General features: G+C 36.7%; 3 protein-coding genes and 2 non-coding genes across 5 annotated transcripts in view; 4 read left to right on the top strand and 1 right to left on the bottom strand.

The window, feature by feature from the left end:
• Window positions 1–11,575: 11,575 nt before the first annotated feature.
• On the top strand, window positions 11,576–51,527 carry LOC121387515 (nucleolar protein 58-like). The gene is made up of 15 exons (XM_041518658.1): window positions 11,576–11,672; window positions 15,940–16,016; window positions 22,775–22,827; window positions 24,080–24,204; window positions 25,497–25,633; window positions 26,308–26,372; window positions 30,116–30,250; window positions 32,120–32,265; window positions 32,855–32,981; window positions 40,667–40,830; window positions 42,494–42,628; window positions 43,651–43,712; window positions 45,532–45,704; window positions 48,054–48,146; window positions 50,542–51,527. Exons 1-15 carry the CDS (start codon window positions 11,628–11,630, stop codon window positions 50,616–50,618), a joined length of 1,614 nt encoding a protein of 537 aa, XP_041374592.1. The 5' UTR covers window positions 11,576–11,627; the 3' UTR covers window positions 50,619–51,527.
• On the top strand, window positions 20,748–20,834 carry LOC121387899. The gene has a single exon (XR_005959902.1). It is a non-coding gene; the product is annotated as a small nucleolar RNA SNORD70 (small nucleolar RNA).
• LOC121387898 lies at window positions 22,056–22,141 on the top strand. The gene has a single exon (XR_005959901.1). It is a non-coding gene; the product is annotated as a small nucleolar RNA SNORD70 (small nucleolar RNA).
• Window positions 51,528–59,495: 7,968 nt separating the features above from the next.
• Window positions 59,496–72,750, bottom strand: LOC121387597 (39S ribosomal protein L10, mitochondrial-like). Its single transcript, XM_041518757.1, has 5 exons — window positions 72,700–72,750; window positions 65,549–65,739; window positions 63,102–63,274; window positions 60,488–60,624; window positions 59,496–59,989 (listed from the first exon to the last, which is right to left on the bottom strand). Exons 1-5 carry the CDS (start codon window positions 72,716–72,718, stop codon window positions 59,775–59,777), a joined length of 735 nt encoding a protein of 244 aa, XP_041374691.1. The 5' UTR covers window positions 72,719–72,750; the 3' UTR covers window positions 59,496–59,774.
• A 1,509-nt stretch (window positions 72,751–74,259) lies between these two features.
• Window positions 74,260–118,857, top strand: part of LOC121387751 (hyccin-like) — a 183,175-nt gene continuing 138,577 nt past the window's right edge. Inside the window, exons 1-4 of the mRNA XM_041518950.1 lie at window positions 74,260–74,378; window positions 80,089–80,176; window positions 82,768–82,872; window positions 92,891–93,025. Coding sequence (XP_041374884.1) covers window positions 80,135–80,176; window positions 82,768–82,872; window positions 92,891–93,025 — 282 coding nt within the window. The 5' untranslated portion in view covers window positions 74,260–74,378; window positions 80,089–80,134. The remainder of the gene's footprint in view (window positions 74,379–80,088; window positions 80,177–82,767; window positions 82,873–92,890; window positions 93,026–118,857) is intronic.

Here is a 118,857-nt window from a genome sequence, read left to right as displayed (position 1 = left end):
AGTTACGGTACTGGTACCAATCACATGCCAGACACGGTTTGAGTTGAGAATGCATTCTACCGTAGCAGCTGTTAAATAAATTCATCTCTAAACAAGATGCAATATAAAAAGCAATTTGCCGAACGCATGAAAGTCAGTAATCATATTTAACTGACATTTTATTATTTTTCGTGTGATCGTAGTTGATCAAGATATTTCGTAAACGTATTTATTTTATTGACCAGTTATATTAGACCTTTTTTTCTTTTTTATTAGAAAAGCATCCATCGTTTGACAGCTCTTGGCTGCACGTTTTTTGCTTCGGTCATCCTATGATAGTCGTAGTTTGTAAGTCGACAAAATAGCGCACCACAATTGCTTACGTGATAGACTGCTTCTCAATTGAATATACCTATAGCGATGCCTTGTAATATCATTCGTGTAACGCATGCACCATTTTAGACCAATTTTTTTTTCCGAACACTGAAATTAATATTTGAGCTTCTACAGATACGAGCCAAATAATATCAGAGGGTGAGTTTCCAATAATGGTTTCGAATGAACTAGCATTTAATACAGCCATCTGTTAGGGTAAACGTTAAAATACTTATAATAGGAAATAAAAAGCATTATACATTTTTGGGTGGAACTCAAAGTCTCGCGCGGGGTGTGTGTGTCTGCATTCACACCCGCCGCACCCCCCTTGGCTACAGGCCTGAATTATACACTTAGCACATTATCTGACTTTACAGTATGTGCAACACATGTATTCGAAGCTTTATATAACATAGTATTAAACATCTGGCATATCTGTTGCCATTAGCGCAACATAAGCCATTCCGTTTTATACAGCATAATTCGACATAAATATAAAACATCTTGCATATTATTTCAGTCTGTGTCTCAATCTGAGAATTAAAAAAAAAAAAAAAAAAAAAAAAAACCCACACAAAAACCCCCAAACAAAAACAATAAAACAAATGAAACAAAAACGAAACACACAAATCAGCTTACAGAGAGTAATTATTTAGCAAAACTGTCCATATTTCTGAAGTACAACAATTAAAAACGGGAGAAATAAATCATGCTATACAGTACAACAGTATGTATTCATAAAAATAAGATGGCAAAACGTAAACATCTTACGCAGGTTTTGTTATCTAATCGGCACAACATTTTAAATCTGAGAACAAAACAAAATGAGCATAGTGCCTATCACAGCTATTCTAACCATACGTTATTTTAAACAATGAAAGAAGTGGACAACATCATGCATACTTATATACACATTAGCAATATATACACCACAGTTGTTTCTGTTTATACAACACACTTTGAAAAAAGTAAATATTTGAATATTGGAACAAAGCAACTACATTATCTTGCACAGCTATTCCAGTGTATGCATCGAAACAATTTGAATGTGAGAACAAAATGGAATTTTATGACAGTGTTGAACCATTATTAAAGTCTTTGCAGCACAATTTGAATCGAAAAAATAATTATATATATCAAAGGTATCACAAATATTCCAGTTTGAACAGCAGAACAAAATTTTTATAAAATTGAAAATATGTTGCATAAATTATACAGAACAGCAATTGTATCCAATAAAATAAAAAGTTAATAAACTACAGGTATCACCAGGACACAACTGGTCATATTAACAATTTTTTTTACAGCAATTACAATATTTGTACAAAACTACATCAATACTACAAATATATTACAAAGTTAATCCATTTTGTTCTACATTCACAACGTAGTACACAATATCACCTATAGAATGTTGAGTGGTAAATATTTCCAATATGTGCAGTACAATCATTTAAATCTATAGACAAGTATTAATACATCTAGCACATTACCTGACGTTACAGTATGTGCAACACATGCATTTGAAGCTTTGTATAACATTATGTAACATAGTATTAAACATCAGGCATATCTGTTGCCATTGGTGCAGCATTAGCCATTCCGTTTTATACAGCATAATTCAACATTAATATAAAACATCTTGCATATTATTTCAATCTGTTTCTCAGTCTGAGAATTAACTAAAAACAAAAGAAAACAAACAAAAAAACACCAAAATAACAAATTAAACAAAAACAAACAACATTTTCAATAAATAAATAAATATTCTATTATAATCTAGCATTTGAACATCACTAGTTGTCATACACAACTATTCACACTATCTGCAGCATGGCAATTTGCATTTGTGAACACAAAACAATAACTATAATCATACTGCATAGCTATTCCAGTATTTGCGAAATAGCATTTTAAACAATTTCAGTTAGTTCATAATAATTTCAATCTGTGCAGCACAGGCAATTTGATTTTGTGAACAAAACAAATACATGTTTATAACTGTTTTAGAACACTACATTGAACTGGGTTCCAGCTGGAAAATTTTCATTAATAGCCAAAGTTGTAGCCAAATGTTTACTTTTATAGCCACGATATAAATTTTATAGCCAAAAGAGCAGATTGAAAATTTTAATATTTATATTTGTGTAATTTATTCTCAAATTCATGTGGTGTATTTGTCCTAGTGAGCAATACATTTGTGATTCTTTTCAGGTTTTCGTGAACTGCTTTTTAAATGGCCCATTCAGATTGTTAACAAACTATAATTATGAAATAAAAACAACCCGAGGTAAAGTGTATATGTTTAAATTTTATTTGTGTCAGAAAGCTATATTACCTGTGATGGAACATCATATTTCTTGTATACAAAGATCAAACAGGCCCCACACAACATATTTAGCTTGTGGTAACTTCAAACATTCTCGAAATTCTGCTATCTGTATTTTGTCAATGGCAACATTGTGATGATGTAATGATATATAGCAATTGTTTTTTTTCTCAAAGATTTATTTAAGTGATGACACAAATTATTTACATTTGGCTTTCAAAAGTTTGCTTCTTAAAATAATTTTCCAAAATTATATATTTAGCATCAAGAAACCGATTATCTACTGAAAAATACTGGAGGTACCCGGTAGTGCACAGAATGTACCACAGTATGCATCACACATGAAAATAATACTGGTGTACGGGTTTACAGCACACCTCTAGTGCATATCTGTAAATAACAAAATACATGTAATTTAGATGGTTAAAATTCGTCTAGGTTTTTCTTTAGACCACAATTTGAATGCGTGATCGAAATTGAAATCCTCTCTGGGAGGACCTTCTATTCAAACCCTCATCAGGGCATCGAGTGTGGCAGGTTTCAGGTTGGACCTATTTTTGGTCTTAATAAGGTTCTGTTTACTGAACCCACGTTGCACATCAACAGTGGTCACCGGCATAGTCAGGGCTGTCGTGGCGAGTTTGGCAAGGAGAGGATACATCTCGGATTTGAACTTCACTGGCAGTCCCGCAACGCTTAGCGTCACCACGTGATAACTGTGATTAAAGATCGCATTTGAACGAGCGGTTGATTTACTAGAACAATGTTTTAAAATTAAACCTAAACAATGATACAAAATGCAAATTATCTTGGTAGATAAAACATAAGAATATAATTCGGTGTGAAACTTAAATAAAAAATTGTGGACCCGCATATCTGGCGTTTTAATAGGTTATACCGAGCTTACGCAAACTGAAATAAATATATTCATATGAATGAAGTACTCGATCAAACAGAGCCCTGTATGTAGATTTTATTCGTGAGGAATCGTTAACGATTTGATTGGTTCACGATTCACTGCATCCACATTTTATTTTATTAAGGGCAAGGGTTTCGCACGTATATTTTCTTTGGAATGGCGGCGACATTAATATATATATATATATATATATATATATATATATATATATATATATATATTAGGAAAATAAGATAATCCGAATTTCGGGAAACATTGGTTGAAAAAATAAATCGCCATTTTGTATCGCCTGATTGACCAGATTATAGCCAAATTTGTGATAATTCGCCAATTGGCGACAATGGCGAACGGCAGCTGGAACCCTGATTGAATAGATAACAAATAGTTCACATAGCTATTCCAATTAGTGCTGCAGAACAATTTGACCACAAAAGTGTATCTTCGACAGCTATTGATGAATGTAAAGCAAAACAATTTAAAACTATGAACAACGGAAGAATATCTAGTGCAGCTGTTCAAATATTTGCAGTGCCACTATTTGAATTTACAAATAAAACAATACATCTTACTCATCTTTTACAATCTGTGCAACAAAATAATTTGAATCACAGAATAATACAATTAAAAAGCCAACATATTGATTTGTAAATATTTAGCATATCTCTTCAAATCTCCGCTGCACAACATTTAAAAAAAATGCACAAACCAAATACATCATGAACAGCTACTGTAATATATGTAGAACTAAAGGAAATAAACAAACAAGCACAACAATCTGAATTTTATAATAAAACTAATACATATTGAACAGCTATATCGAAACCAAACAAATATTTTTACGACCTATTCCAGTATGTTAAATAAAACAGTGTGAATGTTGGAGAAAAATAAACAACTACAAAATCTTGCATTGCTAGTCTAATCTGTGCAGCACAAAGATTTCGAAGTATGAACAAAACAAATAAAATACAACAAACATACCATCTTCCACAGTTAATCCAACACTGTGCAATGGCACAATTTGAATCTCACAGTAAAACAAAACACATTAAAGTTTGACTTTAAGAGCCATTGTTATGAACATGAGATTTGTAGAATATTACCACAAGTCACAAATAACTTCAGCAACGATTGTTTTACAAAAACCAACCTGAAACTAACCACCAAAACTACTGTCTATGACATCTGTGCTTACATTAGGTCCTGTTTAAGTAAATCCAAGTTATTAATTATCATGGAACATTTAGCTTTAATGTTTTCATCATCTGAATACTGCATTTTGACACGTGCCTTTTCAGAAGCAGTAACACCATAATTGGTCTCTCCGTCCTTTGCTCCAAAATGTACCAAAATCTGAACAGCATCTGGCTTAACCAACGACACTGCATACTACAGTGCTGATCTACCCAAATTGTCTACAAGGGACACATCAGCACCTCTGTTTAACAACTCTTCCAGGTTTCTACACTCACCATATTGAATACAAACATGGACTGGTGTCTGGCCGGCCTTGTTTTTGGCATTGATATTACAACCACTGTGCAGTAACACCTCCAATACATTTTCTATTTCAAGTAAAGGTAAAAGACTTGATGCAAAAATCCACAAATAAATGGTGTCCATTATCAAAATAGTTATTGGCATGTTAGATTGGAAGTCACTGGCTAGATCATCTATGCATTTTCTCCAGAATGGTGGTGATAGCAATGCGCCATACAGATTGAGGGTATGTATGTCTCTGTATAGTGTTTTTCGTAAATCCCATCGGACTGCAACATGAATCAGGGTATTACCAGAGTTTGAAACCACATTTCTGTTTCCACCTTTGTTCAGAAGTAGTTTCAGGATATCTAGCATATGCCATCCTGATGCAACGTGCAAAGCTGTTACGTTTCTACCATTGGGATTAGCTCCCTTTTCCAGCAACAGTTCTACATTCCCACAATTTCCAGATGAACATGCATACATCAACGGTGTATATCCATGTTTATCTTCTTCATTGATATCACACCCTGCATCCAACAACCACCTGATAACTCTCTGGTCCACGGCCGCTGGGTGCCTGAATCTTCGTCCACATGCGGCTAGGCGGAGTGCTGTTCTGCCAAAGGTATCTGGAATGTGTACCATTGATTCTTTTTCTGCTAAACACTGTACAACTTGCAATGAACTGTGATATGCAGCCCTCTGAAATGGATTACTTCCATCAGAATCTACTGCTTTCAGATTCGCTCCTCTCGTAACTAGTTAATTTATTACATCTATATGTTCATAATCAACAGCCAAATGTAAAGGAGAGTTACCTTCATTATCAGTTATGTTAGAATCAGCTCCTTTATTCAGTAAATACATCGCAACCTTGGGATTTTCTAGTCTCACTCCTTCATGAAATGGTGTAATAAAATGTTTCTTCTTTAAACCGGCGCCGTCGATATAAATAGGAGTGGGCGGAGCTTAAATCCAAAATGTTTGAAAGTTTGACAGTTTGAAGACACAGCTTTAATGGGGGTACATTTTTAATATTTATGGAACAATTAGAACATATTATAACTCCAAATTTGATCCGCTTGTAGATAAATGTAAGAGAAATAAAGAATGCTTTTAATTTCTATACAAAGCTATTGTAATTAGAGGTAAACTGGAACTTATAACTCCGAAGCGTAGAATTGAATAGTCGTATATGGACATGTGACGTAGCTTGTTTGTGTCACATGACAACCATGAGTAACAAGGCGCACGTGGAACGGGCCACGTGGAATAATAGTATTTTTGCCCCTCACTTGCAAGGTAGCAAACGTGTTATTTGCAAAATACATTTAATAATAATGCCTTTACAGGTGTCTACTCGCCGTTTATTGCCACTTATGCCCCATATACGATATACCATCGGGGTTTGGGTATAATGACCTGACCAACGACAGAACACAGTGCGGCATCATTTCTCTCAGTGTCCAGACATTTTCCTGGGTGGTACCTCTATCAAAAGATCGCATTTTGCTCTGTTGATATCGGGCATCAAGCTATGCGCCTCGGCGAGACAACATTTTCCAGAATTTTTTATAACGTTCTTTCCGTAAACCAGCATTACGAATATGGGGTGCGGCGCCATTTCCTAACCAATTCTGTCTATTGGACGTGACACACAAAAACAAGATGAACATTCATCGTCAGTAGGTGTGCTGTGTTGTCTGGCCGAGGTTCTGCTGTGTCCATCACTTTGTTCGAGAATTCTCTGCGACCCTTCCCGAGAGCCAGAACAGGTATTTTTAGCAATCCGGTCCGGTGCTGTCAACCGGTGCGCGTCCGACGCTTCTTCAAAGTGAGCACTACCTTCGTCCTCACAAACTGACCATTCATTTTTTATAACATCATTGTCTAAATCAAAATCGCTAAAGCGACAGAATGCCAATAGAGCTTCCGCTTGATCCTTGGTTATTTTAAAACATAATTCCCTTTTTTCACTCATGATTTGTCAGCAAACGTTGGCGCACTTTTGATGGAAACTAAAACAATAGCCCCGATAATTTAATTACCAGGAATGTGCGACATTCCGCTGTAAAGGAGACAAAGCTACTAAAACTCTCTTCCGTTATCTTATATTCTGACTCGAATAATGTGAGTTCAGTGTCGCAATAAAAACAAATATATTCATGTATATATACTACGTTTAATTTCACTGTGCATTATTAAATAAAATAATATTGTCGTTTTCTCATATGTATCTTGTTAGTAGATAAGAAAATTCGCCCTTTAGAAAAATGGACTAAACTAAATATTAACACCAACCTGTATTTGTGGCGCCTTTTTAAAAATAATCAACATGTTTTTTCAATGTGAACATATTCCGAATTAGAAGCTTGCTTATTTAAAGATCGAAAATGCAGCGTATAAAAGACGAAAACAGACAAGAATTAGGAAGAAAGAAAAGAAAGTCAGATGAGGGTGATGAGATGCGAATAAGAAATAAACGAAGAAAATTAAAAGACGTTCCTCTGGTGACAGGAAATATTCGATTCTATGCCCAATCTAATGATGACAAAACTTTGCTCTTCAACAAAATAGATCGCGCAAAACTATTATTGGATGACAGGGTTTCAAATACAAGCAACAGCACAATTCTACACGAGGTTTTTGATTTTTATCTTCAACAACATGCATTGCCACCAAGCAACACCGATGCAGATGATTTGGGAACCGCTCACAAATTTTCAACATATTTACCATGTCCAAAGGAACAGAGTACAGAAAAGATGTGTCTCATTACTGAATCGGCAATACAAAATCTTTGTGTCGGATTACAGGTGCATGCCCATGAATGTTCGAAACACATGGAAATTGAAACCATAGAATACTCAGGGCACACAGGAAAAATTTCGTTGCACTGTGAGAATCAACACAGCATGAAAGTGGACACATCACCTCGTTTGCCGGGTGGATCATTCCTCGCAAATTTTCGCATCTTGCATGCACTTTTTGTGTTTGGTTTGCGATATTCACAGTATGAACGTTTTGTCACATCTGCAGGATTTGGTCAGTTATCAGAGACTTTCGTCAGTAGATTTTTAGATTTATACTGCTGCAAAACAAATAACATCGCTGATCAATCTATTAAAGATGCTGTTGACGAGGAAACGGCTATCACAACACTTCAATGTTCTGATATTAATTCTGACTTCAAAGGAATTACGATATTGACAGACGCAAGGCATGGGTGGCGAAAAAATGCACGGCATTCTGACGTGGTTGCCATTGGATTTGAAACAAAAAAGGTCATAGGACTGGCAGTCGTCTCCAAAGATGAGGATCCAGTAAGCCAAAGACATGAGACATTCGGTGTAAAGAAATTATACGACCACTTTGATATATGTGGAATCAATGTCAACATCCACGGACACGACCGAAATGTCACCATAAATAAATACTTGTCAGAAAACCGTGTTGGTGTTACTAACGCAAATGACACATGGCATGCAACAAAGGGAATTAGTAAAGAAATGAAAAAAGTCTGCACTGGCCCTGTTAAGTTCCATGCTGTGAAATGGCACGGTGAATTGTCTGACAAAGCGGCATCGGTGAAAACGCATTGTTATTACGCCATGAAATATTGTGGTGGATCGTCAGAAAAACTGAGAAGTCTTCTTGACAATATAGTTTTACATTATCAAAATATACACGATAACTGTTTGCCTGAATCAAGATGCAAAACTGATAAAAACTACGAGCCCAGCAAAATCATATTGCGAGACCCGATCGCCATCAAACTTTTCGATTGCGCAATCAAGCGACTTGTCATATACAAAACACCGGAAGACTACGTCACATGTGTCGATACACACTATGTGGAATCATTCAACAATGCTTGTTTGTTATACCATGACAAACGCATTTCCTTCTCTGACAAGGAATATAAACGAAGAAGTAACCTAGCCATCTTAGACTGGAAAGAAAACATTGGTCGCGATTTTACCTTGGTGACATTTTATGAAGATCCGCGTTGTCCACGCAGAACAGTTGGTAAAAAAAAAATCTAAAACCGAAGACTCGCAACTTTGCACGAGATATTTGGGATTCTGTTGTAGATCATATTTATTTCTAATCTAAATGATAAAAAAAAAAAAAAAACCCGGGAATGTGGTTCTTCATTCTAACGTTGCGTGAGTACTGCTTTCTTTCTCTGAGGCCACGTGTATTTGTTTAATTATAACTCATAGACTGACCTTGTCGCTAGACTTAGATCACGTGATCATTATCTCTGGCTTGAAGCTCCGCCCATTTTATTGTCGGTAGGACCCACCGCAAGCGCGGGTTTAATCTCGGACTTTCGCCAGTGACTAAGTCTGGGCCAGGAGGGGTGGGATAAGTTTGAGGTGGGCATATATGATAAAGCAATGAATAAAAAATTTTATTAACAAAATTTAAAAAAAGGGCGAAACGACCCTACATAGGGGCGAACCGACTCCGTTAGGCCAGTCGTTTTTGATTAATAGGTTTACGGATCCGCCGAAGTTCATTAAAAAGTCCCGCTGGAAAAATAAAAATGCAAACCTCCATTTTTTTGTTTTTATTTTACCGCCGTTCTGACCAAAAAAAAAAAAAAAAAAAAAAAAAAAAAAAAAAGTAATTCAAGGGTATTTTTCCCAAAATTATACTTGTCAAATCATATTCTGTCTTTGTTAAATTATTTATTCAGAAGTACGTTGCGTTTTGACTTTGCCGTGTACTGTGCGGGTGCACAGGTGCATGGCCACCATCTTATTGTTGTTATTGATACTTGCGAAAAGCGGCTATATGTCGAAATCAGAATTTCAAGTAGCAGAATTGAACAGTTTATCGTAGTATGTCTGTATTAACTAATTCAACATCATAAATACATATCAAAAGTATAAATCAATAAGTATCTATGTATAATACAGTATTTATATGCCTGAATGCTAAAGCAGTAAAATTACGACATGTGCAGACCAATTTCTGTTGAATCCGGGCCGTTTCGCCCTAAAACCATTTCGAACCCTGTGTTGTTTCGCCCTTAGACCCGTTCACCCAGGGTTGGTTCATTCTAAAATCTTATTCGTACGGAGTCGTTTCGCCCCAAAAGTGAGTCGAATGGCCCCAATTATATATTTATTAGTGTAATTGTTTTGAAATAACATGAATATATCCACATTAGTTATTTAAACGAGATATAAATACTGTAAAACCCGGGAAGCAGAATGGTAGTGAATGAGAAAGTACATGCAACCACAAAATCCATTTGCAACATATATGTGTGTGTGTGTGTGTGTGTGTTCATGATGAATAATCTGGATTTGAACATTTTCTTTTTTTTTTCCTCCGACAGAAAAAAATAATTAAAAAATGGATCCAAAACTTTTTTTATATTTTTTATTTCGACCACCTACATATATTTTGTGTGAAAAAAATCCGTAAACCATTTAATAAAAAATAGGTGGCCTTAACAGTACGAATGGACCCGGGTCGAAACGACGCGGGCGAACTAGTAACAGGGGCGAAACGACCTGTTACCGAAAAATATACGTTTGTGTTCTACTATTGGTAGTCCGTAAAACAAATTATAATTAAATGTCTTTGCAGTAGGTTTGTATCTCACACGGGCGACGCGAAGACCAGCGCTAGATATATATATATATATTTTTTTTTTTTGCAACCTATAGGAGATTCGTGTTTTAAAATATTATTTGAATTTAAGTCCATGGGGCTTAATTTCTATAAATAAAAATTCCGTTTTAAACCCTATGCATTCTCAATCATTCAGAGGCTGGACGTAGCCCAGTGGTAAAGCGCTTACTTAATGTGCGGTCAGTCTAGGATCGTTCCTCGTCGGTGGGTCCATTGGGTTATTTCACTGCACCACAAACTGTTAAAAAGGCCGTGGCATGTGCTAAGACTTTATATAAAAATTATCAAATCTTTGACATCCAATAACCGATGATTAATAAATCAGTGTGCTTTAGTGGTATCGTTAAAGATAAACTCTTGATAGACCTGCCTTTGCAGCGACGTCCTAGTCTCAAGGATGTTTTTTCTATCTTTCATTTTATTTAAAAAAACCATGCACGTTATTTTTCTTCATAAGTAGGCTAAACTGATTTATAGCTGTAAAAGTTAAAACGTCTTGCAGGGTTCCTGTAAAGTGAAAATATTTATCAATGAATATGAAAATTGTCCCTGCACAGGTATCTCATTTCTTATAGCCCGTCCCACGAGAAAGGCCTTTTTTCATACTTTGAAACTAACTACAAGTTATTTATTACTGAGCCAAATGATTTATAAATTGCACACAAAAATAGTATTAAATTTTTTTTCTTTTCCAAAACACTTTTACTTTTCTTCTTACGTCAAATCAAACTGAAATTACTGCATTATTTATCAGCTAAGATTATAGGCTTTTTATCGTTTCGTATCGCAGGGTTATTCGGTTTTGTATTGCACTCTTATACGCATGCGTAAAAGAAGACTGTGATTTGGGACCGCGTGTTCAGTTTGGCTGTTTTTAATTTTGTTGCGATGTTGGTTTTATTTGAAACTCCGGCGGGTTACGCTGTATTTAAGGTATGCAAGAGATTCACGTGATTTTTAGTCTTTAAATATTGATTTCCCTACAATGTAGCGCAAATGACAGTCGTGCAATTTATATAAATCATAAATGATCATTTTGGAAACACGTGGTTTTTAATTTTACAGTGATAATATCATAACAATACTGATTACTGGAAAAAAAAGGGAAAGACTTTCCTTTGACACTGTCATCTAAGCCACTTTTTTTTTAAAACTCATGAGTTTGACCCGCACATCGACCCCCCACCCCCCCCCCCCCCCTCTTCAGTGGTTATCCTTAGGGTTAGTCTTTAAAGACCGATATATAGCTATAGACTAATAGAGGGGCATGGATCGAACTCTTCCGCGTGTCGCTCGCACAAGTATAGTTTTGTGTTGCCCATTTTTCGTTTGCACGTTGAATTTATGCAGGGACTTTGGAGGCTTTCCAGACTGTTCGTCCACTTGATGACTGCATTTTTTTCAAACATATTAATAGTTATTTCTTTGACATTATAATCGTTTCTTAACATTATTTTGTGGCATACTATAACCAATTTTTTTTAAATAGAGTTAGAATTCAACATTTATATCCAGTTTTTATTAACTGTTTGTATTGATTATTATGCGGACGATTCATCGGTACGGTTATAGAATATGTGCGCCACCTAAATACAACCATTTACTATAGGCCTACACTAAATAACGAATATGTAATTTTCTATAATTTTAACTATGACGATTTCTAAAATAAAGCCAATAACTCGAGTTAATTTCTATTTTATTTTATTTTAGGAACTTTGCGTTATTTTGTGTTTTATTTCAGGAACGGTTAGGGTTTAGTTTGTTTTAGGAATATAGGGTCGATTGATTTTCTGTTTTACTTTATTTTAATTTAGGAACTTTGTCGGTCGATTGTTACAGAAAAGTGTTGATAGCCTACACGGCTACAGAGTGATTAGGGTTAGCAAGGGGGGCTGGGGGGGGGGGGGCCTGGCCCCCCCAATAAGTCTTGATGTCCATATTTAAAAAAAAAAAAAAGTATTATTTTTTTCTAAATAAATAATTTTATTTTCTTTCTTTTCCCCCCTCAAAAAACCATGCCCCACTTTTTTTAAGAATCCCCACAAAAAAATCCCTCGTTTTACAGGATTAGTGGCGGACAGATTCTATAACCGCTCCGATTCGTCCACTCGCTCGTACATTATCTCACATGTCTGATGTCACGATGTGGTAAATAGGTAATGCAAGCCTCCACGTCGGAAGACTTTATTACCATGTCATGTTCTCATTCAGTGGCGTAAATTTTATCCACTGTACCCTCCCTCGTCACGTTATCTCCATATGCCTAATAACCTCGAAATAAAAGACTTCAATTCCAATTTAATTAAATGTTTTAGACGCTACTGGATCCAACTTGGTGAAACAAGGTTAAGCTAATTACTTCACAATATCACAATAGAGGACACCTGTACACTTAATTGGTAAAGCAAACAGAAACCAAACAAGTTGAAAGGGAAGGGCTAAAGATTATCTTTACTGGGCATATTGAACTAAAAACATCCTACAACATGTAGCGTGAAAGGCATACATTATAGAAACGAACAATAACCAAATAAATAGAAACGCGAATGAATTGTCTGCAGAGCATTGTTATTTAAGAACATCTACCAAGCGTAATCTAATGCAATATAATTTATTTTCACCTTTGTAAATTTATGACACAGCAAAAAAAATACGGGTTAAAATATATCTAATAATTTATTTAGTACCCATGTACATGTAGTACACATTATTTAGTTCGTGGACGAAATGTACTGGGGAAATAAAAACCCAGTGGACGAATCGTCTGGAACTGATTTTTTGTAGTGGACGAATCGTCTTGAGTTCCTCAGTGGACGAATCAACTGCATCCCTGTTGGAGTTGTGGCGGCAAGCGCGGCAGCCACCACCCCAATAGTTCCGCTTTTTGTTAACGGTACATACTCGTACATGTTTTAGTGTTCTTTCTGTTTTATATTCTGAAAATATTGCTCGAAAGTATGTATCTTTAACAATGTTTCAAGCGGGAACACTCCTGCAGTACCATCGGTAACAGATCGTTTCATCCTTATTAGTAGTTCACCCGAGTTGTTTTGAGCAGGGTCTATTCGTACCTCTAACCAAGTCGTTTCGCCCCATGTTTCGATTCACCCTAATTTTTTGGTAATATACAGACAATGTATTCACATTAATAATTAATTTATGAACAGTCACACTGCATACTACTGATGTGCTGTGGTTTCTTATTAAATATACTACATACCCAGCTGAGGTTCAAATGGTATGTTGATTTCGTCTAGCTTTAGCCGACAGAAAGTAAACAGCTGATATAGTGATACGGCATTAATATCCAAAGACAGAAAATTACTTAATATTTAGTAAGATAAGATCAAATTTATTGCATTTAAACATTGCACATGGGAACAGTGCACAAAAATAACATCATGAGTAATGAATAAACAGAAGAAAAAAAAGACTTCCAAAACTAATAAAATATTTATTTTGGGGGGCGAAACGACTCGGTACGAATGAGAATGAAACCTGAAATATAATAATAATACCAAATATTCAATTAGCATAATATTTTTTTAGTGATCTCTCGACCATTAATAAGAAACGGTGTCATCCAGAATACAGCATTATTATGTTTGCTTATTTTGATAATCACCGTTATTAAGTTTAACGGCATGTGTTCAACATATAGGTTACGGTTGACGTTGCGGACATTAAACAATACGAATACACACAAGTAATTCTTGATGTAAAATTGTTTTAAAAAATCAATAGTTCACATCAGTGAATACTTAATTGCTGTTTCATTCGTTTATTTCCTTGTTTTTGTTAATTTTGCACTCATGCATATGCAATGGAACATGCAGTATTTATACAAATTAAGATTAAACATACACTGAATCCAATTAGTTTACAATAATCATGATATTTGTTAAATCAAATATGTAAATTTGTAGACTGAGGTGACATCTTAAAAGGATTTTGAAAAGGCCGTAAATGTCAATTCATTATCTTTTTAATAAAAAAATACCTGACGTAAATGGAATAGTTGTAAAAACGTGAAGTCAGCATTCTCAGGCTAGGTATTTTACAAGCTGAAATCAACAACAAGCATTTAACATGACGTGGAAATCAATAACAGTAACAATAATAATAAATTACAAATTGTTGGGGTGGGTAATTGATGGGTTACTTTAAAAAACCAGTCAACAAAAAAGCAGCAGTTAAAACCAGCATAAATATTGCTGTTTTAAAGAAATAATTAGCTCTATTTAAGAAAAGAAGCGAGTATTGGCTCAAAAATTGTATTTAGAAAAAAGAAGAAGAAATAAAAGAATACATCCACCCACCCCCATATTGCAGGGCTAGCTCGGTGAGCAAAACAATTCGCCAAATTGTCTATTAAATTTCAAAAATTGCAGAAATTGTCAGTTACTTTCTAAAAAAAATGTCAATTTTAACATGAAATTATTTCGCCAAATTAAAATAAAATTCGCCAACTACTTTCAAAATTTACACCGGCGTCGTGGTTAGGCCATCGGTCAATAGGCTGGTAGGTACTGGGTTCGGATCCCAGTCGAGGCATGGGTTTTTTAATCCAGATACCGACTCCAAACCCTGAGTGAGTGCTCCGCAAGGCTCAATGGCATTATTTCGCACCCGTCAGATTAAGTTGACGGGCGTGTTGGCGCTCGTGCCTGTCAAAAACGAGGTCTGTCTCCGTAACCATATGTCTGACATCATATAACCATAAATAAAAATGTGTCGAGTGCATCGTTAAATAAAACATTTCCTTTCCTTATAAATACATACATAAATATCTTGATGCTTTTCACTGCATAGTGGCCCATATTGTGAAAGTTTCTTCTTGCACGCATGCTCACCAGGGTTCTTCAATTTAAAATTGATAATCTGAAAGTGAAAAGGAATATTGTATATATATAAAAAAAAATACATAGCCTATTTTGGAATAATTCGTTTAATCTTTTTTTTCTTTCTTTTTTAAATTTATAAACAGAACTTGACACTTTAACCTTTCAGTAAATTGTACATAAATGATAAATCTGTTACACCAAATAAAATTGGATATATCATGTGTTCAGTATTATACTGGACATATGATGTATTCGATATGTTGATGACTGCATGCATAATGCATTTAAATTTGCCATAATACAAATGCTATTGTAGCTTTAACTCTACTTTTTACCATTTACCTTCATTTCAGCTCTTGAAAGAAAAGAAATTGCAAAAAACAGAAAACCTGTACCTAGATTTTGAAAATGCAGATGAAGCTAGTAAAATGTAAGTATCAGTATGCGATTCTGAGGAGAGTCTGGTTGGTAAGTACTGGGTTCGGATCCCAGTCGAGGCATGGGATTTTTAATCCCGATACTGACTCCAAACCCTGAGTAAGTGCTCCGCAAGGCTCAATGGGTAGGTGTAAACCACTTGCACCGACCAGTGATCCATAACTGGTTCAACAAAGGCCATGGTTTGTGCTATCCTGCCTGTGTGAAGCGCAAATAAAAGATCCCTTGCTGCTAATCGGAAGAGTAGCCCATGTAGTGGCGACAGCGGGTTTCCTCTCAAAATCTGTGTGGTCCATAACCATATGTCTGACACCATATAACCGTAAATAAAATGTTTTGAGTGCGTTGTTAAATAAAACATTTCTTTCTTTCTTTCTTTGAGGAGAGTAGGAGTCCGAGGCTCGCAAAAATAATATAGTACTCTCTAGCTTAGTTAGCATACGAGCCCTCGTGGCTCGTAAAAATTACATATACAAATTACATTGATTCTTCGAAATGACAGTCAGCATATATCTCAAAATCATAGGAAACCATAGTCTTGAATAGCGATCTTTTCCACGATTTCATGCAAAACATGTAGTGTATCTGTATCTTCTGTTCTACTGGAGACGCACGGCAGGGCTCGCTGGGTTGGTGCCGGGCTTTTGATTTGCAAACAGCGACACCTTATGACACTTGAGGGGCGGGATGTAGCTCAGTGGTAAAGTGGTCTGTCTGGGATCGATCCCCATTGGTGGGCCCATTGGGCTATTTCTCATTCCAGCCAGTGCACCACGACTGGTGTAAAAAAGGCCGTGGTATGTACTACCCTGTCTGTGGGATGGTGCATATAAAAGATCCCTTGCTGCTAATCGAAAAGAGTAGCCCATGAAGTGGCGACATCGGGTTTCCTCTCTCAATATCTGTGTGGTCCTTAACCATATGTCTGACGCCATATAACCGTAAATAAAATGTGTTGAGTGCCTCGTTAAATAAAACATTCCTTTCCTTATGATGGTTAAATTTTTTAAACCAAATCGCACACTATAAGTATGTTTCTGCCAGAAAATGTTTTGGGTATGGCGATACGGAATTGAATGCAACCACAGTCAATAGGGGCTATGGGGGGCATCCTCCACAAAGAAAATGATTAATCCCAGCAACATACCAACAGATTTTTATCGCGAGTACAAACATTAGACTTGTTCCCGGCTCAGTGCTTTTTCGTAGCACGTAACGTAACCAGTCAAGTTTGTATAAATATCTTGCGAAGTAGGTGCATTCCCATTGGTAGTTAGAAGGCGTTATAGCCAGATTTAACCAATCAAAAATGGTGATATTGTGATGATCATTACAATCTCGAACTGGATCAGCAACCAGGATAAACCAGTCACAGTGATCTTATTATTAACTGTAATTCCGAATCGGATAGTGGCAGTGATGATGACAGTGGCAGTATCAGTATCCACTGTTCCTCAAATAAGGAAGATGGCACCGAGTCTCCCACTCACCACTGAATGTCATGACATCAGGGGTTTCCCTAGAGCGATAAGCCGACACGGCCCGTGCTCCCTTAGCCAGCCAAGTAAGCGCCTTCATGTCTGGTAAGCGCCTTAACTGCAGGACCACACATTATCACACTTCCATTTGGTATCTCTGCAATTCTTTAGATGTTCACTTTGAGGTCCATTGATCGCACCGTTTTAATTGTCGGCGGGCTTGTGCTGATCACGTGGTACAGGTGATCGGCTACTACTAATCCGCCAGATAACTGCTTGTTGTAATAGTGTATGTATGCTTGGGAATTACGCATCAAGACAAATCAAAGAAAATACCTATTAATTGAATAAACATCTCTGAAGGTGAAATTCTTGAGTAAAACATGTCACCATTATTTTAATTTTGTAAAGTCTTTGAACCAAACCGACACTGCTTGTCAATTTGAATACACATGCCAGTTCAGGGCCGAAAGACATGTCGGCTATCCCAAGGGCTGAGTTCAGCCAGACCGAGCGAAAACAAAACGTTCACTACACTGGTTTGCGCGCTTCACGTTAAACCAAATGGACACTACGGACACCAATCAAATAGTTCGCGAACGTTAGGAAGAACGTTCGTTGGCTGAACTGAGGAAAGCTCGGCGTAATATATGTCACGCTTCAGAGTCAGCTGACACCCACGTGTCAAGAGACATCATTGCGGACATGAACAATACGATTACATGGAAGTAAATCTTGATGTAAATGTGTAGAAAAACAATAGTTGTTTGCATCAATGAATACCTAACTGCAGTTTCGTTATTTCCTTTGTCTTTGTTAATTTTGTAGCTATGGTCGAGAGCACGCACTGAGATCGCAATCGCAGGAAATGAACATGCAGTATTTATACAAATTGCAGTTAAACGTACACTGAATTAGTTTACAATAATCATGTTTGTTAGATAATGCTAGATATGTATTTGTTAAACTGTGAGGTGACAAGCATTTAACACGACGCTGAAATCAACAGCAACAACATGGTGCAAATTATGAAATTGTTGGGGGTGGGGAATTGATGGGTTTTTGTGAAAAACATTTCCCCCCCCCCCCCAAAAAAAAAAACCCCACAAAAACAACCCCAACATGATTTGATGGATTGAAGGCAAACACTTAACTGTTTTCAAAGCACTACCCCACTTCTTTTGGCTTGATTTTTTTGTTATAATGATACTATATATGTAAGCGCCTTAAAAAAATCCTGGGGAAAGGCCTGGACATTATATACACATAAAAGACTAATATTATAAAATTAATGGTAAGCAATTGCCCTGCAATGAATTCTTATTTATTCACACGTAGTTATGCACACATGATGATGTGTTTTATATAATAGGTCAAGACTATGTTTTGGTAATTTATTGCAATAGTTCTAATCATTATAATTATTTTTAAATCTCTTAAACATTTGTATACATATACTTTTTACTTACCATTGCAGTGTACGAGATTAATGGTATCCCGGGGATACCAGAATTTAATTTTGGATACCAGACTTCAAGAACCCAGTATCCCACCGGGATACCATATAATGTTGTTTTTTGTTTTATTAATCCTGCGTTTTTATTTTTCGCTGAAACAATGAAAGTCGTCATTTACTGGTGAAGTTAAGTAACAGTATTTTCGAGCTCGTACCCAGTCTAATGCTATATCGTAATAATATCTCCCCCAACTCGTACCCAGTCTAATGCTATATCGTAATAATATCTCCCCCAACTGGTACCCAGTCTAATGCTATATCGTAATAATATCTCCCCCCAACTCGTACACAGTCTAATGCTATATCATAATAATATCTCCCCCAACTCGTACCCAGTCTAATGCTATATCGTAATAATATCTCCCTCAACTCGTACCCAGTCTAATGCTATATCGTAATAATATCTCCCCCAACTCGTACCCAGTCTAATGCTATATCGTAATAATATCTCCCCCAACTCGTACCCAGTCTAATGCTATATCGTAATAATATCTCCCCCCAACTCGTACCCAGTCTAATGCTATATCGTAATAATATCTCCCCCAACTCGTACCCAGTCTAATGCTATATCGTAATAATATCTCCCCCAACTCGTACCCAGTCTAATGCTATATCATAATAATATCTCCCCCAACTCGTACCCAGTCTAATGCTATATCGTAATAATATCTCCCCCCAACTCGTACACAGTCTAATGCTATATCATAATAATATCTCCCCCAACTCGTACCCAGTCTAATGCTATATCGTAATAATATCTCCCTCAACTCGTACCCAGTCTAATGCTATATCGTAATAATATCTCCCCCCAACTCGTACCCAGTCTAATGCTATATCGTAATAATATCTCCCCCAACTCGTACCCAGTCTAATGCTATATCGTAATAATATCTCCCCCCAACTCGTACCCAGTCTAATGCTATATCGTAATAATATCTCCCCCAACTCGTACCCAGTCTAATGCTATATAGTAATAATATCTCCCCCAACACGTACCCAGTCTAATGCTATATAGTAATAATATCTCCCCCAACTCGTACCCAGTCTAATGCTACACTGGAGAAATAGCGGCGTAGCAATAAACTGAGAACTGCTAAGTCGCTATTGTTTTTGTTGGATGTTTCCTCCCTTCAAGTTTTATTTGAGATATTGATTCCACATCTGCAGAAAATTGATACAGGAAGGTTTATTATTAGTAATGTCAGAAACACTTATAGATTACTGCTAGAAATTAATTTATGTCGGTATTACTCAAAAATAGATGCAGCAATTTTTTTTGCCGATTCCGTTTTATTGTGAATTTCACAAATTCCACGATGTCGATTGCGATTTAATGAGAACAGTGCCGTCCAAGTTTGTTACGATGTTATTTATGTATTTCATTTAAGTGGGATACTAAATTCTCAGGTGGGATACTAGATTTAGAAATGTTAGTATCCAACTGGGATACTGCCCAAATATTTTAATCTCGAACACTGCATTGCCACTTTTCTTTCTTAAAATTAAGTATATATATTTTTTTAAATTATAAAGAAAAAACCCAGGTTATGCAAACCAAAATAGGTTATACAAAATTTTTAATTTGCGCAGGCCTGAAGGCCAAGATAATAGGAAAAGGACGGATTCATTTATGAATGGTTGGAGGTGCTTTGGTAAGTATTGTTACACTTGACCAAAAAGCTGAACATAACTTTTTTCTTCCCATCAAACGAATAGTCTTGTTACATTTTGTGTATCTGCCAATGATGTATAATTTATTTTGCTGATTTATGTGAAGAAAATTAAGTTTCGTCACTACCTCTGAGGCAAATGTACACACATAAATTGATATACCTACATGGGGCGGGAAGTAGCCAGGCGGTAAAGCGCTTGCTTGATGCACAGTTGGTTTGGGATCGATCCCTGTCAGTGGGCCCATTGGGCTATATCTCACTGCAGCCAGTGCACCATGACTGGTACATCAAAGGCTGTGGTATGTGTTATCCTGTCTATGGGATGATGCATATAAAAGATCCCTTGCTGCTAATCGAAAAGAGTAGGCCGTGAAGTGGCGACAGCGGGTTTCCTCCCTCAATATCTGCCCGCCCACCACCCCCCTTTCACCATTACAAAGTTAAGAGGCAAGATAGACCTGTATTACGTTTTTTTCATACATGGCATTATCAAGGTTTGCATACATGTTACAATTGATCATTTAAAGTTTCATGTTAGATCAGTTTCACACAATCTATTATAAAGTCCCACATCAGTGAAACTTGGTTTTCAGTTTACCTATGGATGTTCATGAATCATTGTGTGTGTGGGAGGGGGGGGGGGGGGGGGTAGAATGATCACAAATAGTTGGATATTTTTTTTGGTGCCGTTTTGTTTTTACAAATGGTAACGGTCAGTTACAAATATATGTGTGCGTGTATATGTGTATGTGTGTACATATGCATATACATATATACAGTGTTTCTGCCAGAAAGAAATTTTTGGGTTTGGCGTTACGGATATGAATATTTACAATGTGTGTGCTGAATGCACCACAGTTGACAGAAAGGAAATGGGTTAATTTTAGGGTTAGCATTAAGAAAATAATACAGTAATGATAAGAATTATTAATTTTGTCAAAATTGGGTGTGGCACCATACCCATTTTACCCTCTAGCAGAAACCCTGATATATATATTAGGTAACTGTTGATATGTGATGGTAGAATAAGACCCAAATTGAAGCTGACAGTTCTATTTGTATAAATTTTAAAGTAACAAAAAATATTACAAAATTAAGAAGTAATTGCAAAAAATTTAATACATTTCATCAAGTCGTTACCACCATTATTGTCGCACCTCAAATGTGACAGTATTGACACTTGATGGTCATGACAATTTATTAAATCTTACCTAATGAAACTGCTATTATGAGAGACTTGCTCTGTATACATGTGTATTCTTACTAACAGTTTTAGCTAATAGTGTAAAAATTCATGGAAGGACAGTCACCTGAACATAATTATTTTCTTTCCATCAAGCAAATGAACTTGTTTTATTAAAGATTGTGTGTCTGCCAATGATGTATAATTTATTTTGCTGATTATGTGAAGATAAATATGTTTCGTCACTACCTCTGAGGCAGATGCACACATATATTGTCATTGATATATTATTTACCGTTATGTTTGTCTCATTACCTAAAGTTACAAAGTAAAAAGGAGAGATATTACCAGGGATTTATTCAGGCGTTCTGTGTGTCTGGACATAGGCCCCTTCCCAATAGAAAGTGACAATGAAAATTACCAAGTTTTTTCACCAACATTTATATTTAATTATCTTATGTTCTAATACATTAATTAAACAGTGGTGTACCACATCATTCAGCGGACTGAAAACATGTCCCAATTACGATTTACTTACACTAATTTTCCCAATCCCATCAGAGGACGGGATGTAGCCCAGTGATAAAATGCTTGCTTGATGCGTGGTCAGTCTGGGATCGATCCCTGTCAGTGGGCCCATTGGGCTATTTCTCGTTCTAGCCAGTGCACCACGACTGGTATATCAAAGGCCGTGGTATGTGCTATCCCTTGCTGCTAATCGAAAAGAGTAGCCCGTGAAGTGACAGCGGGTTTCCTCTCTATATCTGTGTGGTCCTTAACCATATGTCCAACGCCATATGATCGTAAATAAAATGTGTTGAGTGCATCGTTATATAAAACATTTCTTTCTTTTTTTCTTTGTCTGTGTTTATTCTATCGTGGTGTTTTTCTTTTCTTCAGCGTCAAGTTGAGACATTTCCAGAAGTTCAAGGACATGACAGAAGCTCTCTCTGGTAAGATTAAAAAAGTAACATTCACACATGAGTGACTTTATTTAGTTATTGAACATTTCGGCATATATTTTCACTATTAGAGCAGAATTTGGTAATTGAAATTGGACATTAGTTAAATTTTATTATTTACATTATTCATTTTCGTACATCCAAACTATTTCTGGTCATCCTGGGCCTGTGCTTATAAAACTTTTGAAGAGTCCATACTCTTATCTCAAATGACGTCACATGCACACAATTTGTATGGCGTTACCATGAAGTTCATGTCTCGGGCTCTTATTAGAGTCTCGAGTGTAGACTCTAGGTTTTATACGCACCAAGCCAGGTTTTTCTAATGCCACAGAATACATTTTTCATATTTTTAAAAATGCACACATACATCTGAGAAATAACAGTTATAAATCGAGATGCTTTAGTCTTATGTATTACGGCTATTTCATCGTCGCAGATTATTCTTTCACAGTATTGTAACTTTATCTAATGGGTTACATGTTTGTAGTTTATAACACACTTGGTGTTCATTTTAACTTGTTGAAACCTGGGTCTGTGTTTTTAAAAGTTAGTTTTTTGTTTACCAAAGTAAGATTTACACGTGAGTGGCTGTTAAGTTTGTTGTTGTTTAACACCACTGAAAGAGTCGAGAGTTGATTCAGTTGACTTGTCGTGTATCCAAAACCACTTAGCAGTGGTGTGTATTCTCTCTCAATATCTGTGTGGTTCTTAACCATATATCAGACACCGTATAACTGTAAACTTTCATTCCTTTCATTTCTTTCCTGCATCTAGAATCACTTAAGGGGCGGGGGCGTAACTCGGTGGTAAAGCGTTCGCTAGATGCACAGTCGGTCTAGGATCGATCCCCGCCGGTGGACCCATTGGGCTATTTTTCATTCCAGCCAGAGCTCCACAACTGGTGTAACGAAGGCTGTGGGATGGTGCATATAACAGATCCCTTGCTGCTAATCAAAAAGAGTAGCCCATGAAGTGGTGATAGCGGGTTTCCTCCCTCAATATCTGTGTGGTCCTTAACCATATGTCTGATGCCATATAACCATAAATAAAATGTATTGAGTTCGTTGTTAAATAAACCATTTCCTTTCCTTAACCATATGTCTGACGCTATATAACTGTAAATACAATGTGTTGAGTGTCGTTAAATAAAACATTTCCCAAGAATCACTTAAATATGGAGACCTACAATGTGTGTTGTTTTTCTTTCTTTTCTTTGACCCTGTAATTTCTTGGTTTCCAGCGGCAACCGCAGCTGTCGAAGGCAAGATGAGCAAGACGCTGAAGAAAATGATGAAAAAGCTGGTTGCCACGGATGCACAAGAACAGCTGTTAGTCGCTGATGCCAAGCTTGGCAATGTGATTAAGGTAAATATGTATACATTAACTATCGAGTTTTGAATAATTGTGTCCAATTTATAAAAAAAGTTGCAAAGTGTAAAAAAAAGTCTAGAGAGATATTTATTTTTACTGGTTACCAAGTGGTCATTAAGTTTGATGTCTAAGAAATGATCATCAGATTGTTCATATACTGTAAGAACAGAATACGGGAACACTTGATATTGTAGACCACATTTCCATCAGTATTAGTGTCATAATGTCTGTATAAAGTGCAAAGTCGTAATGTGGGACTGAATTATAGGATATTAAACGAGCTTCCATTTCCTCGGGAAATAATTTTCATTGTCACTCGCTTAAGCTTGTGACAATTGAACATTATTTTACTCGGGATATAAATATGACACGAAATGGTAGCGAGTTTAATATCCTATTTATTACCCATAATCGATCTTAATTTATATCATTCATTTCGTTTCCTTGACGTTCCTGTTATGTTGTGCGCCAATTGATGACGTCATTGTGTTACGTCCCACTTGGCGTTCAAGTGGGACGTATCACTTTGATGTGTACCAAGATATTTGTAACCAAAGTAATAACATTAGTAATGTGAAACTGAATATCAGTAACACCGTTAACTTCATGCGTCTATGGATGAGGATTTTTGGTTGCAGTCACTTTTTTCTTTTAGTGTCGGCGTGATCCCTCGTTTCTTTCCATCAGTATATTAAATGGAGTGTGTTAATTATCAGCAGTCTATTTATTTCACGGTACATTTTCTTTTTAACATAACCTGACCTCAAACAAATTGCATTTTCCCCCTTATGCAAGTATCTGCGAATGAGACAGAAGGAAGTTAAAAATGTAACAGGTTTCCTCTTTAACCTTTAGACTACTGGATTAATTTTTAACAAAAAACCACCATTTTTGAAAAAAAATGCAAGTAACGTTTTCGGCGAGTGTCGCAAAATGAAACAGAATTGGGGAATGTTGTATACAGTGTACAAATCGTGACGTGACGTCGGGCGAGATATTCGCCTCAGTAGTCAGAAGGTTAAGACTGTAATATATCAGAATTACCAAATATTTTATAAATCAATGTGCTCTAGTGGTGTTGTTAAACAAAACAAACACTCTTTTTCCTTTGTTGACAAGATAATATTTTATAAATCAATGTGCTCTAGTGGTGTTGTTAAACAAAACAAACACTAACTTTTTTTCTTTTGTTGACAGGATAAGTTTACCAAATATTTTATAAATCAATGTGCTCTAGTGGTGTTGTTAAACAAAACAAATACTAACTCTTTTTCCTTTGTTGACAGGATAAGTTTGACATGCAGTGTCTGTCAAACTCGAACGTCCAGGAGCTGATGAGATGTATTCGCTCGCAGATGGACAGTTTGATCACCGGTCTTCCGCAGAAAGAAATGGCCGCCATGGCTCTGGGTTTAGCACACAGGTAATATATATTACCCGCCCTCAACGTTAACTTTTCCCATTTGGAACTAAATGGGTTTCCTCTATTGACTACAAGTCAGAATTACCAAATGTTTGACATCCAATAGCCGATGATTAATATATCAATGTGGTCTAGTGGTGTCGTTAAATAAAACAAAGTTCTTATTTTTTTTCAATATATTCAGTATTGTCACAATTTGCTATAAATATACACAATTTTAAAACCTTCAACAATAATTGCTAATCGATTTTCAGTTGACTAGAAATCTCTCTAATCAAGATTTTGAAATTGTGTAATGTAAATTTATCTGGAGTTGTCGGTAAGAGCATTTAGTAGTTCTGTAGAAAAGCTTCATGAGTTTTGTATCGGGAGTTGATTCTTTTATATAAGTTGTGTATTCAGCTAGTGATTGAAGTATGCCCCCCCCTGTGGTCATTTTTTTCATTATTATTAAAAAATCACAATTCAAATTATGCAGATTGCTACAGAAAAAAAAATACCGGGTCCAATTTTTGACCAATTTTTTTTAATGATTACCAATTAAACCTTTGTAATTCTAAGTTGAGCATTGGTTTGAAGTGCAAAGATGTAGATTAAACACTTTTGCTGAAGAAAATGTGGTTTAATTTTGTTTTTAAGTGTTTTATCTAAGCCTGTATGTTTGTTGTTTTCAGTCTTTCAAGATACAAGTTAAAGTTCAGCCCAGACAAAGTGGACACAATGATTGTTCAAGCTATATGTAAGTTGTGCAGATATTATGATTGAATGTATGATGGAATGGGATCGTGAAAATATATTATGATGGAATGAGATTGTGAAAATATATGATGGAATGGGATCATGAAAATAGATTATGATGGAATGGGATCGTGAAAATATATGATGGAATGGGATCCTGAAAATAGATTATGATGGAATGGGATCGTGAAAATATATTATGATGGAATGAGATTGTGAAAATATATGATGGAATGGGGTTGTGAAAATATATTATGATGGAATGGGATCGTGAAAATATATTATGATGGAATGGGGTTGTGAAAATATATTACGATGGAATGGGATTGTGAAAAGATCGTGAAAATATACTGATGGAAAGAAATAAAGGATCACACAGATAGCAACAAGAAATAATGGCTGCATCAAAAATCAATTCATATTGTCAGAAGTTGACTTGGAACATATAGGCAGCTCATTCAACACTACAGACATTCAATCCCACATTACAACTTGGTATGAAATGCAGACATTACTACGCTATTAAATGAATTACATTTGGTCTGCAATTCCATGTGTTCCCTTATTTCTTTCCATCAGTATATATTATGATGGAATGAGATCGTGAAAATATATTATGATGGAATGGGGTTGTGAAAATGTATTATCAGGGCTGGCTCTGGCATTTACCAATTGCAAATTTTAAAAACAATTGGCCAATTTTATTTTAATTTGGCAAATAAATTTTAGTCAATAATTGTTATTCTATTTCAAAATAACTGGGTTTTTTGCAATTTTTGAACTGTAAATAGATGATTTGATGACATTTTTCTGCTCACCCAGAGTTTGGCCTGATTATGCTGGAATGGGATCATGAAAATATATCACCGTTAATAATTATGAGTAGCTCGGTGTTAGAGCGTGTACGTGTGTATTGTGCTGTAGGATTAATCTTCGCTGTAGATCCATTGCATCATTTCAAACCAGTCCATTACATTTAGTATCTTAGATAAAGTTTCACTTAGGGGATAACCCTACTGTGTTTTCCGATTTGCGGACGTATATTGGTGGTTTTACAGTTGCAAATTTAGTTTTATTGGCAGCGTGTTAGCGGAGCCACTACAACGGTAAATTTCTGACTAACACCACCGATATACGTCCGCAAATCAGAAAACATAGTAGTGTTATCCCTATTCAAGTAAAATGTTTATTGGTTGATTTTAAATAGGAAATTATCACATTTTTAGTAAGAACAAGGATATAAACGTCGCCAGTTGGTGACGTCATTAGGCAGCCCATTAACAGATGATATGTGGTCGAACAGTTAGAGGCTCTAACATAGATGTGTAATTTGACATATATAATCGGCTCTCGAGATTAGATAACGACTAATAAAGAATAATATGTTCATTTCTGACATACAAACCAGGCCTTTCCCCAGGATTTTTTTTAAGGCGCTTACATATTTAGCATCATTATAACACAAAAGTCAAGCCAAAAGAAGTGGTGTAGTTAAGTGTTTGCCTTCAATCCATTAAATCATGTTTTTTTTTTTTTTTAAATAACCCATCAATTCCCCACCCACAACAATTTCATAATTTGCACCATGTTGTTGCTGTTGATTTCAGAGTTGTGTTAAATGCTTGTTGTGATTTCTGCTTGTAAAATACCTAAGCTAAGAATGCTGACTTCACAGTATATTCCATTTATATATTTTAAAAAAACGTTAATAAAAGAAAATGTTACGGTCTTTTTAAAATCCAGCTAACTTATTAAATGTCACCTCACAGTTTCACAAATATATATCTAGCATTATCTAAACACTATGATTATTGTAAACTAATTTAGTGTACGTTTAACTGCAATTTGTATAAATACTGCATGTTCATTTCCCGCGATCGCAATCTGCATGCGTGCTCACGACCATAGGTACAAAATTAACAAAGACAAAGGAAATAACCGAAACTGCAGTTAGGTATTCATTGATGCAAACAACTATTGCTTTTCTACAAATTTACATCAAGATTTACTTCTGTGTAATCGTAATGTTTAATGTTCGCAACGTTGTCTCTTGACACGTGGGTGTTAGCTGACTCTGAAGCGTGACGTATATTACGCCGAGAGCTTTCCTCAGTTCAGCCAACGAACGTTCTTCCTAACGTTCGCGAACTATTTGATTGGTGTCCGTCGTGTCCATTTGGTTTAACGTGAAGCGCACAAACCAGTGTAGCGAACGTTTTGTTTTCGCTCGGTCTGGATGAACTCAGCCCTTGGGATAGCCGACATGTATTTCGGCCCTGAACTGGCATTTGTATTCAAATTCACATGCATTGTCGGTTTGTTTTTATTACTTTGGTTCAAAGACTTTACAAAATTAAAATAGCAAGTTACATATCTTCCAGACATTGAATCACCGTCACATTGCTGTCATACATGTCGAATGCATGCCGTTAAAATTAATAACCTTGATTATTAAAATTAGCAAACATCATAAGGCATACGCTGTATTCTGGATAAGACCGTTTCTCGTTACCGGTCGTGAGATCGCTATTATTTTTTGGTCGATCCGTGACCGTTCATTTGAGCAAATAACAACGTAGTTACGGTTTCGATATGGTAAATGTATACCAGGATTAATGGTGACATGTTTTACTCAAGAATTTCACCTTCAAAGACGTTTATTCAATTAATAGGTATTTTCTTTCATTTGTCTTGATGCGTAATTCCCAGACATACAGACATTATTACAACAAGCAGTTATCTGGCGGATTAGTAGTAGCCGATCACCTGTACCACGTGACCAGCACAAGCCCGCCGACAATTAAAACGGTGCGATCAATGGACCTCAAAGTGAACATCTAAATAATTGCAGAGATACCAAATGGAAGTGTGATAATGTGTGGTGAATGATGTTACGGATCACAGCTCCATTGTTTTGTATACATGTTACAAATTAAGCCGACACGGTCCTGCAGTTAAGGCGCTTACCAGACATGAAGGCGCTTACTTGGCTGGCTAAGGGAGCACGGGCCGTGTCGGCTTATCGCTCTAGGGAAACCCCTGACAAACGTCTCATTATTTAACGACTTCTGTACGTAATATGAGTGCTACAGAAATTGTCTTCATGACGTCATTACAAAACAACCCTGTTCATTGCTTAAGCTATGACCTATTTCTGCCAGAAAATTTGCGACCGGTATATCAGTGGTTTTACCACTTGAAATTTTTAGTAGATATCCAATCAGATTCGTTCTTACAAATGTGTTGAATTAGAATGATTATTACATTTTACAATTTAGTGGCCCATGAGAAGACAAAAACCAGTTACTGTTACGGCCTGAAAATCTTTTGTTGCTGTTACACAGTAGTAGCATCTCGCATCTGTAAGGTTTTCTAGTTCCTGCTTTAATTGTGTGTGCCTTTCTAAACAGATACGGGCGAGACGTAGCCCAGTGGTAAAGCGCTCGCTTGATGTGCGGTCAGTTTGGGATCGATCCGTCAGTAGGCCCATTGGGCAATTTTTCGGTCCAGCTAGTGCACCACGACTGGTACGCCGTGGTATCTGCTATCTTGTCTATGGGATGGTGCATATAAAAGATCACTTGCTGCCAATCGAAAAGAGTAGCCCATGAAGTGGCGACAGTGGGTTTCCTCTCTCAATATCTGTGTGGTCCTAAACCATATGTCCGACGCCATATAACCATAAATAAAATGTGTTGAGAGAACGTCATTAAATAAAATATTTTTTATTTTTTATTTTTTTAGCCTTGCTTGACGATCTAGATAAGGAGCTGAACAACTACATCATGAGATGCAGAGAGTGGTACGGCTGGCATTTTCCCGAACTCGGCAAGATTGTACAGGACAACCTAGCATATGCTAAATTAGTCAAGAAAATGGGTAATAAAAATGTGATAGTTGATGGTGTATCATGCTAAATTAGTCAAGAAAATGGGTAACAAAATTGTAGTTGATGGTGTATCATGCTAAATTAGTCAAGAAAATGGGTAACAAAATTGTAGTTGATGGTGTATGATGCTAAATTAGTCAAGAAAATGGGTAACAAATGATAGTGATGTATCATGCTGTATTAGTAAAATAAAAAAGTGGGTAATAAAAATGTTATAGTTGATGTTGTATCTGACTTGCATGTTATTTTAGTTTTTTAAAAAAAATGGGTAATTAAAAAATGTGATAGAATAGATGTTTAACGACACCCCGGCATGAAAAGTACATCGGCTATTGGGTGTGAAACTATGGTAAATGCAAAACTTAAGTGATGATTAACATCAATGTGAAAATTCAAGAGGTAAATGAAAACAGTGTAAAAATACAAATATCACAGATAGATACATTTAAAATATAGATACATTTAAAATATAGAATAAAAGTCAGTATCACATAAAAATTGTAATAAAAGTTCTGGAAGAAATCGAAAGGATTCTATCGCATTTCGTTGTCCAAATATATCTTTTCGAGGTTGTTTGAGATGCGTACTTTCCACCAAAATGTGACTAAAAATGTGATAGTCGATGATGTATATGACTTTCATGCTAAATTAGTAAAGAAATTGGGTATTAAAAATGTCATAGTTGATGATGTATCTGACTTGCATGCTAAATTAGTGAAAAGAAAAGAAAAGAAAAATGGTAATAAAAATGTAGTCAATGTATCTGCCTTTCATATTAAACTAGTACAGAAAATGGATAATAAAAATGTGATAGTCGTCGATGTATCCAACTTGCATGTTAAATTAGTCAAGAAAATGGATGCAGTTGTCAGAGGACTGCCAAGCTTTTAAAGGCAATGCCTACACTGGAACAAACTTTGGTTAAGCCAATTTTCAGAAATTTTTAGTATTTCTTTGAAAGCAATTAATATGTGCACCATGGCTGGTATATCAATGGCTGTGGTATGTGTTATCCTGTCTGTGGGATTGTGCATATAAAAGATCTCTTGCTGCTAATAGAAAAGAGTAGCCCATGATGTGGCGACAGCGGGTTTCCTTTCTTAAATTTTAGAGCCATTTTGTTTTAAAATTAGCAATTTTCTAATTTGGTAATGTACAGTATATGCCATGAAAGAAATGTTTCACAACATTGTATAATATTTCTGTCTCGGCTTTAGTTTCTTGCTTGCATCTGATTTTGACTGCATTATCACTTAAAAAGTCCATCCAGCTTTCCATAACTACACATTGTCAAATCTTACCATGAAAGAGTCCATCCAGCTTTCCATAACTACACATTGTCAAATCTTACCATGAAAGAGTCCATCCAGCTTTCCATAACTACACATTGTCAAATCTTACCATGAAAGGAGTTTACGCTTATGATCAGTTGAAGGAATCTAAATTGTGAAACATTGTTTTCATTAGGATGGGTTTTTTTTTTTAAGGTATTTACAAAAATCTTATAAAATAAAACTTCAGAATCTGGATTAGACATTTGAATAACTAGATGTATCATATGGTTATCTCGGTGGATCGTTGTTGTTTTTTGTTGGGTTTTTTTTTTACATCCCAAGCAGAAGCAATATCTTGATGTGCCATTAACAAACATTTCTTCTTTGTTTTTGCTGTATACATTTGTCTCAATGTTACCACCATAACATTAAAAGCGTATTGTCAGTATCTGACTATTAAGAACATCTCTGTAATTTATTAGGAAAGAAATTGTGTATTATGCAAATTCATTAAATGGTCTTCGGATGTAAATTGTAAGTTCAAATTCCTGTTCTCTCTAAAGATGAACTTTGCCCTTTCGCCAGGTGAGCGTGTAAATGCTGTTGCCTGCGATTTGTCGGCAATATTGCCTGAAGAGGTAGAACAGGAACTAAAAGAGGCTGCAGAAATCTCCATGGGAACGGAAATCTCAGAGGAGGATTTGTTGAATATTCAGTATCTTTGTGACCAGGTATTACTAATTTGTGGGAAATGTTTTCTTCAAATGTTTCCGTCTATGGATGAATTCTTAAATCTCTGGATGCAGTTTTGTAGTTTGGTGCTAAAGTGCTTTTGGGTTTGTTTTTTGTTTTTTATAGTTTTTTTTGGGAGGGGTAAAGAGGACATACAATCTATTGTCTTAGGGTTTGTACAGTTTCATAAGAGTGAAATAGGCTTAACATTACTGGTGAAATCACATTCATTTAATACAAAAAAAATTAAGCAAATTACTTTTTCACATTTATATTTAATGTAAAGTTGCTATATTTCATATATATTAACATATCCCCAAGTTAGGAGACTGCAGTTTTCAGGAATTAACACAATTTAGCTTACAATTGTTTATTATATAGTTAAACAGGTATTTTGTTTGATATAGATACAGCATTTTCATTCTAAGGAAGATTGTTTTTATACGGTGTCTTGGTAAATCTCTACCCATACGAACACACGTTCTTCAGGGGTTTTAATTACTTTAACTATATCTGATAATGGTTGTTTTATAACAGTCATAGTAAGAATTCAGTATGATGTTATTTTTGTTTTGTTTTTCTATCCAGATTATTGATATATCTGACTACCGAGCTCAGTTGTACGACTATCTAAAGAACCGAATGATTGCCATTGCACCTAACCTCACGATATTGGTTGGAGAATTGGTTGGAGCCAGATTGATAGCTCATGCAGGTAACAGAATTACAGAGATGTTTCATCAACATTACCAGTATATAATAATTATAGGTAGGACGTAGGCCAGTGGTAAAGTTGATGAATGGTCAGTCTGAGATTGATCCTCATCGGTGGGCCCATTAGGTTATTTCTTGTTCCAGCCAGTGCACCACGACTGGTATTTCAAACATTGTGGTATGTGCTATCCTGACTGGGATGGTGCATATAAAAGATCCCTTCCTACTAACAGAACAAAGTTGCGGGTTTCCTCTCTAAGACTTTTGTCAACATTAACAAATGTATGGCATCTAATTTCCTATAATTGCTTTATTGGTATTGTTAAATAAAGCTAACTATCAAAGGGCTTGGTATATGCTTTCACTTAAAAAAAGATAATTCAATGATGATCTGTTTTTAAAATTGTGATCGGCAACATTTACTGATCATTTGAAAATTACTGTTAGTTCAGATGCATCAAAGGTGAAGGTCACTTTGAAGATAGAAATTATGACATCTGCCAACTTCATCTATCAATTTTTAATAAAACTTCACATGGAATTAGAATAATTTCTTAAACGAGTTTGCACTTCGCCTGTACATCAAGTTCACGGTCACTGTCACAAATAAGGGGGCAAGACGTAGCCCAGTGGTAAAGCACTCTTTGGGGTCAATCCCCGTCGGTGAGCCCATTGGGCTATTTCTCACTCCAGCCAGTGCACCATGACTGGTATATCAAAGGCCGTAGTATGTGTGGGATTGTGCATATAAAAGATCCCTTGCTGCTAATAGAAAAGAGTAGCCCGGGTTTCCTCTTAATATCTGTGTGGTCCTTAACCATATGTTTGACATCTTGTAACTGTAAATATAATGTGTTGACTGCGTCGTTAAATAAAACTCTTACTTTCCTTTCCCTTCCCTCAATATCTGTGTGGTCCTTAACCATATATTCGACACCTTGTAACTGTAAATATAATGTGTTGACTGCGTCGTTAAATCAAACTGTTACTTTCCTTTCCTTTCCCTTCCCTCAATATCTGTGTGGTCCTTAACCATATATTCGACATCTTGTAACTGTAAATAAAATGTGTTGAGTGTGTCGTTAAATAAAACATTTCCTTCTTTCATGTCACAAATATAGAAATTATAGTATTACTGCCAACTACGAGGGAATTATGGCAGTATTTCCGAGTTCTTGTATACAGAAGGGGTGAGACGTAGCCCAGTTGTAAAGTGCTCGCCTGATGTGCCATCAGTCTAGGATTGATCCCCATTGGGCTATATCTAGTTCCAGCCAGTGCAACATGACTTGTATATATCAAAGGCCATGGTATGTGCTATCATGTCTGTGCGATGGTGTATATAAAATATCCCCTTGCTATTGAAAAATGTAGCATATTTCCTCTTAAAAATTACCATATGTTTGACATCCAATAGCCAGTGATGAATAAATCAGTGTGCTCTTGTGGTCTCGTTAAACAAAACAAACAATTGTCTCTAAGACACTGTCGGAATTAACAAATGTTTGACATCCAATAGCCGATGATAAATAAATCAATGTGCTCTAGTGGTGTCATTAAACAAAACAAAGTTAATGTACTGTATGTTTGCTCATGATGACGAGATGTCCTGCAATGCTGTATTTCTGATGAATGACATTTCTGAAGCAAACACGTTCGAACATCTTTCTTTGGACCTTGTTTGTTTCATCATAATGAGTACAATTTTGGCTCCTGGTATATAATTAATACATTGCCTTTTATTATGGACCATATATATTTCAGGGCTCGAACTTAACGACGGTACCGACGGCAGTTGCCGTTAAGATACAAATTTATATAGGTAGAACAACACCAACTGCACTTTTGTGCCATCGGTAAAGCTCCCCAACAATGGCAAAATGTGTACATTATCTGCCAATATTTAACATTTGCATGTTTGAAATATGTCTACATACAGCAAAATAACAAGTCATGTTTATTTGCTGCAAATATTACTTTAAAAAAAATTGCCCTGTATTTGTTTAATCATAATATATATTTTGCTCCTAGTGTATGATTTGCAAAAAAAAGCTCCGCATGCTGGCTAGTGTATGATTAATGTAATGCCTTTTATTGTGGTTAATTACAAAAACAAAATTGAATACAAAATAGCCTAGAATTACTCAGGGGTTGAAATAACTGGTCGCCTAGAAGAAAAAAAGTCTTAAACACTTACGATTCCTAACTGGCCTCTAATTTGACTCGTTCCGGAACCAATTGGTCCCCAACCCCCTACATATTTCTTGCTATTGGTACATCAAAGGCTGTGGTATGTGCTATCCTGTCTGGGGGATGGTGCATATAAAAGATCCCTTGCTGCTAATCAAAAAGAGTAGCCCATGAAGTGGCGACAGCGTGTTTCCTCACAATATCTGTGTGGTCCGTAACCATATGTGCGACGCCATATAACCGTAAATAAAATGTGTTGAGTGCGTCGTTAAATAAAACATTTCCTTCCTTCCTTGCGGGTTTCTTCTCTGTGTAAAAAATGACCATATGTTTGACATCCAATAGCCGATGATAAATAAATCAATGTGCTCTAGTGGTGTCATTAAACAAAACAAACGTAATGTACTGTATGTTTGCTCATGATGACGAGATGTCCTGCAATGCTGTATTTCTGATGAATGACATTTCTGAAGCAAACACGTTCGAACATCTTTCTTTGGACCTTGTTTGTTTCATCATAATGAGTACAATTTTGGCTCCTGGTATATAATTAATACATTGCCTTTTATTATGGACCATATATATTTCAGAGCTCGAACTTAACCTTTAGACTACTGGATTAATTTTTAACAAAAACCACGTTGAGTGGGTACAAGTTTATAATTTTTACTCACATATATTCACTTAAATGTTTTATAAAAACATGAAATAAAGTTCATATATTAATCGGTAAGTATTATTTTCGTGTCTTTTTTTGTAATTTTTATTATTTTAGATCGGCTAATGGTGATTAAAATTAGGCAAAAAATCGAAAAAGTTGTGTTTACTTACGGGCATTTGTGGCCAGCTGTCCAGTATTTATGTCCATTATTCCCGATAACAGTGGTTTTCTGACCAGAATTTTTTTTAAAACCCGAACTAAGATTCATATTGCAATATTTGGTAATTTTCGTTGTTGGTAAAACGATCAAATTTATTATCAAATTAGCTGTCACAATCAGCTATCGATCCCTGAAAATGACCACGACGTGCCGCCATTGTTGTCAAGCGAAAATACTTACCGAAAACCACTTTTTGAACTCAAAATTTCAAGGTATTTTCAATTGAAAAAATCAAAACAAAAGCCACCATTTTGAAAAAAAATCTTTTTTCTTTAATTATATTTCCGTTTCCGGTGAGTTTCGTGTGCAAAACGGCGGGAAATATGAATTGGGGAATGCACTGTATACAGTGTACAGTATATCGACTGACGTGACGTCGGGCGAGATATCTCGCCTGCAGTAGTCAGAAGGTTAATGAAGATACCGACGGCAGTTGCCGTTAAGATACAAATTTATATAGGTAGAACAACACCAACTGCACTTTTGTGCCATCGGTAAAGCTCCCCAACAATGGCAAAATGTGTACATTATCTGCCAATATTTAACATTTGCATGTTTGAAATATGTCTACATACAGCAAAATAACAAGTCATGTTTATTTGCTGCAAATATTACTTTAAAAAAATTGCCCTGTATTTGTTTAATCATAATATATATTTTGCTCCTAGTGTATGATTTGCAAAAAAAAGCTCCGCATGCTGGCTAGTGTATGATTAATGTAATGCCTTTTATTGTGGTTAATTACAACAACAAAAAATTGAATAAAAATAGCCTAGAATTACTCAGGGGTTGAAATAACTGGTCGCCTAGAAAAAAAAAGTCTTAAACACTTATGATTCCTAACTGGCCTCTAATTTGACTCATTCCGGAACCAATTGGTCCCTAACCCTCTACATATTTCTCACTCCAGCCAGTGCACCACTATTGGTACATCAAAGGCTGTGTATGTGCTATCCTGTCTATAGTGTGGTGCATATAAAAGATCCCTTACTGCTAATCGAAAAGAGTAGCCCATGAAGTGGCGACAGCAGGTTTCCTCTCAATATCTGTGTTGTCCTTAACCATTGTCTGACACCATATAACCGTAAATAAAATGTGTTGAGTGCATCATTAAATAAAACAGTTCCTTCCTTCCTTGCGGATTTCTCCGCTATGACTGTCACAAATGACCATATGTTTGACATCCAATAGCCGATGATTAATAAATCAATGTGCTCTAGTGGGTTCGTTAAACAAAACAAAGTATATACTGAATGCCATTGAATTTGTTAAACTGTCGGTGCAACAAAGTTGGTTGGTTAGACATTTATTTTCGCAGAATTCTTATAGGTAGGAGTATGGTGTCTATGGAAATAATGGAATTATCATTGGTCAGATATAGAATAGCCATAGTTTAAAACATGCTAGTGTTAAAAATATATTCTTTCATATTTCCAATTAGTAAGTACAGCTTTGTGTTGTCAGCCTGTTTATCATTACGTAGCAGAGCTCTAAAAGACTTTACAGTTACCAAAATAAGCAAATGTCCATATGCAGCATTACCAGTGATGAGAAATGTCCTCCAATGCTGACATTGTGATGAAATCATTTCTGAGGTGATCTGGCTTCAATTTAGAATTGGCAAAAGTAGTCGTGACTATGCCCTTCCCAGGTGGCCCCATTGGGCTATTTCTCGTTCCAGCCAGTGCTCCACAACTGGTGTAACAAAGGCCGTGGTATGTACTATTCTGTCTGTGGGATGGTGCATATAAAAGATCCCTTGCTGTCAATTGAAAAGAGTAGCCCATGAAGTGGCGACAGCGGGTTTCCTCTCAATATCTGTGTGGTCCTTAACCATATGTCTGATGCCATATAACCATAAATAAAATGTGTTGAGTGCATCGTTAAATAAACATTTCTTTCTTTAATCATAATATATATATATATTGCTCCTAGTGTATGATTAATGCAATGCCTTTTATTGTGGTTAATTATCCAAAAACATTTGAATAAAAATAGCCTAGAATTACTCAGGGGTTGAAATAAGGAATCGGAAATACTGTCAATTATACATTGTTCGATTAGTAATATTTCATTATTAAATACTATTAGGTAATAAATTTTAAGAAAAACAGCTGAATATTTTTCATTAATGATGTGATACTATTAATTAACTGATTTTAATTAGTATTTTTTGCATTACTAAAATGTACCTGACTAACAATTGAACACTGCTTGCAGGACTTGTAGATTATGGCAGCCTCACTCCCATTGCTAGTGATATTCAATGTTGGGCTAGTAAATAACTGCTATTGCCATGCCAGACGCCTGGTGAAAAACAAAGTGGTCAGATGCTGCATTTAAGTATTTATTTTGTAAATATGAATATCCTGCCCCCAACCCCCCCAGTCTTAGTGTTTTTAATTGCTATCTCCCTCTTTAGGTGACATATCTCGGGCCTAATTCACAAAGTTCTCTTAGGCTCTGCTGGACAACAAAGCATCCTCTTTGCAAGTCTTTTAGCATTGCACTGCGAGATCACAAAGTTGCAAGAGTTTAGTGAATTAGACCCCTGGGGCCTAATTCACAAAGGTCTCTTGGGCTCTGCTAGACATCAAAGCATCCTCTTTGCAAGTCTTTTAACCTTGCATTGCGAGATCGCAAAGTTGAGAGAGTTTAGTGAATTAGACCCCAGATTATTACTATTAGTAAAATTGTATTAAGTAAAGTAGGATTAGTGAATTTTTAATCATGACTAGTAGATTTTTAAAATAACTGAATGTGGATTTTGTAAATAAATTTTAGAAGCCCAGTAAGTACAGCTTTGTGTTGTCAGCCTGTTTATCATTACGTAGCAAAGCTCTAAAATACTCTTTACAGTTACCAAAATGAGCAAATGTCCATATGCAGCATTACCAGTGATGAGAAATGTCCTCCAATGCTGACATTGTGATGAAATCATTTCTGAGGTGATCTGGCCCCAAGTTAGAATTGGCAAAAGTAGTCGTGACTATGCCCTTCCCAGGTGGCCCCATTGGGCTATTTCTCGTTCCAGCCAGTGCTCCACAACTGGTGTAACAAAGGCCGTGGTATGTACTATTCTGTCTGTGGGATGGTGCATATAAAAGATCCCTTGCTGTCAATTGAAAAGAGTAGCCCATGAAGTGGCGACAGCGGGTTTCCTCTCAATATCTGTGTGGTCCTTAACCATATGTCTGATGCCATATAACCATAAATAAAATGTGTTGAGTGCATCGTTAAATAAACATTTCTTTCTTTAATCATAATATATATATATTTTGCTTCTAGTGTATGATTAATGCAATGCCTTTTATTGTGGTTAATTATACAAAAACATTTGAATAAAAATAGCCTAGAATTACTAACCCCCCCAGTCTTAGTGTTTTTAATTGCTATCTCCCTCTAGGTAACATATCTGGGTTCTAATACACAAAGCTCTCTTAGGCTCTGCTAGACATCAAAGCATCCTCTTTGCAAGTCTTTTAGCATTGCACTGCGAGATCGCAAAGTTGCGAGAGTTTAGTGAATTAGGCCCCAGATTATTACTATTAGTAAAATTGTATTAAGTAAAGTAGGATTAGTGAATTTTTAATCATGGCTAGTAGATTTTTAAAATAATTGAATGTGGATTTTGTAAATAAATTCTAGAAGCCCTGCTACTTGACTGGTGCTAGCACAACATGCGTTGGTGTACGTTCTTGCATCAAAGTAAAACAGACATACCTAGGTGTTACGTAAGCTGTGGCACGTAACCTGTGTTACGTAAGTTGTGTTACGTAAGCTGTGGCATGTAACCTGTGTTACGTAAGCTGTGGCACGTAAGCTGTGGCATGTAACCTGTGTTACGTAAGTTGTGTTACGTAAGCTGTGGCACGTAAGCTGTGGCACGTAAGCTGTGGCACGTAAGCTGTGGCACGTAAGCTGTGGCACGTAAGCTGTGGCACGTAAGCTGTGTTACGTAAGCTGTGGCACTAAACAAATAGGCGGTGTGTTGACAGCTGTTGTGTGACTTTGTTTTTGGAATGACATTAGGTCCAAAATATTATGGTGACTTCGACTTCTCACCACAGCTAATAATTGAATTGAGCTGATGTTTTGCAAAAAAAAGAAGAAAAAAAGCACCACATGCTGACTAGATGAGGTGCAGTGTTCATTTAATACTCGGTCTTTTATAGTAGGTAGTAGTTTGCTTATGATGACATGATGTCCTGCAATGCTGTATTCCTGATGATGACATTTCTGAAGCAGACTGTCTCTCTCCTCCTTTAGTAGACCCATTTGCAGTTTGGGCTATTTTCTGTTCCAACCATTGGTCCAAAACTGGTTCATCAAAGCCCATGGTATGTTCTGGCCTTTCTGTGGGGAAAGTGCATATAAAAGCTGCTTATCGGAAAGAGTAGCCTATGTGGTGGCAGCGGGTTTTCTCTAAAGAAATATGTCAGAATGACCGTATGTTTGACTTCCAATAGTCAATGGTAAGATAAGAATGAATGTGCTCTAGCATCATTCTATTACTGAAAATATGGACTATTAAATATCAATAGGTACCCATTGAAATGCATTATTTTGGTGGAGGAAGAAAAAACAGCAGCAACTCTGTGCTTGGTTATTTCAGGTTCTTTGCTGAACTTGGCGAAACATCCAGCGTCGACGGTTCAGATCATCGGTTCAGAAAAGGCTCTGTTCAGGGCCCTCAAGACAAAACACGACACACCCAAATATGGTCTTATCTATCACGCATCACTGGTGGGATCGGCCAGTGCAAAGTTCAAAGGAAAGGTAAGAAATGATTGATGTGAGAGTGAGTAGATAATGTCGTCAACTTTAAATATTGCATGTAGTAACCAAGTTATTTTCCAACATAATATCAGTCAGTACATGAAAATATTTTACCAAATTAAAATAAAATTAGAAATTGGCAAATTTGGTGAGTGGCAGAGGTAGCCATTGGAATCACCAGAATTTAACATGTATGTTCAATAGTATTCAACAAGCTCAAATATATGTCTCCTTTTTCATTTTCTTTTTGGAGTGGCGAGATTTAGCTCAGTCTGTTGAGTGCTCGCTTGAGGTGCTTGTGTCGCAGGATCGAACCACCTCTATGGATCCATTCAACTGATTGTTGTTTTTCTTGTTCCAACCAGTGCACCACAAGTGGTCAAAGGCTGTGGTATGTACTTTCCTATCTACGGGAAAGTGTATATAAAAGATCCCTTGCTTCATAAAGAAAAATTTCCTATGATGACTACGAGTCTGAAATACCAAAATGTTTGACATCCAATAGCCGATGATTAATTTATCTATGTGCTCTAGTGGTATCTTTAAGCAAAATAAACTATACACTATTTGCATTAAATTGATTTTTTTATTACAAAAGAGTTTGAAAATACAGATTGTAGCTTTAAATACCAGAATATGTACCTGAAATTTTTATAGGCTAAAATTGAAGTAAAATTCCATTAAAGGAATACCCTAGTTCTTAAACACTACTGCATATTTTTCACTATTAAAGCCATTTATGATCACTAAAATCAAACATTACTTACATTTTATTGTTTAGATTATCCATTTCCTTACAACACAAGTGTTTCTGGTCATCCTGGTTATTTCTTAGCTGAGCTTAGTAACTGGTTTAACATGTCCATATACCACTAGGGTTTTGAACATGCCTATCCCGAGTCTGGCCTCCGATAGGATCGGGGGGTCTGACTCGGGACAGGGATAACCTAACAAATAGGGTCAATTTTGAATATTAACGCCAAGAGTATAAAAAAGGTGAAAATTGGGGTTAATAAGTTTTGGCTGCGCCCTTAAAGAAAAATATTAGCATTCCTTACCTATATAAATTGTTAATATAATATAATTTCGGTGCAAATTTAGATGGGCTGGTCTAAAATTAATAATAATTATTAAACAGTATTCATTAAGCCCATGGTAGGTTAAGAGGAAAGGGGCTGCCAATCATATTTTAAACATTGGTGTGACCAGGTGTTTCTAAATCCATGAAATGGATTTTTCATATTTTTAAAAACACATCTGCATCTGAGAAGTAGCGGTTATTGATTCGAGTTCTAGTCTATTTTTTATGGATATTTCCTGGTTTTAACGTCACACTCTTCTTTCACTCTCTTGGAACCTTATCCAAATGTGTTACAAGTTTGTAAATTAACTAAATTTAGTGTCCATTTTTATGAGTTAAAACTAGGGTTTGTGCCTTTAAACTGGAAGAACAATTACAGTTAACATTTTTTGCAACAATTTATGAATTTTTTATTATCAATCATCAAATTTTAATGATAATCTCTCATTGGAACATTTCTAGCAGTAACATTGTGATGGTAATGGGTTTCTCTTTTCACTAAACCAGAGTCGCAGTATCTGTGTTGCAGATGCTTAATAACGTACTGAGTTGTCATGAACCAAAATGTTTTATTTTTTCCAGATGTCGAGGATGTTGGCAGCGAAAGCGTCTCTCGCAATACGTGTTGATGCACTGGGCGATGAAACGAACACGGAGATTGGTTTGGAGCACAGAGCCAAGCTAGAACGTGCAATGAAAATGCTGGAGGAACAAGGGGTAAGTAAGGCGCATATTCCATTTGTCCGTAATCCCTGTGCAAATCCGTAATTAGTAATAATGACTTTCTAGGCAACTAGGTTGAGCAGATTCCAGTTATGCGTCTCCATACAATCACTATTCATTATGGATTACGGAGACAGAACATAGCCCAGTGGTGAAGTGCTCGCAATATCTTGTTCCAGCCGGTGCACCACGACTGGTATATGAAAGGTTGTGGTATGTTCTAACATGTCTGTGGGATGGAGCATGTGAAAGATCACTTGCTACTAATTGAAAAATGTAGCAGGTTTTCTCTCGATGACTATATGTCAAAATTACCAAATGTTTGACATCCAATAGCTGATCCAATTAATGTGCTCCAGTGGTGTCGTTAAACAAAACAAACTTATTTTCGATACGAGTATGTGACCCCGATGATTATAGTACAAAGTAGTGGTCTGAACCTGCTGTAGAAAAACCTACTGTTATGAGGGGACATTATTGAAATAGCGTTAGTTTTGTTTAACAACATAGAGCACATTGATTTATTAATCATCGGCTATTGGATGTCAAGAATTTGGTTATTTTGACAGTCTTAGAGAGGAAAGCTGATACTTTTTTCCAGTAACAAAGGGATTTTTATGTAGGACAGTAATTTGTTGCTTTCCTTAAAGGCATACTGTCATAGATTTAAGGACCTTATTTCTCTAAAAATTAATAATAAATCAAAATTACATTAATTTTTACAGACCAAATCTAGCTATTGCATCACTTTAACTACATCATGATGGAGTGAAATCCATGTCAACCCTCTCAGCAATGTTAGTTTTTGAATTATGGACTATTGCCATAATTCAATTATTTTTACAAAATATCATTAATAAGTGGAGTATGGTGGTTACATAGATGGTTGAATAAAGTACATTTAGGGACAAGTAATACTTTGTTAGGCCATGTAATAGGTCAGTGGTTTGACAATATGCCTTTAAAACTTTCTTTCCTGGTAAAAATTGTAAATGTGTTTTAAAACTTTATTGCAGTCTAGAAGAATAATTGGAACTGGGAAGATGAAGGCAAAATGGGAAAAATACGATAATAGAAGGTATGTGCAGTGTTTATTCAGTCGGAAATAGATCTTACGGATATGCCTACACACCACTCGCAAAGTACTACTCGACATTTTGACCAAGTTGAAACATTTTCATGTATGGTATATTTGGCTAAAATGTAGCTAATAGCTTGAAACAGTAATTTCATCATGTCCTGCTGTTTAACAATTAAATATCTTGATGAACTACAAGTTGCACCTACGAATGTTAATTTCAATGTTTAAACCCCCCCCCACACTTTTTGGTTTTTTTTTTTAAAATACATGTACTAAATAAATTATGAATATTGCATCACAATGGTTTTGTTCAACTATGAGTGTCACCGAATCAGAAGTTTGATGGTTGGCGTCATAGTATTCCACATTCCACAGAATACTGGTTTTTAGAAAAATCATCTTTACTTTTGACATTGACAGCTATGACAAATAGTTGTTCCCCGGTGATTATTTTACAAAGTAGTGGTCTGAAACTGCTGTTGAAAAACTTTGTTATGAGGGGACATTATTTAAATTGCCTTGCTTTCAAATGGTTTGTTATTATCCCCAAAAATATGTATATTGAAAAGAAATTGTTGATGGCGAAAAAACTGTTAGGGGAAGGACATAGTGCAGTGATAAACTGCTCACCTTATTCGCAGTTGGTTTAGGATCGATCCCCATAGTTTGTTTTTTGCTTAACTGGTGTTCGAAAGGCCATGGTTTGTACTGTGCTGTCTTTGAAATGCTGCATATTAAAACATCCCTTGGAGTTGCTGCTAATTGGAAATAGTAGCCTAGTGCGTGACAGCAGTGGGTTTCGTCTCTCGCTATCTGTATGGTCTTTAAGGGGAGAGATTTAGCTCATTCGGGTGAGTGTTTGCTCGAGGTGCTTGCGTCGCAGGATCAAACCACCTCTGTGGATCCATTCAGTTGATTGTTTTTTACTTCTTGTATCACAACTGGTCAAAGGGTGTGGTATGTGCTTTCCTGTCTGGGAAAATGTATATAAAGATCCCTTGCTGCATACGGAAAAATGTAGCGGGTTTCCTCTGATGACTGTATCAGAATTACTAAATGTTTCATATCCATTAGCCGATGATTAATTAATCATTGTGCTCTAGTGGTGGTGTTAAACAAAATAAACTTTTAACTGTGTGGTCCTTAAACATACAGTCATAATGGAAATGTGTTGAGGGTGTTGTTACATGAATCATTACTTCTAACAGCCATTGATTAATAAATTAATGTGCTATAGCGGTGTCAGTAATAAATATGGTACTAAATCTAATAGTTGGTTAAAAGAATGCTGAAGTGTCATTAAGTAACATACCTTTCCTTGTAATTTTAGATTTGCAGGAATAATATATTTGATGATTAGTCATATACTGGTACCAGCAGGAGTTAGTTCCCCTGATGATGACAGTCTATTTTATTGATTGACAGTGATTAATTAATGTTGATAAGGCAGACTGAAGGGAGACAACTCCTGTGGAATGGTGAATAAAATATGGCTCATTTGTATAAATTGTTAATATATTATGCATTTTTGTACAAGTGTATAAATTGTTAATATATTATGCATTTTTGTACAAGTTTATAAATTCTGAATATAGTATACATTTTTGTACAAGTTTATAAATTCTGAACATATTATACATTTTTATACAAGTTTATAAATTCTATATACATTTTTGTACAAGTTTATAAATTCTGAACATATTATACATTTTTATACAAGTTTATAAATTCTGAATATATTGTAAATTTTTGTACAAGTCTTGGCTTGGTTTACACTGGATATTTACATGCTACTGGACTAATTAAATGATTTCAGTGAGATAAAAACCTACAATCCGGCTGCCGATTCCACGTTGCCGAGAGTTACAAAGAAACGAAAGCTCGACCAAGATGATGATGACGAGGAACCTGTTAAAAAAGAACCAAAAATGGAACCAGGGGAAGAGAGTCCCAGCAAATTAAAACACAAGATGAAACAAGTCGAAGAAAGTAAGATTTATACCCATACTTTCATTTTTTGAAATCTGTATAGTAAAACAAAAAAAAGAAAGATATTTTATTTAACGACGCACTCAACACATTGGTTGTATGGTTATATGGCGTCAAACATATGGTTAAGGACCACAGATATTGAGAGAGGAAACACGCTGTCGCCACTTCATTGGCTACTCTTAGATTATCAGCAAGGGAACTTTTATATGCACCATCCCACAGACAGGGTAGTACATACCATGGCCTTTGATATACAAGTCATGGTGCACTGGCTGGAATGAGAAATAGCCCAATGGGCCCACCGACGGGGATCGATCCCACACCGACCGCGCATCGAGCGAGCGCTGTACCACTGGGCTATGTCTCACCCCTGTATAGTAAAACAAACCCAGAATAATAATAAAATTTGTAATGAATTAAAAGATTTTTAAAATTGACTCTTATCACAAAAAAGGTGGATAATCCGTTCGATAGAAAGTGTGTATGACCATTTTCTACTTTCTAAAAGATTGGTCTTCGTAACTCTTAATTCAATTATAAATAATGAAGACGACACACTGGTCTCCCATGGAGTTAGTTCCCCTGATGATGACAATCTGTTTTCTTGATTGACAGTGATTATTTAATGTTGATAAGGCAGACTGAAGAGGGACCACTCTTGTGGAACAGTGTGAATAAAATAGGGCTAAGACATTAATGAACCAAAAATAGAATTTTTTCAATAAAATAGTGTATTATGAATAAAAATGTGTTTGTATAGGTTGGAGGGTGGCTACAAATAGGTCAGTAGAGTGCGCCGTGTGGGCCAGAGGGTAAAATGGGTATGACGCCATACCCAAATTTTCACAGATTTTATATTTTTAAGTTAACCTTTTGACAAAATTAATGACTCTTTATCATTACTGTATGATTTTCTTAACCCTAACCCTAAACTTAATCCCCCCAATACACCCTGTTGACTGGTTGCATTCAGTTCCAAAGCACCCTACCCATAAATTTCGTTCTGTCAGAAACACTATGTATAAAAGATCTGTGGATGATTTTTAGTAACTTTCCTGTGTGGCAGCAGGTTTTTTTCCTTTCAACTATAATGTGCAGAAGTGTCATTATTATAGGATATTAAAACAGCTTCCATTTCGTATCATGTTTATATCCAGAGTGAAATAATTTAAAATTTTCACGAGCTTTAGCGAGTGACAATGAAAATTATTTTACAATGGACATAACATGATACGAAATGGTAGCGAGCTTATTACCCATAATCGATCTTAATTTATATCACACAACTCGTTTGGTTGACGTTCCTATAAGGTTGTAGTGTTCCTATACGGTTGTAGTGTGCCAGTCGACGTCGAAGTGTTACGTCCCACTCGGCGTTCTAGTGGGATGTATCACTTTGATATGTACTAAGATATTTTTAACCGTATGGGTAATAAAACAAACATACATTCATTACTTCACTTTGGTGAACGGGTGGGACGTAGCCCAGATGTAAAGTGCTCGCTTAATGCATGGTCTGTGTGGGATCGACCCCAGGCGGTGGACCCATTGGGCAGGCTATGATAGCCTTTAAAAAGCTAGGGAATGAAGGTCACCAAGGCTACTTTCATACATTTTTGAAAGGGCACCAAATTTTATTTAGGAAGTCGATTTCACCAGAAAAAAACTTAACTGTAATACTGTTAAATTGGCGTCCGTTCATCAATAAATCTTTATATTAAAGGCTGTGGTTTGTGCTATTCTATCCGTGGGGTGGTGCATCTAAAAAGATCCCTTGTTACTAATGGAAAAATGTAGTGGGTTTCATAATTATCAAATGTTTAACATCCAATAGCTTATGATTAATAAAATCAGTGTGCTCTAGTGGTGTCGTTAAACAAAACAAATTACTTCTTCTTCACTTGTGTGAAAGGCTTTTGTTAGTAGGTGAGGTGGGTTGTTGTTTAATGTTTTGCATTGTTTGAAGAATAATAAAGCATTCGCTTGATGTGCGGTTGCTCTAAGATCGATCCCCATCATTGGACCCATTGCGCTATTTCTCGTTCCAGCCAGTGCTCCACAACTGGTGTACCAAAGGCCGTGGTATGTACTATCCTGTCTGTGGAATGGTGCATATAAAAGATCCCTTGCTGCTAATCGAAAAAAGAGCCCATGATGTGGCGACAGCGGGTTTCCTCTCTCAATATCTGTATGGTCCTTAACCATATGTCTGACGCCATATAACCGAAAATAAAATGTCTTGAGTGCATCGTTGAATAAAACATTTCCTTCCTTGTTTGAATAAGATGCTTGTAAACATTGTACAAGAGGTTAACCGTTCACAATTTGTTTTCTTCCTTTACTCAGGTGAAGAAACGCCAAAGAAGAAGAAGAAAAAGAAGAAGCATTTGGATGCTTCTGGAGATGCTAGCATTTTAGATACAACACAGGAATCATTAGGTAAAAATATTTGGTCCATGTAGGTAAAACTCAGCTCATGTAGGCTTTTTTCCAATAGGTAAAACTCGGCTCATGTAGGCTTTTCAATAGGTAAAACTGCGTTCCATGTAGGTTATTTCAATAGCTCGGGTAGAATATTTCAGTAGATAGAGCAAGATAAATGTAATTTATTAGTCCCCTGCTTGTCCAATCGGAAGAGACTTTATTGTATTGTCTTTATCCTTCTGTCTTTCCGTTGTTGCGTCCGTCTGTCCAACAAATAGTTTTCCGCATTTTTTTTCCCATAGTGCTTGGAGATTTTGAGTTGATAATTTGTGTACATATTTATCATATACTGTTACAGATCAAGTTTGAATTTCATGGCGATTTACCGATTATTCAGTTATGGCCCTTGAACGTTGAAGATATGAAAATGTGCTGGGTCCGGTGGGGGACATCTATTGCTTTAGTAGTACTCTCAGAATGCTGGTTTCAATTGATTAAAGTTTGTTAGGGAGAATATTTCAATAGGTTAACGTGGAAAAAGTTTATGTTAATTTATAAACCTGTAACAAATTTGGATACAACAGAGTGAAACAAGAGTCTGTGACACATTGAAATACCCTTAAAAATAAACTAAAATGTGACTAAATAACTGTTACTCTAGATGCATGTGCGTTTTTAAAAATATGAGAAATGCATTTTGTGTGTTAGAAACACCAGGATGACCAGAAACACTGCACTTTTACGGAAATGGATAATCTAAAGAATAAAATATACATAATGTTTTATTTCAGTGATTATAAATGGCTTCAATAGTAAAAAAAAATATGCTGTAATTTTTAAACACTAGGGTCTGTCCCTTAAATGTAGAATTTTATACATAGTAAATGAGAGGTACAAGGTTGGAAGACAAGACAAAGATAGAAATGACAGGTGATTTTCCCCCACCACCACCCCCTACCCCCCCTCAACCCCACCCCCCCCCCGACTTTACTTTTTGTTCCCCTGATGATGACAATCTGTTTAAATCTTGATTGACAGTGATTTTTTAATGTTGATAAGGCAGACTGAAGGGGAACAACTCTAAATATGAGGTTGCTGTTTTTGGGGGGTCTGTTTTACTGTTTCTCATACTTTTATTGTCAGTTCAGTTCATTCCAGCCAGTGACCCATGACTGGTATATCAAAGACTGTGGTATGTGCTATCCTGTCTGTGGGATGGTGCATATAAAAGATCCGTTGCTACTAATGGAAAAAATGTAGCGGGTTTCCTCTCTAAAACTGTCAGAATAACCAAATGTTCGACATCCAATAGCTGATGATTAATAAATCAATGTGCTCTAGTGGTGGTGTTAAACAAAACAAAACTTATTATTGTCAGTTCATTTTGTGCCTTGTTTGTAGGCCCAACCAGTTTCCCACAAATAGAATAGCCCATCACAATCAATGCCCCACATTTGGTATATCTAAGGCTGTGGTATGTGGTGTCCTGTCTGGGAAAGTGCATGTAAAAGATCCTTTGCTGCTAATGCAAAAATATGTCAGGTTTTTCTCTGAAGACTACTGGTCAGAATATTTAAATGTTTAACAATAATGAATAAATCACTGTTCTAGTGGTAGTGTTACAGGGATAGACCCTAGTTTTTAAACACTAAGGCCAATTTTTCACCTAGGCTCGTGGAAAAATGGACACTAAGTTTGTTCAATTTACAAACCTGTAACAAGTTTTGATACAACAGAGTGAAACGAGAGTCTGTGATGTTGAAATACCCTTAAAAATAAACTAAAATGCGACTCCATCACCGTTACTTCTCAGATGCACGTGCATTTTTTAAAATATGAAAAATGCATTTTGTGGTATTAGAAACACCAGGATAACCAACACTTTGGTTGTACGGAAATGGATAATCTAAACAATAAAATATAAGTAATGTTTGATTTCATTGATCATAAACGGCTCTAATAGTGAAACACGTGCCTTGGTGTTTTAAAAACTAGGGTCTGTTCGTTTAAACAAAGCGACCAACTTTTGAGTGAACATTCCTTTATCTTATACATCGGTCTACAGGCTGGTAGGTACTGGGTTCGGATCCCAGTCGAGACTTGGGATTTTTAATGCAGATACCGACTCCAAACCCTGAGTGACTGCTCCGCAAGGTTCAATGGGTAGGTGTAAACCACTTACACCGACCAGTGATCCATAACTGGTTCAACAAAGGCCATGGTTTGTGCTATCCCGCCTGTGAGAAGCGCAAATAAAAGATCCCTTGCTGCTAATCGGAAAGAGTAGCCCATGTAGTGGCGACAGCGGGTTTCCTCTCAAAATCTGTGTGGTCCTTAACCATATGTCTGATAAAATGTGTTGAGTGCATCGTTAAATAAAACATTTCTATCTTTCCTTTATCTTATACAGGTTCTCCGAATGGCGACATATCACAAAAGAAGAAGAAGAAAAAGAAGAAGGTTAAACAAGAAGCTGAAAGCGACTAGCAATTCCAATCATACCAAATAGGCATTACTTTTATTTTGGCTAATAAAATCACCTCCATTTTACTTTTTATTTTTGCATAAATGAATTTTATAGAGCATCTGTGAATTTTAATATTCTTTCTCAAAGGGCATTAATTTTATTTTGTTTTGGCCAACACAAATTCAGCTGGCTTGTCTGGTATATAAAGCTGCAATCTGTTATGTTTTTGTTATTTAGCCATTTAGAATAGGTTATGTTTACCAATGCGTAGTTTTGCAGTTGCCCAAGGTTAAAACTGTGAACTGGTTGTGGATTGAAAGTTATGCTAGAGTCGTTTTGCAGGGCTAACTCTGGTTGAGAAAAACATTTCGCCAAATTGTCAATTGCAGAATTCGTTGTTTTTTTTTGTTTTTTTAAATGTCAATTACTACATGTAATTATTTTGTCAATTTTAAAATAAAATTTGCCAACTGCTTTCAAAATTCACAAATGGCAAATTTGGCGAATGCCAGAGCTAGCCCTGTTTTGGCACTGTTTAGATGAGAGGGGAAATACACCAGTATTGTTTGTATTTAAACATTATTGTTTATGTATATGAAATGTGTTCAAGTAAGCCATTTTAAACTTTGATAATGCAATTTTGAGCTCACTTGTGAACATTGTACCAGATTTACACAAAAAGATGTATATAATATAAAACCGTAGTTTTTAGTTTTTAAGAACCAACATTTAAATGTATGATGAAATTATTGTCATAAATTAAAAGAAATTTCATTTTAAAAGAAAGGTGTTATATGCTCTAAAATGTAAATAAAATATATCATAATCATAAATAGTGGTTATTGTTTATTCAATATATGCATCATAGCACCAACCTCTCCTGTAGTCCTAATGTTTTATTTAACGATGCAATCCACACATTTTATTTTCGGTTATATGGCGTCAGACATGGTTGAAGACCGCACATATATTGAGAAGAAACCTGCTGTTGCCACTTCATGGGCTATTTTTCTATTGGCAGCAAGGGATCTTTTATATGCACCATCCCACAGACAGGACAGCACATACCACAGACAGGATCCTAAAACGACTGCGCATTAGGCGAGTACTTTACCACTGGGTTCACATCCTATTACTGGCACAAGGCCGGACATAGCCAGGTCGTATATCACTTTACCACTGGGTTCACATCCCATTACTGGCACAAGGCTGGTCATAGCTCAGTCGTATGTCACTTTACCACTGGGTTCACATCCCATTGCTGGCACAAGGCTGGTCATAGCTCATTCGTATGTCACTTTACCATTGGGTTCACATCCCATTACTGGCACAAGGCTGGTCATAGCTCAGTCGTATGTCACTTTACCACTGGGTTCACATCCCATTACTGGCACAAGGCTGGTCATAGCCCAGTCGTATGTCACTTACCACTGGGTTCACATCCCATTACTGGCACAAGGCTGGTCATAGCTCAGTCGTATGTCACTTTACCACTGGGTTCACATCCCATTGCTGGCACAAGGCTGGTCATATATCACTTTACCACTGGGTTCACATCCCATTACTGGCACAAGGCTGGTCATAGCCCAGTCGTATGTCACTTACCACTGGGTTCACATCCCATTACTGGCACAAGGCTGGTCATAGCTCAGTCGTATGTCACTTTACCACTGGGTTCACATCCCATTACTGGCACAAGGCTGGTCATAGCCCAGTCGTATGTCACTTACCACTGGGTTCACATCCCATTACTGGCACAAGGCTGGTCATAGCTCAGTCGTATGTCACTTTACCACTGGGTTCACATCCCATTACTGGCACAAGGCTGGTCATAGCCCAGTCGTACTTTGTCACTTACCACTGGGTTCACATCCCATTACTGGCACAAGGCTGGTCATAGCTCAGTCGTATGTCACTTTACCACTGGGTTCACATCCCAAGGCTGGTCATAGCTCAGTCGTATGTCACTTTACCACTGGGTTCACATCCCAAGGCTGGTCATAGCCCAGTCGTATGTCACTTTACCACTGGGTTCACATCCCATTACTGGTACAAGGCTGGTCATAGCCCCGTCGTATGTCACTTTACCACTGGGTGCACATCCCATTACTGGCACAAGGCTGGTCATAGCCCAGTCGTATGTCACTTACCACTGGGTTCACATCCCATTACTGGCACAAGGCTGGTCATAGCCCAGTCGTATGTCACTTTACCACTGGGTTCACATCCCAAGGCTGGTCATAGCTCAGTCGTATGTCACTTTACCACTGGGTTCACATCCCATTACTGGCACAAGGCTGGTCATAGCTCATTCGTATATCACTTTACCACTGGGTTCACATCCCATTACTGGCACAAGGCTGGTCATAGCCCAGTCGTATGTCACTTTACCACTGGGTTCACATCCCATTACTGGCACAAGGCTGGTCATAGCCCAGTCGTATGACACTTTACCACTGGGTTCACATCCCATTACTGGCACAAGGCTGGTCATAGCCCAGTCGTATGTCACTTTACCACTGGGTTCACATCCCATTACTGGCACAAGGCTGGTCATAGCCCAGTCGTATGTCACTTACCACTGGGTTCACATCCCATTACTGGCACAAGGCTGGTCATAGCTCAGTCGTATGTCACTTTACCACTGGGTTCACATCCCATTACTGGCACAAGGCTGGTCATAGCTCATTCGTATGTCACTTTACCACTGGGTTCACATCCCATTACTGGTACAAGGCTGGTCATAGCCCCGTCGTATGTCACTTTACCACTGGGTTCACATCCCATTACTGGCACAAGGCTGGTCATAGCTCATTCGTATATCACTTTACCACTGGGTTCACATCCCATTACTGGCATAAGGCTGGTCATAGCCCAGTCGTATGTCACTTTACCACTGGGTTCACATCCCATTACTGGCACAAGGCTGGTCATAGCTCAGTCGTATGTCACTTTACCACTGGGTTCACATCCCATTACTGGCACAAGGCTGGTCATATATCACTTTACCACTGGGTTCACATCCCATTACTGGCACAAGGCTGGTCATAGCCCAGTCGTATATCACTTTACCAGTGGGTTCACATCCCATTACTGGCACAAGGCTGGTCATAGCCCAGTCGTATGTCACTTTACCACTGGGTTCACATCCCATTACTGGCACAAGGCTGGTCATAGCCCAGTCGTATGTCACTTACCACTGGGTTCACATCCCATTACTGGCACAAGGCTGGTCATAGCCCAGTCGTATGTCACTTTACCACTGAGTTCACATCCCAAGGCTGGTCATAGCTCAGTCGTATGTCACTTTACCACTGGGTTCACATCCCATTACTGGCACAAGGCTGGTCATAGCTCATTCGTATATCACTTTACCACTGGGTTCACATCCCATTACTGGCACAAGGCTGGTCATAGCCCAGTCGTATGTCACTTTACCACTGGGTTCACATCCCATTACTGGCACAAGGCTGGTCATAGCCCAGTCGTATGTCACTTTACCACTGGGTTCACATCCCATTACTGGCACAAGGCTGGTCATATATCACTTTACCACTGGGTTCACATCCCATTACTGGCACAAGGCTGGTCATAGCCCAGTCGTATGTCACTTTACCACTGGGTTCACATCCCATTACTGGCACAAGGCTGGTCATAGCTCATTCGTATATCACTTTACCATTGGGTTCACATCCCATTACTGGCACAAGGCTGGTCATAGCCCAGTCGTATGTCACTTTACCACTGGGTTCACATCCCATTACTGGCACAAGGCTGGTCATATATCACTTTACCACTGGGTTCACATCCCATTACTGGCACAAGGCTGGTCATAGCCCAGTCGTATGTCACTTTACCACTGGGTTCACATCCCATTACTGGCACAAGGCTGGTCATAGCCCAGTCGTATGTCACTTTACCACTGGGTTCACATCCCATTACTGGCACAAGGCTGGTCATATATCACTTTACCACTGGGTTCACATCCCATTACTGGCACAAGGCTGGTCATAGCCCAGTCGTATGTCACTTTACCACTGGGTTCACATCCCATTACTGGCACAAGGCTGGTCATAGCTCATTCGTATATCACTTTACCATTGGGTTCACATCCCATTACTGGCACAAGGCTGGTCATAGCTCATTCGTATGTCACTTTACCATTGGGTTCACATCCCATTACTGGCACAAGGCTGGTCATAGCTCAGTCGTATGTCACTTTACCACTGGGTTCACATCCCATTACTGGCACAAGGCTGGTCATAGCCCAGTCGTATGTCACTTTACCACTGGGTTCACATCCCATTACTGGCACAAGGCTGGTCATAGCTCATTCGTATATCACTTTACCATTGGGTTCACATCCCATTACTGGCACAAGGCTGGTCATAGCTCAGTCATATATCACTTGCCTCGTGTGGTCCCAATGATAGAAATAAACAGAATTTTTTTACTAGTCCAAACGGACAAATACATCTAGAAATTTACTTCATTTGTCCAATTAAATTGTTTGTTTTATTCAAGTACAAGGATGATGATTTTGATTGCTTGAAATGAAACTGCATTGAACATTTTCACTTGTCCACAGGACAACCACCAAGGTACATTTCGCTTGTTGGGACAAACTGACAAGTGATTATTTCTGGGTACTCATATAGAATAAACAGCAAAGGATCTTTTACAGACAGGACAGTACATACCATGGCCTGTGACATTCCAGTCTTGAAAAAATTAGTTGTCGAGGGCAATTGATAAGGTTCTCTCTTGCACCTCGGATAAGTGCTCTACCACTGAACTACATCCTGTACCTATTGTGATTCAGGGGCCAGACACAGCCCAGTGGTAAAAGACATAGCCCAGTGGTAAAGAGACAGCCCAGTGGTAAAGAGACATAGCCCAGTGGTAAAGAGACAGCCCAGTGGTAAAAGACATAGCCCAGTGGTAAAGAGACATAGCCCAGTGGTAAAGAGACAGCCCAGTGGTAAAGAGACATAGCCCAGTGGTAAAGAGACAGCCCAGTGGTAAAGAGACATAGCCCAGTGGTAAAGACATAGCCCAGTGGTAAAGAGACATAGCCCAGTGGTAAAGAGACATAGCCCAGTGGTAAAGAGACATAGCCCAGTGGTAAAGAGACATAGCCCAGTGGTAAAGAGACACAGCCCAGTGGTAAAAGACATAGCCCAGTGGTAAAGAGACAGCCCAGTGGTAAAAGACATAGCCCAGTGGTAAAAGACATAGCCCAGTGGTAAAGACATAGCCCAGTGGTAAAGAGACATAGCCCAGTGGTAAAGAGACAGCCCAGTGGTAAAGAGACATAGCCCAGTGGTAAAAGACATAGCCCAGTGGTAAAAGACATAGCCCAGTGGTAAAAGACATAGCCCAGTGGTAAAGAGACAGCCCAGTGGTAAAGAGACAGCCCAGTGGTAAGAGACACAGCCCAGTGGTAAAAGACACAGCCCAGTGGTAAAGAGACAGCCCAGTGGTAAAAGACAGCCCAGTGGTAAAGTGCTTGCCTAATGCATGGTTGGTTGGTCGAGGACCGATCCCTGTTGGTGGACCCACTGGGCCATATCTCGATCCAACCAGTACACCACAATTAGTATATCAAAAGCGCAGAATTGTATGTATTGCTGTTGGTTGTAGGGATCATATTTTATTTTGTGTTTATTTGTTGCAAATGTTACTGGTTTGAAATTGCTGTAAACACTCTAAATTGCTGTAAACAGACTCTAAATTGCTGTAAACAGACTCTAAATTTGCTGTAAACAGACTCTAAATTGCTGTAAACAGCAGACCTGTCAACCTTTAGTCAAGAGAAAGCAGGAGGTGTGTGTTGAAAAAGCAGGAGATTTTGTCAAAAAGCAGGAATTTTTTTTAATTCACACAATTTAACCCAAAATCGCAAGATTTAAAAAAAACATTATTACAATAAGTTATATGAATACTATATAATGTCATATATACTTCTTAACCTTAGATCTTGGCATTAAAAAAAAAACACAAAAAAAAACAAACAATTTAAAAACATTTTTTTATTTTTTTTTCAAGTTTAAATATCCAAAAATGTTAAGAGCATGAACAAGAAATAAAAAATTTAATTAGTACATTTACGGTATTACACTTACAGCCTTACAGGTTGCATTACATTATCATTTGTGGTTAGTGTACCTAAGTACCAAAGAAAAATTTATATAAATCTTATAAATTAATATTCAGTTTTTACTATAATGAGGAACGGTGGCGTGGTACTTATTTAAAATCATTATAATGATGCAATAAACATTGTATTTTCATTAATCATAAGTAAAACCTCATTACGGACGTCGTGTGAAATATACCGGAATTATACCCATTTCCGTGAGTAACTTTATGTCAATGTCAAACACAACATTTTTTAATTGTACAAAAGTAATTTCTTGAAGAGTAACCAACATTTTACTGCACAAACATACAAAATTAACTGACACAAGTATGTTTATACAGTTAATTGGTCTTTTCGTTGTCTTGCTGTGACATGTGATTTTAACATGCATCGTGTGTATCGCTGTCAACTCGGAGTCTGGCAGTTCAGATTCGCCATAGTTGCATTATGTAATCCAGTGGGAAGACATTTTACAATTCAGAGGTGTTATTAGAACTAAATTGAATAGGTTTTTTGTTTGTTTATATGCAACACTGAATGTCAATACACAGCCTGTTGAATTAGCGGCAACACGCTTCGTAGCCATTACGATGACAACAAACATTATAATTAGACGTCATTTTATAAACTCCATGTGCTTTTTTAATAATATAAATAGGCTATCCCACAATTCTCACTTCAGCAAAGGCTAAACAATCGGGACAATTCGGCCTGTTACATTCTCAGAAACCGAAAGTAGTCGACATTTTCCGAATGAGAAAAAAAAGGTAGAGTTACTTCCCGTATGTTATTTGGACAAAAAGAGGATCGATTTTTTTTTTATGCTTACAAAAATGTCATTTAACAGGAGAAACTGTCTCCCGCACAGGTGAAAGGAGGTTTTATCAAATACCGGGAGACTCCCGCGGAATCCGGGAGGGTTGACAGGTCTGGTAAACAGACTCTAAATTGCTGTAAACGGACTCTAAATTGCTGTAAACAGACTCTAATTTGCTGTAAACAGACTCTAAATTGCTGTAAACCGACTCTAAACTGCTGTAAACCGACTCTAAATTGCTGTAGGTAAGGATTTTCCTTCAGGCAAAACATTTCGGAAGTGCTGTAAGGTACAAATTCTTAATTTCGAGCCCTGAAAACGTGCACATAAGACATTCTAATAATCTTCTTCATGAGCAACCACAAATGGTCAAAGGTCGTGGTATGTGCTATCCTGTCTGTGGCATGGTGCATATAAAAGATTCCTTGCTGTCAATGGAAAGATGTAGTTGGTTTTCTCTGAAGACTATGTCAAAATTACCAAATGACATTCAATAGCTGATGATTAATAAATCAATGTGCTCTAGTGGTGTTGTTAAACAAAATAAACTAACTTTAAACGTTTCATGAGCAACATCAAGGAGATCATTCTCCTTAAATGGTAGCATATCACAAGAAATTTAAATTACATTTTATTAAAAATGATCTTGCAAGGCGATCACGTTGGTCAATTTCCTAAAACTTTCCAGGAGAGTGTTGAGGGGAGCAGGAATAATCACTTACCTTTCCAGGAGAGTGTTGAGGGGAGCAGGAATAATCACTTGCCTTTCCAGGTGAGTGTTGAGGGGAGCAGGAATAATCACTAGCCTTTCCAGGAGTGTTGAGGGGAGCAGGAATAATCACTAGCCTTTCCAGGAGTGTTGAGGGGAGCAGGAATAATCACTTGCCTTTCCAGGTGAGTGTTGAGGGGAGCAGGAATAATCAAATCACTAGCCTTTCCAGGTGAGTGTTGAGGGGAGCAGGAATAATCACTAGCCTTTCCAGGAGAGTGTCGAGGGGAGCAGGAATAATCACTTGCCTTTCCAGAGTGTCGAGGGGAGCAGGAATAAACACTTGCCTTTCCAGGACAGTGTTGAGGGGAGCAGGAATAATCACTTGCCTTTCCAGGCGAGTGTTGTGAGGAGCAGGAATAATCACTAGCCTTTCCAGGAGAGTGTTGGAGAATAATCACTAGCCTTTCCAGGCGAGTGTTGAGGGGAGGAGGAATAATCACTAGCCTTTCCAGGAGAGTGTTGAGGGGAGCAGGAATAATCACTAGCCTTTCCAGGCGAGTGTTGAGGGGAGCAGGAATAATCACTAGCCTTTCCAGGAGAGTGTTGAGGGGAGCAGGAATAATCACTTGCCTTTCCTGGCAATGAACTGTTTTGATAGACAAAACAAGAAGTTGCTTAAATATTGAGACGTGATTTTTATGAGTATGTTAGGTTACAATAAACAATGGGATAAATTTCCAGAAGGTATTTATCCCCTAGTCACGTTACTATGCTGATTTAACCACTAAGTATAGGTCATAATTTACTATAAACAGTGTTAGCCACAGTCAGTCTTATTTTAGCCACATTCAAGATTTACATGCATTTATATTATAATAAAACATAATGACGTTCATTTGCGTAGGCAGAATTGTCTATTGGGGGGGGGGGGGGGGGGGGGGGGGGGGGGGGGGGGGGAAGGAGGCACCCACAGTGTCTAAAAGTCGTGTTATGGGTTTCAAGAAAATATTAATAAAAGAGGTGGGGGGGGGGGGAAAGAGGCATGATTTGGTAGGAGATTCCCCTAAACTACACCAGTGCCTCAACCTAAAATAATCGGGGGTGGGAGATAAGGGGGAGAGGAAGGGCAGGAAAGTAAAATGAAAATGGGGACACAGTAAGAATGGCTCTTTTCCATCTGGACTAGCGGGACACTAAAGGCGACACCACACTATACGAATGCACTATTATGATTTCATTGCTTTATCATACAAGGCACTTCTATCATGTGGAATTGCTTTTTAAAATAGAGCACCTTTTTCAGGGCGGGATAACTTCCCTTTTGACTCATAACACGCTAGATACGACCCTCCCTTTCACAAATTCAGTTTTAAAAAATGTTCTTATTTGTTCTTCGCATGCTAACTGCTCCTCTCTGTATCCTCCTGACCCTGTTTGACGTGTTGTTCTAGATATGCCTTTCACAAATTCAGTTTTAAATTTTATATAAGTTTTTTCTTCGCATGCTAACTGCTCCTCTCTGAATCATCCTGCTCCTGTTTGACGTGCTGTTCTAGATATGAGGACAGTGTCTGCTGGTGTTGGCCGAGCAGGCTGTGCGTGCGAGACGCACACGAATTCAACACGTGGACCAGCTCCCCGTACAGACCCTCAATACCCGGCAGCTTGGCACACCTCTGTAAGCCTTCTTTAGACAGCAGGTAGTTCTCAACCAGACCACCTGAAAACAAGGACACACGGCTTCAGGTGAATGGTAATTTATAACAGTAATACAGGGAACGTTTTGTTTTTAAAATCTTGAAATTGAAAACTGATTACCAATTTTACTGTTTAATGTTTTATAATTGTGTATCAATCTCTTAAAATTATGTAGTGAAAACAAGTATTCAGGTGAATGTAATTTTATAACAGTAATACAGGGAACATTTTGTTTTCAAAATCATGATTAGCGAAATGCCTAGTCAATTGAAAATTTACCATACTGATAATATTAACATTTATTTTGTTTAATGACACCACTAGAGCAAATTGATTTATTAAACATTCGCTGTTGGATGTCAAACATTTGGTAATTTGGATATCGAGTCTTAGAAAAGACAAAACAAAAAGAGGCATTAAAAACAAAAATTGTCACCCCCTTGGATCTAACCTTATTACAATATATTTTTCAAAGTGAATATAATTTGGGAAAAAAACACAATATATCCTGACTACATACCAAGCACATAAACTTCACGTGATTTCTGCAAGATCTTCATCATGCTGGCAACATTGGGCGTACTGCTGACAACATAAACATTTTTACCACTAAACAAGGCAGCCATATTGGCCCATTTGGTATCTTCAACTGCTCGCCTGAAAAACATTTAGTAAATATAGAAATTAATTATAAACAAAAGGAAAAGAATATCTGTTTAGTGACACCCCAGCACATTTCAAGGTATAGCGACATACAACTGTCATGTATGGTTAATTCAATTTAAGTATCGACATATTTGTGAAGGGATTATAATAATGGAAATTGTAAACTTTGTGAGTGAAAGTTTGTTTAACAGAGCACATTGATTAATTAATCACAGGCTATTTGATGTCAAACATTTGATAATTCTGACTCGTAGTCATCAGAGGAAACCCTAATGCAGCAAGGGATCTTTTATATCCACCATCCCACAGACAGGATAGTACATACCGTGGTTTTTAATATACCAGTCATGGTGTACTGGCTGGAACTAGCAATAGCCCGATGGGCCAACCAATGGGGATCGATCCCAAACTGACCACACATCAAGCAAGTGCTTTACCACTGGGCTACGCCTCGCCCCTTTCAAGGTACAGCAACATGCATGTACATGTATGGTTAACTTAATTTAAGGATCGACATATTTGTGTTGGGATTACAATAATGAAAATTGTAAACTTCATAAATGTGTCATAACTTATAGGTTACCAGTCACTATGTTGATTTCAATGTCTGTGGGCAGAGGAAAAAAAACCCAATGAGTCTACTGAGAAGCTTTGATCCTACAATCCAAGCATATCAAATGAAAAGTTTGTTTGTTTTATTTAACGACGCCACTAGAGCACATAGATTTTTTATCTTATCATCGGCTATTGGACGTCAAACATATGGTCATTCTGACACTGTTTTTTAGAGGAAACCCGCTGTCGCCACATAGGCTACTCTTTTATAACAGGCAGCAAGGGATCTTTTATTTGCGCTTCCCACAGGCAGGATAGCACAAACCATGGCCTTTGTTGAACCAGTTATGGATCACTGGTCGGTGCAAGTGGTTTTACACCTACCCATTGAGCCTTGCGGAACACTCACTCAGGGTTTGGATTCGGTATCTGGATTAAAAATCCCATGACTCGACTGGGATGCGAACCCAGTACCTAGCAGCCTGTAGACCGATGGCCTAACCACGACCCCACCGAGGCCGGTCCATATCAAATGAATGCTCTATCGACCGGTCTAAAATTAAAGATCATTCAAATGTTTAATGACACCACTAGAGCACACTGATTTATCAATTATTAGCTATTGGAAGGAAGGAAATGCTTTATTTAACGACACACTCAACACATTTTATTTACGGTTATATGGCGTTGGACATATGGTTAAGGACCACACAGATATTGAGAGAGGAAACCTTTCCATTAGAAGCAAGGGATCTTTTCAATGCACATGCTTTTTGTCAGAAAGTATGAAGGGTCAAATTACCTACCCGAAAATCGTGGAAATTAATGGATACATTTTTTTAATTTATATAAAAATTATAGTAAGCGAACTATTTAAAACTGGTCAAAGTACGTGAAATTCTCTGTCCAATTTCAAAAGATTTCTTAAAGTTTGTTTTGTTTAATGACACCACTAGAGCACATTGATTATTAATCATCGGCTACTGAATTTCAAACATTTGGTAATTTTAACATATAGTCATAGAGAGGAAATCTGCTACATTTTTTTATTAGTAGCAAGGGATCTTTTATATGCACCATCCCTCAGACAGAATAGCACATATCACAGCCTTTCATATACCAGTCATGGTGCACTGGCTCAAAAGATTTCTAACCCATAACCACCTACTATTGGTACTTATGATCTATTTCATTTTTATTACATACCCTCAAATTATTATTTGACAGAAAGCCTGATGCACCATCCCACAAACAGAGCAGCACAAACATGTACCACAGCCTTTGATATACCAGTTGTGGAGCACTGGCTAGAACGAGAAATAGCCCAATGGGCCCACTGACGGGAATCAATCCCAGATCAACCATTTATCAGGGCTATGTAGCCCTCTACATCGCGACCGATTTGGTCACACAGCGACCATTTTTTTTCATTTGGCAACTAAAACATTCCATATTATCTATATAAAAACACATGTATAGATGGAAAAGTTAACATGGAGGGCTGGGGTTCTGTCTTACCCTCATCGACCAAGCGAAGGAAAATTAAAGGAAATGTTTTATTTAATGACGCACTCAACACATTTTATTTACGGTTATATGGCGTCAGACATATGGTTAAGGACCACACAGATATTGAGAGAGGAAACCCGCTATCGCCACTTCATAGGCTACTCTTTTTCGATTAGCAGCAAGGGATCTTTTATATGCACCATCCCACAGACAGGATAATACATACCACGGCCTTTCTTATACCAAATGTGGAGCACTAGCTGGAACGAGAAATAACCCAATGGGGCTACCGACAGGGATCGATCCTAAACCGATAGCGCATAAAGCGAAAGCTTTACCACTGGGCTACGCCCCCCCCCCCCCCAAACCAAGCGAAATGCCGCCCCCAAGCAGAAGAGGCTTACTTCATGAGGTTGTTACTGAAGCACTTCAAATCCATGCCCTTCTTGAGCAGTTTATTCCGCAACTCAGTCTGTTCCTTGGCTTTCACCGGCAACAACTGACAGGCAATGATCATACTGTGTGACTCAAACATCTGCTTATAGCGCCGGAACACAAATTCTTCATATGGGTTTACCTACAAGAAAAACAAGAGGAAAAAGTGGGAGTTTTTTTAAGGTTGATTTAATCAACTGGTTTTTAATGTATCTGTTTATAAATAATATATATAATAAATGTTTTTTTAAGGTTGATTTAATCTATGCAAATATATAAGTCGTGTAAATAGGAGATCTGTTGTGAAATAACCCATGTGGTTTAAATACTTGTTGTACCTTCCTGAAACATCAGCTGTACATACTTTTTTTTCAATTACTTTTTGTATTTAATTACGTGCTGTGTGTATATTGTTTTGTTCGTTCTCCTTGTATTTTGTAATATGTTTTATAAATTGTACCTTTGCCAATAATACAAAAAATTTATAATAATAAAAATAAAGAATTAAAAAAAAAAAACCCAAAACCCCAAAACCAAACCCCCCATGTTTATTTTGTTTAACGACACCACTAGAACACACTGATTTATTAATCACTCGTTATTGGATGTCAAACATTTGGTAAGTCTCACATAGTCTTAGAGTGGAAGCCCGCTTCATTTTTTTCATTAGTAGCAAGGGATCTTTTATATGCAACACCCCACAGACAGGACAGCACATACCAATGTCTCTGATACACCAATCGTGGTGCACTGGCTGGAATGAGAAATAGTCCAGTGGGCCCACCAACGGGGATCGATCCCAGACCTACCGCACATCAGGTGAGTGCTTTACCACTGGGCTATGTCCCGACCCAAAACAAGGAATACAGTTTACAAACCAACAATAAAGACAACTAGACATAGGTGTGCAACTAGATGGTTTTCTTTATACTGACTCTTTTGGGATTTTTTGTTTGTTTTGGGTTGAAATGACACCACAAGAGCACAGTAATTTATTAATCGTGGGTTATTGTCATCCAACTACTTAAAGTCAATGTGCTCCAGTGGTGGTGTTGAACAAAAACCTTTTCTTACCCCCCCCCCCCCCCCCCCCCCCCCACACTTAATTTTATTCTTTACTCCGGTGACTCCATTCTCACAGCCAATCTGTGAATCAGATTAAAATAGTTACAGCATAGCTGACTTTATTGCTTCTTGTTTTTTTGCAACTATGAGATAAAAAGTCAGGGTACAAATTTAACAGTGGACCATGCAGCAAAATAGCCGTAATGCCATAATAGTCATATGCCTCAATCCCTTGAAAATTAATCAGTCTCACAGCCAAAATTGCTGTGCCTTATATTACATGGTACTTACTGTTTCTCAAATGTGACTTGTTCCTGAAAATTGTTTTATAATGAAAACATGAAACCGTTTACATTTCTTTATTTTAAATGTGTGTTGTTAATAACAACTAGCTCAGGGTGAGCAAAACATTATCGCCGAAATGTCTATTAAACTTCAAAAATTGCAGAAATCAACAGATATTTTCTTTAAAATGTCAATTATTACATGAAATAAAATTCGCCAACTGCTTTCAAAATTCGCTATTGGCGAATTTGGCCAGTGCCGGAGCTAGCCCTGGCTGTTATGTTATATTAAAAAGTTTGTTTATTTAACGACACCACTAGAGCACATTGATTAATTAATCTCTGGCTATTAGATGTCAAACATTTGATATTTCTGACTCATAAGTCATCAGAGAAAACCTGTTACATTTTTCCTAATACAGGAAGGGATCTTTTATATGCACTTTCCCACAGACAGAAAAGCACATACCATGGCCTTTGACCAGTTGTTGTGCACTGGTTGGAATGAGAAAAAAAAACCCCAGTCAGTTGAATGGATCCTCCAAGGTGGTTCGATCCTGCGATGCAAGCACCTCAAGCGAGCACTCAACTGACTGAGCTAAATCCCGCCCAAAATATCTACAAACATTCCTTCGTGTACATTCTGTTTTACATGTACCCAGGGCTTCTAGAATTTTTATATAATCCACTAGCCATGGGATCAGTGATTTAAAACATTTACTAGCCATTAAAGTTAATATAATTTTACTAAATAATACTAATAATCAGATATGTCACCTAAACAGGGAGATAGAGTTTAAAAAAACAAAAACATTGGGGGGTTGAGGGCAGGGGCAGGCTATTTATATTTACAAAATAGACTTAATTGCAACATTTGACTACTAGTATTTTATTTCACTAGCTGTCGGGCATGGCAATAACAGTTATTTACTAGCCCAACATTGAATATCACTAGCCATGGGAGTGGGGCTATACTATAATCTAGAAGTTGTATTTACTAGCCCAACATTAAATATCACTAGCCATGGGAGTGGGGCTATACTATAATCTATAAGCCCTGCATGTACCTCTTTCAGTGTGTTTATGAGTTTTAATCGTTTCTCTGCACATATCTCCGAGGGTTTCCGTAACTCGACACTCAGAAGTGGTTCGGTGAGAGCCTCGAATGTTCTCCGCTCCACAGTCCCCTTCCTCGGTTTCTGAATGTTGATCTTCCCCCCATGTCGAACTTGGTAACACCGGGGAACAAACAGTAAACCTGAAACAGAATGACCATAATTACCACTAATAATGATGTATGAGCATCCCCAATAACAAGTGAAAAGTGTTATTCATACTTTTGCCAATCTAAACATGAGACGGGATGTAGCCCAGTGGTAAAGCGCTTGCTTGATGCTTGATCTGAACCCAGTACCTACCAGCCTGTAGACCGATGGCCTAACCACGACGCCACTGAGGCCAGTTACATCATTATACAGCTGCAATTGGAGAAAATTGCAAGAATTTCTTCACTAGTAAATACTTGAGGTTTATAATGTTGGCAAAACATTTTATGATTGTGACCATTAGCTGAAGAGAACATACAGTCAGGGTTTTTGCCAGAGGGTAAAACAGGTATGGTGCCATATCCAAATATTTTGCACATGGTTTTTTTTTCAGTTAACCTTTTGACATAATTAATTACTCTTATCATTACTATATGATTTTCTTAACCCTAATCCTAAACTTAACCCTTTTCCTTTCTGGGGGTGGCCTATTGACTGTGGTTGCATTTTATTCCATAGTGCCATACCCAAAGATTTCTATCTGGTAGAAACACTAGTTTTTTTCATGTACGTGTAAACTAGTCTACACCGATTTTCAGGTCTGGAAGGAAATGGTTTATTTTATGACGCACTCAACACATTTTTATTTACGGTTATATGGCATCAGACATATGGTTACGGACCACACAGATTTTGAGAGGAAACCCGCTGTCGCCACTTCATGGACTACTCTTTTCGATAAGCAACAAGGGATCTTTTATATGCACCATCCCACCGACAGGATAACACATACTACGGCCTTTGATATACCAGTCATGGTGTACTGGCTGGAGCCCACCAATGGGGCCACCAATGGGGATCGATCCCAGACCGAACGCACATCAAGCGAACGCTTTACCACTGGGCTTGATCCCGCCCCCTGATTCAGGTCTGAGACAAAAACAGGATTATTTGAAACACACTGTATGTTCTCTTCAGCTTATGCTTACAGGGATTCATCCAGATTATTTTGTCAGGGTCCCACGTATGATGGGATTGGGAATATTAGCAAAAGTACATCATGTGTGAGATATGTTTTCAGGCCACTGAATGATGTACCGGTAGTACACCACTGTTAAATTGATTTATTAGAACAGACATAATTAAATATATGTATATATATTGGGAATTTTTAGTACAGAAATTGGGAATTTTCAGAGCCACTTTCTTCTGGGAAGCCGCTTTCTTCTATATTCAGACCCACAGAATATCTGGTAAATCTCTGCAACACTGCCAACAGTCAAGATTGTGTGGTTTTTCGTTTTTAAATTCCCCATTTTAAAATAGTATGGTTTTCGAAAATGGTATTTATTTATATATATATATATCTATATATTAGACTCTGTCAAAACCAGCACTTTTTAAACCGGCAGAGTTTTAAAGTCCGTTAATTTATTAGGAATAAAACTCTGCCTACACCGGATGCCGTCTATTACAGACTTTTTTTTATATACTAATTAGATCTGTCTCCACCGGCATGCGATCTTACCTGTACTGTCTGCCAGTGGTCACTTTTTAAACAATGATGGCAGTTCCCCAGTAATTAGGACACCAAAGAAAGTTTTATGAACTAATTGCACCTCTTTGAAGGCTTAATAAACAATGAACCACACCTGTTGTAACAGGTGTAGGCAGACCTGTCAACCCTCCCGGATTCCGCGGGAGTCTCCCGGTATTTGATCAAATCTCCTTTCCCCTGTGCGGGAGACAGTTTCTCCTTTTAAATGACATTTTTGTAAGTATAAAAAAAAATCGATCCTCTTTTGTCAAAATAACAGAAGGGAAGTAACTCTGCCTTTTTTTCTCATTCGGCAAATGTCGACTACTTTCGGCTTCTGAGAATGTAACAGGCCGAATTGTCCCGACTGTTTAACCTTTGCCGAAGTGAAAATTGTGGGATAGCCTATTTATATTGTTAAAAAAGCACATGGAGTTTATAAAATGACATGTAATTATAATGTTTGTTGTCATCGTAATGGCTACAAAGCGTGTTGCCGCTAATTCAACAGGCTGTGTATTGACATTCAGTGTTGCCATATAAAAAAAAAAAAACTATCCAATTTAGTTCTAATAACACCTCTGAATTGTAAATGTCTTCCCACTGGATTACATAATGCAACTATGACGAATCTGAACTGCCAGACTCCGAGTTGACAGCGATACACACGATGCATGTTAAAATCACATGTCACAGCAAGACAACGAAAAGACCAATTAACTGTATAAACATACTTGTGTCAGTTAATTTTGTATGTTTGTGCAGTAAAATGTTGGTTATAAGGGTACACTTCAAGAAATTATTTTTGTACAATTAAAAAATGTTGTGTTTGACATTGACATAAAGTTACTCACGGAAATGGGTATAATTCCGGTATATTTCACACGATGTCCGTAATGAGGTTTTACTTATGATTAATGAAAATACAATGTTTATTGCATCATTATAATGATTTTAAATAAGTACCACGCCACCGTTCCTCATTATAGTAAAAACTGAATATTAATTTATAAGATTTATATAAATTTGTCTTTGGTACTTAGGTACACTAACCACAAATGATAATGTAACGCAACCTGTAAGGCTGTAAGTGTAATACCGTAATGTATGTACTATTAAAAATTTTATTTCTTGTTCATGTTCTTAACATTTTTGGATAATATTTTTTTTTTTTTTAAATATGTATTAAATCATAATAATATTTAAACTTTAAAAAAAAAAAAAAAAAAAAAAAAAATTAATAATTTTTTTTTTTTTTTAATGCCAAGATCTAAGGTTAAGAAGTATATATGACATTATAAAGTATTCATATAACTTATTGTAATAATGTTTTTTTTTAAATCTTGCGATTTTGGGTTAAATTGTGTGAATTTAAAAATCTCCTGCTTTTTGACAAAATCTCCTGCTTTTTCAACACACACCTCCTGCTTTCTCTTGTCTAAAGGTTGACAGGTCTGGGTGTAGGTAGCAAGATAAATTGGATTATTATTTGTATGTGTTCATACCTGCATTGTATCTTACCGATCTGTTGTTTTATCAAAACTAGTACATGCATAAATACGAATGATGCTTCCGTTCTGCACGGTCTTACGGAATTTACAATAGCGGGTCCGAAATGGTATCCCAGCTCGCTTCTCACTGATGACCCGTCATATTTTGTTTATCTTGATTTTTATTGGTTTCTTAGAAACACAAATATCTTTCAGGTTTATACCAATCACTAAGACAAGTATTGCTTAGCCTAGCTTTCACAGCTTGGTCAAAATGACGTTTTATTTACGTTAGTATTTTCTGATGACTCTGGACGAACTCTTGTGTACACCAGCACTGTCTAAAACAGCATATTTTATCATTCTCAAGTGAAGAAAGGAAAATGGTTTATTTAACAACACACTCAACACATTTTATTTTTGGTTATTATTATATGGCGTCAGACATGGTTAAGGACCACACAGATATTGAGGGAGGAAACACACTGTCGCCACTTCATAGGCTACTCTTTTCAATTAACAGCAAGGGATCTTTTATTCTCGGAACCAGCGTGACGTCACACGGCCTAGTTACCGATCATCTGGGTCTTTGGGGGTGAAGCAAAGCCTTAGTGATTACTGGTTTACATAGAATAAAGTTATCATATTAACTTTTTACATGCCTTATATATTGTCATTTATTTTCTGTAGCCAACACATAGTTGCAATACGTCTTATGTGTATTATAACAGCTTGGGTTGCCATATAAGAGAAACGAACAATGGGAATCTGAATTAGTATAATCTATATTTAGTACCAATGTGTTTCCGTGTACTTTGAATGTCGAGGGGACAGGGCAGGTTGGGCAGAATATAATTTTTGTTGATGCAATTTTCAGGTAATGTTAATTATAAAATTTAACAATTTTGAAATGATAAGATAATTATTAATATAATAATTATGATGTGGGCTACAAAATATATAATTTGTATTTATAATAAAATTTGTATGCATGATTAAGTTAATTATTTTTATGATTTAATAATTATTTTATTTCCAAATAATATGTAATAATTAAACAATGGCAAAGTTGTTACTTTACAAGTTCAAAATTACAATAGTATTATTGTCATATCTTATTATATAGATGTAATGGCAACAGTATAATGTTCCACTGAATACATTCTTTTATTCTTAAAACAAAATACAGTTTCTTGAAATAATTAAATGCTTTTGTTTTTACAGACTGCAAAATTACCACATGATGTTGCCCTTCCTTACCAGCTGAATGTAGGCAACAAAAAATAGCAATAATAAAATATAGCCATCCTCAGACCTTGACATCTAGGGGGAGCAATATCTCTCTACTTACCCATCACACCTGAGATTAGTTTCAAGGAGAATAATATATAGTTTCCTTTGGCATGTGAATTTATATACATGTAGTATCAATATGGTAATATTTTAGATTGCCCCCCATAAACTACATTAGGGAGCAAATAATCAGTTCCCTCAGTTATTTTCATGTCGAGGTCTGCAACCTAATAAAACACAAGTGTTACCTCGTCAAACAAACATGCAAATGTTTTAATAATAGGGTTTAACCTGGTATATTTAGTAATAAAACACAAAAACTTACCTGAGTAAATAATGGTTAATATATATATGTATAACATTGGTGTTGTTTTATATCTAGTCAATGGATATTGCAGATATTTTCTTGTTCAGTCTTGTGCTGTATTGGAATTGTTATTGCAGTTCAATTTAAGTAATATCTACAAAACTAATTTTTAATAGTATATAGCTGGAGAAAGGAGGCAAATATGGTTGTTAATAAACTGATCTATATCGGTATGCCTTCTACTAGACTACACATATTTAACCTAAGTTGCTTTTAACCTGGGTTAAATTACCTCATGTAGATGCACTTATGTAGCATATTCAAGGAAAATATATGAATGAGATAGTTAAATGCTATATTCTCCATGTCAAACAGTGTTTTCAAAATGGAAAACAAATATCAGATATGGCAGTTGACCATTAAGTAATTTCTAAAGCAGATTACACACACACACACACACACACACACACAAACACACACTGAACTGTAGAATACCATGCAACTACATATATATGTAAAAAGGTTAGTCCTCGAACTTGAACAAGTAAAATTTACAAATGTACCACAACCACCAAATTACATTGATCCACAATAGAATAGATTTTTATATTTATGTATATGTATGTGTAGTGTTTTCCCTAGCTTGTTTTAGCACGGTGCAGCACCATGCCTCAATAGTCTAGCACCATCTTGCCTTAATCAGCACCATGCTGCCCTGAGATTAAATAAGCCTTTTTCACTAATTAATTCTAAAATTGCCTTTATAAAACACACAAAAAGGTATTATTAATTAATAAAATATGCCTTTTACATCTTTTTGCCATTCATTTATTAAAGCAAGCACATAAATTACATTAATGTTTATTTCAGTTAATTTTTGTGTATTTTTAATGGAAAAAAGTGCCCTAAAAATGGTGAAAATGCCCCAAAAGTGTTTGGTCTACCATGCCTTTACAAATTTCTAGGGAAATCACTAATGTGTGTGTGTGTATATATGTATGTATATATTCCCTAGAAATTTAGCATATATATATATATATACTGAAACAAAGGCACACACACATTATTTACCCTCTGCACCAAAGTAAATACTAAACACGGGGGAGGGGGAGGGGGGGGGGGACGACCTATTTTTTCTTACTGCAGGCCTGCTACAGACATATTTGCCAAAAAAAAAAAAAGTTTAAAAAAGAATTTACGCCTATATTATAATTATTATATGTGTGTAATTTAGCAGTATAAACTTTATTTTAAAATTAAAAAATAAATAAATAAGATGTAGTAGCTGTGGTATGGCAAAATAAATACAAGTATAGATAATATCCAAGCAACTAAGATTAAATGAAAAATAAAGACCACACAAATTTAATGATAAAGGAATATACTCTTTATTCAAGAACTGGATGCATCGTTTTGTTGGAAGACGATGGAATATTTTATTTACAGTATAATGTGGGATTTGTATCACTGCACATGCTTTAACCATTTTGTTTGCTAAATTAATCTCTGTTGGTGTCAACAAGTAACAACATTAAAGTCAACATAGTCACATTCAGTGAGGGAAGCCATGGAATTCCATCAGGTTTGTCGTTTAAATGACCCTACCGACAAGCGGCGCCTAGTCTCTTCTTTTGGAAATTTGTAAAATGATATTTTTTTTAACATCATGTTATGGTTTATGCAGCCAACTGCACAACATGAGTTAGGCATCGTGACCGTTAACTGTTGTAAATGATCGACCAAAGTTGCCTCATTTCACTATCAAACCATACATAACTAAGGAGAAGCTTCACTGCGTCACGTGATAAACAATGGCGGCCAGGGGTCGAAGTACCCGTATGTTCGGTTCCGAGAATAGGCACCATCCCACGGCCTTTTATGTACCAGTCATGGTGCACTGGCTGAAGCGAAAAATAGCCCAATGGGGAATGGGCCCACTAACGGGGATCTATCCCAAACCGACCACGCATCATGCCAGCGCTTTACCACTGGGCTACGTCTCGCCCCCAACCTCAAGTGAATCCAGTTTAGACAGAGTCCACTATATATACAAAATATTTAGGGTATTTTGTTGCATTTTCAGTAGGTCTATTTTGCAACTCTGCCTTAAAAATTTGTCTGCGTGACCAGTCAGTTCAAGCTATGTTCGGATGGAGCGCATCTCTTCCACTTAAACATGTCAAATTCTAACACCTGTCATGAAACTAATTAAGCAAAAATTTATACCAATTGAATTTTTAATATACTATTTATTGCAATTTAGATGACAGTTGTAAACTGATCAAATCCCTTGAAAATTATCAAGAAAATAAAAAACATAAATAACCTTTTCTGAAGGTGGCCATGATTTACCAAAATCTGGCAAGGAAGTCGTTATACTACAATATTTAGACATTTTATATTTAGGACGCAACATAAGTAATTTGTGTATAAAAGTGATCATGTTATACAATAAATAATACAGTTTGTTTGAAAAATAAAATTTAAAAAATATCGTAAATAATGAAATGATATACTCTAACAGTTACCAATGAATGTTTAACAGGGTTCGTTTGAAAAAAGAAAAGTTACAGATTGTGGTATTTTTTTAAAATACACAATTGCAGGATAGTATCATACACCATTATGGTATACAAGTATTGAAGTACTGTCAGGATGGGCAAAAATCAATGTGTTCCTTTGCAGGGTCACTCAAAATGTTAGTGCACGGAGCACGTTAAGTTAATACTTTTCTTAACGTGCACGGCGAGTTGCTTCCCTCTATTTAGCCCGAGTACTCTGACTGTAAGAGAGCTAGACGGACATTTGGACAGTTATACGCTCTCATTACAGTCAGAGACCAACCTATGTATTTTTTTTTGGCAATTCCTGACAACCAAAAAGTTGGCAAAGATTCCCACTCTAATACCACACCAATCCTATGTTTGACGTCAAATACCTTTACATCGATCATTTTCGAGTTAACTGATAAAAAAAAAAAAAAAATCCACATATTAATCACTAATACACATACTACAGAAATAAATCCGACAGCACCCACATTCAGCTACGCTTCGTGACACTCTGTCGCCATAATTACAAAGCTCGGCGATCTATTTCGAGACGTACATCACGTGATCCTGCCTACGCCACTGCCTTATCCCAAGTTGCTCCCCAACGACCATGGTATGTGCTGTGCTGTCTGTAGAAAAGTACATGTTATAGACCCCTGGCTGATAATGGAAACTGCAGCTGGTTTCCACTGAAGACTGTCAGAATTATAAAATGATAGCCAACGATTAATCAATGTTCTTAAACAGTGGTGTTATTAAACAAAGCAAACTTTAAGCATATAATATTTATACCTGGGTGTATATTCCAAGGCCTTTAAATACATTTCAACACAACTAATGCACAGAGTTAATTTTATTTCAAAAACTAAAATAATAACTATATGTATATAATTTGCATTTTATACTATTAAAAATAGAATTGCTATTTCACGGTTTGGGCTCCGTTTTAAGAAACGATCTTAGGGTGATTTTAGAGCTAAGATCGCTTAGTATTTCATTTCATTTCAATTTATTTTCGTGCTTATATCCAAATAATATTCAAGCACGCTGTCCTGGACACACACTTCAGTTATCTGGGCTGTATGTCCAGAACAAAGGGTTTGTGGTTAGTGAGAGAGAAGAGAGGGTGTAGTGATCTTACACCTACCCATTGAGTCGTTAAAACTCGCTCTGGATGGGAGCCGGTACCGGGCTGCGAAATCTGTACCTACCAGCCATAACCACGAGACCATCGAGGCTTAGTAAAACGGAGCCCCGACAAAAGCATTCCTATAATCGGTTGTCTACCAGATAGCTTTCATAGAAATAAAACGATAGACCACTTTACGGCAGACTGACAATACACTGATATTAGAAATCGATGTTGCGCTTTAAAAACAACAAATCAAAAAGATAGAAGTTAACCAGTTTATGTTTTGCAGGTGCCCGAGTGGTATTGTGATACTTTGTGCAGGTAATTAGGCTTATGAATGTCACAGTGTTAACAAATGAAGATGTCAGACTATGAAATTCAGTGTACCACTGTCTTTATAAAATTATAATATAGCTCATTTACTAGGTCAATCGGTCAGAGTCTAGCATAGATGTCTGTAGGTCTGTTCAGTGGTGCCTTTTAGGAACGTGGAAGGGGTGTGATTGATACGATTGCTGCAGTCTGCAAAAGAAATTCTGTCTTTAACATATTTGATAGGCTGTGTATTCTTAGACTGTAACGCTGCCTCTTGATATTGAAATGCAATTGTAGATCAAGAATCAAAATGAAATTGAAAAGGTATAATGTTTGTCTAGTCACAGTTGTCATGATTAAATACAACTGCAACAGATATATTTAATCATCTAATAAAGTTAATTTGATCTTGAGTATTCATGTCTGTGAATGGGTATATGGGATGCGGTGAACTCGTATGGAAACTAACTCGTATGAATGGAAAACTTGTATCCATGGAAAACAAACTCGTATGGAAAAAATAATGGTGAACTTGTATGGGGTTGTATGGATATGCAGATATACTTTGATATTTCTCTTAAATGTGTATTTTGACACTTGTTTTTATTTTGTCCCCATCAATCAACTATTTGCGTGTCAACGGCAGTCACCTATAATCAAAACACGCATGTCATTAGACTTATTTTCTGCGACAGAAACCGTAAACGATGCATGCAGGTTTTGCGTTTCTCACTAGCCCAAATTTAAAAACCACTAGCCACGGACGTTTGGCTAGCGGATTTGTCAAACTCTGCATAAAAACTACACACAAGTTGCTATACAGTATTGGATATATCAGTACGAGTTCACTGCCTTTTCCCCCATACGAGTTTGTCTTCCATACAAGACCCCCATGTATTTCAGGCTATTTGAAGATTGACTATTCTAACAAAGAGGAATAGCTTAAGCAGATTTATGGAATTTGAGAATGCAAAGAGGTTGAGAAAGCTTTCATTAAATTTCTCATATTTCCTCAGACACAGCAAATGTCGTTAAACAAAACAAACTTCATCCATGTGATCATAAATAAAAATGTGTTGAGTGTGTCCAGGGCACAGCAGAGTGTAGTAATGTTATTTATAGCCAGTTGAAGAGTTGTGAATATTCAGAAATTCATTTCTGCTTAACATTTTACAGGTTTTTAGGTGAAATGTTTTGAGGTCAGCAAGTTTGTTTGATTATTTTGGCAGATTGTTACATGTATACATGTACAGGTACGATCTTTGAAGAAAATGTCTAAACAATTATTTTTATTCAGATTGACCCGAAATGCATTGTTTGTTAGGTGTACGGCAGAATAGCCCAGGGCTCGAACTTAAGAATTTATCACACACAGTAATTAAAAACACAAATTGCCGTCGGTAAAAGGGCCCACCGACGTCAATTTTGAGTATGCCGACGGCAATTCTTTTTAAACTGACTTTTGCAGCAATTCAACTTGACTGAAAGGTTATTTTTCTATATGTACATGTAGTCAAATTTCTTCAATGTATGTCAATAAACTTCAGTAAGCAAGAATTTATTATAAATGGAATCATGGACTACTAGCATAAGCTAATATTTAACGGAATCTGGTGTTTCTGAGACAAGTTGCCCAAGTTTTCGGTGAATATGACATGAAAATTGTTCAGTGGATGACATTAAATTGTACACAGTATTCTCGCTGGGTGAAAATTAAAGGAGGATTGTCGCCCCCCACCCCACCCCACCATTTAAATAAACAAAAATTAACAAAGTGTCGGTCTGAAATTCATGGGTATTCGTTTTCTTAAACCGATCAAAGTTTTAATATTATTATTTTAACAAATATTTTATGATATCTGAAAAATAATAAAAAAATTTTTTAAGCGATCCCCTGCTGTGGGATAACATTTTTCTGTTCTTTTTATTTCCAACTTCATCGAGTGAATCGATCACATTGTGGTGTTATTGCCAGCTGATAAAAAGATGACATTAAATTTTAGTATTTTTTGTAAAGGCGGTGTATACAGTGGACTCTGTCTAAACGGGACTCTTCACTTTTATTTCCAACTTCATCGAGTGAATCGTACCATCGATAAATAGTCCGTTTTTTACATAAAGGACCGGTTTAGACAGTACCGTCGAAATAGTCCGGGTTACATAAAGGACCGGTTATGGTTCTTGAATGATCGACAGTGACATTTGATCCCATGTTTTGACTGGATTTGAATCAAATTCTTGTATTAAATTGACTTTAGTTTCTAACGAAATTTCGATACGTTGCCGTTTTTGGGGTCGTTCCGCCATTATAAATGAAATAAGATAACACAAAATATACGAGCGATTCGTACCTATTTATACATGCGTTAGGTTGACAAGTATAACTCGCCGAATTCATAAGTGTGTAATCAGTTAGGTATCAACACACACACTAATATTAATCTGATTGATCTAACGGTCTACCGCAATAAGAGTAAACTTCACACGTGTGCGATTACATTTTGTATTTGGCGTCCTGATTACTTGGCAATTGACGATCATTGTTCAACTAATTAAGCAGCCTGTCGTTCAGTCAGATCCCAATCCGGTGTAGACAGAGGTAATTAATGCATGAACGGTTCTTTCGTTCTTGATATTTGGTCCGGAGTCCGGAGTAGACAGAGTACGGATTAGGCAGAGATTTATATCTAAGAGATAAACGGTAGTTGGACGGGACTTTAGAAATGGACCGGTTTACGCAGAGATCCGGATTACACAGAATCCGGTTTAGACAGAGTCCACTGTATATTATTTGGCACCCAAGATAAATGATTTTAATAATGAACACTACCACTTCCGTTTTAATAAGCAGTGATATCCACCTCACCACCCCCAAAAATTAAAAGTTTTTAATATTTTATAAGGAATTGCTGAATGAATAAATAACAGTAAGTAAAAAATCATCAGTTACGACCAATTAAATCTGCAAGTGAGGTTAAAATATCAGACATGAGTTAGTGGACACAAAAGATGGAATGACTGTTCTGATCACGTGACAAATTTGACGCCAAATAAGTAGTGTTTTTTCAGTCGGAGACTGTCGAAATACGGCAGCGTATTAGGGCCAACATACCCCAAAAAATAATCCGTACATACAGATTATAAATCATACTTACAGATTTTTTTTTTGGGTATGTTGGCCCTAATATGCTGCCGTAAGAACACAATAGAGGCTGTCAAAAAATAGTGTTAAATTACGTTACGGTAACTGCCGTAAGCTACTGAATTGTTTTATCAATTGAACTTTCGTACACAACGCGGCTTGTTTCCTTTGATGTCCAGTGTGCAGACTGATCGTTGTTTTTCAGTGTGAAAAAAACAATGCATTTTGAAATAGCAGAGCTGGATGCTGTAAATTATAACAGGAAGCCTAAAAATAAAGAGGGGCATAGAAAAACAAAAAGGGGCGTCATAACACAAAAGTGAGAAGGTAAAATGCAGTGAGAACATATATTATACAACAGCACAGGGTACGTGCATGACCAGGACCGTACCCTGATGGGCACTACTTTTTATAAACAAATGAAACACTGTACAAATTAAACCCTGAGATGTGTGCTATTTTCTGGAGTAAAAACAAAATACTGGCAGATAATGTTCATACACGTTTACACGTCTTGCCGTCAATAAGAAGGTTTAATGACGGCAGTAATTTTTATCCGGCGGCACAAAAGTGCCATCTGTGACACCCCTAACCGATGGCAGTTTATATGTCACTGACAGCAATGCCATCGTTAAGTTAAGCCCTAGCCCTATGCCTATATGCACAAGGCTTCTAGAATTTTTACCGGCGTCGTGGTTAGGCCATCGGTCTACATGCTGGTAGGTACTGGGTTCGGATCCCAGTCGAGGCATGGGATTTTTAATCCAGATACCGACTCAAAACCCTGAGTGAGTGCTCCTCAAGGCTCAACGGGTAGGTCTAAACCACTTGCACCGACCAGTGATCCATAACTGGTTCAACAAAGGTCATGGTTTGTGCTATCCTGCCTGTGGGAAGCGCAAATAAAAGATCCCTTGCTGCTAATCGGAAGGGTAGCCCATGTAGTGGCGACAGCAGGTTTCCTCTCAAAATCTGTGTGGTCCTTAACCATATGTCTGTCTAGAATTTTTATAAAGTCAACTAGCCATGGGATCAGTGATTAAAAAAAATTACTAGCCAACATTAACAATTCACTAGCCACCATTAAAAATTCACTAGCCCTACTTCACTTAAAGTTAATACAATTTTACTAAATAATAGGAATAATGAAATGTCACCTAAAGAAGGAGATAGAGCTTAAAAACACTAACGTTGGGGGATTGGTGTGGGGGATTGGTGTGGGGGGTTGGTGTGGGGTGAAATGGCCCACCGACGGCAATTTTGAGCCTGCCTATGGCAAATTGTTTTTAAAGTGACATTTGTAGCAAATAAACCTGACTGAAAGGTTATTCTGCTGTATGTAGACATACATGTACATATTTCATATGCACAAATGTTGAATATTGGCAGATAATATACACTAGGTGAAACTATATATTTTGTTGTTGAGGAGCTTTACCAACAGCACTTTTGTGCCGTCAGTGATAATCTCTGCATATGGCAATTTATATCTCAATGACGACAATTGCTGTCAGTGCCGTCGTTAATTTGGGATGGCAGAATGTAGCCCAGTGGTAAAGCGCTCGCTCGATGTGTGGTCGGTCTGGGGTTGATCCCCGTCGGTGGGCCCATTGGGTTATTTCTTGTTCCAGCCAGTGCACCATGACTGGCATATCAAAGGCCGTGGTATATACTACCCTGTCTGTGGGATGGTGCATATAAAAGATCCCATGCTGCTAATCGAAAAGAGTAGCCCATGAAGTGGCGACAGCGGGTTTCCTCTCTCAATATCTGCGTGGTTCTTAACCATATGTCTGATGCCATATAACCGTAAATAAAATGTGTTGAGTACGTTGTTAAATAAAACATTTCCTTCCTTTGTGAAGTTCGAGCCCTGTAAATGCCATAGTTTGATTTTGGGCGTACTTGATCTACATTTTTTCTGGACGCTTACGTATGTATGGATACGAAGAGCTTAACATTACAATGTAAAGAATACTTTTAGCATCGACTGAAACTGAATTTTTGACTTGTTTTTTTATATTTCAGTCTGTGATAATGAGGTTCGTGTTGAAACTGGATAAACAGAGCCTGATATTACAGTGTAAAGAATATCTTTAGCATCGACTGAAACTGAATTTTTAACTTGTTTTTTTTAATATATTTCAATCTATGATAACAAGATTCGTGTTGAAACTGAATTTTATCTTTTTTCGCATTTCAATCTGTGATCATGAGATCCATTTTCAAACTGAATTTTTACTTGTTGTTTTGTATTTTAGTCTGATTACGAGATTCGTGTTGAAACTGAATTTCTTTTTTGTACATACATGTACGTGTATATAATTTGACTGTGATCACAAGATGTGTATTGAAACTGAATTTTTAAATTTGTTTTGTATTTCAGTTTGTGATTACAAGATGTGTGTTAAAACTGATTTTTTTTTACATTTTTTACATTTCCATATTTGATAATGAGATATGTGTCTACAGAGAAACTAATTTGTTTTTACTTGTTTTTATATTTTCGTCTATGATTGCAAGATGTGTGTTTAAACAAAATATTCTACTTTTTACTTTTGTTTAATATTTCAGTCTGTGATCACGAGATGTTGTGTGTTGGTCTTGTTTCCTGACTATCATGCTGCACAAAGCAGTTCGGGAGTGGTTGTCTGAGTACAAGGTATAAAATCAGGGTTGGAGAAATCCCATGCCCGGTGGTTTGATAACTACAAAAATATTTGCAGGCCCCAGGCCACTGCTTTAGTTATCAGATAAATATTGTTACCCATATGGTTAAAAATATCTTGGTACATATATCAAAGTGATACGTCCCACTAGAACGCCAAGCGGGACGTATCACCTTGTGGCATCATCGTTTGGCACACTACAACCTGACAGGAACATAAACGAAACAAGTCGAGTGATATAAATTAAGATTGATTATGGGTAATAAATAGGATATTAAACGAGATTCCATCTCATATCATGTTTATGTCCCTCGTGAAATAAAGCTCATGACAACTGAAAATTATTTGACTCCAAATGGTACCAAATGGAATCTCATTTAATATCCTATAGATATTCTATCACTCACAATTTTGACTGCTTTAGATATCAAGTAAATAATATTCTATCACTCGCAGTTTTGACTGCTTTAAATATCAAATAAATAATATTCTATCACTCGCAGTTTTGACTGCTTTAGATATCAAATAAATAATATTCTATCACCAGCTGTTTTGACTGTTTTAGATATCTAATAAATAATATTCTATCACTCGCAGTTTTGACTGCTTTAGCTTTCAAATAAATAATATTCTATCACCCGCTGTTTTGTCTGTTTTAGCTTTCAAATAAATAATATTCTATCACCTGCTGTTTTGTCTGTTTTAGCTTTCAAATAAATAATATTCTATCACTCGCTGTTTTGTCTGTTTTAGCTTTCAAATAAATAATATTCTATCACCTGCTGTTTTGACTGTTTTAGCTTTCAAATAAATAATATTCTATCACCCGCTGTTTTGTCTGTTTTAGCTTTCAAATAAATAATATTCTATCACCTGCTGTTTTGTCTGTTTTAGCTTTCAAATAAATAATATTCTATCACTCGCTGTTTTGTCTGTTTTAGCTTTCAAATAAATAATATTCTATCACCTGCTGTTTTGTCTGTTTTAGCTTTCAAATAAATAATATTCTATCACTCGCTGTTTTGTCTGTTTTAGCTTTCAAATAAATAATATTCTATCACCTGCTGTTTTGACTGCTTTAGCTTTCAAATAAATAATATTCTATCACCCGCTGTTTTGTCTGTTTTAGCTTTCAAATAAATAATATTCTATCACCTGCTGTTTTGTCTGTTTTAGCTTTCAAATAAATAATATTCTATCACCCGCTGTTTTGTCTGTTTTAGCTTTCAAATAAATAATATTCTATCACCTGCTGTTTTGTCTGTTTTAGCTTTCAAATAAATAATATTCTATCACTCGCTGTTTTGACTGCTTTTGAAAAGATATATATTTGGTAGAAGAAATGTGATGGAGTCACTTCGATTCCTTCCTGAACTTTTGTTGCAGTTTCTTCATCATACTGGGGGGCAGGATGTAGCCCAGTGGTAAAGCACTTGCTTTATGCATGTTCCGTTTGGCATTGATCCCCGTCGGTGAGCCCATTGGGCTATTTCTCGTTCCAGCCAGTGTACCACAACTGGTATATCAAAGGCTGTGGTATGTGCTATCCAGTTTATGGGGTGGTGCATATAAAATATCCCTCGCTACTAATGGAAAAATGTAGCAGGTTTCCTCTCTTAGACTATGTTATGTCAAAATTACCAAAAGTGGTGCACTGGCTGGAACGAGAAATAACCCAATGGGTCCACTGACGGGGATCGATCGTAGACTGACCGCACATCAAGCGAGCGCTTTACCACTGGGCTACACAATAAGAAATAACTATCTTGCTGAAAATTTAAATTAAGATTCATGCTTCATTACTGGTACTGTCTGTGGGGAAAATGCATATAAAGGATTCCTTTCTGCACAGGAAAAATCGAGCGGGTTTCCTCTAATAACTGCGTGTCAGAATGACCAAGTGTTTGACATCCAGTAGCCGATGATTAATTAATCGGTGTGCTCAAGTGGTGTCGGTAAAGAAAACAAACTCTTCATTACTGGTACAGTACTCAATTTACTGACTGCCATATTGGAATCTCAAGGATCGTATTCAATCTGGAAATCCTTGAAAAGTGTGGAATTTATATTTTTAATTTTCCAGGTCTTGAAAAAGTAGGGAAAACGAGCACATTTCATTGACTTGCGTAATGTCGCCCAAACACAATCTCTACAGTGGGTTTCCTCCCTCAGTATCTTTGTGGTCCTTAACCATATGTCCGACGCCATATAATCGTAAATAAAATGTGTTGAGTGCATCGTTAAATAAAGTATATTCTTCCTTCTTAATCGAGAGTTTCTGATTTTATACATTTGCGGAGTGTGTATTCAGAAGTTGGTCATATATCTTAAAATAAGTGTTTCGATTTCGATTTAAGGGACATTGTTTTCATGTTTTCGTGCAAATATGGGAAAGTGTGTTTTAATCTGTGAAAAGAAAGTTTGGAAAATGATTTAATGTGTTTTGGTAAAGGTATGGAAAAAGTATGGAAATTAGTTTAGAAAAAAGTGTATGACCCATAGAATCGTGTATTTTAATGTCGGGAGCAGGTTCTTGTCTTCTCATCTGTTCACGAATGAACTTGACTTTCACTTTCACTTTTAGGCGCTGGGTGACGATGAGATCCTCACTTTTTCTCAGATGCTCTGGCAGAATACGGACCTCATCGATGCTCTGTATAAACTGTTCGACAGCAAAGCAAGTGTCGAGGTTAGAACATTTTCATCTTTCTTTCTCCTCTTCATTTGTTTCTTTTCTTTACTTTTTTGTTTTTGTTTTTGTATTCTTTTCTTTTCCTTTTTTTTTTTTTCTTTTTTTCTTTTCTTCTCAGATCAAAGCTTACTCAGGCACGAGTAACAAAATAATTTGGTTCATTTAAATGACTAAAAATATATGTGTATATTTGTGAAAATATGTTTCTGTATATATGATTTTGAGTGTATGGATATGTATGTACATGAGTACGTTACAAGCACTGTAAGGCAGTGATTCAAGGCTCATTTATTTATTTATTTACTTATTTATTTACTTATTAGGTAAGGCTGTAATAATATATACTGTACATGCAGTAGTAGCTGTTTGCATGTATCATTTTATTTGATCCGAGTTCAAATAAAGTTGTGTTGTTGTTGTTAGAGAGAGAGAGAAGAGGGTGTAGTGGTCTTACACCTACCCATTGAGTCGTTAAAACTCGCTCTGGGTGGGAGCCACTGCTCATTGTTAGTTATAAACAAAAGCTGTCCCCAAAAGAGAGTTATGTCCCTTTAGTAAGGAAAAAAACAAACAAATTTTACTGGAATAAATGTTTTTTAAAAGCCTACATGTATGTTCATCATTGTGTCAGCCTTGTATAGTGATTCAGGTTACATTATTCAGTATATTGTCGGAATCTGAGATTTAATATACAATAGAAATGAAAGGAAAGGAATGTTTACTTAACCTGTCTTCAGCACGTTGATTAACTACCGCTGTAAGTGTGTGGTTTTTAAGAGTCCAGGAGTCCGAGGCTTGCAAAAATCATACATGACTCTTAAATTTTTAAAACCAAAATCGCACATTGGCTGTATATCTGATTATTACTATTATTTAGTATAATTGTATTAACTTAAAGTAAAGTAGGGCTAGTGAAATTTTAATTGTGGCTAGTACATTTTTTAAATTACTGATTCCATGGCTAATGGATTTTATGAAAATTCTAGAAGCCCTGCTATCTGTTCTGCAAATCAATTCAACAATTTATTTTCATTTTTATATAATTGAGGTTCAAGCACACTGTCCTGGGCACACATAGTGGTCTTAAACCTACCCATTGAGTCGTTAAACCTCTCTCTGGGTGGGAGCTGGTACCGGGCTGTGAACCCTGTACCTACCAGTCTTATGTCTGATGGCTTAACCACGACGCCACTGAGGCTGGTACCGGGCTGTGAACCCTGTACCTACCAGTCTTATGTCTGATGGCTTAACCACGACGCCACTGAGGCCGGTACCAGGCTGCGAACCCTGTACCTACCAGTCTTATGTCTGATGGCGTAACCACGATGCCACCGAGGCCGGTACCAGGCTGCGAACCCTGTACCTACCAGTCTTATGTCTGATGGCGTAACCACGATGCCACCGAGGCCGGTACCAGGCTGCGAACCCTGTACCTACCAGTCTTGTGTCTGATGGCTTAACCACAACACCACCGATGCCGGTTCTTGAAATCATTTTCATTTTCATTTCAGCTTATTTTCGTGCTTATATCCAATTTAGGTTCAAGCACACTGTCATGGGTACATACCTCAGCTATCTGTCCAGGTCAGTGGGTTAGTTGTTAATTGTTAGTGGTTAGTGAGAGAGAAGAGGGTGCAGTCTTACACCTACCCAGTGAGTCGTTAAAACTCGCTCTGGGTGGGAGCTGGTACCAGGCTACGAACCCTGTATCTACCAGCCGATGGCTTAACTACGACACCACCGAGGCTGGTTCTTCAAATCAATTCTTATTGTTAGTCACTGTAGAGTTACTTCCCTTTAGTTATATTGCCCCAGTGTACAGGTTGTTACATTCCACACTTGGTTAACTGTGGCAGTCAATGACATGTTCACTTGTTAAAATTAAAAATAGCTGCCATTAATTGTGTAGTTCATTGTAACCCAGTTGACAAATAAAACTCAGCCAATTCACTTTCTTTTTTATTGAGTAATTTCAAAGTTTCTTTTAAAATGTATTAAATTACTTTTTTCTAAAATGTTTTTTTTTCTTTAACAACTCCATTGGAGCACATTGATTAATTAATCATCAGCTACTGAATGTCAAACATTTGGTAATTTGGACATAATATAGTCTTAGAGAGGAAACCCGCTACATTTTTCCATTAGCAGCAAGGGATCTTTTATATGCACTTTGTCACAGACAGGAAAGCACATACCACTGCCTTTGATATATCATATATATCAGTCGTGGTGAACTGGCTGGAACGAGAAATAGCCCAATGGGCCCATAGATGGGGATTGATCCCAAACCGACCACATGTCAAGCGGGCGCTTTACCACTGGGCTATGTCCCGCCCCAGAACCAGGTGATGAATTAAAAAAAAAAAAAAACCTTTTATTGCGATAAACAGGATTAGTTATGGGTGACACTAAACCAATTTATGGTAGGTGACACATTTACTATACAAAATGTGACATTGTTTATGGTACTTTAAGCTGTTAGTAAATATACTGATGAAAAGAAATAAAGGATCACACAGATAGCAACAAAAAATAATGACTGCATCAAAAATGAATTCATATTGTCAGAAGGTGACTGGGAACATATATCGGCAGCACATTCAACACTACAGACATTCAATCCCACATTACAACTTGGTATGAAATATAGACATTACTACACTAGTAATTCCATGTGTTCCCTTATTTCTTTCCATCAGTATATGAAAAAAAAGTTTGTTTTATTTAACGACACCATTAGAGTACATTGATTTATTAATCATTGGCTATTGGATGTCAAACATTTGGTAATTCTGACATATAGTCTTAGAGAGGAAACCCGCTAGATTAGTCCAGTACTAGCAGTGGAACTTTTATATGCACCATCCCACAGACAGAATAGCACATACCACATTGTTTGATATACCAGTCATGGTGCACTGGCTGGAACGTCACATTATGAAAGAAAGAAAGAAAGAAAGAAATGTTTTATTTAACGACGCACTCAACACATTTTATTTACGGTTATATGGCGTCAGACATATGGTTAAGGACCACACAGATTTTGAGAGGAAACCCGCTGTCGCCACTACATGGGCTACTCTTCCGATTAGCAGCAAGGGATCTTTTATTTGCGCTTCCCACAGGCAGGATAGCACAAACCATGGCCTTTGTTGAACCAGTTATGGATCACTGGTCGGTGCAAGTGGTTTACACCTACCCATTGAGCCTTGCGGAGCACTCACTCGGGGTTTGGAGTCGGTATCTGGATTAAAAATCCCATGCCTCGACTGGGATCCGAACCCAGTACCTACCAGCCTGTAGACCGATGGCCTGCCACGACGCCGGTGTCACATTATGATGTCACTGCATTGAAAAAACTTGCATCCTGAAAATCACTCATAGATTAACTTTTTTTTTAACACACTGAATGCCTGTATATGGAAACGGCTCTCTGTATATCATACTATATGTCAGGGTTCGAAAAATCCACTAGCTAAGTCTTCAGTTCCGGCTAGTGAATGTTTGTTCTGGGCTAGTGGAGATTACCATCTGTATTACATAATACATAGGGCACTATCTAAAGCTTGTGAGGGCTAGTCGAGATTACCAACTGTATTACATAATACATAGGGCACTATCTAAAGCTTGTGAGGGCTAGTGGAGATTACTAACTGTATTATATAATACATAGGGCACTATCTAAAGCTTGTGAGGGCTAGTGACTTTGTTGAACACCACACCGGCCTCGGTGGCCATGTGGTTAGGCCATCGGTCAACAGGCTAGTAGGTACTGGGTTCGGATCCCAGTCGAGGCATAGGATTTTTAATCCAGATACCAACTCCAAACCCTGAGTAAAGCTCAATGGGTAGGTGTAAACCACTAGCAAACTTGCACCGACCAGGATCCATAACTGGTTCAACAAAGGCCATGGTTTGTGCTATCCTGTCCTAAAAGAGTAGCCTATGTGGCGACAGCGGGTTTCCTCTAAAAAAACCAGTGTCAGAATGACCATATGTTTGACATCCAATAGCCGATGATAAGATAAAAAATCAATGTGCTCCAGTGGCATCGTTAAATAAAACAAACTTTACTTTTTATCATCAATGTGCTCTAGTGGCGTCGTTAAATAAAACACTTTACTTTTTATCATTAATGTGCTCTAGTGCGTTAAATAAACAAAGGACTTTTTATCATCAATGTGTCTAGTGGGTCGTTAAATAAAACAAACTTTACTTTTTATCATCAGTGTGCTCTAGTGGCGTCGTTAAATAAAACAAACTTTATATCATCAGTGTGCTCTAGTGGCGAACCATCAGTGTGCTTGAATTAAAAAAAAAAACAAAATTTGACATTGTGCTTAGTGACGTCGTTAAATAAAACACACTTTACTTTTTATCATCAGTGTGCTCTAGTGGCGTCGTTAAATAAAACAAACTTTACTTTTTATCATCAGTGTGCTCTAGTGGCGTCGTTAAATAAAACAAACTTTACTTTTTATCATCAGTGTGCTCTAGTGGCGTCGTTAAATAAAACAAACTTTACTTTTTATCATCAGTGTGCTCTAGTGGCGTCGTTAAATAAAACACACTTTACTTTTTATCATCAGTGTGCTCTGATAAAACAAACTTTACTTTTTATCAAATGTGCTCTAGTGTCGTTAAATAAAACACATACTTTTATCATCAATGTGAGTGGCGTCGTTAAATAAACTGGGATCACATATAGTGGCGCAACAAACTTTACTTTTTATCAAATGTGCTCTACTGGCGTCGTTAAATAAAACAAACTTTCATCATCTCAGTGGCGTCGACTTTTTATCATCAATGTGCTCTAGTGGCGTCGTTAAATAAAACACACTTTACTTTTTATCATCAGTGTGCTCTAGTGGCGTCGTTAAATAAAACACACTTTACTTTTTATCATCAATGTGCTCTAGTGGCATCGTTAAATAAAACAAACTATTACTATGCTAGTGTGCTCTAGTTGTGACTTTATTAATCAGTGTGCTCTTTGGTCTACAATCCATGTGCTCTAGTCCGTTAAATAAAACACACTTTACTTTTTATCTTTCCATCAGTAAATAAAACAAAAAAAAGTGCTTTGTTTTATTTAACGACACCATTAGAGTGCATTGATTGGCCCAGTGGTGAAGTGCTCGCTTGATGCACAGTTGGTTTGGGATCGATCCCCGTCAGTGGGCCCATTGGGTTATTTCTCATTCCAGCCAGTACACCACGACTGGTATATCAAAGGCTGTGGTATGTGCTTCCCTTCCTATTAATGGAAAAATGTAGCGGGTTTCCTCTCTAAGATTATATGTAAAAATTACCAAATGTTTGATATCCAATAGCTCATGATTAATAAATCAATGTGCTCTAGTGGTGTCATTGAACAAAACAATTTTTTTTTTTTTTTTTTTTGTCGAACACTGTATATACACTGAATCGATAAACTTTCACATGGCGAAACTGCGCTAATGGAAAGCATGCCTTGCATGTACTAAATATTCCTGCCAGGTCCTCAAAGGTAGATAAACTTTTTTACTTTTTTTGGTCGAACACCGTATATACACTGAATCGATAAACTTTCACATGGCGAAACCACGCTAATGGGATGCATGTCTTGCATGTACTAAATATTCCTGCCAGGTCCTCAAAGCTAGATAATTAAAATATAATTAATGAACGATAAAATATTGTCTTACCAACCTGGTGTAACCCAAACCACCTGCATGACAGATATCTGAGAGAGTCATGATAAAAAGTCTTGAAGATAGGAGTGGGAGACGGGGTGTGTGTGTGTGAAATGCCAAACTCATATTTCTGCTACAGCCCCAAAGATATGTAATTAAAAGTAATTGATTACAGATGAAATATTTTCTTACCGAACTTTTGTACTCATGCATCTCCATGCATTGATTCACAGAACACTGGTAAATACAGGAACAGATGTGCATTCATTTTTGATGGGGGTGGAGGGTGGAGGGGTAGGACACAATCTGGCTCAGTTGGTAGAGTGCTCACCTGAGGTGATTGGGTTGTATCAAAGGCTGTGGTATGTGCTGTACTTCCTTCCTTTTTGAACCGGCCTCGGTGGCGTCGTGGCAGGCCATCGGTCTACAGGCTGGTAGGTACTGGGTTCGGATCCCGGTCGAGGCATGGGATTTTTAATCCAGATACCGACTCCAAACCCTGAGTGAGTGCTCTGCAAGGCTCAATGGGTAGGTGTAAACCACTTGCACCGACCAGTGATCCATAACTAGTTCAACAAAGGCCATGGTTTGTGCAATCCTGCCTGTGGGAAGCGCAAATAAAAGATCCCTTGCTGCTAATCGGAAGAGTAGCCCATACAGTGGCGACAGCGGGTTTCCTCTCAAAATCTGTGTGGTCCTTAACCATATGTCTGACGCCATATAACTGTAAATAAAATGTGTTGAGTGCGTCGTTAAATAAAACATTTCTTTCATTCTTTCCTTCCTGTTTTTTCCTGTTTAGGGGGCTATTGCATGCCATTGGCCGAAGCATTTGATAGTTTTTCAGGGCTAACTCTGGGTGAGCAAAACATTTCGCCACATTGTCTACTAATCTTCAGAAATTGCAGAAATCGACATATATTTTCTTTAAAATGTCACTTATTATATGAATTTGGCGAGTGCCAGAGCTAGCCCTGATTGGTGGCCCCATCGGGCTATTTCTCGTTCCAGCCAGTGCTCCACAACTGGTGTAATAAAGATTGTGGTATGTACTGTCCTGTCTGTGATGGTGCATATAAAAGATCCCTTTCTGCTAATAGAAAAGAGTAGCCCATGAAGTGGCGACAGCAGGTTTCCTCTCTCAATATATCTGTGTGGTCCTTAACCATATGTCCGAGGCCATAATAACCGTAAATAAAATGTGCTGAGTGCATCGTTTAATAAAACATTTCCTTCCTTCTTTCCTTTCCTGACTGTGGGAAAGTGTATATAAAAGATCCCTTGATTCTAATGGACAAATATAGGAAATATTTTATTTAACGACGCACTTGGACAAATATAGGAAATGTTTTATTTAACGACGCACTTGGACAAATATAGGAAATGTTTTATTTAACGACGCACTTGGACAAATATAGGAAATGTTTTATTTAACGACGCACTTGGACAAATATAGGAAATGTTTCATTTAACGACGCACTTGGACAAATATAGGAAATGTTTTATTTAACGACGCACTTGGACAAATATAGAAGTATTCCTGTGTATAAATGATCAGAATGATCTTATGTGTGACATTCCATAGCCTATGAATTACTAAATCTCTGTACTGAAGTTGTATCATTAATTTAAAAAAATTTTTTTTACTTTTCTCAAATTGTCAATGATGAACAAATCATACTCCTCAAATTAATCAGAGAAATTGCACCCTTAAACCAGGGTTTCTAGAATTGTTTATAAATCCACTAGCCATGGGATCAGTAATTTTAAAAATGTACTAGCCACAATTAAAAATTCACTAGCCCTGCTTTACTTTTAAGTACATTTTTACAATTTTACTAAATAATAGTAATAATGAGATATGTCACCTAAAGAGGGAGAAAGAGCTTAAAAACACTAACATTGGGGGTTGGACTTGGGTCAGTATATTCGTATTTACAAAATAGACTTAACTGCAACATTTGACTCTTTTTTTTCACTAGTCATCGGGCATGGCAATTGTAGTTATTTACTAGCCCAACACTGAATATCACTAGCCACGGGAGTGGGGCTACCATAATCTACAAGCCCTGTTAAAACACGACTAAGCATTTCCAATGATGTCGATATAACTTACAAATGTAATTACTTTGATTTACCAGTAATGTGATTTGTTTCCAAAACATTTACACTAATAAATTGCTTTTCTTGCAATTGAAGACAAGTGCCTTAGTGTAAGAGTTAGGTACTTTGCTCCTATCAGATTAAATTGATGGAGGTTTATGGGGTGCGAATTCATCTGTTTATGTCGGAAGAGATCTAATGTATTGGCCTGAAACTGGTATAAGGAAGGAAAGAAAAGTTTTATGTAACAATGCACTCAACACATTTTATTTAGGGATATATGACGTCAGACATTTGGTTAAGGACCACACAGATATTGATATAGGAAACCCGCTGTCGCCACTTCATGGACTACACTTTTTGATTAACAGCAAGGGATTTTTTATATGCACCATCCCACAGACAGGATAGTACATACCACAGCCTTTGTTAAACCAGTTGTGGAGCATTAGCTAGAACGAGAAATAGCCCGATGGATCGTAGACTGATTGTGCATCAAGCGAATGCTTTACCACTGGGCTACATCTCGCCCCAAAACTTGTATAAAAACATGTTATTGACCCAGCTTGCATAAAGTGTTAGGGGCCGGCCATAATTTTCAACATTTTCACGAGCGTACAAACCGTACACTTTTGACCACCCCCTCTCTCCCCCTAAAAGTGTACATCCCCAAATGAAGTGTACGCTTCACCCCTTAACCCTCCTTTCCCCCCCCCCCCCCCCCCCCCCCCGTACGGTTTGTACGCTCGTGAAAATATTGAAAATTATAGACGGGTCCCTAACACTTTATTTTTTAAAATTAGAAAATGGAAATGTTTTAAAGTGTTCTAGCAAGTATTTCTTCTTATTGATACTGGGATGAAGAGGCAGGGTTTAGCTCAGTCAGTAGAAAAAAGTTTGCTGAATTTTTTTTTGTTTAACAACACCACTGGAGCACATTGATTAATAAATCATCGGCTATTGGATGTCAAACATTTGGTGATTCTGACTCATAGTCATCAGATGAAACCCGCAACATTTTTCCTGCTGCAGCAAGGGATCTTTTATATGCACTTTCCCACAGGCAGGAAAGCACATACCACAGCCTTTGTCCAGATGGAATGAGAAAAAACCCAGTCAGCGTAATGGATTCACCAAGGTGGTTCAATCCTGCGACGCAAACACGTCAAGTGAGCACTCAACCGACTGAGCTAAATCCCGCCCCCAGTCAGTAGAGCGTTCACTTGAGAAGCTTGGATCATAGGATCGAACCATCTTGGAGGACCTATATGGTATTTTCAAATTCTGGGGCAGGACGTAACCCAGTGGTAAAGCTCTCGCTTGATGCACGGTTGGTTTGGGAACAATCCCCGTTGGTAGGCACATAGGGTTATTTCTCGTTCCAGCCAGTAAAAGATCCCTTGGTACTAATGTAAAAATGTAGCGGGTTTCCTCTCTAAGACTATATATGTCAAAATTACCAAACGTTTGACATCCAATAGCCCATAATTAATAAATCAATATGCTCTAGTAGTGTCATTAAGCTAAAAAAAACTTTTTTTTCTTTTCTTTTCTCACTCCAACCAGTGTCCCACGACTAGTATATCAAAGACTGAGGTATGTGCTGTCCTGTCTGTGGGAAACTGCATATAAAAAAAATCCCTTGCTGCTAATGGAAAATGGGAAACTATTTTGAGTTTCCTCTGAAGAGTCCACTATGTGTCAGAATTACCAAATGTTTGACACCCAATAACCGATGATTAATAAATCAATGTGCTCTAGTGGTGTTGTTAAACAAAAAAAACCCAACAACTAAAGTTTAATATTTTGTACTAATACAGGACTTCTGGAATGTTTATAAAAATCCCTAGCCATGGGATCAGTTATTTTAAACATTTACTAGCCATGGGATCAGTTATTTTAAACATTTACTAGCCATGGGATCAGTTATTTTAAACATTTACTAGCCATGATTAAAAAATCACTAGCCCTACTTTTAAGTAAATACAATTTTACTTATAGTAATAATCAGATACGTCACCTAAAAAGGAAGATAGAGCTTAAAAACCCTTAAATTTGGGGAGAGGATATTCATATTTACTAAATAAACTTAAATACAGTGTTTGACAACTTTTTCACTAGCTGTCGGGCATGTTGATAGTAGTTATTTACTAGCCCAACATTGAATATCACTAGCCATGGGAGTGGGGCTACCATAATATAGAAGCCCTGTAAACGTTTTTGTTTATTTGTTTCAGAATCTGGATCCAGTGTGCCACCAGTTGTTTGAGTTTTATCGCAGTAACCACAACGACCTCAAGAGGTTTTCGCTCGAATACCTGCCCAGTCTGATTTTCTTCTACCTGTCGTCAGTGAGTCAGAACGAAAAGAAGGTTGGTGTCAGTAACAGTCTTCTGAATTAAAGAATGAATGAATGAATGTTTAACGACATCTTCTAAATTATGTTATTCAGATGTAACCTGTGCTATGCACAGGAAAGTTTAGTTATGTTTGTTTTGCTTAACAACACCACTAGAGCATATTGATTTATTACTAATCGGCTATGCAGATGTACAGACGTAAGCCAATAAATATCCTTGCCAGCTATGGCATCAGGTAAGTACAAAGAAGGTTCAGTAGTGCAGATAGAAAGAGAAGAAACAACAGTCTTGTGAATTATGTTATTAGTCTGTCTGTGTCCATCCGTCTGTCCCACATGTAGTTTTCCGGAGTTCTTCTTACAATGCCTTGAGAATGTGAGCTGAATGTTTTTATATAGCTTTATCATATTCTGTTGCAGATCAAGTTTAGATTTCATAACAATTTGCCCATTTTTGATAGAGTTATGGCCCTTGAACGTAGAAGATATGAAAATTTGTTTTCCAGACTTTTTTGTTGCAATGCATCAAGATATTTAGTTGAAATGTTGTGTATAGCTTTATCAAGTTCTGTTACAGATCAGGTTTGACCTTTTTGGCAATATACCCAATTTTCACAGAGATATGGCCCTCGAAATTAGGAGATATGAAAATTAATTTTTTTATATTTGGTTTTTTGTTTTTTTGTTTTTTTTGCAATGCCAATAAATGCCAATAAATACTGAGCTGAAATTTACGGTTTAGATAGCAGTGCGTGTAATAGGCCAGAAAATAGGGTAATGGTTAAAAGGCCATTGGCAGAAGCATTTGATGGTTTTTCATGGGTCTACACTTCCGAGTGCATTCTCCATCTTAATCCATTATTCATTAAAACAAATTATGTGTTTGCTAAATTAACTTCTTTCTTCTTCTTTTTTTTTAAATATTGGTTAAAATGACCAAAAAAAGTTCTAAAGTAATAACCCAAAATGATAGGATCATTTCGGACCAAACCTGGACGATTTAGTCAGAAAATCCTCATCGGTGGATGATTTCCGATTTAATTTCCGACAATCTTCCAGGACTTCTAGATTATGGTAGCCCCACTCCCATGGCTAGTGATATTCAATGTTGGACTAGTAAATAACTACTATTGCCATGCCCGACAGATCTTCTAGATTATAGTAGCCCCACTCCCATGGCTAGTGATATTCAATGTTGGACTAGTAAATAACTACTATTGCCATGCCCGACAGGGCTTCTAGATTGTGGTAGCCCCACTCCCATGGCTAGTGATATTCAATATTGGACTAGTAAATAACTACTATTGCCATGCCCGACAGGGCTTCTAGATTGTGGTAGCCCCACTCCCATGGCTAGTGATATTCAATGCTGGGTTAGTAAATAACTACTATTGCCATGCCCGACAGGGCTTCTAGATTATAGTAGCCCCACTCCCATGGCTAGTGATATTCAATGCTGGGTTAGTAAATAACTACTATTGCCATGCCCGACAGGGCTTCTAGATTATAGTAGCCCCACTCCCATGGCTAGTGATATTCAGTGTTGGACTAGTAAATAACTACTATTGCCATGCCCGACAGGGCTTCAACATTATACACTAGCCTCGGTGGTGTCGTGGTAGGCCATCGGTCTACAGGCTGGTAGGTACTGGCTTCGGATCCCACATGGATTTTTAATCCAGATACCGACTCCAAACCCTGAGTGAGTGCTCCGCAAGGCTCAATGGGTAAGTGTAAACCACTTGCACCGACCAGTGATCCATAACTGGTTCAACGAAGGCCATGGTTTGTGCTATCCTGCCTGTGGGAAGCGCAAATAAAAGATCCCTTGCTGCTAATCGGAAGAGTAGCCCATGTAGTGGCGACAGCGGGTTTCCTCTCAAAATCTGTGTGGTCCTTAACCATATGTCTGACGCCATATAACCGTAAAATAATGTGTTGAGTGCGTCGTTAAATAAAACATTTCTTTCTTTCTTTCTACATTATAGTAGCCCCACTCCCATGGAGTGATATTCAGTGTTGGACTAGTAAATAACTACTTTTGCCATGCCACACAATGCTTCTACATTATAGTAGCCCCACTTCCATGGCTAGTGATATTCAATGTTGGGCTAGTAAATAACTGCTATTGCCATGCCCGACGGCTAGTGAATTAGTTTTTTTCAAATGTTGCAGTTAAATCTATTTTGTAAATATGAATATCCTGACCCCACCCTAACCCCCAATGTTAATGTTTTTAAGCTCTATCTCACTCTTTAGGTGACATTACTTAATACTTAATAAAATTGTATTAACTTAAAGTAAAGTAGGGCTAGTGAATTTTTAATCATGGTTAGTAAATTTTTAAAATGAATAATCCCATGGCTAGTGGATTTTAAAAATATTCTAGAAGCCCTGTGATTCTTCGCTGTGTTCTGCGTGAATATATTACTATCACTAGTATCAGGTTTATAAGGCTTAAATTGCATGTTTATTTGATGATGCAGATGTTTGTTCATGTAATTAATGTATATTTATTTATGTTATTGTTACTGTAGATAAATGTACATTATGTTGTTGTTTTGCTCTGCCCATATACAGGTGTTATGCAGATAAATTCTTCTTATGTAAGCCATAATTGTGGGTTGGTGGGGAGGGAGGGGGGGAGTATTGCCAGTGTACACTTTTACAATAAACAAAAGATTGCTAGGAAATGCATTAAAACGTGATAATGGAAAAATAATTAACTATACCATATGGGGCTTGTGAATTATTATTTTTAGAATCCACACTTTTTCATATACAGTAAAGTACTCGTATAACGAATGGGAAGGGACCCCGATAGTTACTTCATTATAGCAGTAGTTCGTTGTACACATTTGCATAAGTTGGTCATTAATGTAAAGGGAGACAAAACGGGACTTTACGATCAGTTCGTTATAAGTGTACTTCACTGTAATGTTTTTCTACTTACACTAAATAGGCTGTATTAAAAAGCTGTGCTTTCTTCAATTTTACAAAACAACTTATTGTCTATCTTAAAGGTGCAAATCCTAGTTTCAACCCGTAAAAATGGACACTAAGTTTGGTTAAGTTACAAACCTGTTACACATTTCGATAATGTTGAAACGGTGAAATACTGTTAAAAATAGACTAAAACTCGACTCCATAATGGTTACTTCTCAGACGCACGTGCGTTTTTATAACCATGAAAAATGAATTTTTTGGTATTAGAAATACCAAGATGACCAGAAACACTTCGGTTGTATGGAAATGGATAATCTAAACAATAAAACACAAATAATGTTTAATTTAGGACATAACCATATGGAGTTTTTAGATTTGCGGGTGTTATTGTCTATTTGATCCCACAACTGTCATTTTTTTACCAAAGGTGTTCGCCTGAGGTCAAAAATGAAACATTTGCGGGCATCAAATAGACAATAACACCCGCAAATCTAAAAACTCAATATAGTTATGTCCATTGTAAACTGAATAGTTTTTCTACAGAACTAACTGTATATTTGGTATTTCTTGAAAACAAATACCTGGCTACAATCTAACTGTAGACCCTTGAATCGTCAACTTGACCTGTTCCGATTGCTAATGACGTCACTTTCTAATGACGTCATTAGCTTTCCAGGTGTTATTTTCATTTGATACCGGTAAAAGAATGTAATTAACCAATTACAATACAGAACACATTCGCCATCAGTTTACAATTCAGTGATCATAAACGGCTCTAATAGTAAAAAATATGCCTTAGTGTTTAAAAACTAGGGTCTGTCTCTTTAAACTTAAAACTATTTTTCATTTTGCTTCACCTGAATTAATGATCTTGATTTTGGTGTAACAAACTGAGAAAATAAGGATATATGTGACAGCAAATATTTTTCATTTTGCTTCACCTGAATTAATGATCTTGATATTGGTGTAACAAACTGAGAAAATAAGGATATATGTGACAGCAAATATTTTTCATTTTGCTTCACCTGAATTAATGATCTTGATTTTGGTGTAACAAACTGAGAAAATAAGGATATATGTGACAGCAAATATTTTTCATTTTGCTTCACCTGAATTAATGATCTTGATTTTGGTGTAACAAACTGAGAAAATAAGGATATATGTGACAGCAAATATTTTTCATTTTGCTTCACCTGAATTAATGATCTTGATTTTGGTGTAACAAACTGAGAAAATAAGGATATATGTGACAGCAAATATTTTTCATATTGCTTCACCTGAATTAATGATCTTGATTTTGGTGTAACAAACTGAGAAAATAAGGATATATGTGACAGCAAATATTTTTCATTTTGCTTCACCTGAATTAATGATCTTGATTTTAGTGTAACAAACTGAGAAAATAAGGATATATGTGACAGCAAATATGTTTCATTTTGCTTCACCTGAATTAATGATCTTGATTTTGGTGTAACAAACTGAGAAAATAAGGATATATGTGACAGCAAATATTTTTCATTTTGCTTCACCTGAATTAATGATCTTGATTTTGGTGTAACAAACTGAGAAAATAAGGATATATGTGACAGCAAATATTTTTCATTTTGCTTCACCTGAATTAATGATCTTGATTTTGGTGTAACAAACTGAGAAAATAAGGATATATGTGACAGCAAATATTTTTCATTTTGCTTCACCTGAATTAATGATCTTGATTTTGGTGTAACAAACTGAGAAAATAAGGATATATGTGACAGCAAATATGTTTCATTTTGCTTCACCTGAATTAATGATCTTGATTTTGGTGTAACAAACTGAGAAAATAAGGATATATGTGACAGCAAATATTTTTCATTTTGCTTCACCTGAATTAATGATCTTGATTTTGGTGTAACAAACTGAGAAAATAAGGATATATGTGACAGCAAATATTTTTCATTTTGCTTCACCTGAATTAATGATCTTGATTTTGGTGTAACAAACTGAGAAAATAAGGATATATGTGACAGCAAATATTTTTCATATTGCTTCACCTGAATTAATGATCTTGATTTTGGTGTAACAAACTGAGAAAATAAGGATATATGTGACAGCAAATATTTAAAATTTTGCTTCACCTGAATTAATGATCTTGATTTTGGTGTAACAAACTGAGAAAATAAGGATATATGTGACAGCAAATATTTAAAATTTTGCTTCACCTGAATTAATGATCTTGATTTTGGTGTAACAAACTGAGAAAATAAGGATATATGTGACAGAAAATATGTTTCATTTTGCTTCACCTAAATTAATGATCTTGATATTGGTGTAACAAACTGAGAAAATAAGGATATATGTGACAGCAAATATTTTTCATATTGCTTCACCTGAATTAATGATCTTGATTTTAGTGTAACAAACTGAGAAAATAAGGATATATGTGACAGCAAATATTTAAAATTTTGCTTCACCTGAATTAATGATCTTGATTTTGGTGTAACAAACTGAGAAAATAAGGATATATGTGACAGCAAATATTTAAAATTTTGCTTCACCTGAATTAATGATCTTGATTTTGGTGTAACAAACTGAGAAAATAAGGATATATGTGACAGAAAATATGTTTCATTTTGCTTCACCTAAATTAATGATCTTGATATTGGTGTAACAAACTGAGAAAATAAGGATATATGTGACAGCAAATATTTTTCATATTGCTTCACCTGAATTAATGATCTTGATTTTAGTGTAACAAACTGAGAAAATAAGGATATATGTGACAGCAAATATTTAAAATTTTGCTTCACCTGAATTAATGATCTTGATATTGGTGTAACAAACTTGAGAAAATAAGGATATATGTGACAGCAAATATTTTTCATTTTGCTTCACCTGAATTAATGATCTTGATTTTGGTGTAACAAACTGAGAAAATAAGGATATATGTGACAGCAAATATGTTTCATTTTGCTTCACCTGAATTAATGATCTTGATTTTGGTGTAACAAACTGAGAAAATAAGGATATATGTGACAGCAAATATTTTTCATATTGCTTCACCTGAATTAATGATCTTGATTTTGGTGTAACAAACTGAGAAAATAAGGATATATGTGACAGCAAATATTTTTCATATTACTTCACCTGAATTAATGATCTTGATTTTGGTGTAACAAACTGAGAAAATAAGGATATATGTGACAGCAAATATTTTTCATATTACTTCACCTGAATTAATGATCTTGATTTTGGTGTAACAAACTGAGAAAATAAGGATATATGTGACAGCAAATATTTTTCATATTACTTCACCTGAATTAATGATCTTGATTTTGGTGTAACAAACTGAGAAAATAAGGATATATGTGACAGCAAATATTTTTCATTTTGCTTCACCTGAATTAATGATCTTGATTTTAGTGTAACAAACTGAGAAAATAAGGATATATGTGACAGCAAATATGTTTCATTTTGCTTCACCTGAATTAATGATCTTGATTTTGGTGTAACAAACTGAGAAAATAAGGATATATGTGACAGCAAATATTTTTCATTTTGCTTCACCTGAATTAATGATCTTGATTTTGGTGTAACAAACTGAGAAAATAAGGATATATGTGACAGCAAATATTTTTCATTTTGCTTCACCTGAATTAATGATCTTGATTTTGGTGTAACAAACTGAGAAAATAAGGATATATGTGACAGCAAATATTTTTCATATTGCTTCACCTGAATTAATGATCTTGATTTTGGTGTAACAAACTGAGAAAATAAGGATATATGTGACAGCAAATATTTAAAATTTTGCTTCACCTGAATTAATGATCTTGATTTTGGTGTAACAAACTGAGAAAATAAGGATATATGTGACAGAAAATATGTTTCATTTTGCTTCACCTAAATTAATGATCTTGATATTGGTGTAACAAACTGAGAAAATAAGGATATATGTGACAGCAAATATTTTTCATATTGCTTCACCTGAATTAATGATCTTGATTTTGGTGTAACAAACTGAGAAAATAAGGATATATGTGACAGCAAATATTTTTCATTTTGCTTCACCTGAATTAATGATCTTGATATTGGTGTAACAAACTTGAGAAAATAAGGATATATGTGACAGCAAATATTTTTCATTTTGCTTCACCTGAATTAATGATCTTGATTTTGGTGTAACAAACTGAGAAAATAAGGATATATGTGACAGCAAATATGTTTCATTTTGCTTCACCTGAATTAATGATCTTGATATTGGTGTAACAAACTGAGAAAATAAGGATATATGTGACAGCAAATATTTTTCATATTGCTTCACCTGAATTAATGATCTTGATTTTGGTGTAACAAACTGAGAAAATAAGGATATATGTGACAGCAAATATTTTTCATATTACTTCACCTGAATTAATGATCTTGATTTTGGTGTAACAAACTGAGAAAATAAGGATATATGTGACAGCAAATATTTTTCATATTACTTCACCTGAATTAATGATCTTGATTTTGGTGTAACAAACTGAGAAAATAAGGATATATGTGACAGCAAATATTTTTCATATTACTTCACCTGAATTAATGATCTTGATTTTGGTGTAACAAACTGAGAAAATAAGGATATATGTGACAGCAAATATTTTTCATTTTGCTTCACCTGAATTAATGATCTTGATTTTAGTGTAACAAACTGAGAAAATAAGGATATATGTGACAGCAAATATGTTTCATTTTGCTTCACCTGAATTAATGATCTTGATTTTGGTGTAACAAACTGAGAAAATAAGGATATATGTGACAGCAAATATTTTTCATATTGCTTCACCTGAATTAATGATCTTGATTTTGGTGTAACAAACTGAGAAAATAAGGATATATGTGACAGCAAATATTTAAAATTTTGCTTCACCTGAATTAATGATCTTGATTTTGGTGTAACAAACTGAGAAAATAAGGATATATGTGACAGCAAATATGTTTCATTTTGCTTCACCTGAATTAATTATCTTGATTTTGGTGTAACAAACTGAGAAAATAAGGATATATGTGACAGAAAATATGTTTCATTTTGCTTCACCTGAATTAATGATCTTGATTTTGGTGTAACAAACTGAGAAAATAAGGATATATGTGACAGCAAATATTTTTCATTTTGCTTCACCTGAATTAATGATCTTGATTTTGGTGTAACAAACTGAGAAAATAAGGATATATGTGACAGCAAATATGTTTCATTTTGCTTCACCTGAATTAATGATCTTGATTTTGGTGTAACAAACTGAGAAAATAAGGATATATGTGACAGCAAATATTTAAAATTTTGCTTCACCTGAATTAATGATCTTGATTTTGGTGTAACAAACTGAGAAAATAAGGATATATGTGACAGAAAATATGTTTCATTTTGCTTCACCTAAATTAATGATCTTGATATTGGTGTAACAAACTGAGAAAATAAGGATATATGTGACAGCAAATATTTTTCATATTGCTTCACCTGAATTAATGATCTTGATTTTAGTGTAACAAACTGAGAAAATAAGGATATATGTGACAGCAAATATTTTTCATTTTGCTTCACCTGAATTAATGATCTTGATATTGGTGTAACAAACTTGAGAAAATAAGGATATATGTGACAGCAAATATTTTTCATTTTGCTTCACCTGAATTAATGATCTTGATTTTGGTGTAACAAACTGAGAAAATAAGGATATATGTGACAGCAAATATGTTTCATTTTGCTTCACCTGAATTAATGATCTTGATATTGGTGTAACAAACTGAGAAAATAAGGATATATGTGACAGCAAATATTTTTCATATTGCTTCACCTGAATTAATGATCTTGATTTTGGTGTAACAAACTGAGAAAATAAGGATATATGTGACAGCAAATATTTTTCATATTACTTCACCTGAATTAATGATCTTGATTTTGGTGTAACAAACTGAGAAAATAAGGATATATGTGACAGCAAATATTTTTCATATTACTTCACCTGAATTAATGATCTTGATTTTGGTGTAACAAACTGAGAAAATAAGGATATATGTGACAGCAAATATTTTTCATATTACTTCACCTGAATTAATGATCTTGATTTTGGTGTAACAAACTGAGAAAATAAGGATATATGTGACAGCAAATATTTTTCATTTTGCTTCACCTGAATTAATGATCTTGATTTTAGTGTAACAAACTGAGAAAATAAGGATATATGTGACAGCAAATATGTTTCATTTTGCTTCACCTGAATTAATGATCTTGATTTTGGTGTAACAAACTGAGAAAATAAGGATATATGTGACAGCAAATATTTTTCATATTGCTTCACCTGAATTAATGATCTTGATTTTGGTGTAACAAACTGAGAAAATAAGGATATATGTGACAGCAAATATTTAAAATTTTGCTTCACCTGAATTAATGATCTTGATTTTGGTGTAACAAACTGAGAAAATAAGGATATATGTGACAGCAAATATGTTTCATTTTGCTTCACCTGAATTAATTATCTTGATTTTGGTGTAACAAACTGAGAAAATAAGGATATATGTGACAGAAAATATGTTTCATTTTGCTTCACCTGAATTAATGATCTTGATTTTGGTGTAACAAACTGAGAAAATAAGGATATATGTGACAGCAAATATTTTTCATTTTGCTTCACCTGAATTAATGATCTTGATTTTGGTGTAACAAACTGAGAAAATAAGGATATATGTGACAGCAAATATGTTTCATTTTGCTTCACCTGAATTAATGATCTTGATTTTGGTGTAACAAACTGAGAAAATAAGGATATATGTGACAGCAAATATTTTTCATTTTGCTTCACCTGAATTAATGATCTTGATATTGGTGTAACAAACTGAGAAAATAAGGATATATGTGACAGCAAATATTTTTCATATTGCTTCACCTGAATTAATGATCTTGATATTGGTGTAACAAACTGAGAAAATAAGGATATATGTGACAGCAAATATTTTTCATATTGCTTCACCTGAATTAATGATCTTGATTTTGGTGTAACAAACTGAGAAAATAAGGATATATGTGACAGCAAATATTTTTCATTTTGCTTCACCTGAATTAATGATCTTGATTTTGGTGTAACAAACTGAGAAAATAAGGATATATGTGACAGCAAATATTTTTCATATTGCTTCACCTGAATTAATGATCTTGATATTGGTGTAACAAACTGAGAAAATAAGGATATATGTGACAGCAAATATTTTTCATATTGCTTCACCTGAATTAATGATCTTGATATTGGTGTAACAAACTGAGAAAATAAGGATATATGTGACAGCAAATATTTTTCATTTTGCTTCACCTGAATTAATGATCTTGATTTTGGTGTAACAAACTGAGAAAATAAGGATATATGTGACAGCAAATATTTTTCATTAGTTTGTTGTTAGGAAGAAAGAAATGTTTTATTTAACGACACACTCAGCGCATTTTATTTACAGTTATATGGCGTCAGACATATGGTTAAGGACCACACAGATATTGAGAGAGGAAACCCACTGCCACCACTTCATGGGCTACTCTTTTTGATTAGCAGCAAGTGATCTTTTATATGCACCATCCCACAGACATGATAGTACATACCACGACCTTTGACATACCAGTCATGGTGCACTGGCTGGAACGAGAAAGTTTGTTGTTAGTTACCAGCAAGTCCAACCAGAGGTTTCATCTCCATCCGTCCGTCCGTCTATCTGTCCATTCATCTTTCTCAAGATGGTTTTTGTCCACAATGCCTCGAGATACTGAGCTGAAATTGTGTGTATAGTTTTAACATGTACTACTACAGATCAAGTTTGACGTTCATGACAATTTATTTATTTTGGACAGAGAAGCAATATATGGCCCTTAAATTTAGAAGATCCCCCCCCCCCCCCAAAAAAAAAAATTCCAGACTTTTGTTTTTACAATGGCTCAATATATTGAGCTGAAATGTTTTGTCTCTATCTTTATCATTTACTGTTACAGGTCAAGTTTGACTTTCATGGTGATTTATCCCATTTTTCACAGAGTTATGGCCCTTGAATTTAGAAGATATGAAAATTTGTTGGGCCCAGTAGGTGGCATGTATTACTTTAGCAGTACTCGCAGAATGCGTGTTTAAAAATAGTTTTAAAATTAATCCTGTTTTGTTTTTGCTAAACCAACTTTGAGAAAATGGGTGACTATTCAACAGCAATTTTTTATATATATATATATATATATATATATATAGTCTGCTAATGATTTTTACGCTAATGGCTTTCTTCATTGTTCTAACTACTCAGAGAGAATAAATTATTATTTGACAGGGAAAAAAAAGAAGAAACATTTTTCATTAATGTACACTTACTAAATCATTCTAAAACTAATGACCTTCTCTATTTTGTTTTAACCAACTTGAAGACAATTAAGGTCTGTTGTGTAGAAAATAGTTTTTTTTCCTTATTAATGTATTCTTTCCAAAATCATTGCAAACCTAACAACCTTCTTTATTTTCTCCTAACGAACTTGGACAGAAAACAATATTTTTTTTCAGTAATGATGGATTGTCTAAAAATGACTTTCAAATCAATATACAACATTCGCTAAAAGCCATGCATTCGAGATGACAGGGGAAGTAATGCTTGCTTGTTGAGTGGGGAAAAAAAATGATAGATGACATTTTTAAAGTTTATGGATATTGACGAAAAACTAGATTTATTGGACGTAGAAAATGATGTTAATATTAGTATTCTGCTTTTATATTTTCTCTGCAAATTGATGTACATGTTACGGTTGCTGTGCATCAAAAACATTTTCACCAACCACGATGTTTCATTTATAAATCAAAACACGAATATGTTTATGAAGAGAAGGTGTTTATGGGGAAGTGTGGGTATTTAGACTTAGAAAGTTTGTTTTGTTTAACGACACCACTAGAGCAAATTGATTTATTAATCATCGGCTATTTTATGTCAAACATATGGTCATTTTGACACGATCATAGAGAGGAAACCTGCTACATTTGTCCATGTTGCCACTCCATGGGCTACTCTTTTCGATTAGCAGCAAGGGATCTTTTATATGCACCATCCCACAGACAGGATAGCACATACCACAGCCTTTGATATACCAGTCGTGGTGCACTGGATGGAATGAGAATTATCCCAATAGGTCCACCGATGGGGATCGATCCCAAACCGAATGCACATCAAGTGAGCGCTTTACCTCTGGGCTATGTTAGACTTAGACATTTTAAAATGCTGTAGTAATATTGTATATATCAGGGCTAGAAATAGCAGCCTGCGAAAAAGACGTCCATTTTTTTTTTTTTATCTAGCAGGTAAAATGGAAATTCTCCTTGTAAAACCTCAAAAAAATTGCAGGTAATTTTTTTCAAGAGAGAAATGTTTGTACGACTATCTCATCTAATATTTAGATTCTGTTATATTTTAATACCATACAGGGCTTCTAGATTATGGTAACCCCACTCCCATGGCTAGTGATATTCAGTGTTGGGCTAGTAAATAACTACTATCACCATGCCAGACAGGGCTTCTGGATTATGGTAGCCCCACTCCCATGGCTAGTGATATTCAGTTTTGGGCTAGTAAATAACTACTATTGCCATGCCCAACAGGGCTTCTAGATTATGGTAGCCCCACTCCCATGGCTAGTGATATTCAGTGTTGGGCTAGTAAATAACTACTATTGCCATGCCCGACAGGGCTTCTAGATTATTGTAGCCCCACTCCCATGTCTAGTGATATTCAGTGTTGGGCTAGTAAATAACTACTATCACCATGCCAGACAGGGCTTCTGAATTATGGTAGCCCCACTCCCATGGCTAGTGATATTCAGTGTTGGGCTAGTAAATAACTACTATCACCATGCCAGACAGGGCTTCTGGATTATGGTAGCCCCACTCCCATGGCTAGTGATATTCAGTGTTGGGCTAGTAAATAACTACTATCACCATGCCAGACAGGGCTTCTAGATTATGGTAACCCCACTCCCATGGCTAGTGATATTCAGTGTTGGGCTAGTAAATAACTACTATCACCATGCCAGACAGGGCTTCTAGATTATGGTAGCCCCACTCCCATGGCTAGTGATATTCAGTGTTGGGCTAGTAAATAACTACTATCACCATGCCAGACAGTGCTTCTAGATTATAGTAGCCCCACCCCCATGGCTAGTGATATTCAGTGTTGGGTTAGTAAATAACTACTATCACCATGCCAGACAGGGCTTCTAGATTATAGTAGCCCCACTCCCATGGCTAGTGATATTCAGTGTTGGGCTAGTAAATAACTACTATCACCATGCCAGACAGGGCTTCTAGATTATAGTAGCCCCACTCCCATGGCTAGTGATATTCAGTGTTGGGCTAGTAAATAACTACTATCACCATGCCAGACAGGGCTTCTGGATTATGGTAACCCCACTCCCATGGCTAGTGATATTCAGTGTTGGGCTAGTAAATAACTACTATCACCATGCAAGACAGGGCTTCTAGATTATAGTAGCCCCACTCCCATGGCTAGTGATATTCAGTGTTGGGCTAGTAAATAACTACTATCGCCATGCCCGACCGGGCTTCTAGATTATTGTAGCCCCACTCCCATGGCTAGTGATATTCAGTGTTGGGCTAGTAAATAACTACTATTGCCATGCCCGACAGGGCTTCTAGATTATGGTAGCCCCACTCCCATGGCTAGTGATATTCAGTGTTAGGCTAGTAAATAACTACTATTGCCATGCCCGACAGGGCTTCTAGATTATGGTAACCCCACTCCCATGGCTAGTGATATTCAGTGTTGGGCTAGTAAATAACTACTATCACCATGCCCGACGGCTAGTTTAAAAAAGTTGTCAAATGCTACAGTTAAGTCATATTTTATAAATATATACTGATGGAAAGAAATAAGGGAACACATGCAATTGTAGATCAGATGTAATTCACAACTAGCGTAGTAATGTCTATATTTCATACCAAGTTGTAATGTGGGATTGAATGTCTGTAGTGTTGAATGTGCTGCCTATATGTTCCCAGTCACCTTCTGACAATATGAATTGATTTTTGATGCAGTCATTATTTCTTGTTGCTATCTGTGTGATCCTTTATTTCTTTCCATCAGTATATGAATAGCCTGCCTCCACCCCCACCCTCCAATCTTAGTGTTTTTAAGCTCTTTCTCCCTCTTAAGGTGACATTATTACTATTAGTAAAATTGGATTAACTTTAAATAATGTAGGGCAAGTCAGTTTTTAATCGTGGATAGTAAACATGTTTTTTTTTAAATCACTGATCTCATGGCTGGGGGATTTTATAAAATGTTCTAAAATCATCTTAAGTGGTCATAGTTTTTCCACATTATACCAAACCCTCACCTCACCCCGTGCTATGTGGGTTTTTTTCTAGCAGGCCATATTTTTTGTCTTAGCAGAACATATCTCTTTTTGACCTGCATAAAGAATCATTATAGTGTTTTTAAAATATTAGTTAAGTGTTCATTTTTACTAGGGTAGAATGTCACCTTAAATATTACAAACATGTTCAACAAAATTGGTTTTGTTAGTTGAGACCAGCCTCGGTGGCGTCGTGGTTAGGCCATCGGTCTACAGGCTGGTAGGTAATGGGTTTGGATCCCAGTCGAGGCATGGGATTTTTAATCCAGATACCGTCTCCAAACCCTGAGTGAGTGCTCCGCAAGGCTCAGTGGGTAGGTGTAAACCACTTGCACCGACCAATTATCCATAACTGGTTAACAAAGGCCATGGTTTGTGCTGTCCTGTCTGTGGGAAGCGCAAATAAAAGATCCCTTGCTGCTAATCGGAAAGAGTAGCCCATGTAGTGGCGACAGCGGGTTTTCTCTCAAAATCTGTGTGGTCCTTAACCATATGTCCAACGCCATATAACAGTAAATAAAATGTGTTGAGTGCATCGTTAAATAAAACATTTCTTTCGATTTCTTTCTTACAATTTGAAGTTGAAAAAATTAGATTTAGAATGACAAATTTCACTTTGAAAACTTTGACAAATTCGAGCCCTGCACCATTAGAGCACATTGATTTATTAATCATTGGCTGTTGGATGTCAAACATGCGGTAATTTTGACATATATAATCTTAAAGAGGAAATGTGCTACATTTTTCCATTAGCAGCAAGGTGTCTTTTATATGCTCCATCCCACAGATAGCATAGAACATACCACAGCCTTTGATATATCAGTCGTGGTGAAGTGGCTGGAACGATAAATAGCCCAGTGGGCCCAGCGACGGGGATCGATCCCAGACAAGACCGCACATCAGGCGAGTGCTTTACCACTGGGATATGTCCCACCCTTTAAAGTGTTACGTTCACTGTTAAGTTCACTGTAATTTTGAGATGATTGATTAGGTTATAACAAATATAATCCACATACCTCTACAATTGGCTATATGTAACTGGATTAAAAACCATGTGAATAGATTTGTGGTTACCTGAGATTTTGAAATATTGTCCCTTCCTGTCAAAAGTGTCCAAATTAATTGTGTTACACACCTAATAGTTATAATTTAAAATGTGCTGATGTGTTGATAGATAACCCTGCTAAACCGGACACCCTAAGAGACCAAGTAAAATGTCTGGTTTTAAGAGGTATCCGGTTTAGAGAGGTTAAATTCTGTACTGATTTTCAAAAAAGGACTGTGAAAGATGTCCGGTTTTGAGGGAATTCCGGTTTACAGAGTGTCCAGTTTTGAGGGAATTCCGGTTAACAGAGTGTCCTGTTTTGAGAGGTTTCACTGAACGTTTACTGTACTAGCTTAGTCTTTAATAAAAGTAATGTCTCCGTTTAAAACCACAAGTTTAAAATCTCAACGTTTCATCAACTAAATGTTGACATCGTCAGGAGAAAACTAAACATAAAACTCTAGTTTAGTCTTTAATAAAAGTAAAGTCTCCGTTTAAAACCACAAGTTTAAAATCTCAACATTTCATCAACTAAATGTTGACATCGTCAGGAGAAAACTAAACATAAAACTCTAGTTTAGTCTTTAATAAAAGTAAAGTCTCCGTTTAAAACCACAAGTTTAAAATCTCAACGTTTCATCAACTAAATGTTGACATCGTCAGGAGAAAACTAAACATAAAACTCTAGTTTAGTCTTTGATAAAGATGTAGCCCAGTAGTAAAGTGTTCGCCTGTTGCTTGATCGGTCTAATGAAAAATGTAGCAGGTTTTAATGTTTCTGGAATTGAATGCAACCACAGTATGGGGGCCTCCTCAAGAAAGAAAATGGGTTAAGTTTAGTGTTAGGGTTAAGAAAATCATACAGTAATGATAAAAATAATTAATTTTGTTAAAAAATTACCTTTAAAAATTAAATGTACCCAAATATTTGTGTATGGCGCCATACACGTTTTACCCTATGGAAGGAACCCTGGTTTTCCTCATTAAAGGACTATCTGTCAAAATTAACAAATGTCTGACGTCCAGTAGTCAGTATAAACAATATGCTCTAGTGGTGTTGTTAAACAAAACAAACTTTAACTTTCAATTTTTTGTCATGTCTGCTGTAGTGAGTGTCCAACGAAGACTAGAGTTAAACTTACAAACTTGACATCCAAAAGCTGATAATTAATAACTCAGTATGCTCTAGTGGTGTTGTTAAACAAAATAACTTTTAACTTTTAACGTTAGCTCTTATGCATCCAGTTTTACAATAATATAAACTGAACCAACTTTTATGGAGTTCTGGTTAAAAGTGAAAAAATGGATTTAAAAATAAATAAAATATGTGTCCGCTGACGAGAATTGATCCTACAACCACTCACATCTCACCCGAACAGAGTTAGCAAATCCACCTTTAACTTTTAACATTAGTTCTTATGCATCCAGCTTTACAATAATATAAACTGAACCAACTTTTATGGAGTTCTGGTTAAAAGTGAAAAAATGGATTTACAAAAAAAAGAGTATGTGTCCACCGACGAGAATTGATCCTACAACCAATCACATCTCACCCGAGCAGAGTTAGCAAACCCATCAACGCCATGCACACATCATAATGCCAGCATCCTGATATCCCGTCAATGGATTAATTTGTCGATGATGGCTCCACCTTAATTAGGGTTATGGGTATTCGCGGTGGAGACGTGCATTACGCTATTGATTCGGGTTTTAGTAATAGCAGGGAAACGCCACCAGACAATGACATATAATTAGGATTCCTCGTAATTATAGACAGGTCGGAACATGTGTGTTTTCCTCAGATCATTGGTTAAAGGGACGGCTTTCTTGTTTGTTTGTTCTTACCTGATGAAGAATGTCTCTGAAGCATGTATTATGTATTACAATGTCTCACATTTTTAAAGGGATATGATCCAGGTTTTGTTACCTGTTGAAAGATTTTTTTTGTGATACTTGTAAATATTTTGTAATAAACGTCTTACATTTTAAAGGGACATGTTATAAATATTTATTACCTAATGAAGAATTTCTGTGAAGGATGTATTTTGTATTACAATGTTTCACATTGTATAGGAACATATTATAATTTTTATTACCTGGTCAAGAATTTCTGTGAAATGTATTACAATGTCTCACATATTAAAGGGACATGTTATAATATGTTACACATTAAAGTTAATGTTTGTTGTGTTTATTGAAACCTTTAGAGCACGTTGATTTATTAATCATCCGATTTATTAATCATCCGCTGTTGGATGTTAAACATTTTGTAATTTCGACATACAGTCTTAGAGGGGAAACACACTACATTTTTCCATTAGTAGAAAAGGGATCTTTTATATGCATCATCTCACAGATAGGGTAGCACAATCTTTGATATACCAGTTGTCTTAAAAGGACATGTTTTAGTTATTATTACCTGGTGCTTCCAAACAAGTGATCCATCCATCCATCTCAATGTCTATCCATCCATCCATCCGTCCATCTCAATGTCCATCCATCCATCCATCCATCCATCCATCCATCTCAATGTCCATTCATCTGTCCATAATACTGCCCATCTATAAATCAATTTTTTCAACCAACCATTCTATCAGCCAACCATTTGTCCGTCCGTCTGTCCATCCATCCATCCGTCCATCCATCCATCCATCCATCCATCCATCCATCTCAATGTCCATTCATCTGTCCATAATACTGCCCATCTATAAATCCATTTTTTCAACCATCCATTCTATCAGCCAACCATTTGTCCGTCCGTCCGTCCATCCATCCATCCATCCATCCATCCATCCATCTATTGCTTTATCTTTCTGTAAGTCATCAGTTCGTATCATATCCCAGGCCTGGAAATAAATATAGTTTTAGTGGTGCCTGTCAACCAAATTAAAAAAAAACATACCAGAGAAACTATCCCTAGCACCAGACCTGTCAACCTTCCCGGATTCCACGAGAGTCTCCCGGTATTTGATCAAATCTCCTTTCTTCTGTGCGGGAGACAATTTCTCCTGTTAAATGACATTTTTGTAAGCATAAAAAAAATCAATCCTCTTTTATCAAAATAACATAAGGGAAGTAACTCTGCCTTTTTTTCTCATTTGGAAAATGTCGACTACTTTCGGTTTCTGAGAATGTAACAGGCCGAATTGTCCCGACTGTTTAACCTTTGCCGAAGTGAGAATTGTGGGATAGCCTATTTATATTGTTAAAAAAGCACATGGAGTTTATAAAATGACATGTTATTATAATGTTTGTTGTCATCGTAATGGCTACGAAGCGTGTTGCCGCTAATTCAACAGGCTGTGTATTGACATTCAGTGTTGCCATATAAAAAAACAATCCAATTTAGTTCTAATAACACCTCTAAATTGTAAAATGTCTTCCCACTGGATTACATAATGCAACTATGACGAATCTGAACTGCCAGACTCCGAGTTGACAGCGATACACACAATGCATGTCAAAAACATGTCACAGCAAGACAACGAAAAGATCGATTAGCTGTATAAACATACTCGTGTTGTCAGTTAATTTTGTATGTTTGTGCAGTAAAATGTTGGTTATAAGTGTACACTTCAAGAAATTATTTTTGTACACTTAAAAAAATGTTGTGTTTGACATTGACATAAAGTTACTCACGGAAATGGGTATAATTCCGGTATATTTCACACGATGTCAGTAATGAGGTTTTACTTATGATTAATGAAAATACAGTTTTTATTGCATCATTATAATGATTTTAAATAAGTACCACGCCACCGTTCCTCATTATAGTAAAAACTGAATATTAATTTATAAGATTTATATAAATTTGTCTTTGGTACTTAGGTACACTAACCACAAATGATAATGTAAAGAAAGAAAGAAATGTTTTATTTAACGACACACTCAACACATTTTTTATTTACGGTTATTTGGCATCAGACATATGGTTCAGGACCACACAGATATTGAGAGGAAACCCGCTGTCGCCACTACATGGACTACTCTTTCCGATTAGCAGCAAGGGATCTTTTATTTGCACTTCCCACAGGCAGGATAGCACAAACCATGGCCTTTGTTGGACCAGTTATGGATCACTGGTCGGTGCAAGTGGTTTACACCTACCCATTGAGCCTTGCGGAGTCACTCACTCAGGGTTTGGAGTTGGTATCTGGATTAAAAAACTCATGCCTCGACTGGGATCCGAACCCAGTACCTACCAGCCTGTAGACCGATGGCCTAACCACGAGCCACCGAGGCCGGTAAATGATAATGTAATGCAACTTGTAAGGCTGTAAGTGTAATACCATAAATGTACTAATTAATTTTTTAATTTCTTGTTCATGTTCTTAACATTTTTGGATAAAATATATATATTTTTTTTAAATATGTATTAAATCATAATAATATTTAAACTTAAAAAAAAAACCAATTGTTTTTTTTAATTAATAATAATCTTTTTTTTTTTTTTTTTTTTTTTTTTTAATGCCAAGATCTAAGGTTAACAAGTATATATGACATTATATAGTATTCATGTAACTTATTGTAATAATGTTTTTTTTAAATCTTGCGATTTTGGGTTAAATTGTGTGAATTTAAAAAATCTCCTGCGTTTTGACAAAATCTCCTGCAAAATAGTTCATAAAAATGTATGCATGATAATTGGCGTACTTGTTTTCTTTTGTATTTTACCTAAAAATTATTTATTTAAAATATAATTTCAATGTAACTTTGAGGTAACCGATCAGTTAACCCACAGGTTACGCACTTATATAATTCACGTAACCAAACAATTGGTTACCTAGGTAAAAAACCCACATGAACTGTCTTCTGGTTACCTCCGATTTCAAAATGTTGTTCCCTGTATATGTATAGTTAGTATGTTGTTTGCGCATTCAAAATTATTGGTAGGGACGGGATGTAGCTCAGTGGTAAAGCGCTGGCTCGATGCGCGGTCGGTTTGGGATCGATCCCCATCGGTGGGCCCATTGGGCTATTTCTAGTTCCAGCCAGTGCACCACGATTGGTATATCAAATGCTGTGGTATGTACTACCCTGTCTTTGGGATGGTGCATATAAAGGATCCCTTGCTGCCAATTGAAAAAGAGTAGCCCATGAAGTGGCAACAGCGGGTTTCCTCTCTCAATATCCGTGTGGTCCTTAACCATATATCTGACGCCATATAACCGTAAATAAAATATGTTGAGTGTGTTGTTAAATTAAATAAAACATTTCCTCTTCAAAATGATTGGGAAATAAAATCACTTTTGAGACAGCACAAACATTAGGATGACCAAAAATACATTGGAAGTATGGACAGTGACAGTCTAAAAAAAAACCAACGTAATTTTAATGGTTGAAAAGGACTTGTTAGTCGACAAAATCTTGACAATGACAGAGAAGACTGTATGTTTTAGGTTTTACATATTGAACGTTTTTTTCTTCTGATATTGGCTAATTCTGCATTGTAATTACAAGTTCGTGAGGTTCTTTCTTCTTCGTCTTCCATACTTTGATATTTCACGTCACGATCTTCTCCTTATTGAGAAAAAATTCCAATAATGAAGTTACTTTTTGAAAAGAATTATCGACGAACCTCTCATCTTAAAATGACTTGCTGATGTACTGTATGACAAAGCTAGTCTGACATAAATGTGAACATAATGACACACAGTCAAACCTGCTTGAACAGACACCTCTGTAAACCAGGCATCTGTCTTCAGGGCGGGAGCGAGACATAGCCCAGTGGTAAAGTGCTCGCTTGATGCGCGGTCGGTTTGGGATCGACCCTCATCAGTGGGCCCATTGGGCTATTTCTCGCTCCAGCCAGTGCACCACGACAGGTATAACAAAGGCCGTGGTATGTGCTATCCTGTCTATGGGATGGTGCATATAAAAGATCCCTTGCTGCTAATCGAAAGGAGTAGGCCATGAAGTGGTGATAGCGGGTTTCCTCTCTCAATATCTGTGTGGTTATTAACCATATGTCTGATGCCATATAACCGTAAATAAAATGTGTTGAGTGCGTCATTAAATAAAACATTTCCTTCCTTCCTGTCTTCAGGGCGGGTTTCCTCTCTCAATATCTGTGTGGTTCTTAACCGTATGTCTGACGCCATATAATCGTAAGTAAAATGTGTTGAGTGCGTCATTAAATAAAACATTTCCTTTCCTTTCCGTTTCCTGTCTTCAGGACCCACTGTGTTCTTCTAAATCTAATATAGTATACATTAAGACTATAGTACCGTTACTTACTTACAAATTGTCCTGTATTAAAGTTAAAGTTTGTTTTTGGTTTAACGATGGGCGGGGCGTATAGCCAAGTGGTAAAGTGTCCACCTGATGCGCAGTCAGTTTGGGATCGATCCCAGTCGGTGACCCGGTGGGCTATTTCTTGTCCCAGCAATGTACATGCACCATGACTAGTATACTAAAGGCTGTGGTATGTGCTATCCTGTCTGGAATGGTTCATAAAAAGGATCCCTTGCTACTAATGGAAAAATGTAGCAGGTTTCCTTTCAAAGACTGTCAGAATTACCAAATGTTGATTTCCAATAGCAAATAATTAATAAATCTATGTGCTCTAGTGGTGTTGTTAAACAAAACAATATTTAAGGGGACACTGTGTTCTAAATCTAATACAGTATAAATTAAGACTATAGTACCATACTTACTTATAAACTGACCTGTATTTAAGTTAAATTAAGACTATAGTACCATACTTACTTATAAACTGACCTGTATTAAAGTTAAATTAAGACTATAGTACCATACTTACTTATAAACTGACCTGTATTTAATTTAAATTAAGACTATAGTACCATACTTACTTATAAACTGACCTGTATTTAAGTTAAATTAAGACTATAGTACCATACTTACTTATAAACTGACCTGTATTTAAGTTAAATTTAGTTTTTGTTTAATGACACGACTATAGTACCATAACTTTAAACTGAGTTTTTGTTTAAGACTATAGTACCATACTTACTAGAGCTGACATTTAAGAGTTTTTGTTTAATGATCAACTAGAGCACATTGAGATGTTAATCATCAGCTATTGGATGTAAAAATATTTGTAATTTTGAAGTATAGTCTCAGAGATGGAAACCCACTACCTTTTTTCCATTTGTAGCAAGGGATCTTTTATATGCACCATCCCACAGACAGGATAGCACATACCACGACTTGAGATATACCACCCTGGTGCACTGGCTGGGATGAGAGATAGCCCAATGGGCCCACTTACAAGAACAGATCCTAGACCGACCGCGCATCAAGCGAGCACTTTACCACTGGGCTACATCCCACCTTTATATATACTGTACATTTCATTTCAACTTCTTTTCGTGCTTATATTCAATTAAGGTTCAAGCATGCTGTCCTAGGCACACACACCTCCGCTATCTGGGCTGTCTGTCCAGGACACGTGGTTAGTTGTTAGTTGATAGTAGTTAGAGAGAGAGAAGAAGGGTGTAATGGCGTTACACCTACCCATTGAGTTGTTAAAACTCACTATGGGTGGGAGCCGGTACCGGGCTACGAACCCTGTACCTACCAGCCTTATGTCCGATGGCTTAACCACGACGCCTCCAAGGCTGGTATACTGTACAAGTATGCATGATAGTATAACACAGATGTGGCTGTACTTTATGTATAAAAAAAACCCCAAAGCAATAGTATTAATTTTCTTTAAAACCTACAAGAGTGATGCAGACATTTCATCTGTGCTAAGACCTATAAATACTGCGTAAAATAATACACCTGACATCGGACGATGTTTAATTACTCCAAGCCGTGGTTAGAGGCTTTGATAGGCTTATGGCAATCCTATTAAATCGTCATCCCGATATTGGAAGGCTGTTATGTCGTACTACATGATAATTACGCACTGTTGTTTTCCAACCTGAAGCAAGCTTCTACCTGGAAAGATATTACCTGTCCTAATGAAGAGGCCCTGTTGGGGTTTGGTTTAGAAGAATTGGGTTTTTTTTTAAATGGTGATAATTATTGGTGTGGTTTTAGGTGAGCCTAGTAGACTGGTATTCCCAAAAATAATGCAAAATTTAACAGCTTTAATAGACTGATCACAAAAAAGTATTCATTTCATTTCATTTCAACTTATTTTTGTGCTTATATCCTATTAAGGTTCAAGCATGCTGTCCTGGGCACACACACACCTCAAGCTACCTGGGCTGTCTGTCCAGGACAGTGAGTTGTTAGTTGTTAATTGTTAGTGAGAGAGAAGAGGGTGTACTGGCCATTTAGTCCTTTAACTCGCTCTGGGTTGGAGCCGGGTACTGGGCTGCGAACCCTGTACCTACCAGCCTATAGTCCGATGGCTTAACCACTGTGCCACCGAGGCCGGTTTAAAAAATTATGCCACATTTTCCAGCTTCAGCCGTTTATCTGAGTTAAGGTGGGATGTTTTTTGCTGAAAATAATTTTCACAAAGTAAATTAGATTTCTTGAAAAATGATGTTTGTTTAGGTATAGTAGAACGGTTTCAGCTTTCAGCTTTTATTGTTAAATAAGTATCAAACTCCAGTAACAGGTACTTAATTTGTTCTTAAAGTCTTAATGCACTTTATGATCAGATGGTTAATAAATGTATACTAAAAGGCAAAAGTTATTGTGACACACAAAAGACAAAGATAATTGATGATACGTTTTTACTGCCGTGTATGAAATGCTATAATATGGAAAGAGAAAGGTATGAAAACGAGCAATAGTCCATAAAAAGGGCGCTCCTGCCATATGCAAATGAGCCCCATCACTGAGGAGGTCAAGAGCGAAGTTCACACAGTCAGTAGCGAGTGTGTCCACCTTGAGCATTGATACAGGCCTGGTACCGTGGTCTCTTTGAGGCCACTAAACGCTGGAGAAAGTTCCTGGGAATGCCTGTTTCGCAGATGCGTGGTTAGGATCCATGTGTCTTGGTGGGGGTTGTCATGGTAGGTCGGCTAATACGGGGACAGTCCCTGACCTGGTTGTTTTGTTGATAACATTGCCATAAGTGCCAAAGTAGACAGAGATGGAAGGAGGGAGAGAGAGAGAGGGGCAGAGAGAAAGGTTGACACAGAGAGAGGGAGGGAGAGAGGAGGGAGAGAAAGAGAGAGGGGAGGGAGAGAAAGAGGGGAGGGAGAGAAAGAGAGGGGGAGGGAGGGAGAGAAAGAAGTAGACATAGAAACAGAGAAGTAGACTGAGAAAAAGAGAGGGAAAGAGAGAAGTAGAGATAGAGAGAGAGAGAGAGACAGAGAGAGAGAGACACACACACACACACAAAGTGAGGGATAGAGAGACAGAATGGGAAAGAGAGACACAGAAATAGATACATGTATATATAGAGTGAAGGGGGAGAGAGAGTAGCCAGACAGAAAAAGACTGGGTCAGGTCAGGTAAAAGGTTTAACGTGCGTATATACCACGAAGGTTTCACACACGCCTGTCCTGGGCTTAATCTCTGGCCTTTGCCAGTGACTAAGTCCAGGACAAGGCGGGGGGGGGGATTGAGTTTGAGGTGGGCAGAATTTTGAATAAGTATTTAGTTGCGTCCAGTGACTGCGCGGACCGACTAGTAGACACCGAAAATGGGCCGTGTTCTGACTGGCTAAATTTCGATTCCTTCGGGTCTAACTAGAAAAACCTAAGTCTACGGAGAATAACTGCGCCTAACATCATGTCCGGACTACGAATTTAAACCCAAAAATAAGTTTGACTGCTCGGCCGAAAAGGTTTTAAGGTGATTTGAGCAATTGAACGGGCGCCAAAGTAAAATGCGTTGGACTATTTATAAAAAAAATAAACATAAGAATTTTGAAGCTCGATCGAAAAATGTTTAAAGTCCAACTAAGCCCAAAAAGGAGGATACCTGTCCTAGGTACGGTTGTTCTACTTCGGGGAGCCTGGAGTATCCCGGAGTGACGGCAGCTGTTTCTTGAGTTGGCGCAAGCTCTTAATTACCAGGGAATAGTCGGGGCCGCAGACCGCTTTGAGCATCTTTTGGATCGATCTGTTATCCAGCTTCCAGAACAAGATGCACTGCCTGTAGGTCCGGTCCCTTCGGTGCGTGACGACTATTCCCTTAGTTCCACCGAAGATCTTGGAGTGGAGCTCATAACTGCTGCCATCATCCAGTTGTTTCCAATTGGCATTGAGGAAACCTCCCCGAAGTAGATGTGGATTGCACGTGTCCCCCTGCATATACTGATGCAGTTGACGGCGAAGTCCACAGATGGCTAGACTCCATTCGTCGTCCTCGGGGGGGGGGGGGGGGGGGGGGGGGGGGGCGGCTTCCGGCGGCGGCTTTGTCTTGGCTGGCTGGGTGGTCAGTGATGTCGCCTTCCTCTTCGCCGCCGGAACAACAAGTCCATGTGGCGACTCGACGGGAGCAGTCTTTATAGTTGACCGCTGCACCGGAGTCATCGTCTTTGGGGTGGAGGTGGAGGTCGGTGGTGGCACACTCGCCCGCTGAA

The sequence above is a fragment of the Gigantopelta aegis genome, chromosome 13, assembly GCF_016097555.1.
Source record: "Gigantopelta aegis isolate Gae_Host chromosome 13, Gae_host_genome, whole genome shotgun sequence".
Classification (NCBI taxonomy): domain Eukaryota; kingdom Metazoa; phylum Mollusca; class Gastropoda; order Neomphalida; family Peltospiridae; genus Gigantopelta; species Gigantopelta aegis.
Note: the sequence above shows the minus strand (reverse complement) of the source record. Positions and strands in the feature narration are given on the sequence as shown.

What these genes read in the sequence shown, in the direction of transcription:
- LOC121387597 (XM_041518757.1), bottom strand. An exon ending in TCATAAACACACTGAAAGAG is followed by an intron (nt 63,275 to 65,548) that starts GTACATGCAGGG and finishes TTTTTCTTGTAG; the next exon opens with GTAAACCCATATGAAGAATT. An exon ending in TTCAGTAACAACCTCATGAA is followed by an intron (nt 60,625 to 63,101) that starts GTAAGCCTCTTC and finishes AATGTTTTTCAG; the next exon opens with GCGAGCAGTTGAAGATACCA.
- LOC121387515 (XM_041518658.1), top strand. Translation starts at nt 11,628, where the DNA reads ATGTTGGTTTTATTTGAAACTCCGGCGGGTTACGCTGTATTTAAG. An exon ending in CGGGTTACGCTGTATTTAAG is followed by an intron (nt 11,673 to 15,939) that starts GTATGCAAGAGA and finishes CCTTCATTTCAG; the next exon opens with CTCTTGAAAGAAAAGAAATT. An exon ending in GCTCTGGGTTTAGCACACAG is followed by an intron (nt 25,634 to 26,307) that starts GTAATATATATT and finishes TGTTGTTTTCAG; the next exon opens with TCTTTCAAGATACAAGTTAA.